Source organism: Homo sapiens, chromosome 17 (assembly GCF_000001405.40).
Source record: "Homo sapiens chromosome 17, GRCh38.p14 Primary Assembly".
Taxonomy (NCBI): Eukaryota; Metazoa; Chordata; class Mammalia; order Primates; family Hominidae; genus Homo; species Homo sapiens.
In genome coordinates, this window is record NC_000017.11 from 42919417 (window position 1) to 43034663 (window position 115247).

General features: G+C 48.5%; 8 protein-coding genes, 1 long non-coding RNA gene, 1 other non-coding gene and 1 pseudogene across 23 annotated transcripts, besides 15 other annotated features; 4 read left to right on the top strand and 7 right to left on the bottom strand.

Annotated features, from left to right (window-relative positions):
• Window positions 9033-9609: an enhancer, noted in NCBI's record as "H3K27ac hESC enhancer chr17:41080466-41081042 (GRCh37/hg19 assembly coordinates)". NCBI's record gives its function as "activates a minimal SCP1, AML or CMV promoter by ChIP-STARR-seq in naive H9 embryonic stem cells {active_cell/tissue: H9 hESC(naive)}" and the evidence as "EXISTENCE:reporter gene assay evidence [ECO:0000049][PMID:30033119]".
• Window positions 9033-9648: a biological region, named in NCBI's record as "H3K27ac hESC enhancer GRCh37_chr17:41080466-41081042".
• Window positions 9499-9648: an enhancer, noted in NCBI's record as "active region_12228". NCBI's record gives its function as "activates an Ori minimal core promoter by ATAC-STARR-seq in GM12878 lymphoblastoid cells {active_cell/tissue: GM12878}" and the evidence as "EXISTENCE:reporter gene assay evidence [ECO:0000049][PMID:35858748]".
• Window positions 13434-13526, bottom strand: RNY4P2 (RNY4 pseudogene 2; annotated as a pseudogene).
• LOC124900400 (small nucleolar RNA SNORA40) lies at window positions 21159-21286 on the bottom strand. The gene has a single exon (XR_007065994.1). It is a non-coding gene; the product is annotated as a small nucleolar RNA SNORA40 (small nucleolar RNA).
• Window positions 21287-31109: 9823 nt separating this feature from the next.
• Window positions 31110-45038, bottom strand: AARSD1 (alanyl-tRNA synthetase domain containing 1). Its single transcript, NM_001261434.2, has 12 exons — window positions 44986-45038; window positions 44690-44821; window positions 41776-41935; window positions 37722-37779; window positions 36988-37144; window positions 36788-36904; window positions 36426-36556; window positions 35742-35808; window positions 35460-35551; window positions 34308-34362; window positions 32384-32478; window positions 31110-31312 (listed from the first exon to the last, which is right to left on the bottom strand). Exons 1-12 carry the CDS (start codon window positions 45022-45024, stop codon window positions 31177-31179), a joined length of 1239 nt encoding a protein of 412 aa, NP_001248363.1. The 5' UTR covers window positions 45025-45038; the 3' UTR covers window positions 31110-31176.
• On the bottom strand, window positions 31110-61112 carry PTGES3L-AARSD1 (PTGES3L-AARSD1 readthrough). 2 transcript variants are annotated; one of them, NM_001136042.2, is made up of 17 exons: window positions 60630-61112; window positions 60134-60247; window positions 59962-60028; window positions 59754-59852; window positions 52191-52280; window positions 50873-50926; window positions 44690-44821; window positions 41776-41935; window positions 37722-37779; window positions 36988-37144; window positions 36788-36904; window positions 36426-36556; window positions 35742-35808; window positions 35460-35551; window positions 34308-34362; window positions 32384-32478; window positions 31110-31312 (listed from the first exon to the last, which is right to left on the bottom strand). In NM_001136042.2, the coding sequence occupies exons 1-17, from the start codon at window positions 60764-60766 to the stop codon at window positions 31177-31179; spliced, it is 1761 nt and encodes a 586-aa protein (NP_001129514.2). In that variant the 5' UTR covers window positions 60767-61112; the 3' UTR covers window positions 31110-31176. The 2 variants fall into 2 exon arrangements, with proteins under 2 accessions (NP_001129514.2, NP_079543.1); NM_025267.4 differs by lacking the exon at window positions 60630-61112 and adding an exon at window positions 60489-60596.
• PTGES3L (prostaglandin E synthase 3 like) lies at window positions 48687-60664 on the bottom strand. Of its 3 annotated transcripts, NM_001261430.2 has the most exons (7): window positions 60630-60664; window positions 60134-60247; window positions 59962-60028; window positions 59754-59852; window positions 52191-52280; window positions 50873-50926; window positions 48687-49770 (listed from the first exon to the last, which is right to left on the bottom strand). In NM_001261430.2, exons 1-7 carry the CDS (start codon window positions 60635-60637, stop codon window positions 49732-49734), a joined length of 471 nt encoding a protein of 156 aa, NP_001248359.2. In that variant the 5' UTR covers window positions 60638-60664; the 3' UTR covers window positions 48687-49731. The 3 variants fall into 3 exon arrangements, with proteins under 3 accessions (NP_001248359.2, NP_001136126.2, NP_001136125.2); NM_001142654.2 differs by lacking the exon at window positions 60134-60247; NM_001142653.2 differs by lacking the exon at window positions 59754-59852.
• Window positions 49943-50143: a silencer, noted in NCBI's record as "peak2851 fragment used in MPRA reporter construct". NCBI's record gives its function as "represses an SCP1 promoter by STARR-seq MPRAs in K562 erythroleukemia cells {active_cell/tissue: K562}" and the evidence as "EXISTENCE:reporter gene assay evidence [ECO:0000049][PMID:32103011]".
• Window positions 53213-53779: an enhancer, noted in NCBI's record as "H3K27ac-H3K4me1 hESC enhancer chr17:41124646-41125212 (GRCh37/hg19 assembly coordinates)". NCBI's record gives its function as "activates a minimal SCP1, AML or CMV promoter by ChIP-STARR-seq in naive H9 embryonic stem cells {active_cell/tissue: H9 hESC(naive)}" and the evidence as "EXISTENCE:reporter gene assay evidence [ECO:0000049][PMID:30033119]".
• Window positions 57083-57283: a silencer, noted in NCBI's record as "peak2852 fragment used in MPRA reporter construct". NCBI's record gives its function as "represses an SCP1 promoter by STARR-seq MPRAs in K562 erythroleukemia cells {active_cell/tissue: K562}" and the evidence as "EXISTENCE:reporter gene assay evidence [ECO:0000049][PMID:32103011]".
• Window positions 61076-61145: an enhancer, noted in NCBI's record as "active region_12229". NCBI's record gives its function as "activates an Ori minimal core promoter by ATAC-STARR-seq in GM12878 lymphoblastoid cells {active_cell/tissue: GM12878}" and the evidence as "EXISTENCE:reporter gene assay evidence [ECO:0000049][PMID:35858748]".
• Window positions 61149-75726, top strand: RUNDC1 (RUN domain containing 1). 4 transcript variants are annotated; one of them, XM_005257078.5, is made up of 6 exons: window positions 61149-61658; window positions 66235-66240; window positions 67840-67998; window positions 69925-70123; window positions 70901-71020; window positions 71432-75726. In XM_005257078.5, exons 1-6 carry the CDS (start codon window positions 61161-61163, stop codon window positions 72298-72300), a joined length of 1851 nt encoding a protein of 616 aa, XP_005257135.1. In that variant the 5' UTR covers window positions 61149-61160; the 3' UTR covers window positions 72301-75726. The 4 variants fall into 4 exon arrangements, with proteins under 4 accessions (XP_005257135.1, NP_001308310.2, NP_001381151.1 ...); NM_001321381.3 differs by having other exon boundaries at window positions 71435-75726; NM_001394222.1 differs by lacking the exon at window positions 66235-66240.
• Window positions 61216-61465: a silencer, noted in NCBI's record as "silent region_8549". NCBI's record gives its function as "represses an Ori minimal core promoter by ATAC-STARR-seq in GM12878 lymphoblastoid cells {active_cell/tissue: GM12878}" and the evidence as "EXISTENCE:reporter gene assay evidence [ECO:0000049][PMID:35858748]".
• Window positions 71240-71741: an enhancer, noted in NCBI's record as "H3K4me1 hESC enhancer chr17:41142673-41143174 (GRCh37/hg19 assembly coordinates)". NCBI's record gives its function as "activates a minimal SCP1, AML or CMV promoter by ChIP-STARR-seq in primed H9 embryonic stem cells {active_cell/tissue: H9 hESC(primed)}" and the evidence as "EXISTENCE:reporter gene assay evidence [ECO:0000049][PMID:30033119]".
• Window positions 73369-80517, bottom strand: LOC124904006 (uncharacterized). Its single transcript, XR_007065759.1, has 2 exons — window positions 80305-80517; window positions 73369-79970 (listed from the first exon to the last, which is right to left on the bottom strand). It is a non-coding gene; the product is annotated as an uncharacterized LOC124904006 (long non-coding RNA).
• Window positions 78560-79759: an enhancer, noted in NCBI's record as "CDK7 strongly-dependent group 2 enhancer chr17:41149993-41151192 (GRCh37/hg19 assembly coordinates)". NCBI's record gives its function as "activates an origin of replication core promoter dependent on BRD2, BRD4, P300/CBP, MED14 and CDK7 cofactors, with strong dependence on CDK7, by STARR-seq in HCT116 cells {active_cell/tissue: HCT116}" and the evidence as "EXISTENCE:reporter gene assay evidence [ECO:0000049][PMID:35650434]".
• Window positions 78725-79034: an enhancer, noted in NCBI's record as "active region_12230". NCBI's record gives its function as "activates an Ori minimal core promoter by ATAC-STARR-seq in GM12878 lymphoblastoid cells {active_cell/tissue: GM12878}" and the evidence as "EXISTENCE:reporter gene assay evidence [ECO:0000049][PMID:35858748]".
• Window positions 78857-83543, top strand: RPL27 (ribosomal protein L27). Of its 4 annotated transcripts, none has more exons than NM_001349921.2 (5): window positions 78857-78999; window positions 79333-79415; window positions 80517-80686; window positions 83257-83367; window positions 83456-83543. In NM_001349921.2, the coding sequence occupies exons 2-5, from the start codon at window positions 79335-79337 to the stop codon at window positions 83502-83504; spliced, it is 411 nt and encodes a 136-aa protein (NP_001336850.1). In that variant the 5' UTR covers window positions 78857-78999; window positions 79333-79334; the 3' UTR covers window positions 83505-83543. The 4 variants fall into 4 exon arrangements, 3 of the variants coding, with proteins under 3 accessions (NP_001336850.1, NP_000979.1, NP_001336851.1); NM_000988.5 differs by lacking the exon at window positions 78857-78999 and adding an exon at window positions 79003-79055; NR_146327.2 differs by lacking the exons at window positions 78857-78999; window positions 80517-80686 and adding an exon at window positions 79003-79055.
• Window positions 79045-79284: an enhancer, noted in NCBI's record as "active region_12231". NCBI's record gives its function as "activates an Ori minimal core promoter by ATAC-STARR-seq in GM12878 lymphoblastoid cells {active_cell/tissue: GM12878}" and the evidence as "EXISTENCE:reporter gene assay evidence [ECO:0000049][PMID:35858748]".
• Window positions 79355-79464: an enhancer, noted in NCBI's record as "active region_12232". NCBI's record gives its function as "activates an Ori minimal core promoter by ATAC-STARR-seq in GM12878 lymphoblastoid cells {active_cell/tissue: GM12878}" and the evidence as "EXISTENCE:reporter gene assay evidence [ECO:0000049][PMID:35858748]".
• Window positions 87228-87537: an enhancer, noted in NCBI's record as "active region_12233". NCBI's record gives its function as "activates an Ori minimal core promoter by ATAC-STARR-seq in GM12878 lymphoblastoid cells {active_cell/tissue: GM12878}" and the evidence as "EXISTENCE:reporter gene assay evidence [ECO:0000049][PMID:35858748]".
• Window positions 87368-95040, top strand: IFI35 (interferon induced protein 35). 3 transcript variants are annotated; one of them, NM_005533.5, is made up of 7 exons: window positions 87368-87552; window positions 92763-92861; window positions 93631-93778; window positions 93851-93963; window positions 94060-94246; window positions 94360-94466; window positions 94692-95040. In NM_005533.5, exons 1-7 carry the CDS (start codon window positions 87532-87534, stop codon window positions 94881-94883), a joined length of 867 nt encoding a protein of 288 aa, NP_005524.2. In that variant the 5' UTR covers window positions 87368-87531; the 3' UTR covers window positions 94884-95040. The 3 variants fall into 3 exon arrangements, with proteins under 3 accessions (NP_005524.2, NP_001317159.1, XP_016880073.1); NM_001330230.2 differs by having other exon boundaries at window positions 93851-93957; XM_017024584.2 differs by lacking the exon at window positions 87368-87552 and adding an exon at window positions 91343-91521.
• A 150-nt stretch (window positions 95041-95190) lies between these two features.
• VAT1 (vesicle amine transport 1) lies at window positions 95191-102969 on the bottom strand. Its single transcript, NM_006373.4, has 6 exons — window positions 102520-102969; window positions 99176-99383; window positions 98620-98790; window positions 98425-98514; window positions 96891-97132; window positions 95191-96728 (listed from the first exon to the last, which is right to left on the bottom strand). Exons 1-6 carry the CDS (start codon window positions 102904-102906, stop codon window positions 96645-96647), a joined length of 1182 nt encoding a protein of 393 aa, NP_006364.2. The 5' UTR covers window positions 102907-102969; the 3' UTR covers window positions 95191-96644.
• Window positions 105639-105778: a silencer, noted in NCBI's record as "silent region_8550". NCBI's record gives its function as "represses an Ori minimal core promoter by ATAC-STARR-seq in GM12878 lymphoblastoid cells {active_cell/tissue: GM12878}" and the evidence as "EXISTENCE:reporter gene assay evidence [ECO:0000049][PMID:35858748]".
• On the top strand, window positions 105815-112625 carry RND2 (Rho family GTPase 2). 3 transcript variants are annotated; one of them, XM_011525316.2, is made up of 6 exons: window positions 105815-106033; window positions 106544-106631; window positions 107767-107876; window positions 108645-108779; window positions 109016-109260; window positions 109674-109812. In XM_011525316.2, exons 1-6 carry the CDS (start codon window positions 105932-105934, stop codon window positions 109696-109698), a joined length of 705 nt encoding a protein of 234 aa, XP_011523618.1. In that variant the 5' UTR covers window positions 105815-105931; the 3' UTR covers window positions 109699-109812. The 3 variants fall into 3 exon arrangements, with proteins under 3 accessions (XP_011523618.1, NP_005431.1, XP_011523619.1); XM_011525317.3 differs by lacking the exon at window positions 105815-106033 and adding an exon at window positions 106086-106123; NM_005440.5 differs by having other exon boundaries at window positions 109016-112625.

Consider the following 115247-nt stretch of genomic DNA (forward strand, 5'->3'; position numbering starts at 1 on the left):
TGGAATGGTCTCATTCTGCTCCATCACAGAACTGGGGATTCTAATCCTTTATTATTCTGTGCTCCTTCCTCTCTCTCCAGAGGCAAAAAGAATGAAAATTGGGGCCGGGCGCAGTGCCTCACACCTGTAATCTCAACACTTTGGGAGGCCGAGGCAGGTGGATCACTTGAGGTCAGGAGTTCGAGACCAGTCTGGCCAAAATGGCAAAACCCCGTCTCTACTGAAAATACAAAAATTAGCCAGACGTGGTAGCACATGCCTGTAATCCCAGCTACTCGAGAGGCTGAGGCAGGAGAATCTTTTGAACCTGGGAGGCTCAGGTTGCAGTGAGCTGAGATTGCACCACTGCACTCCAGCCTGGGTGGCAAAAAAAAACAAACAAAAAAAAACAAACAGGAATTTGTGGGGAAAAAAAATAGTGAAAATCAAATTTCTTTCTCTCCATTGTGAACTGTTTCGGGATTCTTGACAGAGGCATGCCACCTTTGAGGGCACCAATGTCATCTTTTCGACTCCATCTTTCATTCTAATCTCCTTCTACCCCGGCTGATTGACAATGCTGCCACTGATCCCTGCTTGATCCACCCTGGCCATTAACTCAAATGAGCCTTTTGAGAGATGTAATTTGGCTTAATTGATTTAACAAGCTGGGTGGCATAAGTCAGTTTCTCTTCACTTAGATCTTTAAACTGCCAAGGTCTTTCCTGCCAGTCCATTTGTTCCCTACACAGTGACTGCAATGGAATGACAGGGGCGTCATCTCTCCTTACAGACTGTTGTGAAACCACTGTGGACACCCCTGCACCAAAGCCTCCAAAGGGCTCTTCGGTGCAGGAGCCTTAGGTGAGGCCCTGAGTCCTGATGGGTATTAGTGTCGATCGGGGAGAAGCTGACACAGCAGCCTTGGTCTTTGATCTGGCTCTTTGAGCCTTGTCAGCAGGCTCACTAGCTACAGCAGCCACCAACTGTTATCTCCAGAACTATGCCCTTTCTCATTTTTCACCTGTGCTCTGCACAGCTATAAGATACTCTGCACAGCTTCTAGGAACTTCCAAAGGGTAAATGATCCCAAATGTAAAGATTTCATCAACTGGTGAGTTAATTTATCCTCTAGTTAGGAGATAGCTGAACTCAACCCGCTCTGTTGTTGTTGGTTGAGACAGGGTCTCACTCTCGCCCAGGCTGGAGTGCAGTGGCCCGATCATGGCTCGCTGCAGCCTCAACCTCCCAGGCTCAAGTGATCCTCCCACCTCAGCCTCCCGAGTATCTGGGTCTACAGGTGTGTGCCACCATGCCTGGCTAATTTTGGAGGTTTTTTGGTATGTATTTGCAGAAATGAGGTCTACTTATGTTGTCCAAGCTGGTCTCAAACTCCTGGGCTCAAGCAATCCTCCCACTTCAGCCTCCCAAAATGCTGGGATTATAGGCGTGAGCCACTGCACCCAGCTCAGGTCTGTCTTAAGTAGATTTGTCACTCTAAATTCCAAAATCTTTCCCTCCCATCAGGTCTACTTTTTGAAACAACTGGAGTTGTCCCATCTCAGTTTACATAAGTAAAATGACTCTTGACTCCGGCCCTCTTGTAGAGACCTTGAGCTGAATATGTTACTAGGTACCCACAGATGTGCACGTGGTTAAATACAGGATAAAGTGTGCAGCCAGATTGAGAGTCTTAGCCAAAGAGTGAGGGGGAAATGGGCAGGGCTGGCAGAGAGCCACCTATTGTTAGTTTGGTAAATAAACTGCTCTCCCCAAAAAAGGCTCTGGGTGTACTTCATATTGTTGTTAAATCACCAGGGAGAGGAAAGAGTAAAACAAAACACATTCTCAGATGAACAAAGAACGTAGTTAAGACAAACTCTGCCTAACACTGGTGCTTAATGATTCTCAGCTTGGATTGCACTTCTTCAGAGAAGGTGGAAGAGATGACATACTTCTCTGTTCTCTCATTGCTGTAAAACTCATGTCCAATACTGTTGGTACACACTCCCATTTTAATTTCTGTTTGTTACTAATGAAAAAGATCCTAATTTAATTGTTTCTCACTGTCCAAGTTAAGGTTGAGAATGGAAAAAAAAAATCCCAGGTCAAATAGCCTTCTGATGAGGTTGTTTTGTTTTTGTTTTGTTTTGTTTTGTTTTGTTTTTGAGATGGAGTCTCTCTCTGTCACCCAGGTTGGAGTGCAGTGGCGTGATCTCGGCTCACTGCAACCTCTGCCTCCCAGGTTCAAGCGATTCTCTTGCCTCAGCCTCCCAAGTAGCTGGGATTACAGGTGCCCACCACCCTACCCAGCTAATTTTTGTATTTTTAGTAGAGACAGGGTTTTACCATGTTGCCCAGGCTGGTCTCGAACTCCTAACCTCAGGTGATCCACCCATCTTGGCCTCCCAAAGTGCTGGGATTACAGGCGTGAACCACCGCGCCCAGCCTCTAATGAAGTTGTTAAGGTAAGAATTTATTAGCAAAGTGAACTTTAAATCATGTGTAAACTTTAATAATAGTTCATTCCACTGTGTGTTTCCTTGCTTCCTGGTTGTCAAATATTAATTCATACCCAGGATATATTATTTTAAAAATACGATATAGCCCCTAAAGCTTGCTGCAAATATCTATCCACCTCCTATTTCTTACAGTTCCTTGATTCAATGTCCTCTTAGTTTCTTGATCTGACTGTTCAGTTTCGTATTCTGAATTCTTGTGTTCCACGTTTAAAAACAAAAACAAAAACAAAAAAAAACAACAAAAAATGTGTGAGTATTCTTCTGTAGAAATGAGGTCTACATTGCAGCCTGATTCTGTAATAGTAATTGAAGAGTCAGTGTTACTTTTCTGTAAATGTTTCTTTGGCATCTCTGATTTATTTGGCTTCTGAAATCTAATTTCTTCCTCCTTCTTTGAAAAAGTAGGTCCCTTCCACTTGGTTTGTTGTGGTGAGCCCTGAGCAATGCCTGGAGATTGATCTTCCAGCAGACAGTGGAATGATTCCAGGAAGGTTTTAGCACCCGGCCTGTCTTTGCAGCTCTGCAGTCCTCAAAGTCTCCAAACTCTGATGCGAGCGTTCACATTTTCCTGTGCACAGGGACAAAACTACGAAGACTTTTTGCTGCAAAACGAAAACCCATTGGCTGATCTACCTTGTAACTGCTATCTACTTTATATACTCAAATAGCTGTGTTTAGGATCGAAATGATCAGGTCTGGAATATACTGCAGTAGATACTGCAATTCACAAGCAATTTTACAGAAGAAGCACCCAACCCCGACTCTAAACTATGTTTGCCTTTCCTCAAGAGTCACTTCTAAACTTTTTTTCACAACACACACTTTTCATAGTTGTAACCTTTCCATTTGGTGTTTTGTTTTGGGGTTTTTTGTCACTTAAAATAATCTAATCTACACGTTCCCCAGAGCCAGCAGAGGCTACATTCCTGTCATTTAAAATCATTTGCTGGTGTTTTCCTTATGTCACTATACCATAATTTGCTGGGCCATTTCCTTATTTGGTATTTGGATTATTTCCAATTCTTCACTCTTATAAATAGCGGCACATGAACATCTTTGCACAAGTTACATTTTTTCCCTTTTGGGTTATTTCCTTGGGGTGTATTCCCAAAACTGGTATTGCTGGGTCAAAGGTTTGAAAAGTTTCATAGCTCTTGTTACCCACTGCCAGAACGTTCTCCAGGCACATTGTGGCATGTTTGAGCATTTCAAATGTTTAAGTAGGTTTCCCACGACATAAAATAATATTAACCATCTTTTTTTTCTGATTTTTCCATAATCTTCATGAGGGAAGGAATTGCAAAATTTCAAAACAAAATAAAAATAAAGATGAAAAAGCGCTATTTCTGTAGCCAGAGATGAGCCCTTTTAGGCTAGCTTGATTGTAATGTCAACTGATGAGGATCTGAGACTGAGACAGTTTTCGGGAGAATTTAAACCCTACTAGTGGCAAGCAATTAGGAAAACTTGTTAAGAAGAGTAGATAGGGAGGTGAAAAATAATAAAAAAGGTTGCATTGTCTTTGCTCAGCTACCTTTAGGGTAATGTCCTCAGCAGAGAGAAAAATAAACTTTCTGTGCCTTTCAGATTCAGGTTATCCATTATGTTTAGGTGACTTCTAAGGATTGTGAATGCTTGCAGACCTTGATCTCCTCGGCTTAAGAACTGAAAGGTTTTTTGGTTTTGTTTTTGGTTTTTATTTTATTGTAACAGGGTCTCACTCTGTCACCCAGGCTGGAGTGCAGTGATGCAATCATGGCTCACTGCAGCCTCCACCTCCTGGGCTCAAGGGACCCTGCCGCCTTAACCTCCCAAGTAGCTGTGACCACATGCACCTGCCACCATACTGGGCTTTTTTTTTTTTGAGGCAGCGTCTCGTTCTGTTGCCCAGGCTGGAGTGCAGTGGTGGGATCTCGGCTCACTGCAACCTCCGCCTCCTGAGTTCAAGCGATTCTCCTGCCTCAGCCTCCCAAGCAGCCAGAATTACAGGCACCTGCCACCATGCCCGGCTAATTTTTGTATTTTTAGTAGAGACAGGGCTTCACCATATTGGCCAGGCTGGTCTTGAACTCCAGAGCTCAAATGATCTGCCTGCCTCGGCCTCCCAAAGTGCTGGGATTACAGGTGAGAGCCACCGCACTTGGCCTTCTACTCTGTTTTGAAAAAAATCAATTTTAAAAATGCAATGGTTCGCAATCAGCCTGGGCAACATAGTAAAACCCATCTCTACTTAAAATACAAAAAAATTAGCCAGGCTTGGTGGTGCACGCCTGTAATCCCAGCTACTCGGGAGGCTGAGGCAGGAGAATCATTTGAACCAGGGAGGCAGAGGTTGTAGTGAGCCGAGATTGTCCCACTGAGTGTCCAGTCTGGACAACACAGCAAGACACTGTCTCAAAAAAAAAAAAAAAAAAAAGCGCTGCGCACGGTGGCTCACGCCTGTAATCCCAGCACTTTGGGAGGCCGAGGCGGGCAGATCACGAGGTCAGGAGATCGAGACCATCCTGGCTAACACGGTGAAACCCTGTCTCTACTAAAAATACAAAAAATTAGCTGGGCATGGTGGCGGGCGCCTGTAGTCCCAACTGCTCAGGAGGCTGAGGCAGGAGAATGGCATGAACCCGGGAGGCGGAGCTTGCCGTGAGCCCAGATTGCGCCACTGCACTCCAGCCTGGGCGACAGAGCGAGACTCCGTCTCAAAAAAAAAAAAAAAAAAAAAAAAAAAGCAATGAATTTCTGTATATTCTTCATGTAAATCACCAACTACAGTATTCACATGTTGCCACATTGCTCTATCAATCTCTCGCTATATATGTGTACATATTCTTCGTTTTTGATCATTCGTTTCAGCAAAATTTACAGTCACCATGGCCTTCACTTCTAAATAATTTCATGTGTCTCCCAAAAGCAAGGACATTTTCTTACATAGCTACAACAACATGTGTTCTTTTATAAATGAACCTCAGTTTCAAAAAAAAAAACAACACTCAGTTTAAGAAAAACAAAAAATTAAAAATAAACTGAGGCAAATTAATTATTTTCTGTTTCAATATCTTGCACTCTGGGTTCAAAGACCTCCTTGCTCGCTGAGGCTCACCTGCCCTGCCTGCCGCTCGTCCATACCCCCAAGCTGTGGCCCATCCCTGCAGGGGAACATTCCGGAAGACCCTTGACTCCTTGGCTCTGCTGAGCCTCAGCTTCCTGCTGGGGCTTTGAATGTCTTAGTGCCAATCTACTCGTTTCCTTCCTTCTCTGACAGCCAACAAGTTGATCATTCAATTAACAGAACACTTAGATTACTGTCAACTTAAAGTTAACATCTTTATTACTGTAATAAGAAATTTTTAACTCTAAAGGTTTCAAATTATTTGTTCATAAAATCCCTTATGATTACCACTTATGTAAGCAGGGTCCATCTTTTAATTTAATAATTTTTCAGCTGGAACAATTCGTTCATTTCACAAGTATTTATCAAGCATCTGCTATATTCCAGACATTTCTGGAATTAAAATAGCTAGTATAGGCCGAGCGCGGAGGCTCACGCCTGTAATCTCAGCACTTTGGGAGGCCGAGGCAGATGGATCACCTGAGGTCAGGAGTTCAAGATCCGTCTGGCCAACATGGTGAAACCCTGTCTCTACTAAGTACAAAAAATTAGCCAAATGTGGTGGTGCATGCCTGTAATCCCAGCTACTTGGGAGGCTGAGGCAGGAGAATCACTTGAACCTGGGAGGCAGAGATTGCAGTGAGCTGAGATTGCGCCACTGCACTCCAACCTGGGTAACAAGAGTGAAACTCCTTTTCAAACAAAAAAAAATTTTTTTTTTTTGTAAAGACAAGGGCTCTCTATGTTGCCCAGGCTGGTCTTGAACACCTAGACTCAAATGATCCTCCTGCCTCAGCCTCTCAAAGTGCTAGGATTACAGGTGTGAGCCACCACACCCAGTTTAGGTTCTTAATATTTTACCCCAAACCTGGTCATCTCTACAATTCTGTATCTCAGTGAATGGTAAGTCCATCCATCCACACGCTATCTTCCTCCTTCCCATCCATCCTCCATCCATCAAATCCTCTTACTTTTACCCCTTAAATATCTCTAAAATCTGCCATTTCTTGCCATTTCTACTGCTGCCTACCCCAGATAAAAGTCACCACCATCAATGGCAATGGCCTGCAATGGCCTTCTTTTTTTCTTTTTTTTTTTTTGAGACGGAGTTTCACCTTGTTGCCCAGGCTGATCTTGGCTCACTGCAACCTCCGCCTCCCAGGTTCAAGTCATTCTCCTGCCTCAGCCTCCCAAGTAGCTAGGATTACAGGCCCATGTCACCACGCCCAGCTAATTTTTATATGTTTAGTAGAGACGGGGTTTCACCATGTTGGCCAGGCTGGCCTAGAACTTCTGACCACAGGTGATCTACCTGCCTCGGCCTCCCAAAGTTCTGGGATTACAGGTGTGAACCAACGAGTCCAGCTGCAATGGGCTTCGTAAATGTTCCCTGCATTCACTCTCGCCCTTTTCATATCCATTCACCAGAAGACTGATGGAGTGATCTTTTTAAACCCAAAATCTGATATCACACTCTTGCTTGAAACTTTTTAATGGATTATCACTGTTCTTAGGATATAAATCTTTATTATGAAAAACTTGGCCAGGCGCCGTGGCTCATGCCTGTAATTCCAGCACTTTGGAAGGCCGAAGAGATAGGATTGCTTGAGTCCAGGAATATAAGACCAGCCTGAGCAACGTAGTGAGACCCCCGTCTTTATTTTTTGCTTTTTTGTGTGTTTTTTCATTTCTGCTTTTTTTTTTTTTTTTTAAGACGGAGTCTTGCTCTGTTGCCCAGGCTAGAATGCAGTGGCTTAATCTCAGCTCACTGAAACCTCCACCTCCCAGGTTCAAGCAATTCTTCTACCTCAGCCTCCCGAGTAGCTGGGATTACAAGCACACACCACCACATATGGCTAATTTTTATGTTTTTAGTAGAGACTGGGTTTCACCATGTTGGTCAGGCTGGTCTTGAACTCCTGACCTTAAGTAATACACCCGCCTCGGCCTCCCAAAGTACTGAGATTACAGGAGTGAGCCACCCTGTCTGGTCTCACTTCTTTTTGTATCTTTTTCCTTCATCTTTTATTTTCTACCCATCTCTCCATTTTTAAATTAATACATACATAAATTTTAAAAAGGAAAAAAACTTGTACATGAATATTCAGAGCAGGATTATTCATAATAGCTAAAAAGCAGAAACAACCTGAATGTCCATCAACTAATGATAAATAAACAAAATATAGCCTAGCCATAGAGTGCAATATTATTTGGCCATGGAAGGAATGAAGTATGAATACATGCTAGAGTGTGGATGAACCTTGAAAACATTATACTAAGTGAAAGAAGCAAGGCACAAAAGATCACATACCATATAATTCCATTTATAGAAATGTCCAGAATCGGCAAATCCATAGAGACAGAAAGTAGATTGGTGGTTGCCTAAGGCTAGATGTTTGGGGGAAATGGAGAGTGACTGCTGAAGGCTGCAGGGTTTTTTTTTTAGGGTGACGAAAATGTTCTCAAATTGACTGTGGTTATGTACAACTCTGTGAATATACTAAAAACCAATGAATTGTATTTTTTTCTTTTTTTAATTTCTTTCTTTTTTTTTTTTTTTTTTGAGAGAGTCTCACTCTATTACCCAGGCTGGAGCACGGTGGCATGGTCATAGCTCACTGCAGCCTCAACCTCCTGGGCTCAAGAGATCCTCCCAACTTAGCCTCCAGAGTAGTTGGGAATACAGGTAGATACCACAATGCCTGGGTAACTTTTTAATTTTTCATAGAGATGAAGTTGCACTGTGTTGCTCAGGCTGATCTCAAACTCCTGGCCTCAAGCAATCCTCCCACCTTGGCTTCCCAAAGTGCTGGGATTATAGGCATGAGCCACCATGCCCGGCTGAATTGTACATTATTTATTTATTTTATTTTATTTTTTTGAGACAGAGTTTTGCTCTCATCCCCCAGGCTGGAGTGCAATGGTGTGATCTCAGGTCACTGCAACTTCCGCCTCCCAGGTTCAATCAATTCTCCTGCCTCAGCCTCCCGAGTAGCTGGGATTACAGGCACCCACCACCACACCAGGCTAATTTTTATATTTTTAGTAGAGATGGCGTTTCACAATGTTGGCCAGGCTGGTCTCAAACTCCTGACTTCAAGTGATCCACCCACCTTGGCCTCCCAAAGTGCTGGGATTACAGGTGTGAGCCACCGCACCCCAGCCACAGCATTTCTTTTCTTTTCTTTTCTTTTTTTTTTCTTTTTGAGATGGAGTCTCTCTCTGTTGCCCCAGACTGGAGTGCAGTGGCGCAATCTCAGCTCACTGCAACCTCCACCTCCTGGATTCAAGTGATTCTCCTGCCTCAGCCTCCCAAGTAGCTGGGATTACAGGCATGTGCCACCATACCCAACTAATTGTATTTTTAGTAGAGACGGGGTTTCAGTATGTTGGCCAGGCTGGTCTTGAACTCCTGGCCTCAAGTGATCCACCTGTCTCTGCTTCCCAAAGTGCTGGGATTACAGGCATGAGCTACCTCAACTGGCTACCAAATTGTGCATTTTAAATGTGTGAATTTTGTGGTGTGTGAATTATATCTCAATAATGCTCTTACCAAAAAAAAAAAAATCTTTATATGGCCTCTGAAAGCTTACCTCAGCTGGACCTTGTCTACCGCACCTCACCTGGTCTCCTTCACCTCATTCCACAAAGCACAGCCAATGTCATCTTGGTTCCTCCAATGCAACACACTCCAGCCCTCCTCCGAGCTTGGGCTTTTACACACCCCCCTTCTTAGAACACTCTTCTGCCTCTTCACATAATTCAGTCCTCCACATTGGTATCACTTTCTCAAGGAAGCCTCCCTGCCCACCCACCATGAGTCATGATCAAGTTCCTCTTCTGGGCCTGCCAAAGCACCCCTTTTACTTTGCTCTCTACCAAACGTCACTTTGTGATTATTTGGATCATGTCCGTCTTCCCCACTAGACTAGGCCCCATGAGTGCAGCTCCATGCCTGCTTTGCTCACTCTTGCACTTAAACCCTGTGCCTAGCCCTGGCCTAACACATGAGGAGGACTCCAGATATCTTGGTTGAATAATAAATGAGCAATATATTACTGTTTGCCCCTAACTTGGAAAACAAATGATAGGTTCAACAATTCTAGAGCTCCACAAATGACTCAGCAAAAACATGTTCGGAGGCACTCCCAACGTGAAATTAGAAGGTTGGAAACTCAGAGGACGGGACAGGCTTAGATAGAAACATTGGCCTCTTCCCAGGTAAGTTCTCCCCAGGAGGTGGGGAGCAAACTCTCTGAGCAGCCAGTTACAGGGAACTCATGACTAAGCTCTGTTGCTGTTTATCAAGATACACACTGACTCTCAGAAGTTCTAGCGTGAACCAAATCCTGCTTCAACCCCATGGGCTTTCAGTGTAGGACTTTTTCTTTTTGTTGGTGATCACACACCCTACTGGTGGCTTAACCAATTACATTGCCTCAGCCCCTGTGACACTCCAGCTCCGCGTCCCCTTTATGATGCTTCAAATATCATAAAAGCAGAGAAAAATCATATGTCATATATCAGAAAATCATATATCAACTTTTTTTTATTTTGAGGTCTTTCACACACTGAACTTATTTTAATCATAATTGTCAATTATAAATAAACATAATTACTATGTTCCTTTTTTGATGTCAAATTGTTGCAATTTGGACAGTGGCTTCCTTATCCTTCTACCATTGCTGGCCTAAAATCCTTGTGTTCTAGGCCCATTCCAAATTTTCCTTGTTCCAAGACACAGAATCAGCCACCCACTAAGAAGTCTCATTTCCTTTTGATGGGTGCACGAGAGTGGGAGGTTAGCAGAAGAAATGCTGTTAATGGGCTAGGTGCAGTGGCCTAGCCTGTAATCCCAACACTTTGGAAGGCTGAGGCAGGAGGATCACCTGAGGTCAGGAGTTCGAGACCAGCCTGGCCAACATGGGGAAACCCCATATCTACTAAAAATACAAAAAATTAGCTGGGCGTGGTGGTGTGTGCCTGTAATCCCAGCTACTCAGGAGGCTGAGCCAGGAGAATTGCTTGAACCCAGGAGGCGGAGGTTGCAGTGAGCTGAGATCATGCCACTGCACTCCAGCCTGGGCAACAGAGAGAGACTTCATCTCAAAAAGGAAAAAAAAAAAAAGAAGAAGGAAAAGAAATGCTGTGGCCAGGGCATGGTGGCTCACGCCTGTAATCCCAGTACTTTGGGAGGCTGAGGCAGGTGGATCATGAGGTCAGGAGCTCAAGACCAGCTTGGCCATTATGGTGAAACCCCATCTCTACTAAAAATACAAAAATTAGGCAGATGCCTATAATCCCAGCTACTCAGGAGGCTGAGGGAGGAGAATCACTTGAACCTGGGAGGCAGAGGTTCAGTGAGCCAAGATTGAGCCACTACAGTCCAGCCTGGCAACAGAGCGAGACTCCATTTCAAAAAAAGAAAAAAGAAAAAGAAAAAGAAATGCTGTTAATGAACTGTATTTTAGGGTCAGAGCCAGGAAATTATATTTCTCTTAAAGCTTATGGGTTCACAATAATGTTTCCAATTGAACTCTATGTTGTAATTTTTTATTCAATATAAAATATTTTCAGGCCAGGCCCGGTGGCTCATGCCTGCAATCCCAACACTAGAAGGCAAGACGGGAGAATTGCTTGAGACCCAGAGTTCAGGACCAGCCTGGGTAACATACCGCAACCCCCTCTCTATAAAAGAAAAAAAAGATATAATTGTTTTCATTTATTTTATCTGCAATATTCCTGCATAGAGATTTAATCTTCACCCTCACTATAATTGCATTTCCTTTACTAGCCCTCATTTGCCTTGCCAACCGCCATTATACCGTCCCTTTGCTGATGGTGATGTCTGTTGGCTTGGTCTCCTTGTTCTGGTTGACCAGACTATCCTCCTGTTATAAACAGCAGGAAACACAACCCCAAAACACACATACACACACACTGGAAGCCTACATGAATTTCACATGCATCGTTTGAGGCAGCCTCCTGAGAGCCAGTCATCCTTCCAAGACAGTGACTGCTTCGGGAGTAAAATCATAACTGAGAGAGTCTCAGGGAACTTTGTTGTTGTTTTACTGAGTTGACATTTGGGAAGTTTAAGGTCTTTATTGCTCTGACAGAGTATTTTAACTTAATTTTTTTTGTTGAGACAGAGTCTTGTTATGATGCTCAGGTTGCTCTCGAACTCCTGGGCTTGAGTGATCCTCCTGCCACAGCCTCCTGAGCAGCTAGGATTACGTAGGTGCACGTCACCATACCTGGCTCTTTATCTTGCTTTTTGTCATTAGAAAAGTATCACACAAATGAATTACAAAGAAGATCATTTCATTCAGAAATGTTGGAAACTACTGAAAAGTATAAAGATGAAACTAAAAATCACTCCAATCTCATCATCCAGAAATAACTGAGGGCCAAGGCACAGTGGCTCGCATGTGTAATCCCAGCACTTTGGGAGGCTGAGGCAGGAGGATCACTTGAGCCCAGGAGTTCAAGACCTGCCTGGGCAATATAGGGAGACTCTATCTCTACAAAAAAACACAAAAATACGAAATTACAAAAGAAACAAATAACTGAAGCTAACATTTTGAAAAAAGAAGTAGGCCGGGCGTGGTGGCTCACGCCTGTAATCCCAGCACTTTGGGAGGCCAAGGTGGGCTGATCACCTGAGGTCAGGAGTTCAAGACCAGACCGACCAATGTGATGAAACCCCGTCTCTACTAAAAATACAAAAATTAGCTGGGCATGGTGGCACATGCCTGTAATCCCAGTTACTCGGGGACTGAGACAGAAGAATCACTTGAACCTGGGAGGCAGAGATTGCAGTGAGCCGAGATCGCACCATTGCACTCCAGCCTGGGCAACAAGAGTGAAACTCCATCTCAAAAAAAAAAAAAAAAAAAAGAATACTGAGAATATGAAAAACCTTTTTTTTTCTAGATCCATCAATGCCTCTTGAAGAGAGTATCAAAAATCAATATGAAACTGAAAGAGCTACTGAACTGCAGACAAAAATTTCATCAGATACATCAGAGATTTCTCTAAAGGTTAAAAAGAAACGTGAGAAATATTAAAAGTCAATTGCCTGGTGTGGTGGCTTGCACCTATAATCCCAGCTACTTGAGAGGCTGAGGCAGAAGAATCCTTTGAGCCCAGAAGTTAGAGTTTACAATAAGTTCTGATTGCACTACTGCACTCCAGCCTGGGCCACAAGACAAGAAGACTCTGTCTCAAAAAAAAAAAAAAAAAAAGAGTCAGTTGTACTATTCTGCTTTGTGGTTTTGTGTATTAATCTGCAATTTATAGAGTTTTAATGAAAAGTCATCAGTGTTGGTAGAATGCTGATTTAAATGTATTTATGAGAAAATGTCACCTTGTCACCTGAGTTAAAACACACAATCAAAATGGCAGGGTGAAAACTGTGGACTCCAAAGTTCATGCTTTCACTAATTTCTTTTCTTTTTAAAAAAACATTTTTGGCCGGGCGCAGTGGCTCACGCCTGTAATCCCAGCACTTTGGGAGGCCAAGGTGGATGGATCACAAGGTCAGGCGATTGAGAACATCCTGGCTAAAACAGTGAAACCCCATCTCTACTAAAAATACAAAAAAATTAACCAGGTGTGGTGGCGGGCGCCTGTAGTCCCAGCTACTCGAGAGGCTGAGTCAGGAGAATCTCTTGAACCCGGGAGTTGGAGGTTACAGTGAGCTGAGATCGTTGCCACTGCACTCCAGCCTGGGTGAGAGAGCAAGACTCAATTGCAAAAAAAAAAAAAAACCTGGCAGGTAACTGTGTTTTGTTTTATTCTTAACTAATGTTTCTTTTTTTCTTAATCCAGTGAAATTTAGCAATGGGGGGTTGTATACCAACTTTAGTGACACTAATGTTAATAAGTTCTGATGACCCACTACCATCGGACCAGCCTAATGTTTCTTAATGAGAAACATTTCTTTCTGGGTGGTTAAACTTAATCAACCGTCCCATAAAAACAAGAAGACTCCTCTGCTGCCTAACTAAACAATCAAAAAACCAATTTTTTAATTTAAAAAAAAGGTTTAAGATTCAAGCCTACTTTTAGGCTCATCCTCTAAGAGAAATGAGTAAGCAAAGGCTGAGCTATAATCACAACATCCAGAGCTGCACTCAGTCCTGAAGCACCAGAACACACACATGGGCTGCCTGAGCTCCTCAAGTGCCCCTGCTGCCGCCACTGTTACCAGAAAGAAAAAAATGAGGTTGGTTCGCCTGGCAAGTAACAAACGACTTGCCATGAGAACACAGGGTTTTTTGTTAGTTTTTTTTGTTTGTTTTGGGGGTGGGGGGGTTTGAGACAGAGTCTCACTCTGTTGCCCAAGCTGGGGTGCAGTGGCGTGATCTCGGCTCACTGCAACCTCCACCTCCTGGGTTCAAGCGATTCTCCTGCCTCAGCCTCCCGAGTAGCTGGGATTACAGGCATGTGCCATCACACCTGGCTAATTTTGTATTTTTAGTACAGATGGGGTTTTGCCATGTTGCCCAGGCTGGTCTTGAACTCCTGACCTCAGGTGATCCACCCGCTTCAGCTTCCCAAAGTATTAGGATTACAGGCATGAGCCACCACGCCTGTTCGGAGAACGCAGGTTTTGATCAGTAGGAGTTTTACTCGGCACAAGTAAGGAGGACACTGGGCGTGTTCTCCAAAGCAGTGTCTCCCCGAGGGAAAGTAACAGAAAGGTTTTCCAGGGTGATAGAAATGGGAGAGGGTGCATCATCGCTAGTAGAGGAGGGGTCCCAATTGTCCAGATGCAGTGAGGCATCATGCCAGCCCATAGGTTACACGTGATGGTAATGAAGCCGTTGCTCCTGCTGGGGTGCAGACTCTAGCACAGTCATGAGGAAAGTTCACTCTGGTTCCTCTATGAGTTGGGGTCTGTCAGGAGCTGGTTCCAACAAACAAGGGGACCACATTCCACACAGGGTTTAGGGAAAACAGGCTGCAGGGCGGGAGGCTGTAGAACTGGCTGATTGCTCAAGTTGACTAAACCCCTATAATCCTTGGAGACCCTTCCTGTCTGCTTACAGCACCTCCCCATTCCCCCAACACGGCCACAGCAATGAAGGGCCCAGCAAGGCACCCCCAGAACCTTGTTCCAGCCCCAGCAGAGCATCCTTCACTCCTCTCTTTCCCTCGCTCCTCCCTTCAATCATCAAGTATGTCCAAAACCCACTCCTCCCCCAGATCCGAGTCTCCATCTCCTCTCACCAGGATTACAGTGCCAGCCTCCAAACAGATGCCGCCTCCTCTACTCCCTCCTTTGCCTCCCCCTACAGTCTCTCAACACAGCAGCTGTGCTGATTACTTGAAAATGAGGGCCTGGTGCGGTGGCTCACGCCTGTAATCCCAGCACTTTGGGAGGCTGAGGCAGGTGGATCACCTGAGGTCGGGAGTTCGAGACCAGCCTGAGCAACATGGAGAAACCCCATCTCTACTAAAAATACAAAATTAGCTGGGCGTGGTGGTGCATGCCTGTAATCCCAGCTACTCGGGAGGCTGAGGCATGAGAATCGCTTGAACCCAGGAGGTGGAGGTTGTGGTGAGCCGAGATTGCACCACTGCACTCCAGCCTGGGCAATAAGAGCAAAACTCCATCTCAAAAAAAAAAAAAAGAAAGAAAGAAAGAAAGAAAAGAACGTCAGACACTGGCCTTGTGCTTAAAACCTTTCATGGGGTGGGATCTCACTCACAGTAAGAGTTGTAACCTTACAGGGGCCCACAAGACCCCTTTCTCTCTAACTTCATCTCCTCCCACTGTTCCCTGCAGCCCCCACTCAGCCCCTCCAGCCCCTGCGGTCCCTGGTGAAGGCCAAGCACACTCCAGCCATAGGGCCTTGGCCCTGCCCACCCCTCCAGTGTTCTACCCCCAGATACCTGTTTGCCTGATGCCCTCATCTCTGGCAAGTCTCTGCTTATTTCTCAGTTCCCTCCCCTCCCATCCACTCCCCTCCCCTCCCCTCCCCTCCTCTTCCCATCGTCTTTCCCTCCCCTCCCTCCCTCCTTTCCTTCCTTCCTTCCTTCCTTCTTTCTCTTTCTTCTTTCTCTCTTTCTTTCTCTTTCTTTCAAAGGAGTTTAGCTCTTGTTGCCCAGGCTGCAGTGTAATGGCACAATCTTGGTTCACTGCAACCTCCGCCTCCCAGCTTCAAGCGATTCTCCTGCCTCAGCCTCCCGAGTAACTGGGTTTACAGGTGCCCACCACCATGCCCGGCTAATTTTTTTGTATTTTTAATAGAGACGGGGTTTCACCATGTTGGCCAGGCTGGTCTTGAACTCCTGACCTCAGATGATCCTCCCACCTTGGCCTCCCAAAAGTGCTGAGATTACAGGCATGAGCCACAGCACCTGGCTTTTTTTTTTTTTTGAGTTTCACCGTTTTTTGGGGGTCTCACTGTCGCTCAGGCCGGAGTGCAGTGGTGCAATCACAGTTCACAGCAGGCTAGGCTTAAGTGATCCTCCCATCTTAGCCTCCAGAGTACCTGGGACTGTAGGTGCACACCACCACACCTGGCTAATTTTTTTTGTATTTTTTTTTTTAGAGATGAGGTTTTGCCATGTTGCCCAGGCTGGTCTCAAACTCCTGGGCTCAAGCGATCAGCCTCAGCCTCCCAAAGTGCTAGGATTACAGGCATGAGCCACTGACCCCAGCCTGTTTCTGTTTCTTAATGAGATCTTCCAGGACCACCCTATTTAAAATTTCAACCCACCCTACTACCTTCCTCTCCACACTCCTACTTCCTGGATTCCCAATTCTCCTTCCCTTCCCTTCTACTTTTCCTTTTATGTCCCCCTTAGTGCTTATCACTTTTTAACACAATGTATAATGGCGGGGCAAAGTGGCTCACGCCTGTAATCCCAGCACTTTGGGAAGCCGAGGTGGGCAGATTACCTGAGGCCAGGAGTTCCAGACAGTGTGGCCAACATGGGGAAACCCCTGTGCTCTACTAAAAATATGGAAATTAGCTGGGTGGTGATGCACACCTGTAATCCCAGCTACTCAGGTGGCTGAGGCACAAGAATCACTTGAACCTGGGAGGCGGGGGTTGCAGTGAGCCAGGATCACACCACTGTAATCCAGCCTGGGTGATAGAGGGAGCCTCCGTCTCAAAAAAAAACCAACATAATGTATCACTTGTTATGTGTACTGTTTATTCTGAGTGCCTGCATCACTAGAACATAAGCTCTACTAGGAAGGGAATTGTTGTTTTGTTCACTAATGTATCCGCTGGCACATGGTAGGCACTCGATATATATTTGTTGAAATTGGTCAATGCTCATGCCACAGCAATTGGTAAATAATTTGAATATATTGCCTGAAAATATCCTATAAAACTATCCTATAAAAGATAGTCAAAGGAAAAAGAAACAATGAAGCACATCATGGACAAATGATTGTGGTTAGCAACAATCAACTCTTTACATTCAAAATGATTATACAGGTCTGGCACAGTGGCTAATGGCTGTAATCCCAGCAGTTTGGGAGGCCAGGGTGGGTGGATCACCTGAGGTCAGGAGTTCAAGACCAGCCTGGCCAACATGGTGAAACCCCATCTCTACTAGAAATACAAAAATTAGCCAGGAGTGATGGTGGGCGCCTATAATCCCAGCTACTTGGGAGGCTGAGGCAGAAGAATCACTTGAACCTGGAAGGCAGAGGTTGCAGTGAGCCAAGATCGCACCACTGCACCCAGTCTCAAAAAAAAAAAAAAGAAAAAAAAAGATTATACATAAAATCAGAGTATCTGTCCGTCCCACTGCTCCTGCCAACCTTGCCTTACCTAACTGCAGGCAGCTTGCCTTTGTTGGTGTAGGAAGTGTACTGCTCCTGCTTCATTAATTCTCAAATTCATTTCAAAATCATAGATTGCTGGCCAGGCGCAGTGGCTCATGCCTGTAATCCCAACACTTTGGGAGGCTGAGGTGGGTGGATCACTGAGGCCCAATGAGGGCAACATATGAGCAAAGCTGGGCTGCAAAGACTGGCTTCTGTTGGCATCAGCAGTCGCCTGGGCTATAAACATTGACAAGATTCTCAACACAAACAAAACAGAGATACTGGTAGACAAACAGCAAACAAACAATATTTGATTTGATTCGATTTGTTGGATGAACTCCAGCAAAATAAGAGAACAATTCAAGAAAGAGGAATATATAGGATATAGGAAAGAGTGAAACTGACCGAAGACTGCCGATAAAGACATTGCAACATAACAGCTGCTTTACGTGATGATGAATGTTGAAGTCCTCAGTGAGCTGCAGGCCTTAAGTCTTGTCTTCTGGCCGGGCGCGGTGGCTCATGCCTATAATCCCAGCACTTTGGGAGGCCGAGGTGGTTGGATCACTTGAGGTCAGGAGCTCGAGACCAGCCTGGCCAACACGGTGAAACCCCGTCTCTACTAAAAATACAAAAATGAGCCAAGCATGGTGGTGGACGCCTGTAATCCCATCTACTCAGGAGGCTGAGAATCGCTTGAACCCAGGAGGCAGAGGTTGTAGTGAACCGAGATCGCACCACTGTACTCCAGGCTAGGTGACAGGGCAAGACTATGTCTCAGAAAAAAAAACAAAAAAAGAGAAATCTCCGGTTTGGCTAGAATGATGGAGTTAAATGCACAAAATATCAAGCATCAATTTAATTGGAGAAGAACTGAAACTCGTCAAAAATAGAGATGATAATTTCCAGAAGGCCATAGCTTGTCCCTTGATTTCCTGCTTGTGTTTTGGGAAACGCCATATTCCACATCCCATGGGCAAGTCATCAGAAGCCACAAGGGCACAGGACAACCAGAAGCCTCCTTTCAGGCTGGCTGAATGAGGGGCTCTTTAATCTTTTTCTTCTGGCGGAGGCCTTGGCAGCCACAGGCTCACAGCACCCTCTGCTGTTAAATTGCAAAGGATGGTGCCTGAGTTTTGAGACTGAGACTGCTAAAGGATTCTGGTCTGGGGCAGGAAGAAAATTACATGAGCCAGAGATATTCAAAATTGTTTTAATATCTCTAAATAAGTAAATAAAGAGCCAGGTGTGGTGGTGCCCAGTTACAGTCCTGGCTACTCGAGAGGCTGAGGTGAGAGGATCGCTTGAGCCCAGGAGTTTGAGGCCAGCCTGGGCAACATAGCAGACTCCGTCTCTATAAAAAATAAATGGGGCTCATGCCTGTAATCCCAGCACTTTGGGAGGCTGAGGTGGGAGGATTGCTTGAGGCCAGGAGTTCAAGACCAGCCCGGGCAACAGAGAGAGTCCTTATCTCCACAAAAAAAAAAAAACTTTTAAAATTAGCCGGACATAGTAATGTGAGCCTGTAGTTTCAGCTACTCCGAGGGCTGAGGCAGGAGGATAGATGGAGCCCAGGAGTTCAAGGATACAGTGAGCTACGTTGTGCCACTGCACTCCAGCCTGGGTGACAGAGCAAGACCTCATGTCAAAAAAATGTTTAATGTTCTTAATTGATTAATGTTTTAAAAAATTGTTTCATGCAAAACCTCAGGATGGATTAATTTTGCTGGTGACAGGTAGCAATGATAAAGCAAAGAAAAATTATGCAGCTAAACTTTTTCACCAAGGCAGATTTTCAGCCTTTTCCAAGCCAAGTGGAAATCCCCAATTCACCCCCACCAAGGTTCCAAAATCAGGAAAAACACACTTTCTAGCAGTGTTAGTGAAACTCATGTAACACTGTCTCCATCGAGATCGAGCCCTGAGTAACAAAAAGCAGGAGACAAACAGGCTTAGAATTATATGTAGGGGATTAGGGGCATAGCTTTCAGACCCCATAGGGAATAAACCTCTAGCTTTTCAGTTCCAGCATTTTGATATGCCTACCTGCCCTAACAGAGGTAAAATTAGAGGCTACATGGCAACATTACAATGGAAGGTTTTTACTTCTATTTATAACTTGCTTATTTGGTTATTTTTCCTTACCAAAAGCACAAGACAGCCTCAATATCCTTAAATACCCCAAGTCCTAAAATTACTTATTTAACCCTGAGAGATCTAGTTTATAAGATAGAACAGCTATCAGCCATGTACCATTTGTATGCTCTTTTTTTTTAAGTCAATCAATTTTTATTCAAGGAATTCCATTTGTGTTGTGATTTCTTCCACTGTCCATCAAGGTCACTTTAGATCTTCTAAAGATCTGGAGTCAAAAGATTTATCTTCAAGTTAGCCCTTTTTAATGAAACTGATGCTTATTTTAATCCAGTTGTCCTGTCAGCCCATAATTTTTTTTTTTTTTTTTTGCTTCTGTCATCTCCTTTTAATATGGATATACTGAAGAAGACTTCAAAATTCACCAAGAATCTTTGGGATCTAATTTCTTTTTTTTTTTTTTTTTGAGACGGAGTCTAGCTCTATTGCCAGACTGGAGTGCAGTGGCATGATCTTGGCTCACGGCAACCTCCGCCTCCCAGGTTCAAGTGATTCTCTTGCCCCAGCTTCCCGAGTAGCTGGGATTACAGGTGTGCCCCACCACACCCAGCTAATTTTTGTGTTTTTAGTAGCTAAGGGGTTTCACCATGTTGGCCAGGATGGTCTCAATCTCTTGACCTCGTGATCCGCCTGCCTTGGCGTCCCAAAGTGCTGAGATTACAAGTGTGAGCCACCGCGCCTGGCCACAGGATCTAATTTCTTCAACCAATTTACTTTAAGGTCATTTTTAGTGTAGGTGGATCTGCCTGATTCTCAATTTGACACCCTCTCTAAACATGAATTTAGTTCAAATCATATTCATTCCTAAGCGATCGCACTCAAGAATAGTACAGATGTGTGGAATATGCCAATACCTTTAACTCCAGACATCATGCTCTCAAGATAAAAGCCTTTAAAACAAAAAGCCATCCTATGTATCAAGTCAACATGAAATTGGAATATAAAATTAATACAACTGAGGATTTCCCTCGTATCCCATGCTGTTTAACTATCTATTCTACAGTCCTAGAATAAACTTTGTTTTTTTTTGTTTTTTTTTTTTTTTTGTTTTGAGACGGAGTCTCGCTCTGTTGCCCAGGCTGGAGTGCAGTGGTGCAATCTCGGCTCACAGGAAGCTCCACCTCCCGGGTTCACGCCCTTCTCCTGCCTCAGCCTCCCAAGTAGCTGGGACTACAGGCTCCTGCCACCATGCCCGGCTAATTTTTTGTTTTTTTAGTAGAGACAGGTTTTCACCGTGTTAGCCAGGAAACTTTTTTTTTAAATTAAGAGACACGGTCTGTCTTTGTTACCTAGGCTGGGGGTACAGTGGTGCCATCAAAGGTCAGTGCAGCCTCTGACTCCTGGGCTCAATCCTCTTTCCTTAGCCTCCCCTTCCTGAGTAGCTGCAACTACAGACACATGCCCTGATATCCAGCTAATTTTTAAATTTTTGTGGAGATGAGGTGTTACTTTCTTGCCCAGGCTGATCTTGAACTCCTGGCTTAAAGCAATACTCCCACCTCAGTGTGGGCATTGCAGGCATGAGCCACTGTGCCTGGCCTGGAACCAACCTTTATGGCTATCAATACTCCCATCAGTTAACTGTCTCAGGTATCAAAATATCCCTTCCTGTATGTATCAAAACTCATGCTGAACAATGAGTTCTGGGTTGCAAAAGAGGATTTATTTGTTGCACCTATCCATAAGTCTTTGTCCACAAGTTAAACAAAAACATACATAAGTGCAGCGTGTGCTCTTTTTAAGTACATTAGTAGACATACTACTGAGAGGCCACACTGCACGGGGTTAGGTAAGTGGACTCTGGAGCCAGATTGCTAGTTCAAAGATGTGCCCTTCCATTTACTAAGTGACTTTAGGCAAACTCCTTCTCTTGGTGTCTCAGTATCCTCAGCTGTGAAATGGGGATGACATTAAGACCGATTTCGGCCGGGCATGGTGGCTCAAGCCTGTAATCCCAGCACTTTGGGAGGCCGAGGCGGGTGGATCACGAGGTCGGGAGATTGAGACCATCCTGTCGAACACGGTGAAACCCTGTCTCTACTAAAAAACAAGAACTTAGCCGGGCGTGGTGGCGGGCACCTGTAGTCCCAACTACTTGGGAGGCTGAGGCAGGAGAATGACGTGAACCCGGGAGGCGGAGCTTGCAGTGAGCCGAGATCACGCCACTGCACTCCAGCCTGGGTGACAGAGTGAGACTCCATATCAAAAAAAAAAAAAAAAAAAAAGACCTATTTCATGGGGGTTGTTATGACGATTAAATGAGTTAATTTTTATAATGTGCTCAGAACAACGCCTGGGAGAACTATATAAGTGTTGATTTAATGCCAACCAATAATTAAATGATGCCAAACAATAATACAATAAAAATTACACGATGGTTTGAAGTCGGCTTTTCACTATTTAGACTTGCAACTGACAGACGTTTTTTGTTTTGTTTTGTTTTGTTTTGTTTCGTTTCCAGATGGAGCTTCGCTTTTGTTGCCCAAGAATAGGAGTGCAGTGGTGTGATCTTGGCTCGCTGCAACCTCCGCCTCCTGGGTTCAAGCGATTCTTCAGCCTCAGCCTCCCAAGTAGCTGAAATTACAGACGCCCGCCACCACACCGGCTAAATTTTGTATTTTTAGTAGAGACGGGGTTTCGCCATGTTGGCCAGGCTAGTCTTGAACTCCTGACCTCAGGTGATCTGTCCACCTCAGCCTCCCAAAGTGCTGGGATTACAGGTGTGAGCCACTGCGCCTGGCCTTGACAGAGGTTTTTATTAATCATAACTTCTTGTTTGTCTTCATGAGGTCTCTTTCAGGCTGTTATGCCTTGGTCACCCTCTTCTGCTGAGGTCTAACAAAGGGCTTACTTTCTGCTAAGGGGAAGAAAAGTTGGCCTCATGGGGTCAGAAGAAATGGTTTAACAGTGGTGGAAGAGGCTCTTAGAGTGTAAAGTGACGCAAGCAAGTTTCATGTCAGTCTTATTCTTTGCTTCTTTGTAGCTGCCACATAAAAGGTGCCCAACATATGTATGGTTCATTGATGAATCCAGTAACCCCAAGACAATGGTCATCTTCTGTGGCTGGCAGACAATTCACAGCTCTGGAATTTCTATAAAGAAAAGGCTAGGATGGGCATGGTGACTCACGCCTGTAATCCCAGCACTTTGGGAGGCCAAGGCAGGTGGATCACGAGGTCAGGAGTTCGAGTCCAGCCTGGCCAACATAGTGAAACCCCATCTCTACTAAAAATACAAAAATTAGCCGGGCGTGGTAGTACACACCTGTAGTCCCAGCTACTTGGGAGGCTGAGGCAGGAGAATTGCTTGAACCCAGGAGGCGGAGGTTGTGGTGAGCTGAGATTGCACCACTGTACTCCAGCCTGGGCAACAGAGCAAGATTCCATCTCAAAAAAAAAGGAGAGAAAAGGCTGAAGTCCGGGTGCAGTGGCTCATGCCTGTAATCTCAGCACTTTGGGTATGTTTGCTTGTTTGTTTGTTTGACATGGAGTCTCACTCTGTGACCCAGGCTGGAGTGCAGTGACATGATCTTGGCTCACTGCAACCTCCACCTCCCGGGTTCAAACGATTCTCCTGCCTCATCCTCCTGAGTAGCTGGGACTACAGGTGCGCACCACAATGCCCGGCTACTTTTTGTATTTTTAGTAGAAATGGGGTTTCACTATGTTGGCCAGGCTGGTCTTGAACTCCTGACCTCAAGCGATCCTGCTGCCTCGGCCTCCCAAAGTGCTGGGATTACAGGCATGAACCACTACACCCGGCCATAATCTCAGCACTTTGGGAGACTGAAGCAGGAGGATTACTTGAACACAGTTCTAGACCAGCTTGGGCAACATAGTGAGACCCCTGTCTCTACAAAAATTTTAAAAATTAGGCGAATGCGGTGGCATATGCTTGTAGTCCCAACTACTCAGGCAGCTGAGGCGGAAGAATTGCTTGAGTCCAGGAGATCAAGGCTGCAGTGAGACACGATCACATCACTGTACCCTGTACTCCAGCCTGGGTGACACAGCGAGACCCTGTCTCAAAAAAAAAAAAAGAGGGGGGCTTATGCATGGCCATGTGGTTGGAAGGGAAACCAGCAGACTTCCATCAAGTAAAGAAAAATATCAAGCTTTTAAAGAATTAAAGTTAACTTTATTCAGAAGTCTTGCTGAAGACTATAGATTGAGGCCTCTAGCCTAGGAGCAGGCTCTGGCCCAGTGTTTCAGATCCCTGCTTATATATAGGGGTGGAGGTTCTGTATGTGCAAAATCCCATCAGACTTGCTCAGAATTACATGAAAGCAGAATCACAGCAAGATTTGTGTGTCAGAGTACATCTGGTCCTAGATCACAGAGGCATCATCACTAACCCCGTCAGATGTCATCTTATGTATAGGAAAAGCCAGGGATTAAGGCCATTCTTTTTTTTTTTTTTTTTTTTTTTTTTTTTGAGACAGGGTCTCACTCCATCACCCAGGCTGGCATGCAGTAGCACAATCATGGCTCACTGCAGTCTCAACCTCCCCAGGTTCAGGTAATCCTCCCACCTCAGCCTTCCAAATAGCTGAGACTACAGGTGCACACCACCACGCCCAGCCAATTGTTGTATTTTTTTGTAGAGATGAGGTTTTGCCATGTTGCCCAGGCTGGAGGTCATTCATCTTTTAAGGAATGCAGTGACTCCGGCAAGAGGACAAGAGACATGGGGGCTGTGTATTCTGTTTTGTTGTCTTCAAAGCATCTTTCTGGAGAGCTGCAGGTCTTCACAGAGTCAGAAGCTTTGGAAAATTATGCTGGCAAGCAGAAATGGGCAAACATAGCTTATGTTTGCTACTTGGTCTCACACTTGTCTAAAAACTTGTGTTGCTGGCTGGGTGCAGTGGCTCATGCCTGTAAACCCAGCACTTTGGGAGGCCAAGGCAGGTGGATCATGAGGTCAGGAGACTGAGACCATCCTGGCTAACACAGTGAAACCCCGTCTCTACTAAAAATACAAAAAATTAGCTGGGTGTGGTGGCGCACACCTGTAGTCCCAGATACTTGGGAGGCTGAGCCAGGAGAATCTCTTGTACCCGAGAGGCAGAGGTTGCAGTGAGCCAAGATTGTGCCGCTTCTCTCCAGCCTGGGTGAAAGAATGAGACTCCATCTCAAAAAAAAAAAAAAAAATTGTGTTGTCTATTAAACTATGTTTGCTTTATTTCAGATGGCCTGGATGCTGGAAATTATGAGAAAACTAAATCCTCCCCCAGCCTCCTTTGACAACACCACTACCCTCTCCTACCCTCTTCCTCCCATTATTCTCTATTCGTTTACCTGCTCTCTTCCTCTCAGATTCAACAGAATTTATACTTTTACATGTATTGGATTGTTTCTTTCTTATCTTCCTTCTCCACAGCTGTAAATGCCATAACAGGGACCACGGCCAGATTACTCACCAGTGTGGCCCCAGTGCTGGGTACAATGCTTGGCACACACTACACTCTCAATAAACATCTGTCGTATAAACAAATGAATTCTGTGATTATGTATCATATGCACAAGTCAACAACAACACAAGTTATGTATTATGAAAGGGAGAACTTGCATTTTCACAGAAGAAAATGTTGATTCCTCCCTTCTTTTCTGAAACACTTGGCCTCTTAAATAATTAACTAATTTTAATTGATACATATAAAATTGTAGGCCAGGCACAATGGCTCACGCCTGTAATCCCAGCACTTTGGGAGGCTGAGGCGGGTGGATCACCTGAAGTCAGGAGTTCGAGACCAGCCTGGTGAACATGGTGAAACCCTGTCTTTACTAAAAATACAAAAATTAGCTGGGCATGGTGGTGGGTGACTGTGATCCCAGCTACTCGGGAGGCTGAGGCAGGAGAATCGCTTGAACCCAGGACAAGGAGGTTGCCGTGAGCTGAGATCATACCACTGCACTCCAGCCTGGGCGACAAGAGCGAAACTCCGTCTCAAAAAAAAAAAACTACTCTCTTTGCAATTTTCAAGAATACAATACATTAGTTTTCAGTGGTTTTGTTTTTTTGAGATTGAGTCTTGCTCTTTTGCCTAGGCTAGAGGGCAGTGGCACAATCTCGGCGCAATCTCGGCTCAGCAACCTCTGACTCCGGAGTTCAAGTGATTCTCCTGCCTCAGCCTCCTGAGTAGCTGGGACTACAGGTGTGTGCCACCATGCTCAGCTAATTTTTGTATTTTTAGTAGAGATGGAGTTTCACCATGTTGGCCAGGCTGGTCGCGAACTCCTGACCTCAAGTGATCTATCTGCCTCAGCCTCCCAAAGTGCTGGGATTACAGGCATGAGCCACCACGCCTGGCCTAATACATTGTTATTAAACACCTATAGTCATTGTGTAGTACTACAGTTATCTTAAATTTATTTCTCCTATCTTGGCCAACCAAGGTGGCTCAGGCCTGTAATCCCAGAACTTCGGGAGGCCAAGGCAGGAAGATCACTTGAGCTCAAGAGTTCAAGACAAGCCTAGGCAACATGGCAAGACCCTGTCTCCACAAAAGTAGAAAAAGTAGCCAGGTGCGGTGGTGTGTGCTTGTAGTCCCAGCTACTCAGGAGGCTGAAGTGGGAGGATCGCTTGAGCCCAGGAAAGTCGAGGCTGCAATGAGACAAGATTTCCATTGCACTCCAGCCCAGGAAACAGAGTAAGACCTTGTCTAAAAAAAAAAAAAAAGCAAACAAGCCCACAAGCAGACAAAAAAAAAAAAAAAAAATCAAAAAACTTATTCCTCCTATCTAACTAAAAGTGTGTATCCTTTGACCAACAACTCCTCAACCCCTCTCCCTCCTCCAAACTCTTGGCTTTGAGGTTGGTGTTTTAAAATGAACAGGGATATTTACTAACAGGCCTCTGCCACAGGTCACTTCTGCAGGGAGTTTATGGCTCAGCAAAAGAGAAAGCTGTCCCTGTGAGAGCCTCTTCTGCTCCAGACACAACTCCAGGTCAGTTAACTAAGTCCTACTTATTCCTTAGTTTGAAGCCTGGCACTCTGCCTGTAGTATTTTGCACAGAAGATACAGACCTTTCTAAAGAAAGAAGGAAATTCCTCCATCACTCGTTCCCAAACATCCCTACTTGCCCTCTGTTGAGAACACTAGTCATAGTTTGGATCAAATTCAGGAAAGGAATGGGAGACAGAGACGCTTTCTGAAAAAGATTTTTTTCATTAGGGCAAACACTGTCTGTTTTCCTTTTGGTACCAGGTTTTAAATAAACCCTAGAGTTTATTTAAGTTCTCATTCAGGGACAGATCTGGCATTCTAGCACAGCTTGGCCGACTCACTGGTTTCCACTCAGGACTCCAAGGCAGGGTGGAGCACAGGACACTGGCACAATGCCTTCCTGAATTCAGTCTGTGTGTGTTTGTTGTTGTTGTTGTTGTTGTTGTTGTTTTTGAGACGGAGCTTTGCTCTTGTTGCCTAGGCTGGATGGAGTGCAACGGCGCGATCTTGGCTCACTGCAACCTCCGCCTCCCGGGTTCAAGCAATTCTCCTACCTCAGCCTCCAGAGTAGCTGGGATTGCAGGCATGCGCCACCACACTTGGCTAATTTTGTATTTTTAGTAGAGGCGGGGTTTTTCCCATGTTGGTCAGGCTGATCTCAAACTCCCGACCTCAGGTGATCCACCTGCCTCAGCCTCCCAAAGTGTTGGGATTACAGGCATGAGCCACAGCGCCGGCCCTGAATTCAGTCTGTCTACTGCTCTGGGTCTCTTCCACCTGATACCTTTCATCTTTCATACTAACATCTGTTCTAGTACCTACATGCATCACCTTAGTGGAAGCTACAGCAGCTGTCTTCAGCAATTTATGGGTACGCACATAAAAAAATTTCCTTAGAAGCCAAGGAGTCCCCCTTACTATTTCTGTGCCGTAAAGTGGGTTATAGTAACATTCCAGAATATATAACCTGTGTGTGTACCTAAAACTTGATTACTCCAATAAATGAACTCATTTTGTTTCCTGGTGAACCTCATAAAAGACAATCCACCCCTTCCCCTGAACACACTCTGTTCTTCTCCCCCTCTCCCTGGGGCATTGGATTAGGGCCTCAGTGACAGGCAAGAATGACATCACCAGTTCAAAAACTGCTGCTTTATTTTCTCTTTCTTTATACAACCAATTACCATTTTCACATAATTTGCTCAAGTGTTTATGGCTTTTCTTAATTATTTCATAAGGTTCCTTCCTTCTTAGGACACCCAGTTCATGTGTCCATTTTCAGGTCAAGAAACTGAAGCTCAGGGAGTCTCAGCAGGGGGACCAGACATCCAGGCTACCTTAACACCGTCTGGGTTTCTGACTGTTGTTCTGGCATGAGGTTTGCCTAACTCTGGATATTAAAATTACATGGTTGCTCTAGGTCTAAGTGACAAGAACCCACCTGAGTGGTAGTGAGCAAGAGTGGCCTCCCAGGTCACTGTTCTTGTTGTTGCACCTGTGTTCTGAATCTTTGTGTACCCCTAAAAATTCATATGTTGAAATCCTAACCCCCTAAGTGGTATCAGGAGGTGGGCCCTTTAGCAGGTGATTAGGTCACGGGGGCAGAGCCTTCGTGAATGAAATTAGTGCATTATAAAAGAGGCCCGAGAGGGCTGGGTGCGGAGGCTCATGCCTGTAATCCCAGCACTTTGGGAGGCTGAGGCAGGCGGATCACCTGAGGTCAGGAGTTCGAGACCAGCCTGGCCAACATGGTGAAACCCCATCTCTACTAAAAATACAAAATATTAGCTGGGTGGGATGGCAGGCGCCTGTAATCCCAGCTACTCGGGAGGCTGAGGCAGGAGAATCACTTGAACCTAGGGGGTGGAGGTTGCAGTGAGCTGAGATTGCACCATTGCACTTCAGCCTGAGCAACAAGAGTGAAACTCCATCTGTCTCAAAAAAAAAAAAAAAAAAAAAAGGCCCAAGAAAGACCCCTTACCCTTTGCACCAAGGGTGCAAAAAGATGGCTATTCCTGAACCAGTATTTGAACCTTCACACCAGACACTGAATTTGCCAGCTTCCCAGCCTCCACTGTGAGAAATACATTTTTGTTGTTTATAAGCTACCTAGTTTTTGTTATTATAGCAGTCAGATCAGACTAAGGCACACCCTAAAGAAACAAACACAGAGAGGGACAGAGATCTCACACAGAGACAAATTCACATGGGTCTCTGTTCAAGATCCTGCCTGAGTCCTTCTACAAAAGTAAGGAAGCTTCTGTGAAGCAAACATTTCCCTTTCTCCCACTAATGGACCCATTTTGTATAGCATGAGTGTTACACTATGGTTTTATCTAAAACATGGCACTCTGAGAAAAGCAAGATGCAGAAGAGTATACAATGTGCTACCATTTATGTTTAAAAAGAGGGAAGATTTATGTACATCTATTTTTTAAAATACTACCAGAGGGATATATAAGAAATTGGTAACAGGCTGGGCATGGTGGCTCACGCCTGTAATCCCAACACTGGGAGGCCAAAGTGGACAAATTGCTAGAGCCCAGGAGTTCAAGACTAGTGTGGGCAACACGGCAAAGCACTGTCTCTAGAAAAAATACAAAAAATTAGCCAGGTGTGGTGGTGCACACCTCTAGTCCCAGCTACTCAGAGGGCTGAGGTGGGAGGATCACCTGTTCCCAGGAGGTTGAGACTGCAGTAAGCCATGATTGTGCCACTGCATTCCAGCCTGGGCAACAGAGTGAGACTATATCTGGAAAAAAAAAAAAAAAAAAGGCCAGGCATGGTGGCTCATACTTGTAATCCCAGCACTTTGGGAGGCCGAGGCCGGCGGATTACCTGAGGTCAGGAGCTCGAGACCAGCCTGGCCAACATGGTGAAACCCCATCTCTACTAAAAATACAAAATTAGCCGGGCATGGTGGCACATGCCTGTAATCCCAGCTACTCGGTAGGCTGAGGCAGGAGAATTGCTTGAACTCGGGAGGCGGAGGTTGCAGTGAGCGGAGACTGCGCCATTGCACTCCAGCCTGGGCAACAAGAGCGAAACTCCATCTAAAACAAAAAAATTAAGTGATTGATTCTGGAGAAAGAAATTGGGTAACTCAGTGGCAGGGTTGAAGGAAATTTTTGGTAGCACACACCTGTAATCCCAGCTACTTGGGTGGCTGAGGCACAAGAATTGCTTGAACCCAGGAAGCGGAGGTTGCAGTGAGCCAAAATCATGCCACTGCACTCCGGCCTAGGTGGCAGAACAAGACTCTTATCTCCAAAAAAAAAAAAAGTTCCTTTCAGAGTCGGAAGAACAAATAGCTGAACACAGCCACAGCCACAGCCACAGGTTATCTCCCCTGGATGTCAGCTTTTGTATTTCTCCTCTGTTATTTCATCCTGGCTGTCTAGGCCTTAACCATCTTTGTTCTAGCTAAAGCTGTGACTGGATCTTTGTTTTATCACCTTTCCTGGATGTGCAAATCCAGTATTTCTACCCAGGTCTGTGAAACTTCAAAGCCTGTGCTCCTGAACATATTATGCTTCCATTTGCTCTATCACTAATGAAAGATGAGCTTAAGTCTTCCGTTGATTACAGATTTGTCCGTTTCTCCCTTGAGATCTGTCAATGTCTGCTTTATGTATTTTGAGGCTGTTATTAGATGCATACAAATTTAGAACTGTTATATTTTTCATCATTACACGTCCCTCTTAATCTCTGATTCTTACTTTAACCCTTTTCCTGTTTGCCCTGAGAATACTCGCCAGTGATGCTTGCAACTGCAGCACTTACCCCAAGAAGGTGACAATGCTGTCAACATTCCACAGTGATACTGTGATTGAAGTAGACAACAGAAATGGAAAGAAAACTAAGAAGCCAGCTGGGCACAGTGGCTCATGCCTGTAATCCCAACACTTTGGGAGGCCAAGGTGGGCGGATCACGAGGTCAAGAGGTGGAGACCATCCTGGCCAACATAGTGAAACCCCATCTCTACTAAAAATACAAAAATTAGCTGGCATGGTGGTGCGAGCCTGTAGTTCCAGCTACTCGGGAGGCTGAGGCAGGAGATTAGTTTGAACCTGGGAGGTAGAGGTTGCAGTGAGCCAAGATCGCACCACCGCACTCCAGCCTGGTGACAGAGCGAGACTCCATCTCAAACAAAAACAAAAAACAAAAACAAAAAAATCAGCCAGGCATGGTGGCACACACCTGTAATCCTGGCTACTCTGGAGGCTGAGGCAGGAAAATCCCTTCAACCCGGGAGGCAGAGGTTGCAGTGAGCTGAGATCACACCACTATATCCAGCCTGGGCAACAAAGCAAGAGTCCATCTCAGGGGGTGGGGCGGTAGGGGCGGGAAAAAGCCATGTGCCTTTGTGGATTATAACAAAATTATGGGAGCAGTGGACTCAGCTGATCAGATGTTCATTTCTTATCCAACTGAGTGCAAAAGCACAAGGTTTGGTATAAATTAATCCACCACCTTCTAAACATTACAGTGCATGAACTAAATTAGAAAATTATCTATTTATAAACGGAAAGTAACCACACAAGCACAATGGAGTATACAGTACGAATTAGTCATATAAATACAAGTGGTAGCGCAACCATTCTGAGTCAATCTATTTTATTGACCAAAAGATTCCTGTGGAAACAGGAGGTGAGTGCCCTAAGCCCTCACTCCTTAGCACTCTGCGTGCTGATGTAGTCCTGGAGAAGCGCCTGCGCCTCCATCCGCCGGCTCATCTTGGTGGCCTTGCCCTGAAAACGGCCTTTCTTCCCTGCTCCTTTGCCTTCCAGGACCTCAGCCACCCTGGGGAACAGAGGTATAGTCAGGGAGACTTTGAGGGAAAAGTCACAAAAAAAAACAAGGGCAGCTCTGAGTCTTTTTCCAGGGACTGGGAGAGGGATAAGAAGAGTAGATGACTTCTAGGAATCTTTCTTGAAAACACTTGCACATAGGCTGGGCATGGTGGCTCACACCTGTAATCCCAGCACTTTGGGAGGCCAAAGTGGGTGGATCACCTGAGGTCAGGACTTCAAGACCAGCCTGACCAATAGGATGAAACCCCGTCTCTACTAAAAATAAAAAAATCAGCCGGGCATGGTGGTATGCGCCATAATCCCAGCTACTCAGGAAGCTGAGACAGGAGAATTGCTTGAACCCGGGAGGCAGAGGTTGCAGTGAGCCGAGATGGTGCCATTGCACTCCAGCCTGGGCAACAAGAGTGAAACTTTGTCTCAAAAAAACACTTGCACATATGCACAAAGATATATGTACCATCATCACATAAGAGTGAATAACTGGAAACAACATCAGTGTCTATGAATTGGGCTAGATAAATTATGTTAATCTCCAGAGAGCAGGGTGAGCACCTGTAATCCCAGCACTTTGGGAGGGCAAGGCAGGTGGATCACTTGAGGTCAGGAGTTCGAGACCAGCCTGGCCAACATGGTGAAACCCTATCTGTACTAAAAATACAAAAAATTGGACGGGTATGGTTATGTGCACCTGTAATCCCAGCTACTTGAGTGGCTGAGGCAGGAAAATTGCTTAAACCTGGGAGGTGGTGGCTGCAGTGAGCTGAGTAGCCTGGGCTCTCCAGGCTGGGCAACAGACTAAGACTCCATCTCAAAAAACAAAAACAAACACATTTCATAAAAACAAAAACAAAAACATACATGTGAGATGTGGAGCCAAAAGACCTTCAACTGTCAAACTGGAAATGACAGTAGTAATAATTATCTCTGCTCAGCCCACCTCACATGCCCATGATGTGAATTAAATGAGATCGCAGATGTGATGGTCCTTTGACTCAGTAAAGGAATGTATTTGTAGGATACAGGCTCTACTACATGTGCAAGAGAGTCCACAAAGAATTACCTGGGCCCCAGGGTCTCCACAGACGCAGGTGGCCCTGCCAGTAAGAAGAGTCCACCACCTTTCTCATCGCCCACAGTTAAGAACAGGAGGGTCTCCTAGGAGGTAAGACAAGGAGATAAGCTCTGATACTGAAGGATGTAGAGTCAACCCCCCAAATCCTGCACTCTCTTCAATCTTAAGAATAGATTATTTCCCCCTAAACCACCAAGTGACGCTCCTGATGAATGATGATACAGCCCCTCCACACTGGCCCACGAGGGCCAAGAAACTTTTTGAGAGCAACTATGGGAACTTAGGTGAAACATTAAGAAGGCAGCAGAAGACTGCTGATCCTGGCTAAGCAGAAAATGCCTTTCATGGTTTCACTCTTGCAAACTTTTCCCCACCACACATCCTTTCCCTGCCACTGCCTAAACCACCAGGTTTCCCTCTGCCTGGCCGCCTCTGCCCCTTGTCTGTCTGATGACCTCTAAGCAGTCTTCAAGGGCCCCTCCCCTGAAACCTCCCTATCCTTCAGGTAATGTGCTCCTCCACCTCTAGCATTCATCACTCTATCATTCTGAATTATAAATGTCGACATACATATTTGTCTCCCAGACTAGAATATGAGCTTCTTGAGAATCAGTTCTGTCTATACAGAAGAATTATGAAAAGAGAGATACACAACGCTTTACCCACAGTAGGCATTCCAAAGAAGGGTTCTGGAGTAAATACAAAAGAGATAGTGGGGCATGGTGGCTCATGCTTGCAGTCCCAACTACTCAGGAGGCTGACGTGGGAGGACTGCTTGAGCCCAGGAGTTCAAGACTGCAGTGAGCCATAATCACGCCACTGTACTCCAGCCTGGGTGACAGAGCAAGACTCTGTCTCTGAAAAAAACAAACAAACAAACAAACAAACAAAAGACCTGGAAATCTCTAGGCTAGAGACCATCAGGAGTGGGAAGAGTAAGTAAAGCCAGAGGAAGAGGAAAATGGACGGGGATGGCTTTCAAAGGGGCTTGCCCACTCCTGTATTTACTTTTTTTTTTTTTTTTTGGAGACAGTCTGTGTTGCCCAGGCTGGAGTGCAGTGGCGCAATCTCGGCTCACTGCAACCTCAGCCTCCAGGGTTCAAGCAATTCTCCTGCCTCAACCTCCCAAGTAGCTGGGTCTACAGGCACCTGCCACCACACCCAGCAAATTTTTGTCTTCTGTTTTGAGACAGAATCTCACTCTGTAGCCCATGCTAGAGTGCTGTGGCACAATCTCAGCTCACTGCAACCTCTGCCTACCAGGCTCAAGAGATTCTCATGCCTCAGCCTCCCGAGTAGCTGGGATTACAGGCGCATGCCACCACGCCTAGCTAATTTTTTGTATTTTAGTAGAGATAGGGTTTTACCATGTTGCCCAGGGTGGTCTCGAACTCCTGAGCTGAGGCAATCCACCCGCCTCAGCCTCCCAAAGTGCTGGAATTACAGGCGTGAGCCACCATGCCTGGCCTGATTTTTCTATTTTTAGTAGAGATGGGGTTTCACCATGTTGGCTAGGCTGGTCTCCTGATCTTAAGTGATCCACCCACCTTGGCCTCCCAAAGTGCTGGGATTACATGCGTGAGCCACCGCGACCAGCCCACTGATATATTTCTAATATTGGATCCCCAGCACACATAAACCTGAATGGCTTTGAGGAGCTAGAGCTCTGATGAAAGGAGCTCAGAAGCTAATAAACATCACAGCCCCAGAGAGAGCAATAACATAGATCTAGCTCAACACCTAAAACAGAGCTTGGCATATAGCTAGTACTAAGAAAACAGTATTGAATGAATGGCTATTTCCTCCTCCTCATGTGTTCATGTGGAGGGACTTTGGCTAAACTAGCGCCCCTCACTTATGTCTCCCTAGGTCTCTATCCAGGCCGGGGTAGAGAATCTCATGCTCCTCTTACCTCTGACCCAATCTCATTGGCAATGATATTCATGAACTCTGAATCACCCTCCTTCCTACAACAAAGGACACAGACATGAGACCCAGGTTGGAGTGGTGGCTGTGAAACTGCAGGAAGCCTGGCCCCTCCTTCTGAGGCTGGCCTTGCTGCCTATGTACACATAAAGTCCCATATCCCTTAGCCAAGAGAGAGTACTGGCTGAAAGCCAGCAAGCTGCCCTTCTCAGCCTCTGCAGTTTGTAATCAACCTCCAGGTTTGTTTCCATCTCCCTTAAATAGGATTCACCAGGATAAGCAGAAATCTGTTAGAGAGTAAAGGAGGTAGGGGACAGTCCTAAAGAAAGATACAGGCTGGACACAGTGGCTCACACCTGTAATCTCAGCACTTTGGGAGGCCAAGGTGGGCAGATTGCTTGAGGTCAGGAGTTCAAAACCAGCCTGGCCAACATGGGGAAACCCCAGCTCTACCAAAAATACAAAAGTTAGCCTGGTGTGGTGGCACATGCCTGTGATCCCCCAGCTACTCGGGAGGCTGAAGCACGAGAACCGCTTGGACCCAGGAGGCACAGGTTACACTGAGCCGAGATCATGCCACTGCACTCCAGACACACTAAGACTCCATCTCAAAAAAAACACAAAAAACAAAAGATACAGAGTTACAGTAAATATGTTAATATCAAACCCAGGAGGCCTGGTATGTAACATATTTCTTTTTTTTTTTATATTTTTGAGATGGGGTCTCACTCTGTTGGTCCAGGCCGGAGTGCTGTGGCGTGATCTCCACTCACCACAACCTCTGCCTCCCGGGTTCAAGTGATTCTCCTGCCTCAGCCTCCTGAGTAGCTGGGACTACAGGCGCGTACTACCATGCCTAGCTAATTTTTGTACTTTTAGTAGAGAAGGGGTTTCACCATGCTGGCCAGGCTGGTTTCGAACTCCTGACCTTGTGATCCACCCGCCTCAGCCTCCCAAAGTGCTGGGATTACAGGCGTGAGCCACCGCGCCCGGCCAGTAACATATTTCTTAGGATCTACTCAACCTTGAGAATACCAGTGAGCAATCCACCTCCCACTGTACATTGCATATAGAGAAGACACTGAGCCCTAAGCCCAACACAGTTCCCCTTCCTTGTGTCCAGCTCCTAATTTCTCACCTGTGTAATATGACCACACCTCCCCAGTCTGGACTGTTCCTGAGGCTATGGGCAATGTGCACAGCCAGGTCTCTGAGCAGATTCAGGTTATTCTGAAATGGATATGGTAACTCAGTAGATAAATGGAAAGGATAACAATAGAGAGTATCAGCTTCCCTCCACCTCATTCTCCCCTCACTCCCACTTTGACAAACTACACATCTGTTTAGGCAGAAGACCAAGTCTGCAGAGCCTATCCTAGGCAGGGCCCATGCCCTCTCTACCCTCCATGGAATAAATCACCTTCTGCAGGATCTTGGTGGAGTTCTGGAGCTTTTTCACTGCTTCCACATGATCCTCTGCTCCACACCTGAAAGAGAAAGGTCAGAGGAGACCTGCGCAGCTTCCCAGTCGTTTCTGATGTTGGGGACATAAATCAATAATTTCCTTCTTGCTATGGTGCCTCCCTGCAGTCAGGGACCAGGAGATATTCTGAGGAGGTCTCTTAGGCAACTGGGAGAAAACATACAAAGGAATTAACCACTTTTCGTGGTTCTGATTTACTATCCAAAGCACTTGATCTTTTTTTTTTTTTTTTTTTTGAGACAGAGTCTTGCTCTATCGCCCAGGCTGGAGTGCAGTGGAACGATCTTGGCTCACTGCAAGCTCCACCTCCCGGGTTCACGCCATTCTCCTGCCTCAGCCTCTCGAGTAGCTGGGACTACAGGCGCCCACCACCATGCCTGGCTAAGTTCTTTTTGTATTTTTAGTAGAGACGGGGTTTCACGGTGTTAGCCAGGAAGGTCTTGATCTCCTGACCTCGTGATCCGCCCACCTCGGCCTCCCAAAGTGCTGGGATTACAGATGTGGGCCACCACGCCTGGCCGCACTTTATCATTTACGATTGCATCTTATCTCCCAGAGGTAAGAGATTATGTCGAAAATCTCAGAAATGGGAGGTAATCGAAGGTACTGAAACAGGCATACTTAAGCAGAGCAGTCAGTGCTTTTTCAGTTCCATGACTTCTCTCCATCCACTTCAGCACCCGGTTCCCAGACAGAAATATCAGGTTGGTTCTGTTCTTTTTCCCCTTCTCAGTGCCCAGAATCTTAATGACCTACATGAGGCAAGGGGGTAACACACACACACACGTGTGCACATGCATAAACCACAGCGGATCCTAGAACCTGAAGGCAGGAGAAACCTATCTGTTCCTCAGCTCTGAAACAGTGAAGGGGAGATTTCACTTAGGACTCCTCGATTATCCCCCTCTCCCACTCCCAGCCCCATGTGATCCCCTCTCCCCCAATCCCTCTTCTCAGCCACTCCACAGCCGTTCCTCACTTACCTGAAGGTCACTGAGATTGCTCACATGGGTCCCACAGCACATGTTGGAATCAACGCCCTCGATGTTAACAACCCGAATGGGCCCAGCATGATCATCAGGCAAACCCCGGCCACTCACCTGGACTCAAGGAGAGGGGAGGGACTGTCTGAATCTGATGAGGAATCATTCCGCAGAAACCATCCCTCTGGCTCTACCCTTACCTGCTCCACCTCAGGATCATCCAGGCTCAGTTCTCGGACATTCACAGGCAGCCGATCTCTGATTTTTTCATTGACGCTCTGCTCAATGGCAGCTACTTGCTCTGCAGTCATAGAGGGGGTGTCCAGCTCAATCGCACTCCGAAATCTCCCTAACTCCCTGTCAGAAGTACAGTGGCCACAGATAACATATCTTACTGAACAAGAAAAAGCTGAAAGCTTTTCCTCTAAAAACTGGAACAAGCATACCCTCTCACCACTTTTTTTTTTTTTTTTTTTTTTTTTGAGACGGAGTCTCGCTCTGTCGCCCAGGCTGGAGTGCAGTGGCGCGATCTCGGCTCACTGCAAGCTCCGCCTCCCGGGTTCACGCCATTCACCTGCCTCAGCCTCCCGAGTAGCTGGGACTACAGGCGCCCGCCACCACGCCCGGCTAATTTTTTGTATTTTTAGTAGAGACGGGGTTTCACCGTGTTAGCCAGGATGGTCTCGATCTCCTGACCTCGTGATCCGCCCGCCTCGGCCTCCCAAAGTGCTGGGATTACAAGCGTGAGCCACTGCGCCTGGCCTTTTTTTTTTTTTTTTTTAAGACAAGCTCGCTGTCACCCATGCTGCCATTTGGTGGCAATCACAGCTCACCACAGCCTTAATCTCCCCGGCTCAAGCAATTCTCCCACCTCCGCCTCCCTCCCAGTGCTGGGATGGGCCTGCCTACAGTTAGTCTTATGCCTCCCACTCACCATGATGTTGTCTTCAGCTTAAATAGATGGTCAGCAACTGCCGTGATGAGATGCTGCCCTAAGCAAAGAGAGCCAGAGACAGGAGAAAAGTGAGAAGCCTACATACTCCCACAATGATAAAATATGAGCTACAATGATAAAAGCACAGAAATTCTCCTTGTTGAAGACCTGCTAAGCACTGGGTAATACACTTTAGATACTTTATTGAAAATCACAATGAGAATTCTGCAAGAGGCCTTATGATACCATTTCACAGATGAGGAAACTGAAGCCTAGAGAGATCAAATAACTTGCCATGGCAATGTAACTTATAAGGGGCTGGACTTGAACTTAACTTCCTTTTTTTTTTTTTTTTTTTTTTTTTGAGACAGTCTCATTCTGTTGCCCAGGCTGGAGTGCAGGGGCTCACTGCAGCCTCCGCCTCCCAGGATCAAGCAATTCTCGTGCCTCAGCCTCCTGAGTTGCTGGGATTATAGACGTGCATCACCGTGCCCGGCTAATTTTTCTACTTTTAGTAGAGATGGGGTTTCACCACGTTGGCCAAGCTGGTCTTGAACTCTTGACCTCAAGTGATCCACCTGCCTTGGCCTCCCAAAATGCTGGGATTACAGGTGTGAGCCACTGTGCCCAGTGAACTTAAGTTCCAATATGCAGCATTCATCCATTCAACAAGTATTTATTGAGTACCTACCAAATGCAAGGCACAGGGCTTGACATAAGAGATACAGCAGCATCCCTGATTGACAAGAGTGATGATGAGGAGAAAGAAGAGGAAGAGGAGGAGGAAGAAAAGGAGAAAGAGGAGGAACTATCAAGGAAGAGGGAACAAGACAGCCAAAGGCCTTAAGGAAGAAAGAAGTAGCGCATGTCAAAGGAATCCAGAGATGACAAGCAAGGCCAGGATGCAGCCAGCAAGAGGTCAAGGGACACCAGATGAGGCTACAGCAGTAGACAAGAGCCACCCAGATACAGCTTGTATGCCATGGTAAAAAGTTTGGCTTTACACGAAGACCTACAGGAAGCCTCTGAAGAGCTTTAAGCAGAGGAGTGACATAATATTTTCATTTTTTAAAATTTATTTCAGTCAGGCGCGGTGGCTCACTCCTGTAATCCCAGCACTTTGAGAGGCCAAGGCAAGTGGATCATGAGGTCAAGAGTTTGAGACCAGCCTGAAACAACGTGGTGAAACCTCGTCTCTACTAAAAATACAAAAATTAGCCGGGTGTGGTGGCATGCACCTGTAATCCCAGCTACTCAGGAGGCTGAGTTGCTTGAATCCCAGGGGTGGAAGTTGCAGTGAGCCAAGATTGCACCACGGCACTCCAGCCTGGGCAACAAAGTGAGACTCTGTCTCAAAAAAAAATAAAAATAACAAATAAAATTAAATAAAATTTATTTCATTTTACATATTTATTTTTATTTATTTTTGTATTTATTTATTTATTTATTTTGAGATGGAGTATCGCTCTGTCACCCAGGCTGGAGTGCAGTGGTGCAATCTCAGCTCACTGCAACCTCTGCCTCTCGGGTTCAAGCGATTCTCCTGCCTCAGCCTCCCAAGTAGCTGGGATTACAGGTGCACGCCACCATGCCTAATTTTTGTACTTTTAGTAGAGTCAGGGTTTCACCATGTTGACCAGGTTGGTCTCAAACTCCTGACCTCAGGTGATCTGCCCACCTCAGCTTCCCAAAGTGCCTGGGATTACAGGCATGAGCCACCACGCTCAGTCTGTTTTTATTTTTCTTGTTTACATTTCCACTTTAACTTATATTTATTTATGCCAGGTGCGGTGGCTCAAGCCTGTAATCCCAGCACTTTGGGAGGCCGAGGCGAGCAGATCACAAGGTCAGGAGTTCAAGACCAGCCTGGCCAACATGGTGAACCCCCATCTCTACTAAAAATACAAAAATTAGCCGGATGTGGTGGTGCGTGCCCGTAATCCCAGCTACTCAGGAGGCTGAGGCAGGAGAATCACCCGAACCCAGTAGGCAGAGGTTGCAGTGAGCCAAGACTGCACCACTGCACTCCAGCCTGGGTGACAGAGCGAGACTTTGTCTCAAAAAAAAAAAAAAAAAAAAAAAGTTATATTTACTTTTTTGAGACGGAGTCTTGCTCTGTTGCCCAGGCTGGCGTGCAGTGGTGCCATCTCAGCTCACTGCCACCTCTGGCTCCTGGGTTCAAGCAATTCTGCCTCAGCCTCCTGAGTGGCTGGGACTACAGGCATGCACCACCACGCCCAGCTAATTTTTGTGTTTTTAGTAGAGACAGGGTTTCACAATGTTGGCCAGGCTGGTCTCGAACTCCTGGCCTCAAATGCCTGACCTCATGATCTGTCCGACTTGGCCTCCCAAAATGCTGGGATTACAGGCGTGAGCCATCGCGAGCAGCCTACATTTATTTTCTGAGACAGGGTTTCACTATCTTGCTCAGGCTGGTATGGAATTCCTAGCCTCAAGCGATCTTCCCGTGTCAGCCTCCCAGAGTGCTAGGACTACAGCAGTGAGCCACAGTGCCCAGCCATTTCTCTTTTCTTTTTTTTTTTTTGAGATGGAGTCTCGCTCTGTCGCCAGGCTGGAGTGCAGTGGCGCGATCTCGGCTCACTGCAACCTCCACCTCCCAGGTTAAAGCGATTCTCCTGTGTCAGCCTCCTGAGCAGCTAGGACTACAGGCGCGCATCACCATGCCTGGCTAATTTTTGTATTTTTAGTAGAGACAGGGTTTCATCATGTTGGCCAGGATGGTCTCGATCTCTTAACTTCATGATCTGCCCACCTCGGTCTCCCAAAGTGCTGGGATTACAGGCGTGAGCCACCGCACCTGGCTGCCATATTTTCATTTTTAAGATTGTTCAGCTGGGCGCAGTGGCTCCCGCCTGTAATCTCAGCACATTGAGAAGCCGAGGCGGGCGGATCACGAGGTCTGGAGTTCGAGACCAGCCTGGCCAACATGGTGAAACACCGTCTCTACTAAAAATACAAAAATTAGCCAGGCATGGTGGCACGCACCTGTTATCCCAGCTACTCGGGAGGCCAAGGCAAGAGGATCACTTGAGCCCGGGAGGTGAGGTTGCAGTGAGCCGAGATCATGCCATTGCACTCCAGCCTGGGCGACAGAGCGAGACTCCAACTCAAAAAAAAAAAGACTGTTCTGGTGCTATGTGGAGAATGGGCTACAGAGGAGCCAGACTGAATGTGGGGCAATCAATTAGGAAACTGTTAGAGAGGTCCAGGGGGAAGACAGCTAGGAGCTGGGACTAGGATGACAGTGACTGTGGAAAGAAGTGGACAGACATTTAGAAAACAAACCAACATGCTGGGGGGGTGTGGCTCATGCCTGTACTTTGCGGGGTCAAGGCAGGCGGATCATCTGAGGTCAGGAGTTCAAGACCAGCCTGACCAATATGGTGAAACACCGTCTCTATTAAAAATACAAAATTAGCTGGGCATGGTGGTGGGGGCCTATAATCCCAGCTACTCGGGAGGCTGAGGCAGGAGAATCGCTTGAACCCGAGAGGCAGAGGTTGCAGTGAGCCGAGATCGCACCATTGCACTCCAGCCTGGGTGACAGAGCGAAACTCTGTGTCAAAAAAAAAAAAAAAAAAGAAAAGAAACCAACAGGACTCAGTGATTGGCTGGCTGTCTATGCCTGAAGAGGTATCTGGAATGACTTCCAGAACTTGAGTGACTAGGTGCATGCTGATGCCCTGCGATGAACACACAGGATGCTAATGAAAGACCAGGAGGGAGGGGAAGGCTTTTTGTTTCATTTTGGACATTTTGAGTTTGAAAAGGCTGTGAGACATCCAGATGGAGATATCGAGTGGGAAGTTGATAATACCTAAATCCAGCAGTTATTCTAATACTTTTTTTTACTTCAGTTGTTCATGTTGCTGTTATAACATTTAGGATATCCTTCCTGAATTACAGCTGATTCTGAATAGTCTGTCTTTTCCAAAAGGTTAACTCCTAGAGAACCCAAACTACGTCTCAGTCATCACAGCATCCCCATACATGGCAACTGCTCCGGTGTTATGTCCCCCATCCCAGCCTTTACCTGAATGCTGCTGCATGTGGTCAAACCTCCGCTCCCAATCTACCCGGACCAGAACCTGGCTTCCTGGATCCAGGGGTGTCTGGGTGAAATGATCAGCCTGTTCCCCACGGCGAGTCACTCTCAGCACAGAGATGTCATTGATTGTACCACGGTCATCAGGCTGGTGGAAATAAGTAAACGTAATCAATGGCAAGGCAGGGCTCACCCTAACTTCTAGGTACAAAGACCCTCTAGGGTGAGAGACCCAGAATCTGGGCTCCCTAAGGGAGAGGGAGAAAGCAATGCCAAGTGAAATGAGTCCACTTTGTTCCATGAGAGGATTCTCAGTCCTTTTCATTCTAAACACCTATGTGTTGTGATCTTCAGAATAACAGAATTAAAGAGATTGTAACTACAGCAACAAAAATTTTAGTAAAACCCGAAGAATCTTAATCCTCAACTCTCCTTGCCTTAGTCTAGATTCTTTTGTAGTCTCTAAAATGATCTGATTTTTCCTCCCTCCCTCCACTCCATCCTCTTGCAGTGGTATTAGAATTAGATTCAAAAATGTTCATTTAGGCTGGGCATGGTAGCTTATTCCTGTAATCCCACCACTTTGGGAGACCAAGGCAGGAGGATCGCTTGAGATCAGACTGGACAACACAGTGAGACCCCACCTCTATGAAAAATAAAAAATTAGCTGGCCATGATACTCCCTGCTACTTGGGAGGCTGAGGTGGGAGAATCACTTGAGCCCAAAAGGTTGAGACTGCAGTGTGCTATGATTGCTCCACTACACTCCAGCCTGGGTGACAGAGTGAGACACTGTCTCATTTAAAAAAAAAAAAGGGCCAGGTACAGTGGCTCACACCTGTAATCCCAGTACTTTGGAAGGCCGAGGTGGGCGGATCACAAGGTCAGGAGATCAAGACCATCCTGGCCAACATGGTGAAACCCCGTCTCTACTAAAATACAAAAAATTAACTGGGCATGGTGGTGCACACCTGTAGTCCTAGCTACTCGGGAGACTGAGGCAGGGGAATTGCTTGAACCTGGCAGACGGAGATTGCAGTAAGCCGAGATCACGCCGCTGCGCTCCAGCCTGGCAACAGAGCAAGACACCATCTCAAAAAAAAAAAAAAAAAAAGTTCATTCATTTTAAAACATTTCAAGTGCCAACTGCTTACAAAAGACTGTGCCAGCCCAAGAATACAATGTAAACAAGATATGGTACCTCATGGAACTTAAGAGTCTAGAGAACAGAGGCTGGAAAACAGACAATTGCAATATGACCTATAACATGCCATAATATGAAAAAGTATATGACGCTAGAGAACCTCAAAGGAAAGAGACCTAACAGTCTTGGGGAATCAAAAAAAGACTTCCTGAAAGAAATGCTGTCTAAAATGAGACCTTCTATGGATACTTGAGGTCACAGGTTTTCCTTCAGCAGATCAGGGAAATCTTCATACTGGGAAAATCACCATAATAATGACTGATATGAAATTGGAACTCTCTCAATACCAAGTCTACTGAACATGTTCTCTCATGTCACTTATTTGCTTAAGAACCTGAGTGGAGGCCAGGGCAGTGGCTCACACCTGTAGGCCCAGCCTTTGGGAGGCCAAGGTGGGAGGACTGTTTGAGGCCAGGAGCTCAAGATCAGCCTGGGCAATAAAGTGAGACCTCATCTCTACAAAAAAGCAGCCAAGCATGTTGGTTGTGCGCCTGTAGTCCCCACTACTGGAGAGGCTAAAACAGGAGGATTGCTTGAGCCTGGGAGTTCGAGGCTGCAGTGAGCTAGATCAGGCCACTGCACTCCAGCCTGGGTGACATAGCAAGATCCTGTCTCTTAAAAATAAAAAAGAAAGAAAATAACCTGCATGGTTCGCTGCCCACACACCTTAATACACCTTTTTTTTTTCTTTTGAGACGGAGTCTTGTTCTGTCCCCCACGCTGAAGTGCAGTGGCACAATCTTGGCTCACTGCAACTTCAGCCTCCCGGTTCAAGTGATTCTCATGCCTCAGCCTCCCGAGTAGCTGGGACTACAGGGGCCTGCCAGTATGCCTGGTTAATTTTTATATTTTTAGTAGAGACAAGGTTTCATCATGTTGGTCAGGCTACTTGGGAGGCTGAGACAGGAGAATCACTTGAACCCAGGAGGCGGAGGTTGCAGAGCTGAGATCATGCCACTGCACTTCAGCCTGATGACAGCGAGAGATTCTGTCTCAAAAAAAAAAAGAAAGAAAGAAAGAAAAGAAAAGAAAGAAAAGCCTTTCTCATAATGCCCACCTTTGGTGTTATTATCCTCCTCTTCCATCTTCACAATGTACCTCACTTGCGCTCATGTTGTACCTAGTCCTCATCACAGCACTGATAAATATGCTCTCTGCTGTACTACTGTAACCCGTCTATCTCACCTGAACTCCTTCAGGAACATCTTTTTCAGTCCCTAAAACCCGAAGCTAATTCCTTCCTTGGGGCCTTTGCACCTGCTATTCTACCTGCCTGAATACTCCCTCTGCCCCCCAGCACCACTAGATAATTGCAAAGACTCACCCCCTCACTTCGTTTAGGTCTCTACTGAAATAACTTACCCTTCATCTAGACAAGCATCCCATCACTCTCTTTCCCTTTACTTGGTTTTTGTTTATTACTTATTATACCTAGCACACACAGTTGTCTTCAATAAACATTCCACGTATATAAAGGCACTGTGTTGTTCACCGGTTATCCTTACAGCCTGGAATAATATCTAGCATATGTTATGTCTAGATAAGCAATTGCTGATAAATACTCATTAAATGAATAACAAAATGAATTAAACTAAAGCTCATCTGAATTCATTATGGCTGAGAAAAAAGGGGCAGGAGAGCATTTCGGCCTGAGCACAAAGAAACTGGGGGCTTCCTGGGAAGAGATCGTTTTGGTACCTGTCCCCCGCCCTCAGGGAAAAGCACTGTGTCTTCCAGCACCACTTGGAAACCGCTCAGCACTTCTTTCTTGCCGTTGCTCCCTTCAGTCTGCAGCTCCGCGGGACAGCAGGAGACCACGGTGGTGGTGAACTGAACAGAGAGGAATGAGAGAATAAGCCCCGACCCCAGCCCTAGCCCTAGCCCTCTCCACACCAGGACAGAATGCCATGTTGGCACTCCCTACACGTGGCGCCCTCTTCCCCAAACCGCCTTGCCGGCCCGGCAGTCTCAAGTGCCTCGCCGTGACGCCGTACCTCTCGGGCATAACTGTCACGCTGACACCAGAACGCCATACCTGCAGGCGTGTGAGGAGGCGCACGCGCAGAGAAGCCTGGGAGCGAACGGAGAGCGACGTGGGACAAACGTCATCAAGGGCGCTTGTCTGCGCAGAAGCAGGAGGGTAAGGAATGGAATGCGGTTTGGATAAATTTACTGAAAACGCGAATTGCATATTTGCTGGGTTGTTTAACGACTGTTCTAAGGCTTTACAAAGGACAAGACCAGGAGGAAAAAAACAAACAAACAAAAACAAAAAAACGCGACCTGGACAAGGCACGTGGTTTAGTGAGCCCCTTGGGGCCCCAGGGATGTAAGTATTCTGGCTGCGGAATCCCAGCGCATAGAGGCGGGGACGGGACTGGCATGGTTACTGAGCAGCACTGCCCAGTAGAAATAGAAAGCAAGGAGCTGGGGGAGGTGGCTCACGCCTGTAATCCCAGCATTTTGGGAGGTCGAGGCGGGTGGATCACCTCAGGCCAGGAGTTCGAGACCAGCCTGGCCAACATAGCGAAACTCCGTCTCTACTAAAAATACAAAAATTAGCCGGGCGTGGTGGCGGGCGCCTGTAATCCCAGCTACCCGGGAGGCTGAGGCAGGAGAATCGCTGGAACCCGGGAGGCGGGGTTGCAGTGAGCAGAGATTGCACCACTGCACTCCAGCCTGGGCGACAGAGCGAGACTCCGTCTCAATTAAAAAAAAAAAAAAAAAAAAAAAAAAAGGCCGAGCGCGGTGACTCACGCCTGTAATCCCAGCACTTTGGGAGGCCGAGGCGGGCGGATCACGAGGTCAGGATATCGAGACCATCCTGACTAACGCGGTGAAATCCCGTCTCTACTAAAAATACAAAAAATTAGCCGGGCGTGGTGGCGGACGCCTGTAGTCCCAGCTACTCCGGAGGCTGAGGCAGGAGAATGGCGTGAACCTGGGAGGCGGAGCTTGCAGTGAGCCGAGATCGCACCATTGCACTCCAGCCTGGGCGACAGAGCGAGACTCCGTCTCAAAAAAAAAAAAAAAAAAAAAAAAGAAGAACAATTTGGCCAGCGTGGCCAACATGGTGAAACCCTGTTTCTACTAAAAACACAAAAACATTAGCCAGGCGTGGTGGCACACGCCTATATAATCCCAGCTACACGGGAGGCTGAGGCAGGAGAATCACTTTAACCCGAGAGGAGGAGGTTGCAGTGAGCCGAAATCGTACCACTGCACTCCAGCCTGGGTAACCCAGCGAGACTACGTCTCAAGAAAATTACATTACATTACATTAAAATAGTTTGGGCCAGACACAGTGGCTCACATCTGTAATCCCAGCAGTTTGGGAGGCCGAGGTGCCTGGATCAGCTGAGGCCAGAAGTTCGATACCAGCCTGGCCAACATGGCAAAACCCTGTGTCTACTAAAAATACAAAAATTAGCTCGGTGTGGTGGCGGGCACCTACAGGCTGGGATTACATCCCAGCTTCTAAGGAGGCTGAAGCAGGAGAATCGCTTGAACCTGGCAGGCGGAGGTTGCCGTGAACTGAGATCGCGATACTGCACTCCAGCCTGGCTGACAAAGCGAGACTTCGTCTCAAAAAAAAAAAAAAAAAAAAAAAAAAAAAAAGCAAATTAAACCAGGTGCTAATTTTTATCTTGTCAAATATCTGAAACGATTTAGAGAATGGAACACTCTCATTGTTCGTAGGAGTGAGAATTGGTACAATTTCATCAAAGAGCAACTTGGTAACAGCTATCAAAATGTTTAAATGTATTTTATCTACTCCTTGACCTAGCAATTCTACTTCTAGAAATGTACCCTACAGATATCCTGGCAAAAATATGTAAAGATCCACATTTTTAAATGTTGATTGCAATATTGTTTGCAAATGGTAAAAGACTGCCGGACGCGGTGGCTCATGCCTGTAATCCCGGCACTTTGGGAGGCCGAGGCAGGTGGATCACCTGAGGTCAGGAGTTCTAGACCAGCCTGGCCAACGTGGTAAAACCCCGTCTCTACTAAAAATACAAAAATTAGCTGGGCCTGGTGGCAGGCGCCTGTAATCCCAGCTACTAGGGGAGCCGAGGCAAGAGAATCGCTTGAACCCGGGATGCGGAGGTTGCAGTGAGCTGAGACCACGCCGTCGCATTCCAGCCTGGGGGACAAGAGCGAGACTTCGTCTCAAAAAAAAAGAATATGGTAAAAGACTAACGACCTACGTGTCCCTCAATAAAGAACCTGTGAAATTATGAAAAATACATTCAATGGAATACCATATAGCCATGAAAAAAATGAGTTAGATCTATATGTTCTGACTTGTAAAGATCTCCAATATATATTAAATGAAAAAGGGCACAATGCAAGATGCGGATGGTATGATTCCAGTTGTGTACACACACAGACACACACAACACATCTGCTAATTAAGTTTTAACATACTGCATGTAAGTAATATATACTATATGTTTATGTTCCATGTTATATATTGTTTTGTATGTTATATAATTATACCTTAGAACTACATAGTATAAAATAAATTATAGGTATTATAGTATTTATAATGCAGTATGGGGCCAGGGATGGTGGCTCAGGCCTGTAATCCCAGCACTTTGGGAGGCCGAGGAAGGAGGCTTAAGGCCAGGAGTTTGAGAGCAGCCTGGGCAACAAGCAAATCTTTACAAAAAAATAGTTTGTCCTAAAGACAAGGTCTTTACATATATATAAAATATATATTATATAATATATAATATAATATATAAAATATATATTATATAATATATAATATAATATATAAAATATATATTATATAATATATAATATAATATATAAAATATATATTATATAATATATAATATAATATATAAAATATATATTATATAATATATAATATAATATATAAAATATATATTATATAATATATAATATAATATATAAAATATATATTATATAATATATAATATAATATATAAAATATATATTATATAATATATAATATAATATATAATATATAAATATATATGTATTTATATATGTAGATATATAATATATAAAATATATATAATATGTATCATATATAATTTATATATTATATATTTTAAATATATAATTTATATATAATATATAAAATTAATATATATAATATATATTTTATATATAAAATTAATATATAATATATATATATTTTATAGAGCGAGACGGAGTTTCGCTCTTGTTGCCCTGGCTGGAGTGCAATGGTGTGATCTCGGCTCACAGCAACCTCCACCTCCTGGATTCAAGCCATTCTCCTGCCTCAGCCTCTGAAGCAGCTGGGATTACAGGCATGAGCCACCACGCCTGACTAATTTTGTATTTTTAGTGGAGACAGGGTTTCTCCATGTTGGTCAGGCTGGTCTCGAACTCCTGACCTCAGGTGATCCACCCACCTCAGCCTCCCAAAGTGTTGGGATTACAAGCATAAGCCACCGCACCTAGCCTACAAAAATATTTTTTAACTTAGTCAGCTGTAGTGTAGTCCTAGCTACCCAGGAGGCTGAGGCAGGAGGATTACTTGAGCCCAGGAAGTCAGGGCTCCATGAATAATGAATGTACCACTGTATTCCAGCCTGGGCAACAAAGCAAGACTCTATCTCAAACATAAATAAATAAATAAAGTTTACTTTTAAAGTAAATCCTAATAGTTTACCATGAGTTCAAGAGCAAAGTCTATAGGCAATGCATTTATTTTGTTTAAGTTACAGTCAACTGTACATATTAGGCACTCAAAAAAGTTTATGGACAAATAGAATAGCTGTTGGACAAATAAACATAGACATTAACTAGAGTAACAATCAGTTTTAAAAGTATAAAGAGGGCCGGGTGTGGTGGCTCATACATGTAATCCTAGCACTTTGGGAGGCTGAGGTGGGTGGATTACTTGAGGTCAGGAGTTCGAGACCAGCCTGGCCAACATGGTGAAACCCCATCTCTGCTAAAAATACAAAAATTAGCTGGGCCTGGTGGTGCACATCTGTAGTCCCATCTACTTGGGAGGCTGAGGCAGGAGAATTGCTTGAACCCAGAAGGTGGAGGTTGCAGTGAACAGAGACTGCACCACTGCACTCCAGCCTGGGCGACAGAGCAAGACTCCATCTCGGAAAAAAAAAAAAAAAGTATAAAGAGATTTCTAGAGTGTGCAGGAAGCTGAAGTGGCTGGTTCTAGAGATGACAGAATTAGCTGTAAGAAATCAGAGCACAAATCTGGGCAAGAGGAAGCACCCCAGCTTGGTTACTAGAGGGAGAAGAGGCTTGCCACCAGGAGGAATAAGTACAAGAAGGAAACAGACAGAGAACAGTTCCTAGAGATTTATTATAATCTGTTTCTTCTTTGGCTTTTTGCTTTGCCCCATATGCACACATAGTAGAGATTTCTATAATCTGCATTCTTCTTTGGCTTTTGTTTTGCCACATACACACACATACTCAAATAATCAAGTGGCCTAAACACAGAGATTAGAAACCAATCAGTAAGAAATCAGAAGCCCTACCAGTCTACCCCTCCCCGACCCTGCATCTGATGTGGAGCCATAGTCAAGTGCCTAGGAGGAAGACAAGCTTGAAGGACGACCCTTAATAAAGAGCTTCTAGGAAAGTTCAGAGATCTCAGAAGAACTTGGTGCACAGCCAAAGCGCTGACAAAGGCCTAGGCGCTAGCTTTCTAGAACAACTGGAAAATAGCCACAGCTGCCTTCCCAGCTTTGCGTCACAGAAAGTTAATTACTTGTTGCATCATCAGCACTGTCAGAATCATCCTGGGGGCGGGGGGGAAAAAAGACAAAGCACCTGTAGACCCTGCAAAGCAGGAACATTTGTGTTAACAAATACTGCTTCCTCTCTCCTGTTCTCCAAGTTTCTTTTTGTGATTTCCTAAACCACCCAACTTAGGGGGCTAATATGAAAGGTTTTAACTTACTTTGGATGTTAAGTAAACCAACACTACTTTGTCATACATCATTAGTTTCAGGACTTTTTTTTTTTTTTTTTTTTTTTTTGAGACAGGGTCTTGCTTCATCACCCAGCTGCAGTGCAGTGGCATGATCTCAGCTCAGTGCAACCTCTGCCTCACAGTCTCAAGCGATCCTCCCACCTCAGCCACTTGAGTAGCTGGGATTATAGGCTACTGTGCCTGGCTAATTTTTGTACTTTTGGTAGAGACAGGGTTTTGCCCTGTTGCCCAGGCTGGTCTCAAACTGCTGAGCACAAGTGATCCACCTGCCTTGGCCTCTCAAAGTGCTGGGATTACAGGCGTGAGCCACCACACCCACCCTAGTTTCAGAATTTTAATTAATGCTATTGCTCCTTACAGCTGGGGTAGGTCTTCTCTAGGATGGAGAAACAGAGGGGTAGATGGAAAGCAGGAGGGTCTTGCTAGGGTTTTCTAAAGCCTGGAGAAGAATATTAGCCTTCTTGGGCCAGGCGTGGTGGCTCACGCCTGTAATCCCAATACTTTGGGAGGCCGAGGCGGGTGGATCACCTCAGGCCAGGAGTTCGAGACCAGCCTGGCTAACATGGCAAAACCCTGTCTCTACTAAAAATACAAAAATTAGCTGGGCGTGGTGGCAGGCACCTATATTCCCAGCTACTCAGGAGTCTGAGGCAGGAGAATCTCTTGAACCCAGGAGGCAGAGGTTGCAGTGAGCCAAGATCGGGCCACTGCACTCCAACCTGGGCGAAAGAGTGAAACTCCTCCCCCACCCCCCAAAAAAAGAATATTAGCCCTCTTGGGTCAAACTCAAATTTGGTTAACAGGCACTGAGAACTACTGTGTGCTAGGAACTGGGATAGGAGCTCTCTAGTGGGTTGTTTTTAAGGGCTACAAAGAAACTGAAGGGTTGAGGGGAAGGCTTTACTTACATCCAAATCATCCATGGCAGGTGGAGGTCTCTTGGTGCTGACCTTCTTCAAAAGCTAGTGGGAAGAAAAAATAATCACAAGGGAGAAGGGAGTGAAGGAAGAACAATCTGCACATTGATGGTCCATAGAAGAATGGTTGCAGCCAGAACTGGTCAGGCAACTGCTCCCATCTTTAAAACATCACTGGAATTAATTTGAGAAAAGTAAATTGATCCCCTTCTTAAAAGAAAATTTAACACAAATCCAGATTGGAGTCGGCTAGTGTTTTTATAACTGAAACCAAATAATATAACGACAGTGTGTGATTTACTGGGGGCCAATTATTTATGATGTGAGTTTTTATACTGCTAGTTTTAACATCCCATGAAGTTGTCTGGCTTAACACGCGCACACACACACACACACACACACACACACACACACACACACAGAGGCCGGGTTTGGTGGCTCACATTTGTAATGTGAGCACTTTGGGAGGCTGAGACAGACAGATCACTTGAGGCCAGGAGTTCCAGACCAGCCTGGCCAACATGATGAAACCCCATCTCTACCAAAAATACAAAAAAAAATTAGCCAGGGGTGGTGGCGCATGCCTGTAATCCCAGCTACTCAGGTGGCTGAGGCACAAGAATCACTTGAACCTGGGAAGTGGAGGTTGCAGGGAGCTACTGCACTCCAGCCTGGGAGACAGAGCAAGACTCTGTCTCAAAAAGAAAACCACACACACAGGCCAGGCATGGTGACTTACGCCTGTAATCCCACCACTTGGGAGGGTGAGGCAGGTGGATCACCTGAGGTCAGGAATTTGAGACCAGCCTGGCCAACATGGTGAAACTCCGTCTCTACTAAAAAAATACAAAAATTATCCAGAAGTGGTGGTGGGCACCTGTAATCCCAGCTACTCAGGAGGATGAGACAAAATTGCTTGAACCCAGAGGCAGAGGTTGCAGTGAGCTGAGATCGCGCCATTGCACTCCAGCCTAGGCGACAGAAAACCACACACACACACACACACACAGAAAACAGTAGAACAAGAATTACAGAAAAGTGGAAAAACGTTTTGTCAAACTTCTTCAGAATACAGGCTCTACACTGAATAAGTGAATCAATGTATATAATTTCAATAATATTCTTTCCTCTCATCCCTATTAAATAAACATTGCACAAAATACGTAAAGAATATCAGCATCAATGAGTAACCTGCCTAGAGAGCTTGCATATCTCTGCTTGGCCCCAGTGACAATCCTCCAGAGACATGTGTGCAGAGAAACACAAAGAATGATCAAGTGGGCAGAACACAGTAGGTGTTGTCTCTCACCTCTGCATAATGTTCCACATGAGCCAGCTCCATCTCTTCATCCCCTTCCCAGTCTCTCCAGTTATCAAAGTCCACAGACAGCCACACTGGCTGCAAGAAGAGGCACCAAGAGTCACAGGCCAGGAGGGCAGGAGCAGGAGTGTGTGGGAGAGTGTGGGCATATGCATGGGAGCACGCCTGGGGAAAAGAGGGTCAGTAGGTCCCTAGTCCTCCCAACTGCACTCCTTTGACCAGGAACCTGCCAATCTACACACAAAGCTAGGCATGATAGAGTCTGAAAATCTCAGAAGTCCTACCCTCCGGCCAGGCGTGGTGGCTCATGCCTGTAATCTCAGCACTTTGGAAGGCCGAGGCAGGAGGATCACAAGGTCAGGAGTTCGAGACCAGCCTGGCCAATATGGTGAAACCTCGTCTCTAGTAAAAATACAAAAATTATCCGGGCGTGGTGACGGGCACCTGTAGTCCCAGCTACTCGGGAGGCTGAGGCAGGAGAATTGCTTGAGCCTGGGAGGCGGAGGTCGCAGTGAGCCAAGATCGTGCCACTGCACCCCAGCCTGGGTGACAGAGCAAGACTGCATCTCAAAAAAAAAAAAAAAAAAAAAAAGAAGTCCCACCCTCCAGGAGCCGATTGACTGAGGAGACAACACATCTGGAAAGATAATTGTATCATAAAGCAACATAGGCATTATGCCCTCTCTCTCTCCCTCTCCCTCTCCCCCTCCCCCTCCCCCTCCCCATGGTCTCCCTCTCTTTCCACGGTCTCCCTCTCATGCGGAGCCGAAGCTGGACTGTACTGCTGCCATCTCGGCTCACTGCAACCTCCCTGCCTGATTCTCCTGCCTCAGCCTGCCGAGTGCCTGCGATTGCAGGCACGCACCGCCACGCCTGACTGGTTTTGGTGGAGACGGGGTTTCGCTGTGTTGGCTGGGCCGGTCTCCAGCCCCTAACCGCGAGTGATCCGCCAGCCTCGGCCTCCCGAGGTGCCGGGATTGCAGACGGAGTCTCGTTCACTCAGTGCTCAATGGTGCCCAGGCTGGAGTGCAGTGGCATGATCTCGGCTCGCTACAACCTACACCTCCCAGCCGCCTGCCTTGGCCTCCCAAAGTGCTGAGATTGCAGCCTCTGCCCGGCCGCCACCCCGTCTGGGAAGTGAGGAGTGTCTCTGCCTGGCCGCCCATCGTCTGGGATGTGAGGAGCCCCTCTGCCTGGCTGCCCAGTCTGGAAAGTGAGGAGCGTCTCCGCCCGGCCGCCATCCCATCTAGGAAGTGAGGAGCGCCTCTTCCCGGCCGCCATCACATCTAGGAAGTGATGAGCGTCTCTGCCCGGCCACCCATCGTCTGAGATGTGGGGAGCACCTCTGCCCCGCTGCCCCATCTGGGATGTGAGGAGCGCCTCTGCCCGGCCGCGACCCCGTCTGGGAGGTGAGGAGCGTCTCTGCCCGGCCGCCCCGTCTGAGAAGTGAGGAGACCCTCTGCCTGGCAACCACCCCGTCTGAGAAGTGAGGAGCCTCTCCGCCCGGCAGCCACCCCATCTGGGAAGTGAGGAGCGTCTCTGCCCAGCAGCCACCCCATCCGGGAGGGAGGTGGGGGGGGGTCAGCCCCCCGCCCGGCCAGCCGCCCCGTCCGGGAGGGAGGTGGGGGGGTCAGCCCCCCGCCCGGCCAGCCGCCCCGTCCGGGAGGTGAGGGGCGCCTCTGCCCGGCGGCCCCTACTGGGAAGTGAAGAGCCCCTCCGCCCGGCCAGCCGCCCCGTCCGGGAGGGAAGTGGGGGGGGTCAGCCCCCTGCCCGGCCAGCCGCCCCGTCCGGGAGGTGAGGGGCGCCTCTGCCCGGCCGCCCCTACTGGGAAGTGAGGAGCCCCTCTGCCTGGCCACCACCCCGTCTGGGAGGTGTGCCCAACAGCTCACTGAGAACGGGCCAGGATGACAATGGCGGCTTTGTGGAATAGAAAGGCGGAAAAGGTGGGGAAAAGATTGAGAAATCGGATGGTTGCCGTGTCTGTGTAGAAAGAAGTAGACATGGGAGACTTTTCATTTTGTTCTGCACTAAGAAAAATTCTTCTGCCTTGGGATCCTGTTGATCTGTGACCTTACCCCCAACCCTGTGCTCTCTGAAACATGTGCTGTGTCCACTCAGGGTTAAATGGGTTAAGGGCGGTGCAAGATGTGCTTTGTTAAACAGATGCTTGAAGGCAGCATGCTCGTTAAGAGTCATCACCACTCCCTAATCTCAAGTAATCAGGGACACAAACACTGCGGAAGGCCGCAGGGTCCTCTGCCTAGGAAAACCAGAGACCTTTGTTCACTTGTTTATCTGCTGACCTTCCCTCCACTATTGTCCCATGACCCTGCCAAATCCCCCTCTGTGAGAAACACCCAAGAATTATCAATAAAAAAATAAATTAAAAAAAAATAAAAATAAAAATAAAAAAAAATAAAGCAACATAGGAGTCAACCAATAAGACAGACAAGCTGCAGCCAGGCGCAGTGGCTCACACAACCTGTAATCCCAGCACTCTGCGGGGCCAGGGTGGGTGGATCACCTGAGGTCAGGAGTTCGAGACCAGCCTGGCCAACATGGTAAAACCCCATCTCTACTAAAAATACAAAATTAGCTGGGCATGGTGGCACATGCTTCTAGTCCCAGCTACTTGGGAGGCTGAGGCAGGAAAATTGCTTGAACCTGGCAGGTGGAAGCTGCAGTAAGCTGAGATCGCGCCACTGCACCCCAGCCTGGGCAACAAGAGTGGAACTCTGTCTCGAAAAAAAAAAAAAAAAAGACAAGCTGCATTCCATGGAGTCAGAGACAGCCCTTCAAGGTCCATGTTCCAAAGTTTCCACATTTATACAGGGAAGAAGTTATTCACTCCTTCATTCAAAAGATATTTATTGGCCAGGTGCAGTGGCTAACATCTGTAATCCCAGCATTTTGGGAGGCTGAGGCAGGTGGATCACTTGACGTCAGGAGTTTGAGACCAGCCTGGCCAACATGGTGAAACCCCATCTCTACTAAAAATACAGAAATTAGCTGGGAATGCTGGTGGGCACTTGTAATCCCATCTACTCAGGAGACTAACGCAGGAGGATTACTGGAACCCGGAAGGTGGAGGTTGCAGTGAGTCGAGATCACGCCACTGTACTCCAACCTGGGCGATGGAGTGAGACTCTGTCTCAAAAAAAAAAAAAAAAAAATTTATTGAACACATACTATGGACAGACTCTCAGCTTGGCACTGGGTTTATAAAAATGTTCTGGCCGGGCGCAGTGGCTATCACTTATAATCACAGCACTTTGGGAGGCCAAGGCACATCAATTGCTTGAGCCCAGGGGTTCGAGACCAGCCTAGGGCAACATGGCAAAACCCCATCTCTACAAAAAATACAAAAATTAGCCAGGCATGGTGGCACACTTCTGTTGTTCCACCTACTCAAGAGGCTAAGGTGAGAGGATTGCTTGAGCCCAGAAGGGCAACGCTGCTGTGAACCTTGATTATGCCACTGTACTCCAGCCTGAGTAACAGTACGACATCCTGTCTCAAAAAAAAAAAAAAAAAAAAAGGTCAACACACTGTCCCAGCCACTTGGAAGCAAGCTGGGGAGGGAGATATAAATAAAGCACTATAATACAGTGTGAAAAGTGTGGTGGTGGAGTTATATAGGGGACATCATGGGAACCCCAAAAGGAGTCACAAGAACCCAGGTTTCTGGAGTGGCAGGGCTTTGAAGGATGCACAGGGATTGGGTGGGTGAAGGTAGTAATGATGGTAACTTTTCAGGAAGAAGGCATACCTTGAGCAAAGGTACAGAGGTGAGAAACAGCCTGGTTTTTGCAAAACAAACAAAACACAACAGTCTGCTGTGGCTAGAAGATAAAGCTTGGGGCAGAGAGTGTGGGATGTGCTAGTGTGTTATGTAACGGATCTCAACCTAAAGGGCAGGAAATCAAACGCTCAAATACCCAAGAGAGTCAGGGAGGTAATGAAAAGGAGCAAGTGAGGTGAAGTACATGATCCACTGAAAACTTCAACTCTAGGCATCTGGGGATGTGTATCAGTGGGGCTAGATTCTCTCATTTTTCTTTTTCTTTTTTCTTTCTGAGACAGAGTCTCACTCTGTCATCCAGGCTAGAGTGCAGTGGGGTGATCTCGGCTGACTGCAACCTCTGCCTCCCGGGTTCAAGCAATTCTCCTGCCTCAGCCTCCGGAGCAGCTGGGATTACAGGCACGTGCTACCGCGCTCTGCTAACTTTCGTATTTTTAGTAGAGACGGGGTTTCACCACGTCGGCCAGGCTGGTCTCAAATTCCCCACCTTGTGATCTGCCTGCCTCGGCCTTCCAAAGTGCTGGGATTACAGTCACGAGCCACCGAACCTGGCTCCCCGTTTTATTTATTTATTTTTTTTGAAATGGAGTCTCACTCTATTGCACAGGCAGGAGTGCAGTGGTGAGCTCTTGGCTCACTGCAACCTCTGCCTCCCGGGTTCAAGCAATTCTCCCGCCTCAGCCTCCCGAGTAGCTGGCACTACAGGCTCGCACCACCACGCCCAGCTCATTTTTTGTATTTTTAGTAGAGATGGGGTTTTGCCATGTTGGCCAGGCTGGTCTTGAACTCCTGACCTAAATCAATCCATCCACCTCAGCCTCCCAAAGTGCTGGGATTGTGAGCCACCTCTCTCAGCCTCCCATTTTTCAACAGAAGCTTATAGTCTGGATTTTTAGAAGATGCACATTTTTAAATGTCAGCAACTAATAAAAATTTTTTAATGTCAGTAACAAGTCAAAATAATTTCTTTTTTTTTGAGACGTTGTCTCGCTCTGTCGCCCAGGCTGGAATGCAGTGGCACGATCTCAGCTCACTGCAACCTCCACTTCCCAGGTTCAAGCGATTATTCTGCCTCAGCCTCCTGAATAGCTAGGACTACAGACATGCGCCACCACACCCAGCTAATTTTTTGTATTTTTAGTAGAGACGGCGTTTCACTATGTTGTCTGGGCTGGTCTCCAACTCCTGACCTCAAGCAATCTGCCTGCCTCGGCCTCCTACAGTGCTGGGATTACAGGCGTGAGCCACCACACCCGGCCTTAAAATAATTTTTGACACTGTAAAGATTAAAACAAATCTGAGAGCCAGATCCAGCCATCAGGCAGTCAGTTTTCAACCTTTAAGGAGGAGACGACTTTGGAGGGCCTTAAGTGGGGGAGCATCAGGGTCAAATGTGTGTTTTAGACAGACCATGCTGAGGGCAATGCAGAGAATGGATTGAAAATGGAACTGAAAATATGCAACAAACTTCTCACTGTATGCTGGTGAGGCTTGAACTAGGAAGAAATTAAGTAGTGAATTCATTAATATTTAAGAGGTCAGTAGAGCCTGGTTGTAAGCCACTACTAGAAAGAATAAGAGTCATCAGGGCTAGGTGTGGTGGCTCATGCCTGTAATTCCAGCACCCTGGGAGGCTGAGGCAGGCAGATCACCTGAGGTCTGAAGTTCGAGACCAGCCTAGTCAACATGGCAAAACCCCATCTCTACTAAAAATACAAAAAATTACCAGGTGCGGTGGCTTACACCTGTAATCCCAGCACTTTGGGAGGCCGAGGCGAGCAGATCACCTGAGGTCAGGAGTTCAAGAGCAGCCGGGCCAACATGGTGAAACCCTGTCTCTATTAAAAATACAAAAATTAGCTGGGCATGGTGGTGGGCACCTGTAATCCCAGCTACTCAGGAGGCTGAGGAAGGAGAATCACTTGAACCCAGGAGACAGAGGTTGCAGTGAGCTGAGATCACGCCACTGCACTCCAGCCTGGGTGACAGAGTGAGACTCTATCTCAAAAAAAAAAAAATACAAAAATACAAAAATTAGCCGGGCGTGGTGGCACACGCCTGTAATCCCAGCTACTCAGGAGGCTGATGAAGGAGAATCGCTTGAACCCAGGAGGCGGAGGTTGCAGTGAGCCGAGATGGCGCCATTGCACTCCAGCCTGGGCAACAAGAGAGAAACTCTGTCTCAAAAAAAAAAAAAAGAAAAGAAGAAAAAGAAAGAAAGAGAGAGAGGGGGAGGGAGGAAGGGAGGGAGAGAGAGAGAGAGAAAGAAAGAAAAGAAAGAAAGAAAGAAAGAAAAGAAAGAATAAGACTCATCAATTAATTTCTACAGTGGAAACTACTTCTGGGACTGGAATATAGAAAACAAGAATTGGCAGAGGCCGGGTGCAGTGGCTCACAGCTGTAATCCCAGCACTTTAGGAGGCCGATGCAGGTGGATCACCTGTGGTCAGGAGTTTGAGACCAGCCTGGCCAACATGTTGAAACACTGTCTCTACTAAAAATACAAAATTAGCTGGGTGTGGTGGCACATGCCTGTAATCACAGCTACTCGGGAGACTGAGGCAGGAGAATCGCTTGAATCTGGGAGGCGGAGGTGTAGTGAGCTGCGATCATGCCATTGCACTCCAGCCTGGGCAACAAGAGCGAAACTCCGAATCAAAAAAAAAAAAAAAAAAAAAAACAGAAAGAAAAAAGAAAAAGAAATGGCTGGGCACATTGGCTCACGCCTGTAATCCTAGCAGTTTGGGAGGCTGAGGCGGGTAGACCACCTGAGGTCAGGAATTCAAGACCAGCCTGACCAATATGGTGAAACCCCGTCTCTACTAAAAATACAAAAATTAGCCAGGCGTGGGGGCACAAGCCAGTAATCCCAGCTACTCAGGAGGCTGAGGAAGGAGAATCGCTTGAACCCGGGAAGTGGATGTTGCAGTGGGCCAAGATCGCGCCACTGCACTCCAGCCTGTGCTACGGGAGTGAGAATCCATCTCACACAAACACACACACAAAAAGAATCAAAGGTTTTGATTGTGAGTTGCAGTAAAGGGAAAGACCATGTTCATAGCAGTGCCAATATCTGAAGTGGAGTCTTACACATTTCATCACCTACAACGAAAGTAAGTTAACTGGGAGAGATTACCAAGAGAGTAAAAAGAGACTCAGGACAAATAGCTAATGTATGCAGGACTTAAAACCTGCATGACGGGTTGATAGATGCAGCAAACCACCATGGCACACGTATACCTATGTAACAAACCTGCATGTTCTGCACATGTATCCCAGAACTTTAAGTTAAAAAATAAGCCAGGCGCGGTGGCTCACGCCTGTAATCCCAGCACTTTGGGAGGCCGAGGCGGGCAGATCACCTGAAGTCGGGAGTTCGAGACCAGCCTGAGCAACAAGGAGAAACCCCATCTCTACTAAAAATACAAAATTAGCTGGGCGTGGTGGTGCATGCCTGTAATCCCAGCTACCCAGGAGGCTGAGGCAGGAGAATTGCTTGAACCCGGGAGGCGGAGGCCATGGTGAGCTGAGATCACGCCACTGCACTCCAGCCTGGGCAACAAGAGTGAAACTCCGTCTCAAAATAAATAAATAAATAAAAATAAAAAGAGAGACTAATACAGTTGGAAAAAAAAGATTAGGCAGGACTTGTTGAGTGATTGAATATTGGCTGGAAAGGAGGCAAGGACAATCCCAGCTGTAACCTGGGTACATGGAGAGAAGAAGCAGGCCACTTTCCACACACCCACCTTGATATCCTCCTTGGTAAGCCGCGGCCAGGCCACCTTTTCCTTCCATTTTCTCACAAAACAAGTAATAGAGCGGGAAGAGCGCTTATCCTGGGAGTCCTGCCAGATAGAGAGCCTCATTCTTAGGGTCTGGGGTTTAGAATTAATCTCCAGTTTCCCTGGGCAGCCCGGTTTCCATCCAAACCTTACTGTCCCATTTCACCCTTACCTTGGAGTTCACTTTGGCATAGAACTCAATCTCATTGTACAACTCCACTCCATCGGCATTCTTGCAGCTGAGGAGACAATGAAGCTGAGGAGATGCGGAATACTCCGTGTGGGGACATTAGGAAAGGGGTAGATTCCTGGGAAGCCAGGCCCTCGGACGGCAGGGCCACTACCTGAACACAATGCGGTGATCCTCAATAAGCACGTGGACATCGGTGCTGTCCTCAACACAAAACTCCATGAACACATACCTGGGCCTGTCGTACCACAAGGTCCGGGCGTGCTGCCTGAAGAGAAGTTGAGGTGTGGCTTCATAGGGGTGGGAGAGGGAAGACTGAGGTCATTTGGGAAGGGACTACCCAGGGACCTTTGATGCCACAGTTTTTTCAAAGTGGAGCTAAATGAGACAGAAGGGGTGAAAGGGAAGGGAATGACAGGAGTGGGTGGGTGTGGTGAATGTGAACCTGGGAAGAATAGAACGTGCAAGACTAGGAAACTAGGAGGTCAGGGAGAACATTCAGGTCACACCTTCCCTCACCCCACAGTTACAGAGACCAGGGGTCCGGGGCTCCCGTGGGGCCTCACAGAACCTGGAGCGCCCAGAAGACTTGGAGCAGGGAATCTCCAGGGAAAAGGGCCAGGGGGAGCACCGGAGCCGGAAACACTCACCGTGCCATTGCGGCTCCCGCTCCAGGGTGGCATTTAGAGTTCCAGGCAGGGGCCGCTATCTTTAGATCCTGGGGACGCCCCCAGCAGCTGCCTCTCCTTATATGGTCGGGAGAGCAGTTGAGAGGAAGAGAGAACATGACCTGGCAGCCAAGGGATCTGCACTCTGGAGATACTCTGGGACAGCTTCATCCTTGCAGCCCTTCACCGTGGGGTCTTCAGAAATGCATAGACTATGAAGAGACAACCCATCTGCTGGAACCAGGGCAAAGGCTGCCCTAGACGCTACACACAGGGAATGACTTTTCCCCGGTATCATTCACCTGTTTCTCCGACGCTTACTGCTCAGTGTCTGATTCACAATAGGCGCTCAATAAAACATTATTGTCCTGAATTAAATTCCCGGGGAAGGCGCGCCCTCGGGGACTTGGGTACTTCAGGCCCCGCCCACCACTCCCCTGGGGTTCCAGGCCACCGCGCCGTTGCCATGGCAGCAGGGGGGCGCGGCTGACGTGCGGTGGTGTTTCCGGGAAGATGGCGGCTGTCGAAGCGGCTGCAGAGCCGGTAACGGTGGTGGCGGCTGTTGGGCCAAAGGCGAAAGACGAAGAGGAGGAGGAAGAGGAGCCGCTGCCACCGTGCGAGGCGGTGCGCTGGGCCCCAGTGGGGGCGGTGGCGGAGGCCCGGCCTGGGGCAACCGCGTTTTTAGAAGAGGCGACGGCCGAGGAGCCTGGCGCGGCCCCGGGCTCCCCGCCGGATTCGCCGGGCCGGACGCTGCGGCGGCTGCGGGCAGAGCGGCGGCGGCTGGACTCGGCGCTGCTGGCGCTGTCCTCGCACTTCGCGCAGGTGCAGTTCCGCCTGCGCCAGGTGGTGCGCGGGGCGCCGGCGGAGCAGCAGCGCCTTCTGCGGGAGCTCGAAGACTTCGCCTTCCGCGGCTGCCCTCACGTCCTAGGTTACGAAGGGCCCGGCGACCCCGCCAGCGATGAGGGCGATGGGCTGCCAGGGGACCGGCCATGGTTGCGGGGCGAGGACCAGGTGAGTGGCTGGAGCCGGGCCGCGAGGAATATGGGAATAGTGGGGTCGTGTGGGTGGCGATCCAGACCCGGATGATGGTGCATGCGGGGAGAAGCCTCCCCGACTCGGTCGGTGAGTACGTGTGTCGGAGACCAGGGGACTGGAGTGCGGGGCCGGCTGAAGGGCAAGAGGACAGAGGCCTGGGAACCTGAGGGTGAGCGGTGTGCACGGAGGATGTGGAGAGATGTCGGTGCGTGATGACGTGAGTGGTAGAGGAGCGGTGAGCGAAGTGAGTCGTTGAGAGGGCAGCAGAGCAGCCAAGAGCAGTGCTGCGCCCACTCACCTTTCCCTCACGTATCTCAGTCTTGAACACTTTGGCTGCTAGAGGACCCCGACTCTGGGGATTGGGAAAATTGGCAAAGGAAAGGAAAGTGAGTTGGAATCCGTGGAAATTTAGGTTAACTCCCTGTCCCTGCTTTCCTGAAATCTAGGCAGTCTTTACACTTCTTTGGGTGGGAGTTTGGATTAACAGCAGGGTCTCTTAGTAACTGAAATAAACACAACTCTTGATTAGATAAATTTCCTAATGTTGGAATTTTTCCTTTTTAAGAGACGGGAGGGTCTTGGTATGTTGCCCAGGCTGGTCTCGAACTCCTGGTCTCAAGCCATCCTCCCGCCTCAGCCTCAGGACTACAGGCGTGTGCCACCGTGCAGGCTATAATGTTGAAATTTTTAAACTCTTCCTCCATCCTGCTTAATCATTAGGCATTCTGAATGAGGTCCTCTGATAACTGACAAGATCGATTCAGTGTGCCTACCCCAGAAGTAGTGAAACTATGTATAAGACACCAGGTAAACGTTTCCTTACAAGCTTTGCATCTCTGGAAGTGCACAAAGTGCTGGCTTTATTGGAAGTGTTGAGGTACACTGCCTTTTCACTTTTTTTTTTTGAGACAGAGTCTCACTCTGTCACCTAGGCCAGACTGCATTGGCGCAATTTCTGCTTACTGCAACCTCTGCCTCCTGGGCTCAAGCAATCCTCCTGCCTCAGCTTCCCCAGTATCTGGGACTACAGGTGTGTGCCACCACACCCAGTTAATTTTGTTTATTTTTTGTTGAGGCGGGGTTTCACCACATTGCCCAGGCTGGTCTCGAACTCCTGAGCTCAAGCGATCTGCCCTCCTCAGCCTACCAAAGTGCTGGGATTAGAGAAGTGAGCCACCATGCCCCATCCCTTTTCACCATTTTATTCTTCAAACTACAATCTACATGTGGCTTTCTTCCCACTTACATTGGTTTTAGCCAAGAAGATTTATCAAGCAGATAATGATTTGTTTATTTTAGTCTGAACTGTTTCCAGTGCAATCCTGTGTTTACTGTTCCACCCTTCTCCACATACCTGCAACTCCTTACACAAGGAGCAGCCACCTCAAACTGTCAGATTTAAGGGCTAGAAAGGGGTGGACAGCACCAAAGGTTCTACATGATAGGAAACTCTGTTGTTCATTTTCACCTTTAGAAACAGTAGGCCAACCCCATTTTCCATGATGTGATTATGACACATTGCATGCCTGTAGCAACATTTCATGTACCCCATAAATATATACACATACTATGTACCCATAAAAATTAAAAACTAGCCCAGCGCAGTGGCTCACGCCTGTAATCCTAGCACTTTGGGAGGCCAAGGCGGGCGGATCACCTGAGGTTGGGAGTTCGAGACCAGCCTGACCAACATGATGAAACCCCGTCTCTACTAAAAATACAAAAAAAAAAAAAAAAAACTAGCCAGACATGGTGGCACATTCCTGTAATCCCAGCTACTCGGGAGGCTGAGGCAGGAGAATCGCTTGAACCTGGGAGGCAGAGGTTGCGGTGAGCCAAGATCGTGCCATCGCACCCCAGCCTGGGGCAACAAGAGTGAAACTCTGTCTCAAAAAAAAACACACAAAAAATTAAAAACTGAAAAAAAAAAAAAGACTGTGTGCAGTGGCTCATGACTGTAATCCCAACACTTGGGGAGGCGAAGGCTGGAGGAGGATCACTTGAGCCCAGGAGTTGGAGGCTGCAGAGAGCTATGATCATACCGCTGCACTCCAGCCTGAGTAACAGAGCAAGACCCTGTCTCAAAAAAAAAAGGCAAAAGAAACATTGTACCACCTTAAAAAAAAAAAAAAAAAGTAGTGCTCAATCCACCTACAAGTTGTAATCTTGTATTTATACATTGAATACATTGACAGGTGAACAGGTAGGACCAGAGTAGGGAATATCATTGAACTGAATGATTTACTTCTTACCACTTACCTTTTTTTTTCTTTTTCCTTTTTTTTTTTTTTTTTTTTGAGACAGAGTCTCACTCTGTTGCCAGGCTAGAGTGCACTGGCATGATCAGGACTCACTGCAGCCTTGACTCCCAGGCTCAGTAGATCCTCCTACCTCAGCCTCTCGAGTAACTGGGACCACAGGCGAGCATCACCATGCTCAGCTAGTTTTTGTATTTGTAGAGATGAGGTTTCACCATATTGCCCAGGCTGGTCTTGAACTCCTGGGCTCAAGCAAGCCACCCACCTTGGCCACCCAAAGTGCTGGATTACAGGCATGAACCACTGTACCCCGCCAATTTTTTTTTTTTTCTTGAGACAGAGTCTCACTCTGTCGCCCAGGCTGGAATGCAGTGGCACCATCTTGGCTCACAGCAACCTCCGCCTCCTGGGTTCAAGCGATTCTCCTGCCTCAGCTTCCCAAGTAGCTGGGACTACAGGTGCCCGTCACCACGCCTGGCTAATTTTTGTATTTTTAGTAGAGATGGGGTTTTGCCATGTCGGCCAGGCTGGTCTCGAACTCCTGGCCTCGAACGCCTGACCTCATAATCTGTCCGACTCGGCCTCCCAAAGTGCTGGGATTATAGGTGTGAGCCACCGTGCCCGGCCCTAAATTTTTATTTTCCACTCTGTTGCCCAGGCTGGTGTGCAGCAGCATGATCACAACTCACTGCATCCTCAACCTCCTGGGCTCAATCCATCCTCCCAGCTCAGCCTCCCAAGTAGCTGGGACCACAGGCGCACACTACCATGACTAGCTAATTAAAAAATATATTTTTTCTGTAGAGGTGGGGCTCTCCCTATGTTGCTCAGCTGGTCTCTGACTCCTGGGCTCAAGCCACCCTCCCACCTTAGCCTCCCTAAGTGCTGGGATTACAGGCATGAGCCACTGCACCTGGCCCCCAGTTTTTTTTTTTTTTTTTTGAGACAGAGTCTGGCCCTGTCACCCAGGCTGGAGTGCAGTAGCATGATCTCAGCTCACTGCAACCTCCACCTCCTAGGTTCAAGCTGTTCTGCTGCCTCAGCCTCCCTAGTAGCTGGGACTGCAGGCATGTGCCACTATCCCCGGCTAAATTTTGTATTTTGAGTAGAGACAGGGTTTTGCCATGTTGGCCAGGCTGGTCTCGAACTCCTGACCTCAAGTGATCCACCCACCTCAACCCCAAATATTTTAAACCAATATTTTCTCTTATCTTACTTCATACTGGAAATGATTTATGTTATTTCCTGCTTTGCACCAGAGCTCATTGTTCTCTCTTGTTTGCCCACACTCCAGCAAATAGCATATCGTAGCTACCATGGCAAGTGACAGAGTTCAACAGACTTGGTCATGAAAATGGAATCAAAATTTATGGCTGATTTCTTTCTTCCCTGACATAAAGTTGGGTAACAGTGAGAACAAAAACAAAAGACTTTTCCACAGTTCTTTCTCCTTAGGCTGGTTAGACAACTTTCTCCACTCAGAGTTCATTATTTGGAATTTGTCATTCTTTTCTTTTTCTTTTTCTTTCTTTCTTTTTTTTTTTTTTTTTTTTTTTGGACACAGAGTCTTGCTGTGACACCCAGGCTGGAGTGCAATGCTGCGGTCTTGGCTCACTCCAACCTCCGCCTCCTGGGTTCAAGCCATTCTCCTGCCTCAGCCTCCCAAGTAGCTAGGATTACAGGCACGTGCCACCACACTGGGCTAGTTTTTGTAGAGACGGGGTTCCACCATGTTGGCCAGGCTGGTCTCGAACTCCTGACCTCAGGTGATCTGCCTGCTTTGGCCTCCCAAAGTGCTGGGATTACAGGCATGAGCCACTGCGTTCGGCCATACTTTCCTTAATTCAGTTCAGTAACATACAACAAATGCATGTTGAGAACTTATCTTGTGCCAGACACTGTGCCTGGCATTTGTGGTTCAAAGTCAAAACCTTTGTCCTTAAGGAGTTCATAGACTAGAAGAGACAGAATCCTAAACAAATAATGTGATATGAGCTAGACTAGAAGTGTGAACAACCTCTAGAGGAAATGTTTAGTTATGCCTGGGGAAATCAGGAAGCCTCTTAAAGGAGAACTAGGCCTTCACCAAATGGGGAAGTGGGATAGGGTTCTAACAGTATGCAACTGCGCTCTGAAAGGATTACAGAGGGACTGCCCTGAGAAAAGGCTTGCTTTCATGTTGAGCAAAGTTAAAGCAAGAGGATTGCATTTTAAATACTTAAACAAAAAGTTAATTTGTTGTTTTCTTTTTTTTTTTTTTTTCATTTCTTCTCTCTCATTACTTACTTCTTCAGGGCTTGGTAAGTACCGTTTTAAGGTTAAATGTAATACGCTGTAGACTTCTAGTTTAAGACGCAGCCTTGCCCCTACAAATGATTTGCTGGTTTTGCTTTTTGTTTTTGAGACTCAAGAAAGACAAGGAAGAACCAGTGTTTGAGAATACGTTGACAAGACTTTACCACCCTGAAGCATTTTTATTAGTTGAAATGCAGAAACTACTGGTGGCCAACAGTTGAAAAAGGAGTCACTAGTCAGCAAAACTTACAGATACTTTTTTTTAAAAACGTTGTTACCTTCACATCCCCATTATGTGGCTTTTGGTTTTTTTTCACTGGCCTAGGCACTTGCCTTTTACTCTTTTGTTTTTGGTTTTGGTTTTTTGAGACAGAGTCTTGCCCTATTGCCCAGGCTGGAGTGCAGTGGTGAAAACAAAGCTCAATGCAGCCTCAACCTCCTAGACTCAAGCCATCATCTTGTCCCAGCCTCTTGTGTGACTGGGACCACCATGCCACCACGCCTGGCTAATTTTTTTTTTCTTTGAGACAGGGTCTTGTGAAGCCTTGACCTCTTGTGCTTAAGCAATCCTCCCGCCTCGGCCACTCAAGTAGCTGGGACTACAGGCATGCACCACCATGCCCAGCTAATTTTTAAAAATTTTTTTGTGGAGATGAAGTCTCACTGTGTTGCCCAGGGTGGTCTCGAACTCCTGGGCTCAAGTGATTCTTTTGCCTTGGCCTCCCAGAGTGCTGCAGTTACAGGCGTGAGACACCACTCCTGGTGCGTTTGATTCTTTTGATTTTTCAGAAGTGGTCTATCGTACATCAAAGGGACTTTGGTGAACCTTAGGAAAGCTGGTTATGAGTTTTTTTCTTTTTTTTTGAGACGGAGTCTCGCTCTGTCACCAAGGCTGGAGTGCAGTGGCGCGATCTCTGCTCACTGCAAGCTCCGCCTCCCGGGTTCACGCCATCCTCCTGCTTCAGCCTCCCAAGTAGCTGGGACTACAGGCGCCCGCCACCACACCCGGCTAATTTTTTTTTTGTATTTTTAGTAGAGACGGGGTTTTACTGTGTTAGCCAGGATGGTCAATCTCCTGACCTCGTGATCCACCCGCCTCGGCCTCCCAAAGTGCTGGGATTACAGGCGTGAGCTACCGGGCCCGGCCAGCTGGTTATGAGTTTTAAAGCCTCTCTCCACACCCTTACCCCAGATTCTTTTGCAAAATTTGGCTGCACAGAGTAATCAGGAGTTGTGTTATGGTAACTGGCTGTGGAGAATGGCATGTCTTAATTCCTGGGAGGCTATCTTGGCTGAGATAGATTGTCTCTACCCTAACTAGACCTTTGGGGGAAAAAAGGCAGTCTTAACAAAAAGCCTCATTGTATTAATATCCTATTTCCAATGAGGGACAGATAGTTTCTTAAAGAAAACACCCATTTGACAAATTGCCTAGGATGAAATAATTATTCTTACTTTTGAATCTATCGTATGAATTGTGTATTTCATTTGGATTATTGGAAACATCTTATATTTTATTGGTCATTACTGGCTCGAGCAGATTCTTAATGTGCCCTGAGTTTCCCTTTGCCTGCATAATAGACCCAATTATTTTCTTGCCTTAGAGTGAGCAGGAAAAGCAAGAGCGTCTGGAAACCCAAAGGGAGAAGCAGAAAGAACTGATACTGCAGCTCAAGACCCAGCTAGATGACCTGGAAACGTTTGCCTATCAAGAGGGCAGTTATGACTCGCTGCCACAGTCCGTGGTGTTGGAAAGACAGCGGGTGAGCAGACCCCAGAGGAACCTCCACCACTGCCCGAGGTTAACTTGTCCCTTCCAGCATTCACAGGGCATCCTCTCTCAGCTCAGTTCTCCTTTGGCCTTACTGAGAATCCCTCTGCTGGCCCAAATCAAAGGGAAATTTTACTGCTATGAGGAACCTTTCTTTGCTCACACATGGAAAACACAGATTCCAAAGTTTTGTAATACGATAATTGAGCTATTTCTTTTTGGTGATTGTAATTAATAATAGAAATAAGAATATAACAATAATTTCTTCATTTGATCACTTAAAAAATTCTACTTGGGCCCATCATACAATGTAATCTAGCTTTTTTGTTTTGTTTTATTTTGTTTTTGAGGTGGAGTTTTGCTCTTGTTGCCCAGGCTGGAGTGCAATGGCACAATCTCAGCTCAACACAGCCTCTGCCTCCTGGGTTCAAGCAATTCTCCTGCCTCAGCCTCCCAAGTAACTGGGATTATAGGCAGGCGCCACCATGCTGGGCTAATTTTGTATTTTCAGGAGAGATGGGGTTTCTCCATGTTGGTCAGGCTGGTCTCGAACTCCCAACCTCAGGTGATCTGCCCACCTTGGCCTCCCAAAGTGCTGGGATTACAGGCGTGAGCCACCGCACCTGGCCGTAATCTAGCTTTTTCCTACTACTCACTACCTTTTGATAAACATGCCAGGAATCCAGACTGACTTTAATACTGTATTTATTTAGGTAAGACCTGGGTAGACAGGTAAATCTCTTGGTAGAGATACAGTTACAACCTCCCCTGCATGTTTCTCTACCCCTGTGCTGTGGCTGTTTTTCTGGCTGGGCTGGAGTTTACGATATCAGATTTTTTTTTTTTTTGAGACAAAGTCTCAGTTTGTCACCCAGGCTGGAGTGCAGTGGCATGATCTTGGCTCACTGCAACCTCCGCCTCCAGGGTTCAAGCAATTCTCCTGCCTCAGCCTCCCGAGTAGTTGAGATTACAGGCATCCACCACCATGGCCAGCTAATTTTTGTATTTTTAGTACAGATGGGATTTCACCATGTTGGCCAGGCTGGTCTTGAGCTCCTGACCTCAAATGATCCACCCGCCTTGGCCTCCCGAAGTGCTGGGGTTACAGATGTGAGCCACCGCACCCAGCCTATTATCAGAATTTTAAATTGTTCCTAATAATGTCACTAGGATATTTTGGCTATAATGCACCTTGATATTTTATAGAGATTTTTCTTTAGTTGCCTACAGTAGGGCAAGAAGGGATAAGAAGGATTAGAAATTAAGAAAAATCAGGCCAGTTGCAGTGGCTCGTGCCTGTAATCCCAATTCTTTGGGAGGCTGAGGTGGGAGGATCTCTTGAGGCCAGAAGTTTGAGGCCAGCCTGAGCAACATAACGAGACCCTGTCTCTACAAAAAATTTAAAAATTAACTAGGTGGTAGCGTGTGTCTATAGTCCCAGCTATGGGGGAGACCGAGGCAGAAGGATTGCTTGAGCACAGGAGTTTGAGGTTACAGTGAGCTACGCTCACATTACTGGACCCTAGCCTGGGTGACTGAGCAAGACCCTGTCTCTTAAAAATCAGTATATATTCTCCTTGAAGCCTTTAGAGCAACTAAATATAAGGCTTGTTGGATCATCAGCCACTTTGGATTTTTCATACTGTTGTTTTCCTGAGTGAAATCTGACTAGCCTGGTAGAAATTTACTGTGAGTGGGAGGATCCATTTTTATCAGAGAACTGAGGGTTCTTTTTACTTTAAAAGTAGAGAGTCTATGTCCTCACCTTGATCAATCAGCAGTTAAGTCATTTACTTTCACAAATTTAGAGGTCTGTTTTTTATTTCCATTTAAGGACAGAAGACATTTTTAGATTCTCCTTCCTAACCCTCTCCCTAAAAATTCCAAAGGGTGTGCTCATTGCTTGTGATCTTGGTAGGTGATCATAGATGAGTTAATAAAGAAACTGGACATGAATCTGAATGAGGACATCAGTTCCCTGTCCACTGAAGAGCTTCGTCAGCGTGTAGATGCAGCAGTGGCTCAGATCGTCAACCCAGCCCGAGTCAAAGAACAGTTGGTTGAGCAACTGAAAACTCAGATCCGAGACCTTGAGATGTTTATCAACTTCATCCAAGGTTAGAGGAGGGGATGGGATGAGAAGGGTGGACAGGTGTCATAATAATTATACTTATTCTAAGTACTAGTAAAAAGGTTCTAATTCTGGTTTTTTGTTCTTTTTTGGGCGGTGGGGACAGTGTCTCTCTCTGTTCCCCTGGCTGGAGTGCAGTGGCACAATCTTGGCTTACTGCAACCGCCGCCTCCCAGATGGAAGCAATTCTTCCGCCTCAGCCTCCTGAGTAGCTCGGATTACAGGCTCCCACCACCCCACCCAGCTAATTTTTGTATTTTTAGTAGAGATGGTGTTTCAGCATGTTGGCCAGGCTGGTCTCGTACTCCTGACCTCAAGTGATCCGCCTGCCTCAGCCTCCCAAAGTACCAGGACTACAGGCATGAGCCACCATGCCCAGCCAAAAGGTGCCAATTCTTGATGTACTATTTAAGAGGCTTGATGGCTTAGTAGGGGAGGCAGCATTGGCAGAGTAGAAAGTGCATGGGTTTCAAAATCAGATAGTTAAAATCTCCACTCTCATACTCATTGGTTTTATGTCCTTGAGCATGTTACTAACTCTTCAGTCTCTCTTGTCATCCATAAAATGATGATTCATGGTTCATTCACTTAGCAAATATTTATTGAGCCAACTACTGTATGCCAGTCCTCATTTTACACAATTAAATAGGACAAGAGTTTGTGAAATTCTTGTTTCTAATAGGCACCATTAAGTATTATTTTTCCTTTAAAGATCTGCCATAAAGGGCTAAATAAGTGTCTCTTCTATAATTTCTGATTCCAGATGAAGTGGGAAGCCCCTTGCAGACAGGTGGTGGACACTGTGAGTGCAAGGCCGGTGGGAAGACAGGAAATGGCTGCAGCAGAACAGGCAGCAGCAGAACGCCTCCAGGAAACAGCAAAAGTAAGTGCAGTTTCCAGAACAGGCAAATCTCTAGAGACAGAAAGTAGATGAGTGGTTGCCTAGGGCTTGGGTGTGTTGAGGAGAAGAGGGGAATGAGAAATGCTGATGGTATGGATTTGCTTTTGGGAAGGATGAAATATTCTAAAATTGATTGCAGTGACAGTTATACAATTCTGAATATACTAAAAACCACTGAATTAAACACCTTAAATGGGTGAATCATATGGTATGTGAATTATATCTCAATACAGCTATTATTAACCAGAAAAAGGAAGTCCAGCTACATCCTGGGTGGCTCTTGCCTTCATGTGAGACCCAGCATGTGGCTCAGACTGATCTCAGCCTGTGATTTGTTGAGTGTAGCTCTGTGCCATCATGGCCTCTCACTGATGAGCCACTGTCTTTTCTAAGCAGCAAAGGCAGAGGATGTGAAGAAAGTCCGGGAGACGGGGCTGCACCTGATGCGGCGAGCGCTGGCCGTGCTCCAGATCTTTGCTGTTAGCCAGTTTGGTTGTGCCACAGGCCAGATCCCTCCAACCCTGTGGCAGAGGGTCCAGGCTGACAGAGACTACTCTCCCTTGCTGAAGAGGCTGGAGGTGTCAGTGGACAGAGTGAAGCAGCTAGCCTTGAGGCAGCAGCCACATGACCATGTCATCACCTCTGCCAACCTCCAGGACCTCTCTCTGGGAGGCAAGGATGAGCTGACTATGGCTGTGCGGAAGGAGCTAACGGTGGCTGTGAGGGACCTGCTGGCCCATGGACTGTATGCCTCCTCCCCAGGGATGAGCCTTGTTATGGCTCCTATTGCTTGTTTGCTGCCAGCCTTCTCCTCGGCCCCAGAGGCCATGCACCCGTGGGAGCTCTTTGTAAAGTACTACCATGCTAAGAACGGCCGTGCTTATGTGGAATCCCCAGCCCGGAAGCTCTCCCAGTCCTTCGCCCTTCCTGTTACGGGAGGCACTGTTGTCACCCCCAAACAGAGCCTACTGACAGCCATCCACATGGTGCTGACAGAGCATGACCCTTTTAAGCGCAGTGCAGACTCAGAATTGAAGGCCTTGGTGTGCATGGCACTGAATGAGCAGCGTCTGGTGTCCTGGGTGAACCTCATCTGCAAGTCCGGGTCACTCATCGAGCCTCACTACCAGCCCTGGAGCTACATGGCACACACAGGCTTTGAGAGTGCCCTCAACCTGCTCAGTCGCCTCAGCAGCCTCAAGTTTAGCCTCCCTGTAGATCTGGCTGTGCGCCAGCTCAAAAACATCAAAGATGCCTTTTGATGAGAGTGCCCTAACCCCAGACAAGCTCCTTGTTCAGTAGGGATAGATGTGCTAGTCTTCTAGCATAGGAGCAAGGAATCAGAGGTGGGGTTAAAGGCATTTTTCCCAGACCCTGCTCAGGCAGTCGGCCAAATGAGTGCAAAGTCTGTTTTCCCCACCAACTTAGCTCTCGGAAAGATGTGCTGGAGGGACCCTCTTGTTAAGAAGGTTCTGCCAGGCCGGGCGCGGTGGCTCACACCTGTAATCCCAGCACTTTGGGAGGCCGAGGCGGGCGGATCACAAGGTCAGGAGTTCGAGACCATCCTGTCTAACACGGTGAAACCCCATCTCTACTAAAAATACAAAAAAATTAGTCGGACATGGTGGCAGGCACCTGTAGTCCCAGCTACTCGGGAGGCTGAGGCAGGAGAATGGCGTGAACCCAGGAGGCGGAGCTTGCAGTGAGCCAAGATCGCGCCACTGCACTCCAGCCTGGGCGACAGAGTGAGACTCCGTCTCAAAAAAAAAAAGAAGGTTGTACCCACAGTATACGTGTGGGCACTTGTGCTTGAGCCTGTATTAAAGGAATCAGGCCAGGCACAGTGGCTCACGCCTGTAATCTCAGCACATTGGGAGGCTGAGGTGGGCGGATCACCTGAGGTCAGGAGTTCAAGACCAGCCTGGCCAACATGGTGAAACCCCATCTCTACTAAAAATACAAAAATTAGCTAGGCGGGGTAGTGCATGCCTGTAATCCCAGCTACTCAGGAGGCTGAGGCCGGAGAATCGCTTGAGCCCGAGAGGTGGAGACTGCAGTAAGCCAAGATCATGCCATTGCACTCCAGCCTGGGCAACACAGGGAGACTCCATCTCAAAAAAAAAAAAAAAAAAAAAAAGACATTCAACTTGAGGCTCCTGTTAGTTAAGCTATCTTCTTTCACTTGAAGCAGGTTTGAGAGGCCTAGGCCAGAATTTAAATTCCTTTTATGAATAGATTTCCCTTTCTTCCTGACCCCAAGGTCAGAGGAGACTATATATTCCATGGCTGCCTCTAAGACTAGGAATAGGAATATCTGAAAACAGCATTTCTAAGGGTGGTAACCACAGGTCGATTTTAATACGAGTCCTTTTTCTTGTAGAGGTAAGTAAAATCTTCCTGACAAGGTAGTCCTCTTTTCATGGCACAGACAATGGGCTTTCTGTTTATGAGGGGTGAGAAGTGATGTTTGTTACTATGTTCTCCAGCAAGTAAACATTCCTCTGCTCACCTCCCAACAAGACTAACAGTCTTTTTAGAAGTAAATATATTCAAGACAAACGAGAAAATCCTGGCTACCCAAGTCGAGTATATACAGGAATACAAATCGGTAACCAGCAGCTGTTCCTCAGGTTGTGACTCACTGAGCACCACTTGTCCTGGAGGCTGGATGATGGAGGACATCTGGTTATAGGTACTGTAGCAGGGATAGGTGCCACAGGAGGATAGGAACTACAGCAGATCGCTGTTTCCAGAACGGGGAGGAGTATCTCATTGTGAAACAGACTCTAGAGTGGTTCTATTTGGTCTTCAGTGTTTTAGCCTCGTTAGTTCATATTTGGCATGCAGCTTGTGGTGAGTACTGTTCTAGGACTGGCCAAAAATGGGCAAAATGTATCACTCCAAACACTACTGATTCAGCATTGTTTTCATGTCTTAAAATTGCCACCTGCACTTTGTTTCTGCACTATTATGTAGTGCATTTTAACTTAAATTTTTTCCAGCAACATGTTACTTATTTAAGATACATTACTGATATTTCATTATAATTAGTTCACCTTCCCTGTGAAACAAGAGAATTGTAAAATGTTGTGGAAAATGATACATATGTGGATGCTAATGAAATCATAGTATTTTGTGTAGCTTCTCTGAAGACCTTAGAGATCTGCAGCTTTGGTTTATAAGTGTTTGGGCCTTATCAGCCCATCTGATCCAGATCAATATTTTTTTGAAAACTGCCTGTATCCTCTGTCCTCTGTTACGGATCATCTCAGCTTTGGTGGTGGTAGTAGGGGTTTTTTGCCTGAAAAAATTCACTAAAAAGTCCCCTTGGCATGACCATCTCCTCCTGCCCACGCCTGTAGTCCCTCCCCACAACAGATGTCATCACACATGCTGCTTTTGGAATGGAGACCTTTTTTTTTTGAGATGGAGTCTCGCTCTGTTGTCCAGGCTGGAGTGCAATGGCGTGATCTCAGCTCACTGCAACCTCCGCCTCCTGGGTTCAAGCGATTCTCCTTCCTTAGCCTTCTGAGTAGCTGGGAGTACCGGCGCCTGCCACCACGCCTGGCTAATGTTTGTATTTTTAATAGAGAGGGTTTCACCACATTTGTCAGGCTAGTCTCGAACTCCTGACCTCAGGTGATCCACCCACTTCAGCCTCCCAAAGTGCTGGGATTATAGGCGTGAGCCACCACACCCAGCCAGGATTGGCACTTTTAAATCCACTTGTCTGGATATCACTTTGGGTGGTAACTGGTATAGCCATATGGCGTAGCCCAGCGATCACCCCAGTATTGCCTTTTTCAAATCACAAAAACAAAACTTGTATTAAGGCTTTGTGCTAGCATTACAGGAAGCATTTTCATTTGTCTCATTCTAATTAAATTCTCACTACTTACAAAGTGGGACAGTATTATCCCCACTTTACAGCTGAGGAAACTGAACTGCAGAGAGGTTAAATATTTTGTCCTGGTTTACATGATGATGGAAGACCTGAGATTTGGAGTCAAGTTTTCTGAATCCAGAGCCCACAGTCTATCTTTTCACTTCATTGTATCATGTTGTTTCTAGATTTTGGTTTCTCTTTCTCCTTTATCCACCACCCTCATTCCTCCCCTCACTTTGGGGAGGAGAAGGTATTTTCTACACAACTGCCAGAAATTTCAGCTGCCAAAGGACAAGGCTGCAGGGAGACAGGCCGGCAGCCATGACTTTCATGTCTAAGTTCTTGAAACCTAAATGTGTGTATCAACTGAGACAACCCAACAATTCCATCAGCATCCCTGCAGTCAGATATCTGCTAAGCTCTGATATCATCTGTCATTACTGAGAACAGAGCTCTGTCCTTCACTTAGGGTGAGACAGGACAAGGGAGGAGAGGCAGGCCAGTCCACCCAGATCCAAGGATATGCAAGAATGGAAGGGTCAAGAGCCACGGATATGTATGCAGTGGAAATGTAGGGTGTGTTGTACAAGTATGATCTGCAAAGTATTGTTAAAGCCGTCTAAGGTGCTCTCCAATCATTCATTCACTATTGATCACTTAGCAACTGCCTGCCTAGACTAGATGCTAAAGAAAGAGAAAAGTAAACCTACCCCGTGCCCTCAACAAACACAGTCTAGCAAAGGAGATACCATACCAATTGGAGATTTGGAGAGACTGTTAAAATATAGATTGCTGGGTCCCATCCCCAGAGTTTTTTATTGAGTTGTTTTGGGGTGGGGCCTGAGAATTTGGTTTCTAACAAGTTCCTAGGTTATGGTGATGCTGCTGCTCTGGGAACCACACTTTGAGATGAGAACCACTCATATCCAAACTAAGATTATGTTCTCTAATAAAGGTAAGTACAGACTGGATTGCTGAGAGAGCCCAGAGAAAGGAGAGATTAATTCTGCCTGGGAGAATTCTGGAATAACCTTGAAGGATGGATAGAATTTGAATAGGATTTTGCCTGGTTACTTGGAGAGGAAGAAAAAGACACAAGGAACAGCCCAGGGGGTATGTGAAGGGTGGGGGAGTCAGAAATTTATGCTGCAGGAAAGGTAGTAAGGAAGGAAAGGAGTGAAAGTTCATACTATTGAATAAGCCAACAATGGAGTTCAAGAAAAGTGAAGAACTTTTCAAGAAAAAGAGTTGTTTAAAGCTGTTGCTCAAAATAAGATCTATAGATCATATGGCTCCACTCCAGACCAGAATGACTATCTCTGAGGTTGGAGATACTTCTTTAATAAGCATCCCGGGGGCCAGGCGCGGTGCCTCACACCTGTAATCCCAGCACTTTGGGAGGCCTAGGCGGGTGGATCACAAGGTCAGCAGATCAAGACCATCCTGGCTAACATGGTAAAACCCTGTCTCTACTAAAAAATACAAAAAATTAGCTGGGCGTGGTGGCGGGTGCCTGTAGTCCCAGCTACTCGGGAGGCTGAGGCAGGAGAATGGCATGAACCCGGGAGGCGGAGCTTGCAGTGAGCCGAGATCTCGCCACTGCACTCCAGCCTGGGAGCGAGAGGGAGACTCCGTCTCAAAAAAAATAACAAGCATCCCGCTGGGCATGGTGGCTCACGCTTGTAATCCCAGCACTTTGGGAGGCCAAGGTGGGTGGATCACCTGAGGTCAGGAGTTCGAGACCAGCCTGGCCAACATGGTGAAACCCCATCTCTACTAAAGATACTAAATTAGCCAGGCGTGGTGGCATGCGCCTGTAGTCCCAGTTACTCGGGAGGCTGAGGCAGGAGAACTGCTTGAGCTCAGGAGGCGGAGATTGCAGTGAGCCAAGATCATGCCACTGCACTCCAGCCTGGGCAACAAAGTGAGACTCCATCTCAAAAATAAAAGACATAAGACAAAATTCAGAGGATTTAGTTACTGATTTGATTTGGAGGGTAAGGTGGCTTAGTCCTAGCTACTTGGGAAGCTGAAATGGGAGGATCGCTTGAGGCTAGGAGTTTGAAGCTACATCACACCTGTCAATAGCCACTGCATTCAAGCCCGGCAACATAGCAAGACCTCATCTCTTTAAAAAATGAAATATATAAGAAAAAGACATTTTAAAAACCATTGGAGGCCAGGCGTGGTGGCTCATGCCTGTAATCCCAGCACTTTGGGAGTTCGAGGCAAGCGGATCACTTGAGGCTGGGAGTTCGAGACCAGCCTGGCCAACATGGCGAAACTCCATCTCTACAAAAAATATAAAAATTAGCCGGGTGTGGTGGCAGGAGCCTATAGTCCCAGCTACTTAGGAGGCTGAGGCAGGAGAATCGCTTGAACCCGGGAGGTGGAGGTTGCAGTGAGCTGAGATCGCGCCACTGCACTCCAGCCTGGGTGACAAAATGAGACTCCGTCTGAAAAAAAAAAAAATTGTAATGGGGCCGGGCACGGTGCTGCGTCGCCTGTAATCCCAACACTTTGGGAGGCTCAGGTAGGAGGATCACTTAATCCCAGAAGTTTTTGAGACCAGCCTGGGCAATATAGTGAGTCCCCATCTCTACCAAAAAAAAGTTCTTTGATTTTGTTTTTGTTTTTTTCTTCAAATTACACGGGCATGGTGGCACATACCTGAAGTCCTAGCTACTCAGGAGGCTGAGGTGGGGGGATCACGAGCCCAGGAGGTTGAGGCTACAGTGAGCCATGATTGTGCTACACACCATTCAGCCTGGGTGACAGAGCGAGACCCTGTCTCAAAAAACAAAACAAAAGCCATTGCAATGGGATCCTGAGGGATACAGGGAAAATTGTATCACTGGAGAGCTTCAGGAGAGAACTGATGAAATCCTGGTTGTTCCACATCTTGCCCAAGACAAATCCTATAGGTTCAGATAAGCAAAAACTGTGAGATAGTTTATCTTTCCCTTAAACTCGGAAAGCACATAAGGTACCATGTGAAAACACTCTTCTGGTGAGTGATGGGAAATAATTCAGTTTGAGAGCCAACTAGACCTAGATTCAGACCTAGATTTGAATCCCATCTATGCCACTGATTAGGATTAACCTCAGACAAGCAATTTATCCTCTCTGAATTGCAATTTCCTCATGTCTAAATGGGAGGAGAATGCCCAAGATGCAGAGTTGTGAGGATTAAACAGGCTGCCGGCTTGTATAAAGTGCTCACATCTTGCCTGGGAGAGAATCGCTGCTCAGGATGGTGACATGGTAAACAGTATGGGTTCAGGAGTTGAACTGCTTGAGGCTGAGCCCCAGCTCCACTATTTAACCACTATAGACTTCGGGCAAATCTCTCTAAGCCAGTTTCCTCGACTCTAGAATGGAGATAATAGTATCTATTTCTTAGTGTTATGATGACCAAATCAGATGATGTGCATAAATAGATTAACCTGACCTGGCACAGGGTAAGCAGCTGCCATTCTTCTCCTCTACCTCCCTCATGCTTATTCTAGTTGGTAATGTCAGTGACACCACTAGACTTTAACTGTTGGGGGTAAATATCCTTTTTGTTTGTTTTTTTAAAACCAAATTTAGCAGTGGGGGGTTGTATACCAACTTTAGTGACCCTAACGTTGATAAGTTCTGATAACCCACTACTATCGGACCAGCCACCCTTACTGATCTTTGTCCCTCCCTCTTTAGCTAACAGTGCCCCCGACAGGCACCAATAAATGCCCTATTTTTTTCCCTGTGTCTCCCAAGAGAAAAAGTAAATTTCAGATTGTGTTCCCCCTCCTAGCGCCAGAGAAAGGAACTACAACAAAGCCTAGCTGCTGAGTCCAGAGCGCACAGCACAGTCGCCCTCCCAGCTCTTCCGTCGGCCGGGAGGAGTCTCCTTTGCTCTTGTCTACTGCTGGAGCTGCTAATAAAGTTTCATTCGAATACTTGAGCTGCCGCGCCCTGCGTTTCCCTCATGAGCTTCTTCCGCCCGCAACACGAGACTCAGCACCACACAATCAGCGTGGCAAAGCCTGAAGGGCGGGACAGGAAGTGAGGTCACTCCTCACCGGGGTGAAAGGTTAGCGGAAGTGTCCTTCTTTCCTTTTTGCTGGTAGGGCCGGGTGGTTGCTGCCGGTAAGTAGAAGCTTGGGTTGAATCTTTCAATCCGCTGCCATCCGCGGCTTGGGGGTCGAAGGTCCGGGCGGCGCCGGGTGCATTCCTTCCCTAGGTCTCTGGCGGCTACGTATCCGATCCTGTCCTGCGAGCAGGGCCCTCGGGCGGCCTTGACCAAGGCGACAGTGAACACAGTCTGAAGTTCCGGCCCAAGACCTGGGCTTGCTGGCAGGAGTCAGCTCTGGGCATCTTTGGCTTTACGGATTTTTAAGTGGCCCTTTCTCCTTGCTCTCTGCAGAAATGGGCAAGTTCATGAAACCTGGGAAGGTGGTGCTTGTCCTGGCTGGACGCTACTCCGGACGCAAAGCTGTCATCGTGAAGGTATCAGCCTCGCGGGACTCTGCGTCCTTGCATGCCGGGACCAGGCTGGCTGCGGCGGGGCGGGCAGGCTTGGAATTCAAGGCCTGTTTCTGGGGCAGTAGCCAGTGAGCACGGTCAGGGTGAACGTGGGAGAGTTTTTGAGAGAGGAAGAAGCACAGTAAAAGCAAATGTGAGCTGAATTGGGCTCCCAACGCATAAAGCCTTCTCCACCAGAGGCTTTAAATATATAGTAATAGTGGCTGACATTGCACGCTTGCTATGTGCTCCCACTGCCTTTCAGGTATTGTCATGTGCAGTCCTTGAAGTAATCATAGGGGATTCCTTTTCTTTTCTTTTCTTTTTTTTTTTTTTGAGACGGGATCTCTGTCCAGGCTAAGTGCAGTGGCGTGATCACTGCAGCCTCGACCTCCCGGGCTCAAGCGAGTCTCCCATCTCAGCCTCTCGAGTGGCTGGGACTACAGGTGCGTGCCACCATCCCCAGCTATAGGGGGTTCCTTCCTGTTGCTAAGGTTTGGAGGTGTTCTGTTATTTACCTGAAGTGCTGCAGCTGGGAATCTGTAAGAAGAGGAGGAAATTGCTTTTAGAAAGGTCACATAGCCCCTCACTGTTTTCCTCTTATCCATGATTTTGTAGCTTCTTGAGAGAGTTCCCTAGGCTCTGGCCACATACACCACTGCGTTTTGTTGTTGTGGGGACACTGGAGTACCCCTGGATTCCCCTCTCCCATCTCCTGAGACTGATCTCTGGAGTTAGGCTGTGGTGTCTTAACCTTGGCTGTACACTTCACTAGCAGTGGAGCAAGTGAATAGATACCAAGTCCTGTGAGCAGTGCTTGGCATATAGCAAGTACTTCTTAAATGTTAACTGTTGCTACTTTTAAATCTCTTACCTCTAGTAAGCCGTTCCAGATGCTTCCTGATGGAGATAAACACTGTTCTGTTTCTCTTTGGTCATTTCTCATAGCTTTCTGTGATTTTTCTCTTTATAATGGTGGATCTTGGAGACCTGAGGGTGGAAATATTTTTTGGACACTGCACTACCTCTAACACAGGGCCTAAATAGGCCCTCAGTGAATAACAAATGTAATTCTTACTCATTTAGAACATTGATGATGGCACCTCAGATCGCCCCTACAGCCATGCTCTGGTGGCTGGAATTGACCGCTACCCCCGCAAAGTGACAGCTGCCATGGGCAAGAAGAAGATCGCCAAGAGATCAAAGATAAAATCTTTTGTGAAAGTGTATAACTACAATCACCTAATGCCCACAAGGTGAGCATTTCAAGAACTAGAATTTAAATTTCTTCTCCCTGCTCTGTTGAATAATGAGACAGACCTTGCAGCCATTCCAACACCAGGAAGGGATATCATTTCCAAAATGTTCATCTTCAACTCATAAAGTGGCTATGGTTTCCAGTTTTGCCTTTGATCCATCTTTTAAGTGTTGGGTAAAGATTGTTTTCCATCCACAGTAAACACAGGCATGGGGTCTGATCTGCCCTCTTCCACTGTTCCACCCTCAAGGATAAATACAATAGGTTTCAAAAAGTCTGTGAGTGCGTGAAAGCAAGTCTTCCCCAATTAATTTTACTCACCTGTTGGGCCCTTTAGTCTGGGGACATACACTGTCTTAGTACAGTGTTTTGTTTTGTTTTGTTTTTTTTTGAGACGGAGTCGCCCAGGTTGGAGTGCAGTGGCGGGATCTCACACCATTCTTCTGCCTCAGCCTCCCGAGTAGCTGGGAGTACAGGCACCTGCCACCACACCTGGCTAATTTTTTTTTTTTTGTATTTTTAGTAGAGACGGGGTTTCACCATGTTAGCCAGGATGGTCTCGATCTCCTGACCTCGTGATCTGCCCACCTCAGCCTCCCAAAGTGCTGGGATTACAGGCGTGAGCCACCGTGCCCGGCCAGTACAAGTGTTTTTTAAGAAGTACAAGAGGCCGGGCACAATGGCTCACGCCTGTAATCCCATCACTTTGGGAGGCCAAGGCGGATGGATCACCTGAGGTCAGGAGTTTGAGACTAGCCTGACCAACATGGTGAAACCCTGTCTCTACTAAAAATACAAAATTAGCTGGGCATGGTAATCCTGTAATCCCAGCTATTTGGGAGGCTGAGGCAGAAGAATCGCTTGAACCCGGGAGGTGGAGGTTGCAGTGAGCCAAGATCACACCATTGTACTCCAGCCTGGGCAAGGAGAGCAAAGCTCCGTCTCAAAGAGGTGCAAGGCCGGGCACAGTGGCTCACGCCTACAATCCCAGCACTTTGGGAGGCCGAGGCGAGCGGATCACAGGGTCAGGAGATCGAGACCGCACTGGCTAACACGGTGAACCTGGGAGGTGGAGATTGCAGGGAGCCGAGATCACACCACTGCACCTCCAGCAAAAGAGGTGCGAGAATTGAGAAAGTCCTGAACAATAATTGCCAGAACCCAGCAGCATGCACCTTAAAGTTTGCTGCTGGTATTGCACATTTACTCTGGGTTGGCTGACCTAAAGGGGCAGAGAGAGGCCGGACACCATGGCTCACGCCTGTAATCCCAGCACTTTGGGAGGCCGAGGCAGGTGGATCGCTTGAGGTCAGGAGTTCGAGACCAACCTGGCCAACGTGATGAAATCTCATCTCTACTAAAAAAAATTAGCTGGGCATGGTGGCTGGCACATGTAATCCCAGCTATTCCGGAGGCTGAGGTGGGAGAATCGCTTGAGTTTGGGAGGTGGAGGCTACAGTGAGCTGAGATGGCACCACTGCACTCCAGCCTGGGTGACAGAGCGAGACTCCATCTCAAAAAATAAAAATAATAATAAAAGGGCAGAGAGAGCTGTTTCTTGGGTGCTGGGATGTGGTGGGGTTGAGGCAGCTAGTGTTTGGGCTGTCATGAGAGTGACTGCATTGGCAGAACTTGAACAATAAGGAAATGATTTCAAGTAGAAAGTTAGCTAACTGTCATGATGAAAGTCAAGAAGGCCTAATTTGGCCGGGCACAGTGGCTCAGGCTTGTAATCCCAGCACTTTGGGAGGCCGAGGCAAGCGGATCACGAGATCAGGAGATCGAGACCATCCTGGCTAACACAGTGAAACCCCGTCTCTACTGAAAGTACAAAAAATTAGCCAGGCATGGTGGCAGGCGCCTGTAGTAGTCCCAGCTACTCGCAAGGCTGAGGCAGGAGAAGGGCGTGAACCTAGGAGGCGGAGGTTGCAGTGAGCCGAGATTGCGCCACTGCACTCCAGCCTGGGCAACAGCGAGACTGTGTCTCAAAAAGTGGGGGAGGGCCTCATTTGATGATTCTTAGCTAGAAAAATAAAGTAGTTGTGGGAAATTGAGAATGAAACATTGAATTTTACATTTTATTGGCTTGAATCCAATAAATGTTAAAAGTGAATTTTCAGGCCGGATGCGGTGACTCACGCCTATAATCCCAGCATTTTGGGAGGCCAAGGCGGGCGGATCACGAGGTCAGGAGATCAAGACCGTCCTGGCTAACACTGTGAAACCCCGTCTCTACTAAAAAAATACAAAAAATTAGCCAGGCCTGATGGCGGGCACCTGTAGTCCCAGCTACTCGGGAGGCTGAGGCAGGAGAATGGCGTGAACCCGGGAGGCGGAACTTGCAATGAGCTGAGATCACACCACTGCAGTCCAGCCTGGACGAAAGATTCAGACTCCGTCTCAAAAAAAAAAAAGTGTGAATTTTCAGATAATGTCATCGGGACATGGCTTTTGATGGTTGCTTCTAAGGAGTCAGACCCTGATTCCCTAGTGTCCCACAAGGATTTGGGCTGTATAGGGGCCCCGGCAGTATGTGGGCTAATCCTGCCTCTCCACCTTTGTCCCCAGGTACTCTGTGGATATCCCCTTGGACAAAACTGTCGTCAATAAGGATGTCTTCAGAGATCCTGCTCTTAAACGCAAGGCCCGACGGGAGGCCAAGGTCAAGTTTGAAGAGAGGTAAGTAGGCTTTGGTAGTGAATGGTGGAGTATGGTTTCACTATTTCCATTCCTTTCCTCATTGGTGTCCTCTTTTTTTCCCTTCTAGATACAAGACAGGCAAGAACAAGTGGTTCTTCCAGAAACTGCGGTTTTAGATGCTTTGTTTTGATCATTAAAAATTATAAAGAAAAAAAGCCTGTGTCTGCATGCTGTATGTATTACCAGACTGTGAAAAGGAGAACATTATTGAATAGGAAACACTGGGTGGGCTGGGCACGGTGGCTCACGCCTGTAATCCCAGTACTTTGGGAGGCCAAGGCGAGCGGATCACCAGGTCAAGAGATGGCCAACATGGTGAAACCTTGTCTCTCCTAAAAAATACTAAGAATTATCTGGGCCTGGTGGTGCACGCCTGTAGTCCCAGCTACTCGGGAGGTTGAGGCAGGAGAATTGCTTGAACCCGGGAGGCGGAAGTTGCAGGGAGGGCTGAGATAGCACCACTGCACTGCAGTCTGACAACAGCAAGACTCCATCTCAAAAAAAAAAAAAAAAAAAGACGCTGGGTGATGGATGAGGGGCTGGGAAAATGTTAAATCTGCCTTAATGAGATTTATGCTGCCTCTGTCCTTAGCCTGATAATCCCTGTGAAGAATTGTGTAGCCTCCCTGGCTTCTACCCATTACATGCCAGGAGAACCTCTGCCACACACACTCTGCCCCTCCTTGTGACAACCAAAGGCCCCTGAGTGGTGGGGATCAGGTATTTTTGATTGAGAACCACTAACCTGAAATTCTCAAACCTTAGCACAGATAGAGGTCACCTGGATGGTTTGTTAAACCACGGATTGCTGAAATCCTGCCCTCAGACTGATCCAGTAGGTCTGAGTTTCTAGCAGGTTTTCAGGTGACACTGGTACTGGTGTAGGTGAGATGGGGACCACCCTGGAGACCTGCTCCTGGTGGTAACGACAGATGCCTTTGGTGAATCCCTGAGCCTAGAGCAGCTGTTTAATAGGACAAGGGAGTGCTCCTCAAATGGCCTGGCTGGCAGAGACTTGAAAGAAAGTGATCAAAGGAGCTTTGGGGCATTGGGTTGTGCCACTACTGTGTAGTGCAGGAGAGACATTTGGTTCTTAGGATCTGGCATTTTATCTCTCAATGGACTGTAACTAGTCATGTTTCATGAATGAAATAGGTGCTCCATCTGAATGGTTCTGTCGCTAGAGGGAACTAAGATTCAAACAGGCCAGTTTGCCAAGTCTGCTAGGTACCACACTTGCACTTGGGAACCAGAGGGGGCGGGGTGGCGGGAAGGGGCCAAAAGTAGGATTGGTGAGTAACTGGAAAAAACTTTGGGCTAGGTTACTAGGAAACTTTTTTTTTTTTTTTTTGAGACAGAGGCTTGCTCTGTTGCCCAGGCTGGAGTGCAGTGGCACGATCTCGGCTCACTGCAAGCTCCGCCTCCCGGGTTCACGCCATTCTCCTGCCTCAGCCTCCCGAGTAGCTGGGACTACAGGCGCCTGCCACCATGCCCGGCTAATATTTTTGTATTTCTAGTAGAGACGGGGTTTCACCGTGTTAGCCAGGATGGTCTGGATCTCCTGACCTTGTGATCGTTCTACCTCAGCCTCCCAAAGTGCTGGAATACAGGCGTGAGCCACCGCGCCCAGCCACTTTTTTTTAAGATGGAGTTTTGCTCTTTCACCCACCCAGTCCGGAGCGAGGTGGCACTATCGGCTCACTGCAACTTCTGCCCCGCCCCGGGGTTCAAGCGATTCTCCTGCCTCAGCCTCCCAAGTAGCTAGGACTACAGGAGTGTGCTACCACACCCAGCTAATTTTTGTATTTTTAGAAGAGATGGGGTTTCACTATGTTGGCCAGGATGGTCTTGAACTTCTGATCTCATGATCCACCCACCTTGGCGTCCCAAAGTGCTGGGATTACAGGTGTGAGCCACTGCACCCAGCCAGGAAACTTTTTAATTGAATCTTCACACACTTAAGTATTAAGGCATCTCTATTGAGACAGACTTCTATTAAGTAGCTTGCCTACTCAGGGTCACAGAAATGGGGCTGAATTTAAAACTTTTGAGGAAAAATACAGCAAATTTTTTTCCACTCTACCTCAAGGCCCAAGTGTAAATACTGTTCCTACCAGGTTTGGATCCATGCTTTGATTCCTAGCCCTGTGACCTTGGGCAAGTTTCTAATGCTCTGTGCCTCAATTTTCTCATCTGTAAAGTGAAGAAAATAGAACCAACTTCATGGCATTGTTTTGAAGAGTTAATTCATGTAAGGCACAAGCGTGTTGGGCAGACGATAGCTCTCCTTGCTGGCCACTGTTAACAGTTTTGTGAACTTTTTTCTTTTTTTTTTTTTTGAGCCAGAGTCTCGCTCTGTCACCCAGCTGGAGTGCAGTGGCACGATCTCGGCTCACTGCAAGCTCCGCCTCCCGGGTTCAAGCGATTCCCCCGTCTCAGCCTCCCGAGTAGCTGGGACTACAGGCGCATGCCACCACGCCCGGCTAATTTTTGTATTTTTAGTAGAGACAGGGTTTCCCCATGTTGGTCAGGCTGGTCTCAAACTCCTGACCTCAAGTGATTCACCGCCTCAGCCTCCCAAAGTGCTGGGATTACAGGCGTGAGCCACTGCACCCAGCCTTTTTTTTTTTTTTTTTTTTTTTTTTAAGAGACAAGATTCACTGTGTTGCCCAGGCTGGCCTCGAACTCCTGGGCTCAAGCAGTCCTCCTGCCTCAACCTGCTGGAACTATAGGCACATGTTACCAGTGGGCCCAGCTGCTGGGATTGGCACTTTTTTTTTTTTTTTAGTCAGAATCTCACTCTGTTGCCCAGGCTGGAGTGCAGTGGTGTGATCCGGCCCGGCTAATTTTTTGTATTTTAGTAGGGACAGGGTTTCACCATGGTGGCCAGGATGGTCTCGTGATCCACCCGCCTGGACCTCCCAAAGTGCTGGGATTACAAGGCATGAGCCACTGCGCCTGGCAGTTTTGTGAACTTGAACTGTGGACTTTATCTGTCCTGATTGTGTTTCTCATTCATTCAGCAATTATTATTTTTTGAGATGGAGTTTCGCTCTTGTCACTCAGGCTGGAGTGCAACAGCGCGATCTTGGCTCAATGCAACCTCTGCCTCCCAGGTTCCAGCTATTCTCCTGCCTCGGCCTCCCAAGTAGCTGGGATTACAGGAATACACCACCACACCCGGATAATTTTTGTATTTTTTTAGTAAAGACGGGGTTTCACCACGTTGGCCAGGCTGGTGTCTAACTTGGGATCTCAGGTGATCTGCCCACCTGGGCCTCCCAAAGTGCTGGGATTACAGGTGTGAGCCACCGCACCCGGCAGTTTTGTGAACTTGAACTATGGGCGTTATCTGTCCTGACTGTGTTTCTCATTCATTCAGCAATTATTGTTTTATTTATTTTTTGAGATGGAGTTTCACTCTTGTCACCCAGGCTGGAGTGCAATGGCACCATCTCAGCTCAATGCAACCTCTGCCTCCGGGTTCCAGCTATTCTCCTGCCTCGGCCTCCCAAGTAGCTGGGATTACAGGAATGCACCTCCACGCCCGGCTAATTTTTGTATTTTTTTAGTAAAGGTGGGGTTTCACCATGTTGGCCAGGCTGGTCTCTAACTCCTGACCTCAGGTGATCTGCCCGCCTGGGCCTCCCAGAATGCTGGGATTACAGGTGTGAGCCGCCGCACCCAGCTCATTCAGCAATTATTTTATCAATGTTCAATGTGCCCAGCATTATTCTAGGCTCTAGGGAAATAATCCATTGACAAAGCAGGGTCTACCAATGGGCTTGTCGGAGATTGCTGGGAATGGTTGATGGGGGCCAGTTTGCAGTTGGGGTGAGGTGGCTTTCCTTGAGGCAGCCTGGCTGAGTGAAGTCGACTTTGCTGACCAAGAAGGCTCCTCCCAGGGGTGGGGAAGCCTCGGCAGGGGGCGGCATGTGAGCGCCAGAAGGCAGGGATTTCACGGAAATGAAAGTGGAAGCAAACAGCCTGCGAGCAGAGCCTCCTGAGGTGTATTTCGGGTCTTGCTGGGGCTGAGAGAGACCACAGCCCTTTGGGGGGTACAAACAAGAGTTCAGTTGCTGTGAATTCTGCCACTGTGCCCAGCTCTGAAGCCTCAGCTCTTGCCAAACAGACCCGAGACCCATGTCAGCCCCACTGGATGCCGTAAGTGAGGAGGAGGGAGTTGGGAAGTGGGGAAACAGGAGTAATCCTCTTGGCTAGGAACCTGCAGATATCTCAGGGCCTGGCAGCCAAGCCTCACCCTGCCCATCTCAGACCTGCTGAAGGGCTGGGGAGAAACACAGGGCTGGGGTTGCCTCTGCAAGAGTTGGTTCCCTAACCTATTGCCTCAGACAGGAGGAGCTCATTAAATCCTGTGTGTGTACACTTCTCTGGAGAGAGAATCTGTAGTTTCCATCAGATACTCAGCGGGTTCTGTGACCCAAATAACAATTGTTCTAGGCCGGGCGTGGTGTCTCACGCCTGTCATCCTAGCACTTTGGGAGGCCTTGGCAATACAGTGAAAATCCGTCTCTACTAAAATACAAAAAATTAGCTGTGTGTGGTGGTGTGCGCCTGTAATCCCAGCTACTTGGGAGGCTGAGACAGGAGAATCACTTGAACCTGGGAGGCGGAGGTTGCAGTGAGCCGAGATTGCATCACTGCACTCCAGCCTGGGTGACACAGCGAGACTCTGTCTAAAAAAAAAAAAAAAAAAATTAAACTAAAGGAATTAGGCTGGGTGTGTTGGCTCACACCTGTAATCCCAGCCAGCACTTTGGGAGGCTGAGGCGTGTGGATCACTTGAGGTTAGGAGTTCGAGACCAGCCTGGCCAACATAGCAAAACCCCATCTCTACTAAAAACACAAAAATTAGCCAGGCATGGTGGCACACACCTGTAATCCCAGCTACTAGGGAGACTGAGGCGGGAGAATTGCTTGAACCTGGGAGGCAGAGGTTGCAGTGAGCCGAGATTGTACCACTATGCTCCACTCTGGGCAACAGAGGGAGACTGTCTCTCACACACACACACACACAAAATTTATATATATATATATATATATATATACTATAAGAATTATACTTTAAGAATCACACTAGGTAATCCATAGATTAACACGGTAAAAACTTATCCCACTGCTTAGCACCTACAGAGCATTCAATATGTGTTTCTTCTTAATATTATTATTGCCAACCTTTTCAGAACCCCAGTTCCCCAAGGACAATCCCTTTTTTTTTTTTTTTTTTGAGACGGAGTCTCACTCTGTCTCCTAGGCTGGAGTACAGTGGCATGATCTCGGCTCACTGCAACCTCTGCCTCCCGGGTTCAAGCGATTCTCCTGCCTCAGCCTCCCAAGTAACTGGGAGTACAGGCACGTTCCACCATGCCTGGCTAATTTTTTGTATTTTTAGTAGAAATGGAGTTTCACCGTGTTAGCCGGGATGGTCTTGATCTTCTGACCTCGTGATCTGCCCCCCTCAAGCTCCCAAAGTGCTGGGATTACAGGTGTAAGCCACCATGCCCGGACTTTTCTTTCCTTTTTTTTTTTTTTTTTTTTTTGAGATGGAGTTTCACTCTTGTTGCCCAGGCTGAAGTGCAATAGCATGATCTTGGCTCACTGCAACCTCTGCCTTCCAGATTCAAGTGATTCTCTTGCCTCAGCATCCCAAGTAGCTGGGATTATAGGCACACATGCCACCACGCCTGGCTCATTTTTTTTTTTTTTTTTTTTTTTTGAGATGGAGTCTCGCTCTGTCACCCAGGCTGGAGTGCAGTGGCAGGATCTCGGCTCACAGCAAGCTCCGCCCCATGGGTTCATGCCATTCTCTTGCTTCAGCCTCCCAAGTAGCTGGGACTACAGGCACCCGCCACCACGCCCAGCTAGTTTTTTGTATTTTTGGTAGAGATGGGGTTGCACTGTGTTAGGCAGGATGGTCTCGAACTCCTGACCTCGTGATCCGCCTGCCTCAGCCTCCCAAAGTGCTGGGATTACAGGCGTGAGCCACCGTGCCCAGCATGGCTAATTTTTTGTAGAGACAGGGTTTCAGCATGTTGGCCAGGCTGGTCTCGAACTCCTGACCTCACATGATCTGCCTCCCTTAGCCTCCCAAAATGCTGAGATTACAGGCTTGAGCCACAGCACCCGGCTTTATATACGTTAAATTGGGCCATCTTTTTCAAATAAAAATCCAGATTTTTTGTTTTTTGGAGACAAGATCTCACTGTTTTTTCCAGGCTGCAGTGCAGTGGCTGGATCATGGCTCACTGCAGCCACCTCCACCTCTAGGGATCAATAGATCCTTCCATCTCAGCCTCCCGAGTAGCTGGGACTACAGGCATGTGCCACCATGCCTGGCTAATTTTTAAATATTTTGTAGAGGTAGAGTTTTGTCCTGTTGCCCAGGCTGGTCTCAGACTCCTGGGCTCAAGCGATCTGCCTCCCTTGGCCTCCCAAAGTGCTGGGATTACAGGCATGTGCCACAACAACCTGCCCAGATTTTTTATTTCTATTAAAAATGGGAAGATTAGGGGGCCTGGGTCCGTGGCTCCTGCCTGTAATCCCAGCACTTTGTGAGGCTGAGTTGGGCAGATCACTTCAGGTGGGAAGTTTGAGACCAGCCTGGCCAACATGGTGAAACCCCATCTCTACTAAAAATAAAAAATTAGAGCCGGGCACGGTGGCTCACTCCTGTAATCCCAGCACTTTGGGAGGCCGAGGTGGGTGGATCACGAGGTCAAGAGATTGAGACCATCCTGGCCAACATGGTGAAACCCCATCTCTACTAAAAATACAAAAATTAGCTGGGCATGGTGGTGCGTGCCTGTAGTCCCAGCTACTCGGGAGGCTGAGGCAGGAGAATCGCTTGAACCCGGGAGTCAGAGGTCGCAGTGAGCCGAGATCCTGCCACTGCATTCCAGCCTGGCGACAGAGCGAGACTCTGTCTCAAAATAAATAAATAAATAAAAAATAAAAAAAATTAGCCAGGAGTGGTGGCAGGTGCCTGTAATCCCAGCTACTTGGGAGGCTGAGGCAGGAGAATCTGTTGAATCCGGGAGGTGGAGTTTGCAGCGAGCCGATATTGCGCCACTGCACTCCAGCCTAGGCAACAGAGGGAGACTCCGTCTCAGAAAAGAAAAAAAAATAGAGGGCTGGGCGCGGTGTCTCACACCTGTAATCCCAGCACTTTGGGAGGCTAAGACGGGCAGATCATGAAGTCAGGAGATCGAGACCATCCTGGCTAACACGGTGAAACCCCGTCTCTACTAAAAATACAAAAAAATTAGCCAGGCGTGGTGGCGGGCACCTGTAGTCCCAGCTAATCGGGAGGCTGAGGCAGGAGAATGAAGTGAACTGGGAGGCGAAGCTTGCAGTGAGCAGAGATCGCGCCACTGCACTCCAGCCTGGGCGACAGGGTGAGACTCCGTCCCAAAAAGAAGAAAAAAAAAAAATAGCTGGCATGATGGCACACGCCTGTACTCAGGAGGCTGAGATGAGAGGATTGATTGATTCCAGGAGGTCGAGGCTGCAGTGAGCCATAATGGAGCAATTGCACTCCAGCCTGGGTGGCATTGAGACTTTGTCTCAAAAAACAAAACAAAACAAAAACATGGGTAGATTTGCTGTGGGGGGAAACTTTGTTATGGCTAGAAGCAGTTTACTTTAGAAAGGACATGCTCTTCCCAGTGCGTCAGAGTCCCCACCACTCTCTGTTATCCTACATGGCTCTATTAACTCATTAATGTCATCCAACTGGCCCTTAAAGGCACTGTGTTAGCACTCTCTGAGTTACAGAAATATGAATAACTAATGATCTTTTTCACTATTCATAAACCAGCATAATTTGGTCAAGCTCTAGTATTCTTCTGCTAAAAATAGAACAAACTCACACTGAATTTCTTTGGTGTCCTCTGTAATGTGCTCCTTTACCGTCATTCATTCACTTCATTTCTTCATTCAACACAGTTTTACCGGACACATATTTTGTGCCGGAGATCTTGCTGGACACAAGGAATACAGAGATGGTCAGAACAGAGTCCTATCTTTCCAAGAGATCTCATGCTTCTCTGAGCTGAACTTCTTTATCAGGATTCCTAACCACAGGGTGAACTCTGCTCTATTCCACAAACAAAGGTGCATTTATTGGTATCCCTGGTGTCACTTCCCTGCCTGTGATGTCAGTTCTCTCTCTGGACCCATTCCAGATCACACCCAGCCTAAAAGGTTACTTGGTGTACAGTGGAAAGTGTGACAGTCCAGGGACAAGCTAGAATTGATGGGTAAACTACCTCCCCACTCTGGGCTTCATTTCTTCACTGTAAAGCACAGGTTAGTGGGTGGGCTCTGGAGTCAGACAGCCTAGGGCCAAATGACTTTGGGCAAGTCATTTAACCTCTCTGAGCTTTAATTTCCTCATCTATAAAATAAGGATTGGCCAGGCATTGTGGCTTACACCTGTAATCCTAGCACTTTAGGAGGCCGAGGCGGGCAGATCATCTGAGGTCAGGAGTTTGAGACCAACCTGGCCAACATGGTGAAAACCTGTTTCTACTAAAAATACAAAAATGAGCCAGGTGTGGTGGTGGGTGCCTGTAATCCCAGCTACTTGGGAGGCTGAGGCAGGAGAATTACTTGATCCTGGGAGGTGGAGGCTGCAGTGAGCCAAGATCGCGCCACTGCACCCCAGCCTGGGAGACAGAGCAAGACTCTGTCTCAAAAATAAATAAATAAATAAAAATTAAAAAAATAAATCAATAAAATAAGGATCACAGGATATCTATCTTAGATACCCTGTTGTTCTAAGAATTGAATGAAATAATTCATCAGACGGGCTTAGCACAGTGCCTGGCATATAGTAAGTACTTAGTAAACGTTAGTTAAGAATATGACTGTATGACATTTTGCAACTAGTCTCCCCTCCTCTTGGAGGTGTCCCTAATTGGGTTAACCCCTTTGGGATTGTCCCTCTTCCAAATTCCGGCTGCCCTTCACAGTCAGTCATGTGATCATGTACTCTTGAGCACTGTTTGGCAGGCCTGAGGGTCGTACCCTTATCTTCCACTGCCTGTGTCAGTGCCGAGCACTTTCTAGCAGGAGCTTAATCAGTGTTTGTTGAACTCTAGATCTGTGGTCACGAACAAGTCATGGACGCTGCAAAGGCTCCTGCCCTTTCAAGAGCAGCTGAGATGAGGCCAGCCAAGCCCTGGGTGGAGGGGGCCAAGACCAGCCCAGGGCAGCACAAAGGGGTTGGGTTGTTCTTGAGCTTAGCATCAACTCTGCTTTTGGAGCGTCCAGAATAGGCCCCACTTCCCCTGGGCTTGTTGATTCTCTGGAAGGGCGGGTAGAAGTCTTGTTGTTTCCTTCTGCCCCAACAGGCCCTCCACGCCCTTCAGGAGGAGCAGGCCAGACTCAAGATGAGGCTGTGGGACCTGCAGCAGCTGAGAAAGGAGCTCGGGGACTCCCCCAAAGACAAGGTAAGGTGGGAGATCTGGTGTTGTTTGGTAAAAACGAGCTGGCGAGGCCGGGTGCGGTGGCTCACACCTGTAAACCCAGCACTTTGGTAGGCCAAGGGGGCCTGATCACCTCAGGTCAGGAGTTTGAGACCAGCCTGGCCAACACAGTGAAATCCCATCTCTACTAAAAATACAAAAATTAGGCCGGGCGCAGTGGCTCACGCCTGTAATCCCAGCACTTTGGGAGGCCGAGGCTGGTGGATCACCTGAGGTCAGTTTGAGACCAGCCTGGCCAACAGGGTGAAACCCCGTCTCTACTAAAAATACAAAAATTAGCTGGGTTTGGTGGCACATGCCTGTAATCCCAGCTACTTGGGAGGCTGAGTCCGAATTGCTTGAACCTGGGAAGTGGAGGTTGCAGTGAGCCAAGATCATGCCACTACACTCCAGCTGGGTGACAGAGCAAGACTCCCTTTAAAACAAAGAAACACAAAAAAGAGCTGGGGAGTTCTCGGTTTTATTCCTGGCTCTGCTACTTCCTTGCTGTGTGACCTCCATTATGTTACTTGAACATCTGTAAAGTAGAGCTACCCACCTCCCAGGACAAATTAAGATGTTGTATGTAAATTGCCCTGTATGGACCAGACCTGCATTCATCCACTCATTTATCCAGCTTTTCTTTCAGTAAATGTATTTATCTCCGGCACTCAGCATCAATGGAATGGAATCGGAGATGCCTTCCTCCTAGGTGGGAGTGAGGAACACTCCTACTCCCCTCCCCTACTTCCAGGTCCCATTTTCAGTGCCCAAGATCCCCCTGGTATTCCGAGGACACACCCAGCAGGACCCGGAAGTGCCTAAGTCTTTAGTTTCCAATTTGCGGATCCACTGCCCTCTGCTTGCGGGCTCTGCTCTGATCACCTTTGATGACCCCAAAGGTAAGCTCATGGGGAGCCTCAGGAGGGAGGTGGGGAGGGTTCCCAGTACTGACCCTGTTTCCCACCACCCAGTGGCTGAGCAGGTGCTGCAACAAAAGGAGCACACGATCAACATGGAGGAGTGCCGGCTGCGGGTGCAGGTCCAGCCCTTGGAGCTGCCCATGGTCACCACCATCCAGGTGATGGTATGACAGAATCCTGGGGCATGCAAAGCATGCCATGCACCTGGGCATGGGGAAGTGGAGCTGTGTCTGGGACCACCCCTTGCTGTCTCCCCCTAGATGTCCAGCCAGTTGAGTGGCCGGAGGGTGTTGGTCACTGGATTTCCTGCCAGCCTCAGGCTGAGTGAGGAGGAGCTGCTGGACAAGCTAGAGATCTTCTTTGGCAAGACTAGGAACGGAGGTGGCGATGTGGACGTTCGGGAGCTACTGCCAGGGAGTGTCATGCTGGGGTTTGCTAGGGATGGAGGTGAGGGCTATGCAGGCCTCCTGCAGGGGAGAGGGTATAGGGTGTGCAAGATTACGGTGCAGGGAGAGGAGAGGGCTTGATGCTAAAGGCCCACCCCTCCTTGCTCCCCACAGTGGCTCAGCGTCTGTGCCAAATCGGCCAGTTCACAGTGCCACTGGGTGGGCAGCAAGTCCCTCTGAGAGTCTCTCCGTATGTGAACGGGGAGATCCAGAAGGCTGAGGTAAGCAGGAGGGGTGAAGAACAGGGGCTGGGCTGGGTAACCTGTCTGCCTGCCAGGAACTTGCCCAATGAAGGATCAGAGGCCCCAAACCCCACTGACCTACCTACCCACCATCAGCCTCTCCAGGCCTCCCGACCTCATACCCCCATGGGGCACTGCCTGCCCTACCCCCAGCCCCCAGCCCTTCTCCCATGAGCCTTTGCCATCTCCTGGCTCCTTTTCCAGATCAGGTCGCAGCCAGTTCCCCGCTCGGTACTGGTGCTCAACATTCCTGATATCTTGGATGGCCCGGAGCTGCATGACGTCCTGGAGATCCACTTCCAGAAGCCCACCCGCGGGGGCGGGGAGGTAGAGGCCCTGACAGTCGTACCCCAAGGACAGCAGGGCCTAGCAGTCTTCACCTCTGAGTCAGGCTAGGGGCCTCCCCTTCTCATCCTCCCCACCCCCCCGCCAAGGTTCTCACACTGGCCTGGGCTTGGGTGCCCATATAGGAGGTCTGTATGTTCACCAACAGTGCGGAGGGGTCACACATTGCAAAACACTGCCCAGAACAGTAAAAAGAGCCTGCATGCCATGATGTTCTTCCTCATTTCACTCATGAAAGGAAACGTGATTTGGGCATGGAAAGAGGCAGGGGGCAGGAAGCAGCCCAGATCTTCTGCTGGCAGCACTAGCCTTCCAGGAGCTCACCTTCCCTCCACTCTCAGAGGCAACAAGCAGGACCCAGGGTTTGGCTTTTTATTGACACAAACACACAAAGGCAGCTGTGGTAATGGGGTGGTGGGGTACACAAAAGCAGAAATCGCACTTCACACATTTAGGCCTCATTTAGACAATGAGGAGGCTGAGCCTGTCCCTCCACCTCCCATTGCAATGGTTGGGGCAATAACCCTCCCTAATCCTAGCTCAGTGAGTAGAGGGAGTGACCTCCCTACCCAGGAAGTCCCCATTTTGGTTGCAATGGCCCAGGTCCTGACCATCCCACTCTGTACTTCCCTGCTCCATCTCCCCACCCATGTAAACAGAGTTTTGGGCTGAGTTTGATAAGCTGCCTCTCTGCTTTGAGAAGGCAGTAGGGCCTCCCCTAACTGCAAGGGGAATGTGCTTGGATTTTTACTTTGGTCCCAGTACAAGAAACAGACAGCACTGCCTTTCAGAGCTCTGGCTAGTAAATGCCACACATATCTGCAAGGCTGAGGAAGCTTCCCCGCCTTTCTCCTCAACCACCATAGAGACGGGACATGGCACAGACCACGATGAGGGCACCTGTTTTTGCCCTGCCTCCCCAGGAGGCTTGGGGCTGCCCCACCCAATGGCACATACACAGATTTTTGGCAGTGTTGTGGGACTGGGGAGGAGAGAAACCCCAGCTCCACCAGAACAAGGAAGGCACTGGGGAGTACAGGGGAGGAGAAGGAGGTGGGAAACAGGATCCTCCCTCCCCGCCGCCACACACACACAAGCACAGGTTTTCGTTGCTAAGGCACTGAGAACAAATCCAGAGAACTCAGTGAAGGGTGGGGGCTCTGTATCCTTCCCAGAGTTGTGACCTAGGGGAGTAGGTCTGATTCCCGCCCTGTTGGAAGAGGCAGCCTTGGTTAAGAATGGCAGAAAACCTGGAGATGGAAGAAGCCCAATTGTGCTTAAGAAGTTGGGGACAGAGGACGAGATTGGGAACTGGTCAAGCCCAGAGGCGGGCACTGGTCAGCCCAGGCTGAAGGGACACTAGGGAGAGACAGGTACATGCTGGACTCACAGAGATTGGCCCCATATCCTGAGCTGACGTTTCAATTCTTTGGGGAGGTGGCGGGGCAGGGACGGGAGGAAAGATGAGGCAGAGGTGAAAGCACATGGAACACAACAGGGGGGACTGGCTAACCTTGGCACAAAAGCAGCACAGCAGGCCCGGGGAAAGGGTGGGGGCAGGAAGCAGCCGGCCTCCCTCTGACCCTCCCTGTCGCCTTGGCAGGGCCCAGACATCCAAATGGTCACTTCCCAACCTCTTCAGAGGTCAGGAAGCGGGGAGGGGCAGGGGAGAGCGGTCATCACCACAGAGACCTTCGGGGGAGGGAGGGCAGAGCATTATGACAGAGGCTGAAATGCAAGTCTGGTGGCCAACAGAACGTAGCTTCCCAACTTCTCCCTTCGCTGGTCTCTAGGGTCTCACAGCCACTTGCCCTAGTTCTCCTTCTCTGGCCCTGGAACCAGGAGGACCTTGCCCACATTCTTCTTCTCCTGCATCTGTTTCATGGCATCAGCCACCTGGGGAGGAAGGAAAGATGCGGCTCCCAGTGCTATCCAACCCTCATCCAACAAGAGCCAGTGTGATGCAGGCAGCCCTCCTCTTCCCCAGGAATCTGCCCCTTGGGACCCCAGCCTTCATGAGTCCTACCCAAGCCCTCCCTGCAAAGTCCTCACATTCACCTTCTCGAAGGGCCAGACTGAGTCAATGTGGGGCTTGATGTGGCCCTGGTTGTACAGAGCCAGGAGGCGGGCCACCACACCACTGACCAGCTCCACCTCACCATCCAGGTAGCCCAGGTGGAAGCCACACACAGCCCGGTTGGCCTGCAGCAGCTGCAGAGCTGTCACGCTGAACTGATTCCACCATGTCCGGGCCAGGGCCATCAGGTTCCGTTTGGGGCCCGTCAGCAGGTTGGCCATTCCTGAAGGACAAGGTGACATAGCCTGTGAACCCCCCCAGGCACATCCCTGTGTGTCTGCATCTGTGCTCTCTGTTCCCTGTGATCCCCTTGCAATTCTCCACACCAGTGCCAGGGAGTGATTGGATAATTCTCAAACTGCTGGTTACCAGGCCCAAACCAACCCTGGCTGACTTTAAATTGCTCTAGGGGCTGGGTGCTATGGCTCACATCCATAATCCCAGCACTCTGGGAAGCCAAGGTGGGGGGATCACTTGAGGTCAGGAGTTCGAGACCAGCCTGCCCAAAATGGTGAAACCTTGTCTCTACTAAAAAATACGAAAATTAGCCAGGTGTTGGCCGGGTATGGTGGCTCACGCCTATAATCCCAGCACTTTGGGAGGCCGAGGTGGGCGGATCACTGGACGTCAGGAGTTCGAGACCAGCGTGACCAACATGGAGAAACCCCGTCTCTACTGAAAATACAAAATTAGCTGGGCATGGTGGTACATGCCTGTAATCCCAGCTACTCAGGAAGTCTGAGGCAGGAGAATCGCTTGAACCCGGGAGGCGGGTTCTAGGCTCAAGCCATCTGCCTGCCCTGGCCTTCCAAAGTGCTGGGATTACAGGCATGAGCCACCATGCCTGGCTTATTTTGTTGTATGAAATACTTTTTTAAATGAAAATGCACCCTGCCTAAGATGCTCAGGGAGGTAGGACAGAAAGAAGGCAGGCTGGTTGTTCAAGAATAATCCCCAAACAAGAATGTAGAATTTGGCCAGGCGTGGTGGCTCACGCCTATAATCCCAGCACTTTGGGAGGCTGAGGCGGCTGGATCACCTGAGATCAGGAGTTCAAGACCAGCCTGGCCAACATGGTGAAACACCGCCTCTACTAAAAATACAAAAATTAGTTGGGCGTGGTGGCAGACACCTGTAATTCCAGCTACTCGGGAGGGTGAGGCAGGAGAATCGCTTGAACCCAGGAGGCAGAGGTTGCACTGATCGAGATCATGCCATTGCACTCCAGCCTGGGCGACAAGAGCGAAACTCCATCTCAAAAAAAAAAAAAAAAAAAAAAGAATGTAGAATTTACTATCACTCATATGAAAAGTTGTGACAGAGAATGAAAAGAGCTGGTACCCAAGAGTCAGCAATCTGAATGCAGCATACAGGACCATTCCTAACCCTGATCGTCTACAGAGCACCTGAGTCCCTACCCCTTCTTCATTCAAAAGCCCTGGCCTCTATATCCCACCCCTTAGACCCTCCCTCCTGCCCTCACATGCTCTCTCCATCCCTGGCCCACTAACTCACCATAGGTGACGACTTTGCCCATGGGTTTCAGGAGGTTGTAGCCCTTGGCAGTATCTGACCCACCCAGAGGGTCCATGACAATGTCCACTCCTGTCATAGAGTAGGGGAACCCAAGAACAACATTAGGATCCACAGATCTGGAGCTCCCCTCCCTGTCCTGTGCCTCCCTACCCCCTCCCATATTATGCCCCCCACCTTTAGGGGAAATCTTCTTGATCTCATCCACGTAGTCAGTCGTGTGATAGTCGATGGGATGTGTGACCCCATTCTCCTTCAGTGCCTCGTGCTTGCTGGCCGAGGCCGTTCCGAACACTGTCACATTCTCCACTGTACGGCACAGCTGCACGGCAGCCATACCCACACCCCCTGCAGCAAGACACCCATAAGCAGGGGATATGGAGTTGCCCTGGCCACCAACCACTCCATTCTAGCCTCCCAGGGACTCAGCCTGTCACCTTCATTTTGCCTACGCTCATTTTAGGGCCGTGTCTAATTTCCATGACTGAGAAGTGGTGGGGAAGGTAGCTAGAGAGGTGGGGGTGTGGGGTGAGGGCACGTTGCTAAGGATAGCACACCAGACTAGACCTGGTGCCTGAATGTTACCACGGCAACTACACAGCAGAGGCCTCTGGGAGCCACAGGCCAAGGCAGCCTGGTGTTGCCATGACAACAACCCAGACAGGCTGCAGGGAAGGGGCCTGGAAGGAAATCTGGGTGGGGTAAGGGGTGATAAAGTGAGGGGACCTGTCACCTGCAGCCATGTGTACCAAGACGCTGTGGCCAGGCTGTAGGTTGCCGAAGTCAAAGAGGACCATGTAGGCTGTAATGTAATTGACGAGCAAGGCAGCAGCTTCCTCAAAGGTCATGGCCTCAGGAATCAGGAAGGTCTGGACCGAGGGCACAGTCACCTCTTCCTGCCACATCCCTGACCGGTTCAACACCATCACCCGGTCTCCTGCCTTGAAGAACAGAAGAGTATCATTCAGTCACTCATTCATTCACCCACAGGCTATTTACTGATTTCCCCCTAGGTACAAGGCTACCTTCTTCCAAATGAAGTAGCAGGAGAAGCAGCAATAGTCATGGTAATAATAATAATAATAACATCATCATCAACAACAATAACAACTCACCTTTACTGAGTGCTGACTGAGGGCCGAGCCCGATTTCAAGTGCTTTATATATAATGCTTAATTAACCCTTACATCAGTTCTTTGAGGCAGATACTATCCTTATCATCTTCTTACAGATCTTACATGTCACTATTGTGTAAGATCCCTGAATGCAAGAAGCTTACAGTTAGGGCAGCATGAAGTATTGTGGAAAAGATCAAACTGCTGTGGTTACAAAAGCGGTCTCAACTGTTTACTGACTGTGTGACTTCGGATGCATAAAAATTACTTAATCTTTTTGAGCTCCACTTTTCCAGCTCCAGTTTTCTTATCTGTCAATTAGGGCAGTTTTTCCAAATGGAAAAAAAAAATTTTAGCACAATGTCTGGCACATAATAAGCACTTAATAATGTTAGCTAACAATAATAATAATAATAATATAATAGCAGCAAGGAAGTCACACAACCAAAAGAAGACGGCACTGTGTGGTCAGGGCCATACCAAAGTGCAGGCAAAGTTCTCTGAGCGCTTACAGCAGGGTGTGGTCACCTCGGGAGAAGTGTGTTTGAGCCAGCACTGGGAGCCCAGAAAACATCTTCACTCAGAGATGGTGCAGGAGGGGCAACAGACAAGAAGGGCTACAGAGGCCTACGCAGCAGTAAAAGGCTTCCCCCCCACCCCCACGAGAGCCTCTGTGCAGGAGGGAAAGGGGACAAAGATAACAGAACCTTTCTCTCCAGCTTAGCAAGTGGGGTCAAGGGAAGGGCAGGGAAAAGGAGGGAGCGTCAGGAGAAAAGACTTCTCTGCGCTCTCTGAAGAGCATGAAGAGGGAGGTGTGGGTGCTGTTCTGGGACAATCTGGGTCTGTCTTGATCCCTGCCAGGAATGATGGGAATTCTGTATATTAACAAGAGTTAGGGTCCATGGGGAAGGGGGATGGGACTGCCACTTACGCCCTTTTTCATGTCCTCAAGCCCCCACACTCCACTGAATACGAGAACTGAGGGCATGCTGGGGTCTTTCCTTCCAAGTTCTGGCCTGAGATGAGGTCTGGAGAACAAGAACGGAAGCCCTCCACCCAGGGACTCAGGACTAGCAGATACAGAACAACCCAGGAGAGCTGCGAGGAGTGCATTGGTCATTTAGGGTCATGGCCAGTCCCAGATTTGACCCAGAACAAGTCTCACTTACCCTGGCTCATGCTAACCCTCAGGCCATCCAAATCAGGGCCATGACCCCTCCCCAACCCAGACACCAGGAAGGAGGAGGAGGGAGAGAGAGGGAAGGGCCCTCCCCGCAGAATCCAGGCTCTTACATCAGATTCTTGCCCTGGACAGGATATCCTGTATTTACCAGGCGGAAAGTGTATGGAGGGGAGGTGAGGTGGGTGGCCTTCAGCAGTAACATGAACTACAACTACCTCCCGAAAATATTCCTCTTAGACGCCTGCTCAAGAGTGGGATCATTTAGAAGTCAGTTTGAGGGTGGGGCCAGAGCTGAATTCAGAGGAAAGCCTTAAGGAGAAGCTGTTTGCATACAGGATGAATCCAACAAACCTGGCTCCAGAATTGGGCTGGCAGGTCTGCAAGAGGCTGCATCTGTGGGGCCTCTCATTGAGGGGTCTGATTTAAAAAGGAAACTCCTGGCCAAGCGCAGTGGCTTATGTCTGTAACCCCAGCACTTAGGGAGGCCGAGGTGGGCAGATCACCTGAGGTCGGGAGTTCGAGACCAGACTGACCGACATGGAGAAACCCATCTCTACTAAAATACAAAATTAGCCAGGCATGGTGGCGCATGCCTGTAATCCCAGCTACTCGAGAGGCTGAGGCAGGAGAATCGCTTGAACCCGGGAGGCAGAGGTTGCGGTGAGCCGAGATCGCGCCATTGCACTCCAGCCTGGGCAACAAGAGCGAAACTCCGTCTAAAAAAAAAAAAAAAAAAAAAGAAAAAGAAAAAAAAAAGAAACCTCTAAACAAATGGCGTGCTGAGGCCTCATCCCAGGTCTCTCAAAAAGCTGATCATTTTGAGCTCTCTGGTGTCCAGGGTTGTGGCCAAGATTAATGATAAATGAGAAGGAGAAACAGGCCTGCAGACTTGGCCAACCAGTTCAAGGCGCCGCACCTCTCCGTTCCAGTCCAAACCCCTGGCACTGGGGTTTCTGAAGTGGGGGTCCTCTGCAGGAGGAAGGCAGAGGTGGGTCCCCCCTTCCACTCCCCGCCCCAGGCATTCCCAAGGGCAGCCCCGGGTCGTGGCCCGAAGGCTGAGGGCTGAGTCACAGGAGGAGGAGATACTGCAGTCACGGGAGACACAGAGCCCAAGACAAAGATCGGATGACCCAATCCCGCCTCCCCCACCCCAAAATCAGATCGGCGGTGTAAGGCTGGTGGCGGTGGGGTAGCAAAGGCTCTCTCTCCTCCGTGATGGGCGTGTCTCGTCTCTTTGGCCTTGCTTTGGGAGGGGCCGCCTCACACCCCCACAGACCACGGGGCTGCATGTGACCAGGACTCTGGCACGGCCGCTGTGCCCCCGCCCAACCCCGACGACATAGCCCCTCAAGCTCCCTCGGGGAAAGGGGGCACTAACCGTCACTCATAGTCACAGACCACAATTACCCAGAGAGTGTTTGGTGGGTAGGGGTACAGGTGTGGTTTTAATGGGGGGGGGGGGGGGGGGTGGGGACGGTAGTGTGGTTGTGCGCATGCGCATGGGCACCTTATTGTTTTCCCCCCCACCAGCACAGCTTCTGGGCGGCGGCCACAACTAAAAATGGTTGGGGAAGGGGCGATAATTTCGTCTCCCCTCCCCACATAAATGCCGCTCTCCAGGAGCCCCCAAACACAAGTTCCTTGGCTACGCTTTCCACGCTCGTGCACCCAGGTCCGCGCCAGTTTCTCCCGCCCTGCCACACCCCCGGCGCTCGCCCACTCGTGCCCCACTGCCCAGTGGCCTGCGCAGCCCTGCCCTGCCCTACGCAACCCGCTCACCTTGCGGTCGCTGACTCCCTCGCCCACTGCGATCACAACACCCGCGCCCTCCATGCCCGGAGTGACAGGCAGAGGCGGGAGACGGTCGTACAGCCCCTGCCTAGCCATGAGGTCTGCGAAGTTGAGCCCGCAGGCCCGCAGACGCAGCGTCAGCTGGCCGGGCCCAGGGGCCGGGGGCGCTGCCGGCCGGCTCTGCAGCTTCACCTTGTCGTAGCCTCCAAAGCCGGTGAGCACTAGGCAGCGCAGCAGTGGCGGCGAGGCGGCGGCGGCGGCGGCCCCTTCGGAGGCCGCGGGATGCTGGGGGTCGCTCGCTGCCTCGGTTTTCGGAGGCGGCGAAGAGGCGTCTTCCCCGGTCGCTGCCTCGGCTACCTCTCTCTCGTCGGACATGGCTGGGACTCCCGACGAGAGCGCACAGCTGGATGGAGAGTGCACAGCTGGGGAAGGCGGAACGCGTCGGGAAGAGCCGCGGCTGCGGGATCCAGCGGGAGGGGCGGGGCGCCGGGCGAGGCGGGGCCTCGCGCTCAGCCTTAAAGGGCCAGGGCCATAGTGGCGCAAGCTGGGAGAGCACGAAAAGGGGCACCAGGAACGTCTGTGCTCTTGGGATCAAGCCGACTGTGATTTATTTATTCATAGTAAACCTTATTCAAATTAAAAACTATTTTAAGGGATAGGCCTGGCGCGGTGGCTCACGCCTGTAATCCCAGCACTTTGGGAGGCCGAGGCTGGTGGATCATTTGAGGTCAGGAGTTCAAGACCAGCCTGGCCAACATGGTGAAACCCCCGTCTTTACTAAAAATAAAAAAGTTAGCCGGGCGGTAGTGGCGCGCGCCTGTAATCTCAGCTACTTGGGAGGCTGAGGCAGAGGAATCGCTTGAGCCTGGGAGGCGGAGGTGAGCCGAGATCGCGCCACTACACTCCAGTCTGGGCAACAGAGTGAGACCCTGTTAAAAAAAAAAAAAAAAAGGGCCGGGCGGCGTGGCTCACGCCTGTAATCCCAACACTTTGGGAGGCCGAGGCGGGTGGGTGGATCACCTGAGGTCAGGAATTCGAGACCAGCCTGACCAGTATGGTGAAACCCCAGCTCTACTAAAACTACAAAAATTAGCCAGGCATGGTGGCAGGTGCCTATAGTCCCAGCTACTAGGGAGGCGGAGGCTGGAGAATTGCTTGAACCCAGGAGGCGGAGGTTGCAGTTAGCCAAGATCATGCCGCTGCACTCCAGCCTGGGCTACAGAGGGAGACTCCATCTCGAAAAAAAAAAAGGCCGGGCGCGGTGTCTCACGCCTGTAATCCCAGCACTTTGGGAGGCCGAGGCGGGCAGATTACGAGGTCAGGAGATTCACCTGGCTAACACGGTGAAACCCCGTCTCTACTAAAAAATACAAAAAATTAGCCAGGCGTGGTGGCAGGCGCCTGTAGTCCCAGCTACCTGGGAGGCTGAGGCAGGAGAATGGCATGAACCCAGGAGGCAGAGCTTGCAGTGAGTCGAGATCGCGCCACTGCACTCCAGCCTGGGCTACAGAGCGAGACTCCGTCTCAAAAAAAAAAAAAAAAAGTTAAGGAACAGTCCCAAAACTTGAACTTACATCAGATTTGGAGTTAACTCATATCAGATTTGGAGTCAGCCACCTGTGGACTGGAGTCCAACTACATTGTGTCTCAGGCTCTGACATCTAACCCAGGCAGGGATGAGACTTAATTCACTGTGGTCTTGCAGTGGCAAAGTAGAAGCATGGAGACCAAGCCTTTAAAACTTTCTGACTTTGGTGTTAACGTTCTGTTCCTCATTTTCCCTTCTGTAACATAGTGATGATGCTGCGTGCTCTAGTTATATTTATATTTTTATTTTTTTGATACAGGGTCTCACTCTGTCACCCAGGCTGAGCGAGGTGGGGCGATCACAGCTCCCTACAGCCTCAAACTCCCGGCTTCAAGCAATCCTCCCACCTCAGCCTCCTGAATAGCTGGGACCACAGGCATGTGTCACCACGCCCGGCTAACTTTATGTTTTACTGCTCTTTGCAGAGCAGGGCTACCCCATAGGCAGCGTGCCTAGAGTGGCCAAACCTAGCTAAGTTTTGATTTTTTTTTCTAGAGAGAGGGTCTCGCTAATGTTGCCCAGGATGGCCTCAAACTCCTGCACGCAAGCAAGCCTTGGCCTCCCAAAGTGCTGAGTTTACAGGCGTGAGCCACCGCGCCCAGCTTCTAGTTATCTTTACAGAATTATTTGCAGCATATATTATTGACTCGAATTGCCTCGATATAAAAAAGCACTTTTTTTTTTTCGAAACTCTATTGCACAAGCTGGAGTGCAGTGAGGCAATCTCGGCTCACTGCAAGCTCCGCCTCCCGGGTTCACGCCATTCTCCTGCCTCAGCCTCCTGAGTAGCTGGGATTACAGGCGCCCACCGTGCGGGTTTCACCGTGTTAGCCAGGATGATAGTCTCGATCTCCTGACCTCTTGATCCGCCCGCCTCGGCCTCCCAAAGTGCTGGTATTACAGGCGTGAGCCACCGCGCCCGGCCTATTGTCAGACTCTTAATCAAGCCTGACTTTTGGGTTTAGCTCTGGCTCCAGCAGAGCAACTCTGGCGGTTGGTTCTTTCTCTTCCTTATCTCCTTGTCCCCAAGCATCCACCAGAGGACGCAGCTCCCCCAAAACTTTCCACCCAGTGCTTGGCTGGAGGAACTCAGTCCACGCTTCTCTGCTAGTCTAGGCCGGCGGTTAAGTCAATGTAACCGGAGACCCGGCTGCCCGTTGCCATGGGGACGGAAAGCTATGATGTCACCACCGTCCGGGTGGGTGTGCTGGGGTTCACCCTCCCATTTCCCCAAGACCCCCTGCCAGGACATAGGCGGACGCGGGAGAGAAAACCAAAGAGGCTCCCTCCTTCCCCTTAGCATCTCTCTCCCGCCGTGTTCAGGAAGTGGATGGCTGCCCCAGCTCTTGTCCGCACTGGTACACCTGCGTGCACGCGTGGGTACACAGCAGGCCCGAGCTTCGCGCTTGTGCCGCTCATATTCTACCCCTAAGAACTTCGCTTGAACTCTGACCTGCCCTTATATCCGAGAAAGTCAAATAAGCCCAGTTCGGCCTGTCCCAAACCGGCAGGGGCCCCTCAGACCACACCGGCGGGCTGGACCCCGGCTCTGAGGCCTCTGTTCCCAGGGCTCCGCCCAGATCTTCTGGGCCCCGCCCCCCGGCTGCGGGGGTGGGAGGAGGGGCCGGGGGGGCGCGGCCGCCTGGCTGGGGGCGGGGCGGAGGGGGGGCCGCGGACCCGGGGCGGGGGCTCGGCGCGGGCCCGCGAGATGCCGGTGTTGGCGGCCCGAGCGGCTGCAGTTGCAGGGGCGGGGGAGGCGGCGGCGGGGCCCGGGAGAGGGGTGGCGTGGGGGACCGGCGCGTAGCCGGGACCATGGAGGGGCAGAGCGGCCGCTGCAAGATCGTGGTGGTGGGAGACGCAGAGTGCGGCAAGACGGCGCTGCTGCAGGTGTTCGCCAAGGACGCCTATCCCGGGGTGAGGGACCTGCGTCTTGGGAGGGGGACGCTAAGGCTGCTGGGGGGTGGGTGACAGGGGCCCTGGCGACGGATGGGAATGGGTACTCGGGTAACCAGGGACAAGAGACAGGGGGTCGGAGGACGCGGGGAGGCCTTGAGGGCTCAGGAAGGACTGCAGAGGATTGGGGTGGGAGGAATTAGGGAGCAGGGTGAGATAGATGGGGTTTGGGAGAACCAGAGCATCCGGGAGGGAGGGCGAGGGGAATGTCGGAGGTCCTGGGCAATGGAGAGGGGAAGAACTAGGGGGCTGAAGGGACCAGAAGGGAACAGGAGGAGGTCTGGGAGCTTAGCAGAGATTCTCCGGGGGGGGGGGGGGGGGGGCAGGAGCTCCCGGGATCTCCCCTTTGCCCAATCCCAGACCAACTTGTGTCCAGGGGCTGGGCTGGACGGGGTGTGGGAGTGAGGAGGGCATTTATCTGGGGTGAGGACTTGGAGAGATGATCTCATCTGGATCCATCCGTGTCTGCAGAGTTATGTCCCCACCGTGTTTGAGAACTACACTGCGAGCTTTGAGATCGACAAGCGCCGCATTGAGCTCAACATGTGGGACACTTCAGGTAGCCAAGTCCCTGGGGGTCACCCTGACTTCCAAGGCGGCCCACTCTGTCCCCTCCCTTGGTTAGACCCTTAGGTTCCAGGTAAGCCCAGCCCATCCATCCAATTCCAACAGGAAGGGAAAAATCAATATTCTGCTAAAATCCAGGGAAACTGAGGTAGAACTTGCAGAGCCTGACAGAAACCATGTCCTGAAGGAGAAAGCCTAGGATCTGAGCCCCTCAGCTGGGTCCTGCCTACCTGGGAAAGTTGGGAAGGAATGGCTTTTAATTTGGAACATGTTCCTTCAGAGATAAGACTGGGTTTAGAAAAGACATTTAGAGGCCAGGCACGGTGGCTCACGCCTGTAATCCTAGCACTTTGGGAGGCTGGGGTGGGGGGATCACCTGAGGTCAGGAGTTTGAGACCAGCCTGGCCAACATGGTTGAAACTCCGTCTCTACTAAAAATACAAAAATTAATCGGGCGTGTGGCACGTGCCTGTAATCTCAGCTACCAGGAGGCTGAGGCAAGAGAATCGCTGGAACCTGGGAGGCGGAGGCTGCAGTGAGCCGAGATCATGCCGCTGCACTCCAGCCTGAGCGATAGAGCGAGACTCCATCTCAAAAAATAAAAAAGCAGAAAAGACATTTAGAATGTCTTGAGTGAGGGGTGGTCAGGAGGCTGTTTCTCTCCATTGAACTAGATAAATCTGAGGTCAAGTCCCAGGAGAATGGGAGAGTGCTCTCCCTGCCACTGCTCTTTTCCTCCTCCCAACATAAGGAGGGTTTTTATTTTTACAAGAGTTCCCTTCAGGGCTTTAGACTGCCAAAGCCCAGAAAGCACATGCAACATTTTATGAGAATGTCTATAGATTTTATGAGCTTCTCAAAGGGGTCCAAACCTCAGTCAAGAATAAAAATTATTACTTTTTAAACCACTAGGGAAGCAGAGAGCCGTTTCCCACCATGTGACCTCCCTTCTGCCCGCTCCCCCACTTGGGAAACCCAGACTCCATGATGGGTATTAATGATGGGTATTAATGGTTGCTCTTTTCCATTCTCTGCTCCCAGCATCCCTTGACCAGGATCTGTAAGGTCTCCCATTCCCTTCCAGGCCTCCCATCCACTCAGGCCCCTCATGCCCTGTCTTCCTTCAGGTTCCTCTTACTATGATAATGTCCGGCCTCTGGCCTATCCTGATTCTGATGCTGTGCTCATCTGCTTCGACATTAGCCGACCAGAAACACTGGACAGTGTTCTCAAGAAGGTGGGAGCCTGGGGAAATAGGGCAGCTAGACTGAGGGGGACCAGACCACCATGGTCCTGACATAACATGGGCCAGGAGGAGGGAGTGATGGCTGGGGTATGGCCATCAGCTGGTTAGCGAGTGAAGCTCTCATCCCTGCCACCCCTGCCTCCAGCCCCCATCCCTCCCAGCCACCCCTTTCCTGAAAGTCCTCAGAGCTGGATACAGCAGCTAGGGGAGGTGGGGGAGTGAAGGGAGAAGCACTCACAGGATTCCTTCTCTGCTCTTCCAACTCCTTGGCAGTGGGAGTCCCAGATGGAGGGGATGGGATGGGAAGCCTGATCCTGGAGCTCAGGAAAGCCCTGTGGCCTCCTCTCCAGGCCCCAGTTTCCATGACAAAAGCCAGGGGTGAATGGACAGAAGTCAGCTAGGGCAGCCCCAGTTCCCAGGTGGGGGAGGGGAGGGTGGGATAAATTTGTTCCCAGGAGAGAGTATGGGAAAGGCGAGTGGGAATGGGAAGTTTCCAGGCTGGCAGACCCTTCATAGCCACTGAGGGAGAAGAGTCCACAGGCCCACGCCAGCCCTCTCCTCCCCGCTGCTTCTCTCTCACCCCATCCTGCTCTCAAACCAAGCCTAGCATTCTCACCTCCTTCCTCATGTGGGAGAGTCCTGAGGGATACATGGTTTCTGCGTGCTTGAGGAAGAGAGGGCACACTGCTGGCATGGCACAAAGGCTCACGCTGTGCCTCCCTCCACCCCTCCACAATTCTCTTTTCTTCTCCTACATAGTGGCAAGGAGAGACTCAAGAGTTCTGCCCCAATGCCAAGGTTGTGCTGGTTGGCTGTAAACTGGACATGCGGACTGACCTGGCCACACTGAGGGAGCTGTCCAAGCAGAGGCTTATCCCTGTTACACATGAGCAGGTGGGACCCTTGACGTCTGACCTCATCCCAGCCTAGACCTGTCACCTCTGCCCCTTCAGTCTCTGATTTGAAAACACCTTACCTGGCTCATCCTTTGTTCTGGTCTGTGACCTCTGACCTGATCCCTTGACTGCCCCCAGCCTTGACATTCAACCCCAGCCCACAGCCTCCATGCCCCTTTCTAAGCTGCAGGCTAAGACCTATAACTTTCTCCCATGCACTCCTTCCTTTTCCAGGGCACTGTGCTGGCCAAGCAGGTGGGGGCTGTGTCCTATGTTGAGTGCTCCTCCCGGTCCTCTGAGCGCAGCGTCAGGGATGTCTTCCATGTGGCTACAGTGGCCTCCCTTGGCCGTGGCCATAGGCAGCTGCGCCGAACTGACTCACGCCGGGGAATGCAGCGATCCGCTCAGCTGTCAGGACGGCCAGACCGGGGGAATGAGGGCGAGATACACAAGGATCGAGCCAAAAGCTGCAACCTCATGTGAGGGGCTAGGAGAGGGCAGAGTGTGAAGAGGGGTGGTGAGGGACACAATTGTTCCCCTGCCTGCGCCCAGGCTTCCTGACCTCCTGATCCTGGCTGGGAAGTTAGGGCAGGCAGAGCGAGCAATTCTGGGCAGGGGAGCTGGAGGGCAGAAGGGTATCATCGTTTCTCATCTCCTCCTCCCTCCTCTTCTCCAGTGGATGTTGAGGGAGCTAACAGGGCTGGCATCTGGGGCATGAACTGGGATGGGGCAGGTGGGCGTTAGGGAAGCTGGTATCAAATGGTGACCTTGGTGGAGTCTCCTATGTGAAGAGTACCCTCCCTCTCCACCCCCAGTCCCCATATCCTGGTTCTGGCCCAAGGAAAATGTCCATTCTATGACCTTCTCTTTTCCTCTCCTCTCACTTCTGCAGCTATTCTCACACATCTAACCTCTAGGCAACATGCACTAAATTCAAAAGCAAGGAGAAGCCCTTGCCCCCCATCAGTCCACCAGCCCTAGAACCTCCCTTGCCTCAACAGTCACCTAATAAAGCCCACCTCCATGGAAAACGGCTGTGGCTTTAGTTTTGTTGCTTTTTAAAAAAATCAATCTACCAATCTTTAGCAGTAAGAGGGAAAGTTAGACCTCAGCTGGGGAACTTTCCTGTCCATGTCCACAGATAGAGCAGAGGACAAAGCCATAGGTTGGATCAGAAGTGTCCTTTTAGGAGTCAGAGTTGGGAGAAGGAGACATCCTGGGACTGTTCATCCTAGTTAATGAAGTGGGCAATTCTCAGGCCATTAGGGGGTTTTAGAGCAGACCGACATATAATTAGTCAGCATTTCTCAGCCCAGCCAGGCCTGCTGCTAGTGTGGGAGGGGTCCTGCTCACCATCTGTACCCCTGGCTTGGAGCCTGCTGGTACCCTGGGGGTTGTGGGGATAAGGAGGCATCAGGCCGGGCGCGCTGGCTCACGCCTGTAATCCCAGCACTTTGGGAGGCCGAGGTGGGCGGATCACAAGTTCAGGAGATCGAGACCATCCTGGCTAACACGGTGAAACCCCATCTCTACTAAAAATACAAAAAATTAGCCAGGCGCGGTGGCAGTGCCTGTAGTCCCAGCTGCTCGGGAGGCTGAGGCAGGAGAATGGTGTGAACCCGGGTGAACCTGGGAGGCGGAGCTTGCAGTGAGCCGAGATTGCGCCACTGCATTCTAGCCTGGATGACAGAGCAAGACTCTGTCTCCAAAAAAAAAAAAAAAAAAAAAAAAGAAGGCATCAAAAGCCTCCACATCACAGAAGCTACCCCTGTACAGCGTGAAGTTTCCTAAGAGGTCAGTAGTTTGATTCTGGGGTCTCCTTAGAGGCTCAGGCCAGGGACCTTTCTCTCCTCCCATGCTGAGTTTCATGATGGCTTTCAGGGGAGCATCAGCTGTTAGAGTCACCCCTACCCTGTCCCTTAAAGGAAAGACGGTGGAGAGGACGGCTGAGCGCCTGTTGTCAGGAAAGACAGTACTGGTCTGTTTTCTCGGGAGTCTGGTTTCAGATTGTCCTGTATTCCCTTCCTGGCTCTGGTCCCACTGGCCTCTTTTCGGTGACATTCTCCCCCAGGAACCATCCCTGGCCCTTCCCTCCCCCAGCCCTAGCCAGTTCTCCCAGACACACTGGAAGAGAACACTGACCTTACCCAACTATCTGCTGGGATCCCACCCAAATTTATAGCCCATTCCTCCCTCATTCATTCATTCAGCAAGTATGTACTGAACACCAACTGTGTGGCATACACTGGCTTGGGAGATTGCAAGGACCAGTCTCTAAGCTTTTGGAGGCCAGCCCAGTGTGGAAGAGAGGTACCTCAGGTGTGAGGGTGCCATGGCTGAGGGATATTTGTACATGTATGGGATGCTATGGGAGCTCCTTGCAGCCTGAGAAGCCAGTCCTGTGAGCCAGGTCCTGAGGGTTGAAGAGGAGTTTTCCGGGCAGGGAAGGGGTAGGAAAGGCACTCTGGGCAGAGGGTACAGCATGTGTAAACACGTGGAGATGAGAATGAGCATAGCACTGTTGGGGCTCCCATGGCAGGGAGAATAGAAGACAAGGCTAGGAAGGTACACTGAGGCTACTGCAGGGTCCACAGAGGAATCAGAATTTCATTCTGAGGATGAATGAAATCATCCTCAGAGGATGAAGCCACCAGGAATTTCAGGCAGAGAGTGAAGTGATCAGAGTTGTTTTTTGGATAGATGGTTATCTGGATGTGGTGTTGGAGCTGGGAGATTTGGCTCTGAGGTGTGTCATTTAAAATAATAGCTTCTCGGCAGTGGCTCACACCTATAATCCCAGCCAAGATTCCTCCTTTGGGAGGCCAAGCTGGGAGGATCGCTTGAGGCCAGGAGTTAGAGACTGCAGTGAGCTATGATCATGCCATTGTCTTCCAGCCTGAGTGTCAGAGTGAGACCCTGTCTCTAAAAAAAATTAAAAAATAAAAAATAAAAAATAGCTTCTCCTTTCCCTTATGCCAGGTTCCAGTCTTGAGAGGAAAGGAATCCCTACCCACCACTCCCTGGATCATCAGATATCCCTATCCCAACCTCTCCTATGGGACTAGTTCATCTCAGCCAGTCTCAAAGATTCTAGGATAACTTCAATGGCATTTGAAATTATCTAAGTGTGCTTGGATAACCACCCCCTCAAACTGAGACCTGGTTAGGGACTGACTCAAAGACCCTGAGTCCTCGGCTAAGGGTACAGGAGAGGGCAGGGGCTCCAGGCCCAGCTAGGTGGATCTCCATCTGTCTCTGAGGACTGACCCTTTCCCCACAAGGACCTGCCATAAAAATCGACTTGCGATTTTTAGCTGAGTGGCTTCTCTTTTCCACTTTGGACTTCTCAGTGTATAGCAGGTTCAAGCCTGCAACCACCAAAGTGCAGAGTGTGGAGTGTTTGTGCCCCCTCTTTCCTCCAACCTCCATATCCTGCCATGTGAGCTCAGGGAATGCAAATGCATTTAAATATCCATCTAAAGCAAACATAATTAGAAAAATCAATCAGCTGGAGGACCCCCCAAAGTTTAATACATTTTCAATACCACCAGGAATGGATTTTTGGTCCCTTTCTGCAGGTCTGGGTTGCCAGACGTTTTATTTCTGGGGAGGAGGGCTCTGGGCTGAGGAGCTCAGTGGGTGGGAGGAGGGAATGGGACTGTTGCTGATCCTCAAAGGCCTCTGTAGGATGGAGGGAGGGGACCTTACTCCCTTCCCCACCCCAGATGCAGGAGTCACCCAGCTTCCTTCTCTGCGCTGTTTCCTTCACAAATTAGACATTGGTTTGGGAAACAATGTAGCCTCGTTAAACATTTAATGAAATAAACAAATAATCACACTGTGATGGCTGCCAGAGTTTCTGTGTTTTTTTTTTTTTTTTTTTTTTTTTTTTGAGACGGAGTTTCACTCTGTCATTCAGGCTGGAGTGCAGTGGCACCATCTCGGCTCACTGCAACCTCTGCCTCCTGGGTTCAAGCGATTCTCCTGCCTCAGTCTCCTGAGTAGCTGGGACTACAGGCGCGCGCCACCATGCACAGCTAATTTTAGTGTTTTTTTTTTTTTTGAGACGGAGTTTCACTCTTATTGCCCAGGCTGGAGTGCACTGGCGCGATCTCGGCTCACGGCAACCTCACCTCCTGGGTTCAAGTGATTCTCCTGCCTCAGCTTCCTGAAGTAGCTGGGATTACAGCCATGTGCCACCATGCCCAGCTAATTTTGTATTTTTAGTAGAGATGGGGTTTCTCCATGTTGGTCAGGCTAGTCTTGAACTCCCGACCTAACGTGATCCACCCACCTCGGCCTCCCAAAGTGCTGGGATTACAGGCATGAGCCACCGTGCCCAGCCATTTTTGTATTTTTAGTAGAGACAGGGTTTCACCATGTTGGCCAGGATGGTCTCCATCTCTTGACCTCATGATCCGCCTGCTTCAGTCTCCCAAAGTGCTGGGATTACAGGCGTGAGCCACCATGCCTGACCTAATTTTTGTATTTTTAGTAGAGATGGGGTTTCACCATGTTGGCCAGGCTGGTCTCGAACTCCTGACCTCAGGTGATCCACCCACCTTGGCCTCCCAAAGTGTTGGGATTACAGGCAGGAGCCACCGCGCCCAGACTAGTGGTTTTTTTTTTGAGAGTCTCGCTTTCTTGCCCAGGCTGGAGTGCAGTGGCCCAATCTTGGCTCACTGCAAGCTCCACCTCACAGGTTCACGCCATTCTCCTGCCTCAGCCGCCCCAGTAACTGGGACCACAGGCACCCGCCACCACGCCTGGCTAATTTTTTTTTTTTTTTTTTTGAGACGGAGTCTCGCTCTGTCGCCCAGGCTGGAGTGCAGTGGCGCAATCTCGGCTCACTGCAAGCTCTGCCTCCTGGGTTCACGCCATTCTCCTGCCTCAGCCTCCCGAGTAGCTGGGACTACAGGCACCTGCCACCACGTCCGGCTCATTTTTTGTATTTTTAGTAGAGACGGGGTTTCACCGTGTTAGTCAGGATGGTCTTGATCTCCTGACCTCGTGATCCGCCTGTCTTGGCCTCCCAAAGTGCTGGGATTACAGGCATAAGCCACCGCGCCCGGCCTAATTTTTTGTATTTTTTAGTAGAGACGAGGTTTCACCGTGTTAGCCAGGATGGTCTCAATTTCCTGACCTAGTGATCCACCTGCCTTGGCCTCCCAAAGTGCTGGGATTACAGGCGTGAGCCACCTCGCCCAGACTAGTGTTTCTTAACCTAGGCAATCCGCCTGCCTAGGAGGGAGGAGGGGGAAGGACAGGGTGGATGGGAAGAGAGGACTCAATCAAACTCCTGAAACACTTCAGCTGACAAGGGTCCTCCCCTTGTGACTCTGGCCCTCCCAGGGGGTAGTCGTGGGAAGAGCTTCAGGTTCAGAGGCAGAAGTCCCAGGGCCTGGGTTGAGCTCTGCTGCTTCTTCCCTGGGGAATCTTTGGTGAGGCCCAGCACCTCTCTGAACCTCAGTTTTTGCACCTAGAAAAGGGGGCTGATCACCACATCTACCTCATTGTGTTGCTCAGCTGATGTCAACTTTTATTCTTTACAACCAAGACACCAAGGCTTAAGTGCTTCTAAGCTGGGCCTGAGGGAGTTGGGAAAGGCTTCTTGGAGGGGTATTTTGTGCTGGGACTTAAAGGCTGGAGGAAGACAGAAGACAGAAAGCAGGAGGTGGTTATGTCTTGTTCCCACCCCTATCTTGGGGCCTGAAGAGAGCTTTAGTGACTCCTCCAAAGATTGAGGTCCCTCCCTGCCAAATCCCCCTCTGCGAGAAACACCCAAGAATGATCAATAAAAAAAAATAAATAAATTGAAAAAAAAAAAAAAAGATTGAGGTCCCTTGGTCTCCATTTTTCTGAACTCCTCTTATTACGTTTTCTGCAGTCTCTGGGTGAGGACTTCATGTTGCCATAGTGACCCTCTCCCTGCTTCAGATGCACTCAGACTTGTCCTGCAGGCTGAGGAAGGTGTGGGGGGAGGGGTCATGTCCCTGAGATTCCCAGTGGGGCAGGCACTCTTGGCACAGCTCTCTCCCCCAACTCCACATTCTCTTCCCCAGGAAAGGGTTTAGCGTTTTGTTCTCAGTTTGTTCTACACAAGGCAGCTCCTCTCCTGCTTCCTTCCTTCCAGCCAGGTTCCCAGATCTCCCTCCATCTCTGTCTGGTCAATCCCTTACTTGCTGTCCTCAAAGCTGTGAGTGAGGGTCAGAGAGAGGGGAGGCTCCAGGTCGGGAGGTGTGGGATGATTCCTGAGTAGCTACCCGCTAGCAGCGGAGAGACAAGAGAGCCCTGTACACTAGTGCCCCTCCCGACAAGAAAATGCCTCTGCTGTTGACTCCTAAATAACAGATGTCTGTCTGCATATTAATGAGACTGGACGAATAATTGGTGAGTTTTTCATTCAGTGTCAGAATGAACCCGGAGGCCTTATGTTCATGCACACAGACACCCACTCACCCCTGAC

Excerpts from the sequence above, each read along its gene's own strand:
- PTGES3L (NM_001261430.2), bottom strand. Across the intron at positions 60,029-60,133 it reads GATCACCGCATTGTGTTCAG|CTGCAAGAATGCCGATGGAG; the intron begins GTAGTGGCCCTG and ends TTGTCTCCTCAG. Across the intron at positions 59,853-59,961 it reads ATGCCAAAGTGAACTCCAAG|GACTCCCAGGATAAGCGCTC; the intron begins GTAAGGGTGAAA and ends TCTATCTGGCAG.
- PTGES3L-AARSD1 (NM_001136042.2), bottom strand. The coding sequence starts at position 60,766 with ATGTTCTCTCTTCCTCTCAACTGCTCTCCCGACCATATAAGGAGAGGC. Across the intron at positions 60,029-60,133 it reads GATCACCGCATTGTGTTCAG|CTGCAAGAATGCCGATGGAG; the intron begins GTAGTGGCCCTG and ends TTGTCTCCTCAG. Across the intron at positions 44,822-50,872 it reads CTGCCATGGATGATTTGGAT|TTCACCACCACCGTGGTCTC; the intron begins GTAAGTAAAGCC and ends CTCTCTGTTCAG.
- RND2 (XM_011525316.2), top strand. The coding sequence starts at position 105,932 with ATGGAGGGGCAGAGCGGCCGCTGCAAGATCGTGGTGGTGGGAGACGCA. Across the intron at positions 106,034-106,543 it reads CCAAGGACGCCTATCCCGGG|AGTTATGTCCCCACCGTGTT; the intron begins GTGAGGGACCTG and ends CCGTGTCTGCAG. Across the intron at positions 107,877-108,644 it reads TGGACAGTGTTCTCAAGAAG|TGGCAAGGAGAGACTCAAGA; the intron begins GTGGGAGCCTGG and ends TCTCCTACATAG.
- RPL27 (NM_001349921.2), top strand. The coding sequence starts at position 79,335 with ATGGGCAAGTTCATGAAACCTGGGAAGGTGGTGCTTGTCCTGGCTGGA. Across the intron at positions 79,416-80,516 it reads GCAAAGCTGTCATCGTGAAG|AACATTGATGATGGCACCTC; the intron begins GTATCAGCCTCG and ends TTACTCATTTAG. Across the intron at positions 83,368-83,455 it reads AAGGTCAAGTTTGAAGAGAG|ATACAAGACAGGCAAGAACA; the intron begins GTAAGTAGGCTT and ends TTTCCCTTCTAG.
- IFI35 (NM_005533.5), top strand. The coding sequence starts at position 87,532 with ATGTCAGCCCCACTGGATGCC. Across the intron at positions 93,779-93,850 it reads CACCTTTGATGACCCCAAAG|TGGCTGAGCAGGTGCTGCAA; the intron begins GTAAGCTCATGG and ends CCCACCACCCAG. Across the intron at positions 94,247-94,359 it reads GGGGTTTGCTAGGGATGGAG|TGGCTCAGCGTCTGTGCCAA; the intron begins GTGAGGGCTATG and ends TGCTCCCCACAG.
- AARSD1 (NM_001261434.2), bottom strand. The coding sequence starts at position 45,024 with ATGGCGTTCTGGTGTCAGCGTGACAGTTATGCCCGAGAG. Across the intron at positions 36,557-36,787 it reads GCAATCTCAGTGACCTTCAG|GTCATTAAGATTCTGGGCAC; the intron begins GTAAGTGAGGAA and ends TGCCTCATGTAG. Across the intron at positions 32,479-34,307 it reads CCAATGAGATTGGGTCAGAG|GAGACCCTCCTGTTCTTAAC; the intron begins GTAAGAGGAGCA and ends CTTACCTCCTAG.
- RUNDC1 (XM_005257078.5), top strand. The coding sequence starts at position 61,161 with ATGGCGGCTGTCGAAGCGGCTGCAGAGCCGGTAACGGTGGTGGCGGCT. Across the intron at positions 70,124-70,900 it reads GTTTATCAACTTCATCCAAG|ATGAAGTGGGAAGCCCCTTG; the intron begins GTTAGAGGAGGG and ends TTCTGATTCCAG. Across the intron at positions 71,021-71,431 it reads GCCTCCAGGAAACAGCAAAA|CAGCAAAGGCAGAGGATGTG; the intron begins GTAAGTGCAGTT and ends GTCTTTTCTAAG.
- VAT1 (NM_006373.4), bottom strand. The coding sequence starts at position 102,906 with ATGTCCGACGAGAGAGAGGTAGCCGAGGCAGCGACCGGGGAAGACGCC. Across the intron at positions 97,133-98,424 it reads GGGCAAAGTCGTCACCTATG|GAATGGCCAACCTGCTGACG; the intron begins GTGAGTTAGTGG and ends CTTGTCCTTCAG. Across the intron at positions 96,729-96,890 it reads CAGTCTGGCCCTTCGAGAAG|GTGGCTGATGCCATGAAACA; the intron begins GTGAATGTGAGG and ends CTTCCTCCCCAG.